The sequence below is a fragment of the Thunnus thynnus genome, chromosome 14, assembly GCF_963924715.1.
Source record: "Thunnus thynnus chromosome 14, fThuThy2.1, whole genome shotgun sequence".
NCBI lineage: Eukaryota > Metazoa > Chordata > Actinopteri > Scombriformes > Scombridae > Thunnus > Thunnus thynnus.
The window spans coordinates 18,948,283-19,054,607 of NC_089530.1; the positions used below are offsets into that span (position 1 = coordinate 18,948,283).

The window sequence follows — 106,325 nt, forward strand, 5'->3', positions numbered from 1 at the left end:
ACAGATGAAGTCATAAACACGTATAATTGAGAATCAAAGACCGATAAATTTTAAACTGCTATCCATTTTCTCTTTTTAGATGATGATCTATGTCACCGCGGCTGCAGGAAAATGGAAGAGATTATGGGGGAAAATTATAACAATAAATTTTCTAAACATACACCTTGATTATGCTTCGATTTTTTGGAGGGGTAGAGGGGAGAAGGAGGGGGGTTAGAAAGAAGGCTGGGATTGCTGAAAGCTTGCTGGCTAAATGGCACCATAAAATAGGTTCCCTGCTCTTTTGCCTGCAGAGCGTAGGCATGCCTGGAGGTGTGATTTCCCCCCTCCTCTAAATGGGGGAAATGAATTGTGTAATTTATTGCAAACGTGCACACAGTGAGATTAGATCAGCATATCCCATCAAAGGAACAACAATCAATCAGCCTCTAGTTAACAGCTTGAAACACATAAACCAGGGCACCTAATGGCTTTCCAATTTAACAGATTGATAGACTTATCCGGTCCTAAGGGATGAATTAAGAAAACCGGGTACTTTCACACAGGCACTGGCACTTTTGACAGGACCTTTCCCCCCCTCTAGCTTACTTGCCATCTTTACTCCTGAATATAGAGATAAGGTTAACCTGAAAATAAAGAGAAAGTTGGTTTTCCCTCTTTCTCTTTTTTTCCCCCCTCTTTCTGTTTGAGAAAGCACTCCACAGCTGATTTGTTATTCAGATGAGGCGGGAGTGGAAGTGTGTCAGATGTGGAGAATGGGCTCATTTTAATGACCTGATTATCGCGGGTCATTTGGAACTGTGAAATCAAGGGAGCTATTCAAAGCCACTTAACAATATCTAAATGTGACCCGGGCGACCCATTCAACCGAGGATGTAGTTTAAAAAAAAGGAGCTTGTTTGTTTTATATCACTTTAATCACATCATTGATTAGTAATCTTGCCAGCGACAAAATTATTAAAGAAATAGTTTGACATTTTGGTTAATACACTTAGTTGCTCTCTTGTGCAGAGTTACATGAGAGGAATGATTGGCTAATGGTCCTATTTCTGTATGGCAAATATGTTGCTGGAGCAAGCAGTTGGTTAGCTTAGCTTAGCACAAAGACTGGAAAAAGGCGGGGGGGGACCACTAGCCTGGCAACTCTAAAGCTCACTGATCAACACATTATATCTTGTTTGTTTAATTCGTACAAAAAAAAAAAAAAAAAGAAGTGTGAAAACCACAATTCATCGTATTAATGAGTACTTTTTGTTAGCTGGGACCAGTTACTAGGCAACCAGCAGAGACTCAAGGAAGTTATTGCTCCGAGCCAAGGAATAGTTTGGCACAAGACTCCGAAAATGATGAACTGACATTTCAAGACTTTGGTTGTTGGTACAGATTAAACAAACAAGATATAACATGTTGATTGGCAAGTTTTAGAGCTACCGTACAAACAGTAGGAGAACAGCAGGAAAAGTTATTAAGAATATTTCCCAAAATGTCAAACTATTCCTTTAAATACAGTCTCTTTTAGAAGATGCTGTTGACTGTATTTAAGTTCCACAATTTCCTAATATCAGAGGGCTAGAGGTGCTCAGTACATGTACGAACAAATCTTTAAAGACCAAATCTTCAAACTACAAAACTGAATCATTGTCATCACTGAATTAGTAGCTTTTAGCAGTGGAGTTCTCCTCAGCTGTGACTGAAAGCACTGTTGTCAGCTCAGCCGTGATACATGGTGTTACTGCCTGCTTAAAAGCTTACTGAATGACTGCAAAAGCCACATTAACAATTATGATGTGATAACTCTGTAACAGACAGGCGGCTGCTGAGCTATTAAACCTTATAAACAGCTCTCGCATGAGCCAGAACAGAACGCCACAGCTTGAACAGCCAACAGACTGAACATACTAATCAACTGCAGACAGTCAGTAGCAGCGCAGAACGACATGGTGTTATGAATGGTGATGGCTTTGCTTAGCTTAAAAAAGTGAACATACTACGAATCTTTGAACTGAAATGATTTAAGTCAGTGATTCAACATTTTTGCCTCTACATTCACATTCAAAAATGTTTAACTGGCAGTACAGTCCTCTAAAGAGCTTGGCTATGAACCCAGAGCCTTGACCCAGAGAACTGGTGTAATGAATCCTCAGTGTCACCATATTATCTTGTCCGTGTCCAAGGAGTCAGCCGATCTCTCTGTGTCACTGCATAATTGAAGAGCTGTTGCTATCAAGGATGTGATCCTGAGAGGGATGAGAAAGTGTTACACTAGACCCCTGCAAGCAGACCAGAGGAATCGACTCGAGTGAGGCCCGAAACACAGACGGGGTGCATCCCTAGGCCAGACAGACATAAGTCACATCTACGTGTGACTGACGTGTGCACTCTATAGTAATGTGACAGAACTCCGCATTAAAGGAGGAACCGGATCCTCTCATCAGAATTAAGTAAAAGGTTGGGGTACATTTCGTCTTGACTCAAGACACTTCAGGAAATGGATTGAGATTCAGCTCCTGCGTCGGAAAATAGATTACTGATGGATCAATGAATTGGCTAATGAATAAGAGTCCATTACATGCCGATCAAAACTAATAGCACTTTAACTGCCTCTTTGTTTCTGCTTTTCCATCGGCTTAGTTCAGAACCTGCAGCTATCTGACACACACGATGGGATAAACGCTCTGAAACTGAAGAGGATAACAGAGGAAATACCCAAACACAAAACAGGAACAAGACTATTAAACTCAACAAGAGTCTCCGTTTCCACTCTCCGGGTCAGAGAACAAAAATTGTGTGTTCCTACTTGACACTAATACTCATGTCTTCCCTGTGGACACAACTCTGCTGACCCTCTTGTTTGGTCTGTGGGTAGCAAGGAGCGCATGATCACAAAGAGAGCCCAAACATTATTGCCCCCCCTCCCCTCGCCTCCTCCGCCTCCTCCTCGTCCTCATGACGGACAGTAATTGGTGTTTGTTTGCTCTCTTTTCTCCCTCTCTTATGTCGTGGGGTGGTAAAGAGTGCTATTACTGTCTGTCAGCTGATTAGTATGGCTCCTCTGCCTCTTCCAGCAGCTGTCAGGACTGCCTAATGAGAGGAAACTTGAGCAGAGACAAGAGAGGCCTGCACACACACACAAATTTAAACAGGCAAAAAGTGAGCGATAGACAGATTAATTTGATGTGTATAGTTATTTCTCCTAAACATTTAGCTATAGTCAGAATAGATAAAGATAAAGACTATATGGCCAAATTTTTCATGGTGTGGGGTAGGTCCATTAGTAACAATTAAGGGAAATCTTAAAGGATAGGTTCACAATTTTTCAAGTCTGTCTTAAAACAGCAGTCCTGTGCCCAAATGAACATTGACAAATGTTGTTCTTGCTGTAATCATTCCTCCTGCTCCTAGTGGCTATTAATAGATCCCTTCATAATGCACTCTCAACGTAATCTACAGCCCTCCTTTAAAGCAAAAATGTATTTTAAAGTTAATTTGAAGCTTCTGCCATCCACATTAGTCAAATCAAGTCAACATCTTTCAAAGTTACTGTCTATTTAGTGCCAAATTCCCTCTTTTTATTACTATCCTTCCACTGCAGCTGAGCAGTATCCTTTAATGCTATAGCATATAATGATATTTTAGACAATAGTGTTCTTCCAATTTTGTGGAAACAGTTTTGGGGAAAACTCGTTCTTGTTTCGACATGAAAATACCCCCATGCACAAAGCCAGGTCTGAGTTAGATGTGGAAGGACTTGACCGGCCTGCACAGAGCCCTGACGTCAACCGCATCCAATATCTTTAGGATGAATTGGACCTGGCCTTTACTGCCCAACATCAGTTATTGACCTCACTAATGCTCATGTGGCTGAATGGGAGCAAATCCTTGCAGCTGAAAGCCAACTCAGAAGAGTGGAGGCTGTTATTGCAGCATGTTAATGGTCATGGTTTTGGATTGAGCTGTCGACATACTTTTGGCCATGTAGATATAGCTATATAGCTATAAAAAGAAAAAACAGATATAAATATCATATAGATACTTACTCCCCAAACATGAAATTAAATAAAAATCGTTTGAGTCATATCATCATTTTCCTTGTTTAAGTAAAAGCGGAAAATGTATGAGGGACCAGAACAAATCCCTAATGGATCTCGCAAAATTGCTCTCCTAATACATCAAGCATTCACACCAACCCTTGACAACTCTATCTTCCTCACATCTTAATGCACCCCAAAGTCCTCAGGGCACCGGGAAAATTAACCATTTAATAGCAATAAATAACAGATTCTGACTCAAGGGGACTTCAGATCAGCCTCTCTCTCTCACACACACACACACCCAAACACACACACACAAATACTGTCCTCAAATAGCTAGATTAACATCAAAAAGCCCAATCAAATGTTTTATGGCTGGGATAGCACACCATATGTGATGCCCATTTTTTCCCTATTCTCACAGTCCACATCCAGACTTCAGGCTTCTAGGATGTGACATCTTAATGGAAACTTGTATTTAATGGTAAAGGTAACGCACGTAGTTTGTTATTTGGAGGAAACAAGCATTTTAATAAAGAGCTGCAACAATTAGTCAATTAATCAGTTAGTTGCAAAAATGAAATTAATCAGCAACTATGTTGGTAATTGATTAAACATTTTGAGTCATTTTTTAAGGATATTTTCAGATTCCAGCTTTAAAAAATGTGAATATTTTCTGGTTTCTTTAGTCCTCTTTGATAGTAAACAGAGTATCTTTGGGTTGTGGACTGGTGCTTGGGACAAAACAGGACATTTGAAGACAGTTTTTTACCATTTTCTGACATTTTATGGACCAAACAACTAAGCAATTAATCAAATAAATAATCAACAAATTAACTGATAATGAAAATAATTGTTAGTTGCAGCCCTATTATTATCAAACATCTTCATATCCAGAGAAATAACTGACAAACAGATATTATACTGTACAAAGGTTACCTGGAGGGCTCTGTAGTGCAACCACAATGACTCTCTACTATTTTAGTCTCGTTAAGACCACCCAGCACTCTTACATGCTGGCGTTTATCTTTTCTGTCAATAACATACCTCTATATATGCCTCTTACTTCTTCCTTTGTTTCTCTCTTTTTCCCCCTCTCTGATGATGTACGCTGTTACAGGCCCTTGTATTAGTCAAAATGTGAGCATTGATTATTTGTAAAAACATGAGTGCAAATCAAATCAACATTGCGCAGGGACAGATGAGAGCTGCCTACCTGTGCACATGCAGGAAAAGGAGGGGGGGGGGGCAGTTATTGACCAATTGATTTGATGTGAAGAAGGGGCATTCTTTTCCCCGCAGTGGAAAGACCTTGACTGTACGGCGAGCAATCACTCCCCCACCTCACCTCCAACTACAACTACCTCTAACACCCAACTGTGTCCTCAATCTCCACTGTAACGGGCCCAGGTATGCAACTTTTCCGTCAGCACCGTTATGTATTTGGCTTTCTATTTCACTTTAATAGGGGAGAAATTGGCAACATATTCTTTTACAGCCCCCTGGCACCATTAGAAAGCCTGCTGTCATTTGGATTATTTATGAAAAACTATTTCATGCTTACTTACATTTGCCGCTTATTTTCCCCCAGTGTGACCTGCAGCAGATTTAGTTCCATTTCGAAAGCCTTAAAGCCAATTCTTTATGTCTCCAGGTCAGCCTTCTCGATTGAGCCAAGATTGAAATACCAGTGTGTAGTGGGAAAGGTATGGCAAGAGGAAACCAATAGTCTTTTATTGTGTAGAGGGCTATAGTGAGGAGAAAAGGAAGGGGGATATTGAAAGAGGAGGAAACGATAGAGGGGTGAGAGCAAGGGGGGAAAAGGGGGTGATTTTTAGCTTGATATAGAGCTGGAGACACCTGCAGAAATAAGAGGCAATGCAAAGGCAGCAACAAAAGTTGAGGAATGAATAGGCCACAAACATCCAGCTGCTCCTGAGCAGCAAAGACAACAAAGAGGGGCCAAGAACTGAGTCAGCAAATTGGCATAGAAAGTACAAACACAGAACACATAAAAAGGAAGTGGTCTTAAATCTACAATATTTTATATTTCATCCAAAAACATGTCAAATACCGTCGTTTGGGTGGTGTTTTACAAGGACTACAATGATAAAGTTTACTGGAGGTTTTTGTTTGTGATTTTTTTTCTCTAGAATCTATACTCATATCCTTGTCTGTACAAGAAAATTGGCAATCTTTGTCTTTCAACATATCAGATAAATCAAAATAAACTTCCCCACTAAGGAGCTCGACAGGCCAGGACAAAGCAGTCACACTCCCCTTTGGAGCATGCATCTATACTCATAATCCCATACTGTATGAGATGGGGTCTTTCACTCCTCATTGCACACACACACACACACACACACACACACACACACACACACACACACAAACACACACACACACTTTTGATCTGGGTTTGGCCTGGGCTTTATACAGTGACCCTAATAAACTGCGGCGTGGCCGGGCAGGTTTGTCACTGTCACAGGTAAATGATGTAATTAATGAGTGTGTAGCGGAGTGGATGGGAGCCGGGGTGTTAGCTTTTAAACACCTCTCCAGCTGACTGGGTTTGGGGAGGCCCAGCTGGACACAGCCAGCAGATCGATACGGGGTCAGGGGTCAGTCAACCCTCCCATTATGGCCATTGTAGCTCCCATCATCGTCTGGCTAACGATGCCTGCAGGAGGCCCGGAGACAGAGCCACTGCAGGGAGAGGAAGCAGCTCCTGGATCTTGGATCTGAGGCTGATGTAAAAACAAACTACATGTAATCTGTGTTAATATTGTTTTTGTACCTATTTGTATTGAGGAGTATTGTAAAAGACAATAACAAGCATGTTTGCTGTGGTTTGAGACGCTACTTACTCTGCTACTGAGAAATGTGGATCAGTTTGTTGGGTCACACTTGGTTGATAATGTGACATGTTTGGATTTTCACACACTGAAACTGAACAGCATAAATCCAGTAGTATAGTGGAATATTTCCTCATGTTGTTAGTGCAGTTTTCTCTGTTTCATGATTTTTTTTTTTTATGTATGTTTGTTAAAACGAGACAGATTATGACAGATTGCTCAACTAGTATCAAGAAAATGAGTCTTCATTCTGCAATTAGTTGACTTGATTGGAAGCAGGTGAAAAAAATATCACCCCATAATCAGATTTATTTCATTTTTTCAATAATTCAAAATATGATTTTCTAAATAAATAATAGTCACTATTTAAGATGAAGATAGTAGATGATAGTAGAAGTACCAGAGCTGAGTAATGCTGCAAAACTGAACTGCATGTTACTGTTATCATTTGTAAAGTGCAGATTTTCATAAATTCTGTAAAATGGAAAAAATTAAAAACTATATCTGCAATGATGGCCTCTGGGCTGGCTGATGTCAATAATATCACTGACTGGAAAAGGACAAAGAGAACAGCAGGGGGCCAACGGAAATTGTTCTTGGTCAGACTGGTTTGATCAATACTATGAGTCTATGTACATCTGGGGGATTTAAGTTTATCTGGAAAAACAAAAATCAGCACAGCACAATATCTCTCCACGTAGGTATGTACAATGGAAAAACTGTAACATACTATCAGGAAACAAAGGCATATTCTTCCCTTATAAGTTTATCAATATTGTGCTGGTAAGACAGTTACTTAGTTCTGAGGTGTTATATTGAATATCCTGACCTTCTGGTGTATATATTCTGTTACTGCAAAAAAATTTGAAATTATAACAGTTATCAAACGCTGAATCACCCCTTTAATGTTTTACTTTGGTTTCAAATTAGACCTCATTCAGTAAAATATGCTTGTTTTTTGTTTTGTTTGTTTGTTTTTACCTTATCCTGTAATATGGTACAGATTCGTCTCAAATATTTAGTGGGAAAAAGTTTGAACACTACCATTAGATTAGTCAATTATAAACAAACTCAAATAGGTCTGTTTCTAAATACGCCTTAGTTTCAATCCAGCAAAACATTATTTGCAGAAAACAAGAAAAGACGAACATCAAAATACTTGCTATAAATAGTTGTAACTCTTTCTGTGATTTTAATGTTGACATGTTTGTTTTCTAGAAAATGTCTCCAGATTCAATAGCTGTAATAGTACTGTTTAGAGTGATGTTTATTTTTTATATCTAAAACAACAACAAAACAATATAACCTTGTCATTTCTTGTAATACTCCTGAAAAGCTATGTTTGACTGAACTGAATTAAAGCAATATTTCCAAACCATTCTGCTGCTCTAAGTATTACATTTTTTATGATAATTATCTGAGGAATGTTTTTTCTCTTTTATGAACCCCAGGCGTTTTGTTTTTATTCGTCTCTACAATGTAACTGTAATATTTGTCAATTTGTTTGTCAGCAATAAAACTAATAAAATTTCGAAGAATTTCAAGAGTTTGGCCTCAAAAGGGCAGAGGTTTCATTAATCTAAAACTTCCCTCACATTAGCAGCACTATCCATTGCAGGACACTCTTAACTCCGACTCAATAGCCACTCCAACAGATCCATACCGAGATCAAAACTCAGCAGCTCATTCAAAGTGTGCCTCACATTTTCTTGGAGCTTTGAGTTTTTATCCTGTAGGTGCCCCCAAGGAATACTGAGCCAGTTTTGTTCGTGATGTTGATACATTATTAATATTACAGCAGGGGAGCATGGGAAATCGTTCCTGGCCAGATTGGGTTTGATCAATATTCTCAAAGGGCAGAAGCCTCATTAATCTAAAACTTCCCTCACATTAGCAGGACTGTCCAATTCAGACCACTCTTTACTCAGACTCAATAGCCACTCCAGCAGATCCATACAGAGATCAAAACTCAACAGCTAATTTGGAGTGCGCTGGAGTTTTTAATGTTGTGAGCTCCCCAAGGAATACTGAGACCAGTTTTGTTCACGATACTGACGCATTATGATTACTAAAGGGATTCTTAATGTGCAAAAAGAAAAAGTAAAAACATGTCCACTCTTCAGAAAGTAACCAAATATATCCTTGTTTGACTGTGAATTATTGAGTTTATTCAGCACTTTGTGAAAGAATCTCGTGGACATAAAGGGGTTAGTCTGTTATCCTACAATTTAAAATTACAAAACAGTTACCAAAGATTTTGCTTATTCTTCTTTCATTAAACTCAAACTCTGGGTGTCCTCATTATGGCACAGAAAGTTGATGTGTATAATGTAGCTCCTTTCAACAACAAGGTAATTCAAAGTGCTTTACTTAAGACATAAAAAGGCAATAAAACACAATGTTAAAAGAAACACAAGGTAATAAAGTGACAGATAAACAGGATTTTAAAGGAATAAAATAGAAGATAAAGAATAAGGTAAAATGTAATTAAGTGTAATTAATTTATTGATGTTCATATTTTAGGCAGTACTCGTAAAATGAAGTGGGAAAAGTAAATGAAGAGTAGAGCTGAAATGATTAGTTTAGTTTTTAGTCTATTTTGATGATTGATTAATCATTCGAGCCATTTTTCAAGCAAAAATGCCAAACTTAAAGAATAATTTCACAATTTTTCAAACTTGTCTTAAAACAGTATTCAAATGCCCAAATGTACACTGAGTTTTTGGTTTCCTCCATCACTTAGCCTACACTGAAATCACTTTAAGAAGGGATATTTTGCAGCCAGTATGGACAGGACACCAATAACCCTTTTAATGTCAGCTAAAAAAAAATGTAAGCTATCCTTTAATATTTTTGGGCTCTGGACTGCTGGTCTGACAAAACTAGCAATATGAAAACATCACATGGACTCTGAACTACTTTAATACACATTTTTCACTATTTTCCTACATTTCAAAGACCAAACAATTAAGTGAGACTTAAAAAAAAAAGAGATCTTGTTTTGTTTTAGTCAAAACTATAAAGATGGCTAAGATCAGTACTGACTGTGTACAGCGTGGCAGACATGCTGAGAGTTGATACTCTTCGTGTGACCAAGACCCATTGGTGTTTAAGGATGTGCCAGTGGGCGCACTATATTATCTTCTCATGGACAGGCTAATCCATTACCAGCCTTCTTGTGGTGCGAGTGAAATGCTCATATTAGGGCAACTGTGCGTTCAGAGGCATCATTCAGGACAATGAGCTATAGCCAGAGAGTGACAAGCTAGAAAAATGTCCCCACTTTTCAGGCTGTACAAATGACGTTTGGCCACGATAACTCACAACTGGACACTTCATTTCAAGTCGGGAGCTAGCTGGCCAGTCAAAAGCTATTATACCATCTTCTTTATTTGTAGCCCATGGTTTTGGTAGTCGGACCCTCAAATAAATACTGCTAAAATGCCACTTCAGTCAAAAATATTGGCCAATTCTTTCTGTCGTGACTGGCTCCGGATGGCAACCTGTTTCTGATGGTATAAACCTTTAAGAGTCAGGTGGTCGGGGCAGCCGGCATCCATCAGGCCCAGTAGCATCAGGAGTTAGTCTTGGATATATATGCAAGTGAATGGAAGTGACCAATGCTGCTGATCCCTTGCGGCCATTCTCAAAGCGTGATAGTCAAATGAATTGATTACCAATTTATCACTGGGGAATTGCTTGCTTAGAGGAATAATCACTCACCGATAAAGAAGAAATGGCTATGAATACATTTCAAGGATGACAATCTTTGAGGAGTAATAGTATAATTTGTCACTTGTGACAGTCTATTTGATTGTTCCAGATATTTCAGCCTGGTGGAATATTGGACAGAATCACGCCGGGTTGTCAGAGCCTAGCTGAGGTGTGTGTGAATGCGTCGAGTGCTGCTTTAATACGATAATAAGGCAGTCAGAGGAACACTTAGACCTCCTAAGGTGACAGCAGCTTTATCGCGCATCGCCTCATAAAGTCCCATCATATCTGTTCGCCACTATTATCAAATGGGTGTTTAGCGTGTTTCTTTGTGTGTGGGTGAGTGAAATAGAGAGAAAGAGAATGAATGAACAAACCGTGTTTGTGTATGTGTGCTGAAGGTGATGACATGAGACACAAAAAGATCAGCATGAAAAGAGGGCGGGCAGAAATACTGTCGAACACAACAGATTTTGAGATTTTTGTGTGAAAAATAAGCCCATCTTGCCACGCTGAAGTGAAACATTTCTCTTTTTGCTCCTATTCCCTCCTAAAGCCCAGGCAGCTGTGGTCAAACTTAGGTCAATAAAATGTCTGTCTGTCCATTGAGTTGCCACATTTATCAAAAGATGAAAGTTTGTCTTTAAAGGAGAGATAGAATTCAGCGCGGAGAGAGTGGGCCCTTTCTGCGAGGCATGCAGGAAATTAATCAAGGAAATGGGGTTTTTGGTGTGCCTATATCACATCTAATCTATCCTTTGTCCACATGTAGCCGGCTCCAAGCCTCACCAATCAAGAGCGACACGCTGGCTTTATGAAAAGCCACTTGTTCCCTGCATAATTGGGAGGTCTCATTGCTGAGTTAAATGGGAGGTGGAGGTGGAGGGAGGGGCAGTCTTGTTTGCCCATGTAAAGTGTGATCCAGATAATAGCATTCTCAATTACATTCATTACAACGGCGCAAGGCGCGCCTGCAAGGAAATTAAGTGGTGTGAAGAAAGAAAAGCTTAATATATACCTCCTTTATCCTATCCCCCACCTCTCAGTTCTTTTTCAAATGCTCCACGTGGAGCAGGGGACCTCAAGAAAGAAACAGTCTCAGTAGAAAGAGAATAAATCTTGTCAAAGTCCCCCTTCACCTTTCTGCCTCCAAGAGGCTCCCGTCTACCGTTACTATGGCTGCACTTGTCTAGGATTAAAAAGCTTTTCCAGAGGGGTAATCTCTAATGCAGCTTTTACACAAGCCCAACAAATGACACCAAGTCTTAAAAAACTGCTTAAGACCTTCTCCAAATTAAATTCCAATTTCTTTCAGGAGAGGAGGAGCAAATGAATTGTCTTGTGTCGCGTTAAACCACAAACAGCCCGTAGATCAAGCGGTTAAGAGGAGAAGGGAACCTTTTCATTCAGGCCTTTTAAATGTGAATCAGAGCAAGTGGATAACAAACCTTCTCAAAAGACAGGTGTTGTCCCTAAGCCTATTCTACATGCAGCAGTGTGTGTATTCAAACCTGCTCATATAATTTGGATAGTCTTGTAAAGGTTTTGAGTTAAAGTCAGGCGCTTACAAATGTTAAGTATATGAATAATTGTATCAAAACAGTCAAAAAGTGTTTGATTTACATTACGTTATTACATATTACATAATTACCTCCATACCTTAAGGTAGCTAATTCAACATCCAACACAGTTTTTCACATGATAAATTTGTAGGAAGTCCTTTCTATGTAAGTTTCCATCAGTGTGACCACAGCATTATTGGGTGTAAATGCCAGCCCCAGTAATCCCTATTAGAGTATTACCTGCTCTCAGTCTGATTAATACATGCTCACTGCCCTTTAACAGAACTGCTTAATATATGGTGCAGTGGACATGTCATTAATGTAAAATTAAGTTTGACCAATTATTCCCCTTAAGTATTTTTAGGCTTAATAAATCCCTCTTTCACACCAAAGGCTGCAGCAGTTCTTACTGCAAGAAATACTTAGCAGGAAACACAACATAAGATTATTGTTTTAGTGATTTATATGATGAGAATCAAAAACAAAACTATTGTAACAAATGAGAGCACAGAGAAGTGTGCACTTTGTCTTTGCATGCCGACAAATCATTGTGGCTGTGTGTAAATTATTCAATAGGATCTGGCCCCAGTGGAAACCTGAGCATAATTAAATTGCAATAAAATAACATTAGTGTGGACAGGCTGTTCGAGCTGTTGGAAAGTGATGTAATTGGCTGCTCCGGCGGTCATGGTTCAACTGATGAGGTCGACTGTCATGTCTGCCCAAGTCCTGTTCTTGTTGTCTCAGGGGACAGACAAGTGACACAGACACTAGCTGTCTGTACACTGAGCATCCTGTGACTGTACACAATGATAGCACGGCCATGATCTGTGTAATCTTGATTACAGCTGCAACGAGTAGTCGATGCACGATTAGTCGATTGACGGGAAATTAATCGGCAATAATTTTGATAATTGATTAGTAGTTTTAGACATTTTTTGGCTGGACCGCAACAGTAGGGTCAGCGCCACAGAGTATGAAGTTAGCAGTGCAGTGTGTGTACAGTTTAGGCTATTTTTTCAGACGAGAATAGTGCTACTATTACCGAGCGAAGTATACTGTTTTATGACACTTACGTGAGCGGAGAGGATCTGTGTGCCGTAGCCAGTGTAACTTCTTGTCAATTTCCATACGTCAAATGAAGTTGGTTCATCTGCGGACTCGCAGTATCTACATGACACACCATAGACCGTAAAAAATATGGACGTACTCACCGTGTCGGTCGTCAGCCGTTGGTTTGAGGACTGCCGTTTTGAAGCATGGATGTACATCATAGATGTATACAGAGATGTACATCCATGTTTTGAAGCCTCGAGTTTAGCTATTAGACCGCCGCCATCTTTGATTTTTGGAGCCAGATGGAGCTGATCCTAGCGCTCGCTGCTAACTTGGTTAGCACGGTGCATTTACAGCCTATGGTTAACGTTAACTGTAATTATGCTAATGCTAATGCTAATTTTCGCTAGCGAAAAACATGCCTAAAACCATTAAAACAAAATGTACTTACCGGAAAAGCCGAAAAGCCGACTCCTTCGAAGGTTATCACAGCCAAACGCTGAACAAGACATTTCAGGCAACCAAAATGTGATTAATTAACTTCCATAAACGGAACGGAACACAACACAAATGGCGGCAGCAACATCTGTGCCCTATACTCTGCGAGTCTGCGGTTGCCATGATTACGTTACGTAACGTAACCAGCGTTGTCGCCGTGGTAGCGACTTGTCAATCACAAGGCAGCCACGCCCTAACGCATACGCTGCTTTATTGTCTATTTTACTTTAAATGGGATCATAGTTTACAAGATGAACATCAGGTTGTATTGCAGAACTAGCGATTGAGACCAAAAACGCATTAGGAAAGTGTTTACTGGGGTTTTAAATCAAGTGAGAAGTAGGGTCATTTTCTCATAGACTTCTATACAATCGGACTTCTTTTTACAACCAGTGGAGTCGCCCCTGCTGGCCATTAGAGACAATGCAGGGGGTTGTGGGTAGGTGAAATTATATTAAAAAAATAACCCAAATCTTAACTCAGCCCTTCTTACAACAGCACCACATAGTCTACACTCAAAATCTGGTGCAGTGTTTTTAAAGTATTTTAAATGTTTTTCTTATGTTTACAGCACTTGAGCATGAGTTACAAGTACTGTATGAAAAATGCTATACAAATAAATAACTTGAACATAAAAACAAACATCTTAAAAATGCTGCAAGTGACATCCTCCAGTCTTTCATACACGGCCCAGTCATATATTAAGCTTTGACCTAGTCTTGTGAAGCAAACATTTGTGTGGAGCCTGCATAAATTGCTATTATACCAAAAACCTGAAGTCTTTTAAACTCCCTACCAATGAAAAAAAAATTAAGGACTTTAAAAATGTTGTCTATATGATACAGTGTCCATGTGGTAAAAAAATATATAAATGAGACATCTTGTTCCTTTAAAGAGCGAATCACTGAACATAGGAGCTCCATTGAGAGGAATGATGTAAATTGTCCTGTTGCAAGACATTTCAATGAAAAGCAACATCACATTTCATCTCTATTTTTTATAGGCATAGAAGTTATTAAGTCAAGCCAAAGAGGTCAATTTTCTCAGGAAAAAGAGAGAAGGATTTTGGATTTTCTATTTCAAAAGTTTATTTCCAGGGGGCATGAATGAGGACTTCTCAATTAATGAGTTTTTATAGTGGTTCTTAAATATCTCTCATTTATGTAGTTTTATAAAAAAGTTTTTTTAATTAAAGTATTTTTAAAGTATGTCACATCAAATAGGCACATTTGGGGTTAAGGCCTCCTCTGTACAAACTGAAGTACCACCTCATAGTTGGATCAAATATGGTGTCACTCATCCTTATTGGACAATCCTCTTGCCTTTCTGCCAGTCTGGCACGACGATTGGCCTGAAGCCACATGACCATATACCCAACCCATCTTTGCAGGTGCCCCATTGGCTGATATGTGTGTGGATGTATATGATTGGTTGTCTTTTATATATTTTTTTACCTTTTTGAATTTTTTTTCTGTTTCATACCTACCCTATTTAAAAGTTGTTTGTAATATGTTTCATGATGACCAAGTTGTTCTATATATACTACAAGTGTTGCTGGAGTTTTGAGCTTTTCTGGTTTCAACCTCTCAAATGTGAAGATTTCAAGCTTTTCTGTCATACATTACAGTAAACTGAATATCTTTGAGCTCTGGACTGTTGATAAGACAAAACTTACATCACAACTGATGAACATTACTACATCTTGTAGCTTTGTATCTCCTGTCATGTGGAGTATATGTGTGTCTCAGGACAGTGTGTGATGTGTATGATGGGAGGTAGCTGAGTGTTTCACCACTGAGGCATGTGCACCATCTAGTGTCCAGATGTTGAAATATACTCACACAGAGACGGGCAACAGCAGGTGTACATACAGGACCAAATGCACCTGTCAAAAAAAGTTAGAATAGTATGTTTTAATGCTCTATAATTTCCCAAAATGACACACAAACACACCATACACAAGCCTGATTACTATATTATAATATAGTATAGATAGACGGATAAATTGTCAACAGCAAACGAGTGACTCATGTTACACAGTTAAGAGTTCACTGGTAGCAGGTTTACATTACGGCTGTAACACTATTGCTCTGTCAGTGCAGTTGTAACGTGGTAAAAAGATACAGTGGCCTCACGCAACTTGGTCATTTATCATGTTCTCCTCCGTGTTTTTCCTACAACTTTGACACAAATAGGGCAATGTGATCTTCACCAAGGCACTTACTTGTAAATTATTGATTGTGATAAAACATGAATGAGTCAATAGCTTTTGAAAGTAATGCAATTGTTGTGCCTCATTTGCCACTTGCACATAATTGCAAGCTGTACATCTGTAAGTGTGTCATGTCACAGATGTCAATGGATAAGCTATCAGTTAACTTCATTAGCTGGCGGCGAGAGATGGCTGCTTCAAATCCACATATGTCTAAAAAGATGATCTGATGACAGTTGCGTGTTGCAGGTGTCTCAGTCATGGTACAATTTTTGACAAATTATGAAACAATAACAATGTGTTTGATATTACAAATACATACAGCTTCATCTAAAATATGAGTTTCCAGAAAATAAATACATTAACAGTTAAAAGCTGATACTGATCAGCAACTACTGGAAAAGACCTCATGATAAGAGCTGTGCTGAGAACTAAAATTGTGCTCTAATCAGGCTTTAAAGGATGGGTTAACAATTTTTCAAGTCTGTTTTAAATCCCAAATTAACAATGAAACAGGTTTTTCTTGCTGTAATGATTCCTCCTGTTCATACTGGACATTAGAAGATCCCTTCATAATGCACTTACAATGTAAGTGATGAAGTGGGACTATTTGTAAATGATTCATTATTTAACAAAAACTGTATCTTACCAAATCCTCTGTAGGACCTATTAGTCGACAGTCACAAGTTGATAACTTCGGATAACTTTGGTCTTCAGACAGGAAAATGTTAAGTAGGTATGGAGACAGAAAACTGCATTTAAGTTTTGGCATTGAAAACAAATCCTGAACTAAAAAAAGAAACATTGGCATTGAAACACTTGCATTGAAAAATGTTGCACTGAACTGGTTGTGTTCTGGCTCCATAAGTAGGTGCCTTGGTGATTTATATTGTACTCTGCAAATGTTTATTAATATTTTGTCCGTTGTAATGTAGGATGTAAACAATCCTCCTCACAGAAACCTTTGAAATACCAACGTTATATTTAAAGTGCATGTGACCAAAACTGACGTCATATGTTTTCAAGTTCAAGTTTCAAGTAAATCTTTGAGTCGGGATGGTTTATATTTATCTTTATGTTCTTGTAGTAATCTAAAGTATAGCATGGGAACTTTATATTATAAGGATGTACATACAGGATAGTCCTCTTCTTTTTTAATAGCAAAACAGGAACAGACAAACGTGTTGTACTAAACCTGACAAACAGGTAACATGGAGTTGAGTACAGCTTTGAAAGATTTATGAGTATCAAAGGTGTAAGTTGTGATCAAATAATAGTAGTTAAATAAACATATTAATGTAAAAACAAAATTCAAAGTACTCAAAACAGTGTCAGAGGCTACCTACTACTATGCCAGAAGCCCAAAAAATGTTGTTGTTTTTTTTTTACAGAGGCAAAGTTTGTTTACAGCCAGGTCAGTTTAGTCTGTGATAAACAAGCATTTTTGTGCCTGTTTTTTCCATCATAAATTAATGTGGGAGATATTTTTTTATCTTGAGAGCTCCGGGGTCAACAAATGTAACTGTGTATAAATAAAGATATACAATATCTCCATCTAGTGATTATACAGGTATAAGTATTCAGTTTATGATATAAAGACGTAGCACCATGGCATCTATGTAACTATTTTATATCAAATATAGAGCTTTGTTTTCTATAAATCTAAGATTGTAAAAAAAAAACACTGGAAATCTTATGAGGGCAGCCATAGCTTAAATTCACAATCACAATTTAAATATGACATTTCATTATAAATAAATGTTAACACTGTGGGTACTGTATACACTTAAAACATGCATGTTTTGAAGATTTTAAAGGACTAATGAAAAAAATGTCCATCCCCCTCAAACAGATATAGAAAAAGACACACAGCTTCACATGTCACAGAATATATTTAGAATATAGCCCTCTGGACCTTCACATCTCAGGAACTTTAAAACATCCAATTTGATGTTTTGACTTCTTGTGAACATAACCAAACTAGTAATTTAATAGAAAAATATTTCTATTCTGAATGAACTTAAGAACACACTAAAATAAACACATTTCTGTTCAGGCAGTGCTGTTATTCATTCTTAAAACTCCTCGCCCTCCTCCTCTCCCTCACCCCCAACAGAGTCCAATCCAACCTCCTCATAATCCTTCTCCAGAGCTGCCATGTCCTCTCTGGCCTCAGAGAACTCTCCCTCCTCCATACCTTCACCTACATACCAGTGAACAAAGGCACGCTTGGCGTACATCAGATCAAACTTGTGGTCAAGTCGAGCCCAGGCCTCTGCAATAGCAGTGGTGTTGCTCAGCATGCACACAGCCCTCTGGACCTTGGCCAGGTCTCCACCAGGAACTACAGTGGGCGGCTGGTAGTTAATACCGACCTTGAAACCAGTAGGGCACCAGTCCACAAACTGGATGGTGCGCTTGGTCTTAATGGTGGCGATGGCAGCATTGACATCTTTGGGCACCACATCACCACGGTACAAAAGGCAGCAGGCCATGTATTTGCCATGTCGAGGATCACATTTTACCATCTGATTAGATGGCTCAAAGCAGGCGTTGGTTATTTCTGCCACTGTTAACTGCTCGTGGTAAGCCTTCTCAGCAGAGATGACAGGTGCGTAGGTGGCCAGAGGGAAGTGGATACGGGGATATGGCACCAGGTTGGTCTGGAACTCCGCAAGATCAACGTTAAGGGCACCATCGAAACGAAGAGAGGCAGTGATGGAGGATACGATCTGACTCATCAGCCTGTTCAGGTTGGTATAGGTAGGACGCTCAATATCCAGGTTCCTACGACAGATATCGTAGATGGCCTCATTATCCACCATGAAGGCACAGTCAGAGTGCTCCAGGGTGGTGTGGGTGGTCAGGATGGAGTTGTAGGGTTCCACCACGGCAGTGGACACCTGAGGAGCTGGGTAGATGGAGTACTCCAGCTTGGACTTCTTGCCATAGTCTACAGACAGACGCTCCATCAGCAGGGAGGTAAAACCAGAGCCGGTACCACCTCCGAAGCTGTGGAAGACCAGGAAGCCCTGAAGGCCAGTGCACTGGTCAGCCTGAGGACAGAGGAACAGACATTGATCAAATATAAGAAACACAGCACCCTATAGTGGGAATTAGAGCAGGGACCAACTGATTTATCACCAATTTGAACATAGAAATAAAATGTTACTTGACCTGACACAAGACACAATCAAATAAAAATGTGAAATTAAGCTTAGCTCTATGCACTTATTCTGTGAGCTGGCCAAAATACAAAACAAAGCTTTGCTGTTTGGTGACATTAAACTTCCTGCTCATTGGTATCTATAACGTTATGCTCTGTCAAAGACAATTCCTTCAAGTAATGAACATTACCCTGCTAGCTTGATAGTTCTGTTTGCAGCTCAGTAGCCCCGGGGCTACAAGTTACACAGCCAATACAATGGAGGAGAATAGGATTTATGGGTCATGCTCACATCATTCGAAAAACATATCTTAAAAGTTCATTTAGTAGTGATGGAAATTGATTTTGTGCCCTCTGCTGGCACAAAGGTAAACTGCATAATGTGAGTCTGAATTAATACACAGCATACTGTATATGTACTGTTATCACTTTCTTTATACATTAGTTATTTGGAATTGTCCCAGACTTTCAGTCTTATTAGGAAGAAACTCCCTCTGCTCTGAATTTACTCACTAGTTTACGGATCCTGTCCAGCACCAGGTCAATGATCTCTTTGCCAATGGTGTAGTGTCCACGGGCATAGTTGTTAGCAGCATCCTCCTTGCCAGTGATCAACTGCTCAGGATGAAAGAGCTGGCGATAAGTCCCAGTTCGCACCTCATCTGAAGACACAGGTTCGATCAGAAATTATTCAAAGGTTTGACTAACAAAATCAAGCTGTAACTATGGTTTCTATATTTAATCAAGAGTTTACCGATGACAGTGGGCTCCAGGTCCACAAAAACAGCTCTGGGGACATGCTTTCCAGCTCCAGTCTCACTGAAGAAGGTGTTGAAGGAATCATCTCCTCCTCCAATGGTCTTGTCGCTGGGCATCTGCCCATCAGGCTGGATTCCATGTTCCAAGCAGTAAAGCTCCCAGCAGGCGTTACCAATCTGGACACCAGCCTGACCCACATGGACTGAAATACACTCACGCTGGAGAACAACAGACAATTTGTAACTTGACCTGTGACCTACTGAGGGATCACAATTAAGGATCTCAAGGTGATACTGAAAATCATTTAACCTAAGCAGCCACATGTGATTCTTTTTGTGGTTTTTATGAGAGCCCAATATCACAAATCACAATTTTGCCTCAGGGGGCTTTACAATCAGTACAGCAATACAACATCCCTTATCCTTAGACCCTAGATTCGAATAATGAAAAACTCCCTAAAACTCAAGACGAAGAACAGAGGAGGGATCCCTGTCCCAGGACAAACAGACAAGCAATAAGTTAGATGTTGAGTAACGTTATATATAATAGACCAAGAGAGCAAAATTACAGAAACACAGCATAGCCAAACAGGATGGCAAATAATGGATGGATTGATAACATCCATCTGAGAATGCTAAATTTCTAGAGCTATGAACCAAAGACTTAATTTACAAATTATTATTACTGATATTAACTTGTCTGGCCATTAAATGAGTCGTGTGTAACGTTAATAAGTACATTAATTTGCTAAATTAACACTTTTCAGTAGGGTTAATTGTTTTTTTTCAAAACTCGGATTTTAAAACGTCTTTAGCTTTGTGTCTGTTCAAGACATTTGTGACACACACTGCAAAGTACCTCCAACTAAGGACGTGACAACAGAACCGATTCCACAGTAACGTTACTCCCGCCATTGAGGATCCAACCGTTATTTGAGTTCCGCCATGTTGTCTATCTTTACAGCCACTATTACTAGCAGCCACAACTAACACTGAAACACCAAAAACACGATCGAACTATGTTTCATTTACAAATTTACCAAACATGAAACTGCTATAGGTCATGCCTTAACGCTTGACTTTTCTTTCAGTTGACATGGCATTTTCGTTCACTTGTTTTCACTTTGAAGCCAAATATTCGGCAAAAATCGTGCCAATTCAGTAAATTGATGGCTAGTTCAATCAGTCGTTGACGTCAATCGTAAACCTGGTTAAATTAACTACATAATACAACTACACATTCGTACTCACCATGTTTCTCAGGACTTTGTGAAGATAATGAAGACTTTGCTTGTTGGCGAATCGATTTAACGATAGTTGCTGCTACCTCGTTTTACACCAGGGCCAGGCGGAGGTTTTATACTGGATTCTTCTGGAAAGGCGCCGATTAATCTGATTGGTTGGCAGTCACAAGAGCTCTTTTCCTATTGGCTAAACTTAAAACAGTCTCTAACTGGCGTGTGTTGCTATAGCAACCATTCTTCTTGCCCTTGTCAGAGTTGGCCAAAAAACCCTCTTTCATACGGTTGAGGAAAGACAGGATAGGTTTTTATACAGTTTATGGGATATACACACTAGAGGATAGTTTAAGAAAGTTGGAGAGTGAAATTGTAAATGAGAACGAGGACATGAGAGAGATTGAAAATAACAAGAAAAGGAAGAAGAATAGATTAAGTAAATTCAGTCAGAAATCGAGAAAAGAGGAGACGTATCTCGTTGGGATGATAGTCATGACAAACACAGACGGGATTTTCAAGAACCCACACGCGGTTGGAAAAACAGCAGTGCGATCGATCAGGATAACTAGAAATAGGATGGATGGTTAATACTGTGAAGTTGTTCCACTCCAGCAGATGGCGGTAATTCAACGTTTATTGTTGCCAGACGCCGTAAAACAAATCAGAAGAAGAAACGCAAAGTTGGCGCTCTTTCTTGGTGGGAACCTTTCTTCGCGGGACGGTTTACACCGGTGCACAAACGGTGAACCTTCACCCCTCGAACAGGTTTATTGTTTTGATTTAGCAGATTGTCTTTTCACGTGAATTGTAACAAGTGGGTCGACGGAAACAAATTTAAAAACCAGCAGCGCTCTGGACGATTTACTCAAACGCGTACAAACGATGTAAATAATGACCGTGTTGACGAGAAAACGGCGCTGTTGTTGACAAAGATGCTTTCTCCGAGATAAGCTAGTGTTAGCTGTGTGGCTAACGCAGCTACGTATCTTTGGTAACAACATGACGGTGATGAGGAGCAGCGGTGTGTAGGAGCGACCGACCACACACCTGATCGCGCCGATTTCCTTTTTGATTGCCAATCACTGATTTCCCGGATTGCTCCGTTTGTGTGTCTGGATAGCTATAAAACGGCTTTTCCAATCAAACAGAACAAAACGGGTTACCTTTAACCAGCTGGTTATCTTCGAAGAGGTAAGTGTGCATCTTAGAAAAGCAGCTAGCTTACGTCACCGAGAGTGATACGTTTCTAAATGTAGTTGGTTGTATGTTTGTGATTTATGGTGTTCTCATATTTTGCTTCTATATTTTTTTACCTGACCTCCTGTCTATTAATCTGTGTTGCCCAGTAGGTTAATACTTGTAAAATGTGATTGCAGCGTTGGATATTTGCACCATTTTCTTTTCAATGGGTGAGGAAAAGCCGGACACGCTGGACTTTGTGAAGGATTTCCAGGAGTACCTGAGCCAGCAGACTCAACATGTCAACATGATATCAGGCTCCGTCAGCGGCGTCAAAGAGGCGGACGAGCTGCCAGCCGGTAACGTTCACATGTTTACAGCTGCTCTGTGTGAATTCAGCAGTTTGGTACCATTTGATTACGTTTATTTCAGGCAAACAGATGCCAGATGTACTTCTAACAATGATCTGATACGTGACTTCAGATACTTAACACTTGATGATTGTTATAGTAATGAATAATTACTATAGTCATCTGTAGGGCTGCAACTATGTGTCGGTTAATAGATTAGTCGATTGACAGAAATCAATCGCCAGCTATTTTGGTAACCTATACATTGTTTGTTTTTTTCCATTCATTTTTCAAAGAAAAAAATGCAAAAAATTCTCTGGTCCCAGCTTCTCAAATGTGAATTTTATCTGGTTTCTGTAGTCCTTTTATGATAGTAAACTGAATATCTCTGTTGTTTGGAACAAAAAAAGATATTTTAGGTTGCATCTTGGGCGTTGGGAAACAGTGATTGACATTTTTCACCATTTTCTGCCATGTTAAAGACCAAACAATGAATTGATTTATTGAGAAAATAATCAGCCTTAGTAATCAGGCATGGTCATCCTTATCCGCATGATTCTACAATACATATGTGATCAGTTATTATTAGTTATGGTTACAACTTCAGCGCCAATGTCCTGCTTGCATTACATTGTGACATGTTATCAGCAATAAGTGGCATAGTGTAAGAGTGTTGTACCACAGGGTATTGTAAACAACTAGACTGGAACATAAATCATCATTGCTGGATCATATGTTTCTCTAGATAGTGAAGTAAAGTCAGATTTTGTATGGAATGTCATGTCCTACTTTCTTAGCATAAATTATTTACCTCTGTAAATGTCCCTGTATGCAGACTGCAGTCAGAATGGGCTGGATCACCCTGCAGTGGACATGTCACTGGAGGACAACTCAGGGATCCTAGTGGATGGTTTTGAGAGGACCTATGATGGCAAGCTCAAGTGTCGCTACTGCAACTATGCCACCAGAGGCACAGCGCGACTCATTGAGCACATCCGAATTCACACAGGTAAGTGTTAATAGTTGACTTTCAGATTAATTTTCACAAGGCTTTATTATTTAGCCTGTTTTCTTTGATCAAACAGGAGAGAAACCTCACCGCTGCCACCTCTGTCCATTTGCTTCGGCCTACGAACGCCACCTGGAGGCCCACATGAGATCACACACAGGCGAGAAGCCTTACAAGTGCGAGCTGTGCTCCTTCCGCTGCAGTGACCGTAGCAACCTGTCACACCATCGCCGCAGACGCCACAAACTCCTGCCAATGAAAGGTGCTCGCTCACTTTCCCATAAGAAGATGTTAAGTGTCTTGCAGAAGAAGGCCAGCTCACTGGGCTATGGCCGCCGACTCCTCATCAACTTCAGCCCCCCATCTATGGTGGTGCACAAGGCTGACAATGTGAATGACTACTCCCATGAACTACCCCACTTACGTCAGGAGACCTATGATAATCAGAGTCAGGCAGGCGAGGACGGGATCTCCGCGAATCAAAATCATCATCACCATGATATGGTCATGGATAACCCCCTGAACCAGCTGTCCACCCTGGCAGGCCAGTTGGCCAGCCTCCCTTCAGAGTCCCAGGCCCAGACTCAACCTCCCATGTCTCCCGGAGCCGAGTCTATTGTCGACGAGAAGCCTTTCCTCATCCAGCAACCCCACCCTGCCACAGCTCCTGTGGCTGTCACAGCCAGCATGGCCCATGCCTCCTCCTCTTCCCCAATCACCCCAGAACCCCGAGCTCCGCCACACAGCAACTGCAGCCCTGGAGGGGGACCCTGCAGCGAGCACAGTGGGCGCACCAGTACCCCTAGTATCTCCAACAGCCAACCCAGTACACCAGTCCCAGGCCTGTCTGCCCCACTCCAGGACCCCCACATGCTGCATCACTGCCAGCACTGTGACATCTACTTTCCCGACAACATCCTGTACACCATCCACATGGGCTGCCATGGCTACGAGAACCCATTCCAGTGCAACATATGCGGATACAAGTGCAAGAGCAAGTATGACTTTGCCTGCCACTTTGCCCGCGGGCAGCACAAGTAAAGTGAATGAATGAGGAAAAGAACTTTAAACGGACAGCTTTGTTTTATTAATTCCATAGTAATTTTATTTATTGGTCTTTTACTTGGCCTTGATGTAGCCTAGCCTTTTGAAAGTTGTACTTATACAGGAAAATTCAACATTCAGATGGTTTCTTTTGTATAATTAATGGTGCCCATTCAAGTGTATTATAAAGGGATGATCAGTGTTTTCCACAGGTTGAGAATTTACTTGTGGTGGTGAAGGGAGTCACTTTCATTGGCTATCAGAAAAACACCTCCCTAACTTGGAAGTTAGCAGGACTAATATTTGTCACCTTATTTAATGTAGTAAGTTACCAAATTTACATTAACCATTGGTTTTTACAAATCCATTCTTTAGAAGTGCAATGCTGTGCAAATGTTGGAGGGTCTCAAAAGCACATAATCTCAGCTGATGGGCAAACTGTTCAAATACGTCTGCATTTTTAAACACAATGCCATGCAGGCCTAACATAACTCTGACAAAATAAAGCCAAGCAGGACGTTTTTTTCAATCTATATGGTGATTTTAATACACTACTGAGGTCACTGGAAACCAGTGGCTGCAGGAAGGGGCTCATGTGGCTCAGGAGGTAGAGCAGGTCATCCACTAATTGCAGGTTCCCTGCTCCTCCTGTCCATATTTTGAAGTGAATTTGAGCACTTTCCTTCTGAGTGACTTTTGATGCACAAAAAATGCAGGTGTAGTCCCTTTTTTGATAGGACACACTATAGATTTTGACGAAATCAGACACATCCATTTGCTAAAATTAATGTTTTTATTGACATCCTTGAACATCACCTGATGGAGGACTGTAGCTCACCTGTGCCTGCCAAAGAAGTTAAGGGGCGAGGAGCTGCTCATATAGCAAAATGGCTCTTGCACTCAATAGCATGTCCCATTTGGAAAAACTACAAAATGCAAAAAACAAATAAACAAATCTATATGAGTGGGCCACCCAAATAAATTCTCAACACTCCTGTAGCTATATCTAAAGATTGCTCTGATGATACTAACACAGGAGTGACACTGTTGGCCTAGAGTGATCTTACTTGAGCCTTGTTGAAATTATTTCAGTGCTTTGATGCATTACAACTATTTCTTTGCAGTGCCTGACAGATTCACTTTCTTGTGTGTCCAAGATCAAGAGGACTGTTACTTTGAAGTTTAACAGATATTATTACAATATCCTATTCTTCTTCTTTGCCCAGGACCATAAGAAGAAGGTTTTTGCCATTGTAGTTTTCTATGGTAGCCATGATTTTGCCAAAATTCTGCTCCATGAATGCTGCTACGTAACTTTGGAATCAATGCCAGCTGTGGCATCCACAGTAAAACCTGGCCAAACTTTATATCAGTGGTTTTTGGTCAGCCAGCTAACACGTTAACTAGATTGTATTGAAGTCGTATTATTTTTGTAGTTCCTCCACACAGTGCCCTTCCGTTACCAGCACGTTACGGCAACTTCACTGTTTTTTTTGTTAAATTATGTTAAATTACATTATATCACATTCTGATATTTTGATATTGTATGAAGTCACTTTGATATCCAGTATCTTCATGTTTAGGACAGAATCACAATGTCTTGTGTGACATGTGAACACTTTTTCAGAAATTGCCACGTAGCACAGGGGATGCCACGTTTTAGCCTTTTGTGATAACACACACTGAGATTCCCCATCGATCATATGGATCCCAGTGCTTTTCTGAATATTTACTGCGTATTGTATTCTGAGTGGTTGGATAGATGTTCAGTGTAAAAAGAAAAAAAAACATGTTGCAGTAAGACTGCTACTTTAGCAAGATTGTTCTTTGTCTCGGGTACTGTTGTCTGTTGCTTAGCAACATGTGTGAAGAACATAGTTACTGTTTTTAGGACCACCTCTTTGTCACCATGCTTACCAGTAATAGGGGCATCCAGTAATGACTGCCTTATGTTCTCTCAGTGTGTCGTAGGTTCATAGGTAATGGTGAACGTTGAAGCCTTTTGGCGATCACTCTCTCCCTCTGGGATGGCAAATCATTTTATTGTGAGATGGATTAATCTAACTAATTTATAAGTAAAGTGTTTTCTAACAGAGCTGTGCTGTCTTTTGTTTTCATTCTCTCCATCTGCTTTGCATTCATATCACAAATATTTATCCTGGGACATTAATACTTGAAGTTCATTTACAAGTATGACATACTGAAATACACAAACACAGATTGTCTTTTGATGATGCTTTTAATCAGGTAATGAGATAAAGAGAAAATGTTGAGTATAATTCAGTGTCACCATAAACACAACAACAAGAGCTGTAATGATTAGTAAAAATGATCGAAGCAGCTCATTGCAGTATGAAGTTACACCTTGTCCTCCTTATGCGCCCCGTCTTCCTTTTTCTTAAGGTCTAGAAATGACAAGAAATAATTGTATGATGATTATCATTATACAATAAACACGGGAGATAACTTCTTGTTTCCAGCCCAACAGAATTCTTTCATTAATCCTCTATTGGTATAAAAACCAGGTGAAAATGTGTACAGACCTTTAAGTTTGATGGGACCCAGAACCAGAGTCTGGCTGTCGTGTTCTGACCCCAGGTCTCTGGCCTGTCGTCTGTTGCAGCCGTGGCGGCAGCGGGAATTGTAGTCAGAAGCTTGGCATATCAGGACCTTGCACTGGATGTATACGGACTCTGTGGCTCGCAGGAACTTGAAGGACTTGAATGCAAAACGGGCGTAGGGATGGGTACCAGTGAGGTAAGCCCGGTAGGTGCTGTCAATGGAACATCTGAAAGTGCAACAGAGACATTGTGACTGCAGAATACAGGTACTATGAATATGTAAGTAACACAGATCTCAGAAATCAGCCTATAACACTCAAGATCTTTCAGCTTACCCGTTACGGACCAGGTCGTAGGATCTGGTCTGGAAATCATGGGGCGATGGTGAGGCCACACAGGTGTCAAGGTAAACGACCAGGGAAGAGTCACCCCTTCTCAAGTCCACTTGGACATACAGGTTCTGGTTCAGTGACACCTCGTATGGAACTTGAGACACCTGACAGAAGAGAGTGTAAAAGCAAAATGTCGTTATGGCTGCTCTGTTGAACTGTAATGTGCATGTACATGTGTTATGAAGTAGTTCCAATATTAATTTATTTATGAACAGACACCACTTTACTACCTGAAGAAAAAAGTTTTCACACCTTGTAGTAGAAGCTGCTGGATGTGTAGAAAGCCATGCTGGTATTGAATCTGCCTGTGCCTGTAATGCTGCTGTTATCATGATGATTGACGACATACATAATCTGCGACACTGAGTCTTGCTCCATTCGACAGGCAACGTTCAGCTTTAAGTGAGTCTGGCGCGTGATCTCTCCGTAACTGGAGGTGTAGGCACGGAGAGTGTTGGTGTACACGGCTCTGCCATTCTCAAACTGTTTCAAGTAGAAGATATTGGAAAAAATGTCAAGATTTCTGTAATGTCTGCATCAAAGTCCCTACCATCACAGTAATTTGTGTGATTTCTTAGAAAGTTTTCAGAAGGCGGTGAGTTGTCTACCTTTCGAACGGTGCCACAAGTGTTAATGGGGAAACTGAAGACCACCTGGTATGAGGAAACCTGGGGTCTGCAGTGCGGGTCGTTCACGTACAGACTGTGGCCGTCATAGCCGAGAGAGTTCAGGTAGCTCCTTTGAATCACAATGCTCATGTTGTCTGAGGAACAGTCCACTCGACCTGACAAAGGACCATGTTCACAAGATATTTACAACTTGACTGATTTTCAGGATGAAGGTGTAAGATTATACAATGTTTAACTAGGGATGGCACTGGTGGTCAGTCAGTTGGCTGGATTACCACTTTTGTCAAAACTGAAATATCTCAATAACTATTGGATGGATTGCCATGAAATTTTGTATAGACATTCATGGTCCCCAGTGGATAAATCCTGTTGATTTTGGTTATTCCTTTCTCACAACCATGAGGTTTAGATTTGTGGTTTTGAGCAAAAAGCCTTGACAACTATTGGATAGACTGCTATGAAATGTGGTATAGATATTCATTTTGCATCCAGTGCCACCATCAGGTAAACATGTTTAATTTGTCCAATACTGTGGTTTATGACCAAATATGTGGAAAGCCGACATCCTATTAGCCTCAGCTGTACTTTGTGTTTAGTGGTAATTAGCAAATGTTGGCATGCTAACACATTAACCCACACACTATTACATGCTACACGTCAACATGTTAACATGCTAATTTACAGTATTATGGTTGATTTAAGGATGTGCTACTAGGGTGACATTTAAAGTATTACTGCAATGATTGTTTTGCACTTGCATAAAGTTGAAAGAATCAAAACAGATTAAATAAAACGGTTGCAGCAAAGGCAAAAATATCCTAACTTTTAGTCACTAGAATGTGACTAAAACTGTCGTAGTACATTACTCCAAAACTGTTTAATCCTACATTTCCCACAATACAACCAATAGCATCTTTTTGTAAAATCCTCTCCACGTGGTTAATTCTTAAATCTTACAAACTTCTGTTATAAACAGTAGACATTATACAGTTATGACATGACAAGTTCCTCTTGAAATAAAATGATGCACAAGAGCTAAGTCAGTCCCCGACATGTAACACACATATAACAACTATATCAAAACTAGACGTCTTAAATCTACCACAATTTTACCTGAGCTTGGTTGCAGAGAGCTCATGAACTCAGCCTTGAATCCTCGGCCGACCACTGAACTGTCAGTGCGGAAGAGCACAGTCATGTAGTTGGAGGAGGAGTAGAAAGAGCTCTGACTGTCATTGCACACTTTTCCCAGAAATCGTGAATTAACAGACGGCCCATCATAGATTGCAATGTAGTCACAGGTGCAGCAGTTCTCCAATCTGTTTTTTAAAAAGATGGTAAAAGCCATAAATCACTGACTTATTGAAGTAAAACTCAAAAGAATAGTTTAGTTGAGAGCCTTATTCTGTAATTGGTAGGTATTTTTCCCACAAGTTAATGATATTCTTGAAATATAGTATGTGATAATGCCACTTATTTATAATAATAAAGTATATAAAAGTATAAAAGTAGTCTACTCTTCACTCACTGCAGGTATGTGAATGCCAAGTAGATTCTTTGGTCATATGATGCTCTGAGCTGCCAGACACAGTAGGCATTGTCGTGGTAGTAATTGGGATGGTTGGGGCTGGAGATGTTACCAGAGCCATACAAGTGGCCTCCACAGGGTGTTTCTGAAGAAGCACAAAATTACATAAGAATCACTGCAATTAACTATATTTGCTGCAGGCTAATTTTGTACACTGAGGATCCTACCTGTGCCTGATATGTCGGTTGTATAGGAGCAGTATGCTGTTTAAAAAAAAAAAACAACAAAATATGGATTTCATTAGTGTGATCATAGTGTACAGTGGCTTCTCTGCCAAGCTTTGAGGGACATATACTTACAGTAGTAGTCATAACAACAGTTTCCATAGTATTCACAAGAGCTCGAGCAGGAGCAGCTTCCCAGGTGCATGCCGCAGTTGTATTGACATGAGGGCTGAGCTGGGAGACACAGGAGGATATGAAAACATTTCAACAATTGGTGATATGGTTTATTCTTTTATATTTAGGTTGTTGAGAGGGTTTTCATACCTGTGGTGTCAATGGGTAAGTCAGTGGTTGACAGGCAGTAAGCTACATGACAGAGAGAGGAGAATAAAGTGATCACTATCTCTTCGTACTGTGTAAAACACACATTCCGATACACCTACTGTTTATTCTGCAACTGTGATTAACAAATATTATCACATCATGTCCACGTAAGCAGTGAGGAATTTGACGGACTTCAGCAAGAGAGGGACGCAGAACCTGTAAATGCTGTTGATTTGTTAGGACTTGACACTTACAGTAGTAGTCATAGCAACAGTTGCCATAGTATTGACAAGAGCTCGAGCAGGAGCAGCTTCCCAGGTTGTAGCCGCAGTTGTATTGACATGAGGGCTGAGCTGGGAGACACAGGAGGATATGAAAACATTTCAACAATCGGTGATATGGTTTATTCTTTTATATTTAGGTTGTTGACAGGGTTTTCATACCTGTGGTTTCAAAGGGTAAGTCAGTGGTTGACGGGCAGTAAGCTACATGACAGAGAGAGGAGAATAAAGTGATCACTATCTCTTCGTACTGTGTAAAACACACATTCCGATACACCTACTGTTTATTCTGCAACTGTGATTAACAAATATTATCACATCATGTCCACATAAGCAGTGAGGAATTTGACGGACTTCAGCAAGAGAGGGACGCAGAACCTGTAAATGCTGTTGATTTGTTAGGACTTGACACTTACAGTAGTAGTCATAGCAACAGTTGCCATAGTATTGACAAGAGCTCGAGCAGGAGCAGCTTCCCATGTTGTAGCCGCAGTTGTTTCGACATGAGGGCTGAGCTGGGAGACACAGGTTGATGTTGACATTACTGCTTATTACTTAAAAAACGTTACATATCAAGAACTTTAAGGTAAATTAGGTGTAGCTTGAGAAGTTTTTATACTTGTGATGTATGGATCCATAGTTGATGTTGGGCAGTACGCTGCATGACAGAGAAAGAAATAAAGGTTATTCCTTTCTTACTTCCTTTTTCTTAACGTACTCACCATGTACTCACCAATCACTTTATTAGGAGCTGTGCAATCTAATGCAACCACCATATTAACACACATGAGGGGAGCAAAATACTAGGAACACCTTTAAATATAATGCACTCCAGTACACCACCACCACCCACTATTACCTCATTAATAAACATAAAGTAGAATTATTACCTTTCTGACAATATCAACAAAACTGAAAATGTATGAACTTCATAAAAGTAGAATTTATGGCAGAGCTGTTGTATTGGATTGCATTAGACTGAACAAGTGTTCTTAATAAAGTGCTTGGTGAGTGTAGACCATTTTACTGCTACAGCCTGGTTTTACCTCCATAATCTGGACAACAGTTCCCACTGTATTCGCAGTCTGAATAACAAGAGCAGGTTCCAACCTGGTAGCCACAGTTGTATCTGCAGGAACCTTGAGCTACAGAAAGAACAGATAAAACAATTCCCATCACTGAAAACACATAGTTTAGGTTGATCTCTTCAGGGTTGTAATAGGATTTCTTTTGGTTTTTATTGTTATTAAAATTCTAGATATCATTAAAATGGTGATACTACATATTTTGTAAAATGCATAAACATCTTGGTCATAATCATTGTGACTTACAGACAACATGGTAGTTAGCTCGAAATCCTTTGTCGTTAACACTACCATCAGTCCGGAATCGCACAGTTAAATAAGCACCGGTGGAGTGGAAGGTGACATTGTTGTCACACACCTTCCCAAGAATCCTGCTACTGGTACTGGAACCATCATAGACGTAAATATAATCAAAAGGGCATGATGCTTGATTCTCCATTCTGTGATAAGAGCAAAAGAAGAACAGAGGATTGAACATAGAGCCACAAATGATATAGCAGAAGCAGTTAGAGATTACAGGGGAATGTTTTTATCACATTCATCACAACTTTCATTAATCTTTTAATCATCCAAACCACATGTGAACCAACACGCATCTGAGTTGATCATTCTTGTTGGACTTACTCTATAGAAGGGAACTCCAGCTGTATGATTTGCCTGCCTGGTCTGATATACCATGTGCAGTGGGCGTTGTGTGGGTATGGGTTTGGATAGTTGGGGCTTTGAAAAGTGCCACTGCTGCCATACAGGTAGCCGCCACAGTCCCGACCTGAAGAAACATGGGATCATGAGAATGAGATGAAATTACTCATTAAGAATGGAAAAATGACAAATGACCAGAAGAAAGCAGATCACATGATACAGTGATGAAAAATGCAATCATACAAGTGAATTATTATTATTATTATTATGTTTTTTTGTTTGTTTTGTTTTTGTCTTTTTTTTTTTAGAAAATTGGCCAATGAAGCTAAGAGGATTTGTCTCAGGTAGCACAATTACACAACAAAGGTCTGCAAGTTATCCAGACCTGTAAAAAATTTTTTCTTTTGTCTTTTTATAATGTTGTTGTCATTATTGAATTGAATTTTCAGCCTGGAAAACCTCGGCTTTCTATTGGTCAGTATTCTCTGGCTTGATAGTTTAGAAACAAAGCCAAGTACACCCAGAAACACAATCTGACACTATACTTCTCGTTTTAGTGGCACTTAGTTTACCTGCGTCAGTGGTCCAGTAATAATCATCAGTCACACCAAATGTATATCTTGCATCCAATTCTGGAAAAGTTAAAAAGAGGAAACTCAGAGAGTACATTTGACACTTAAATGCAAGCGAAAACACATTCTCACTCAAACTGAAAATCATTTAAAAATAAGATAAAAGATATTTTAGGTATCCTGATAACCGGAAATCTATCTTTCCACCTTGGACACACTCAGTAAATGCCACTGATTTAACTGAAAGTGTTGGTTAAAACCATCTGAAAGCAACACATCAAGCCATTTAGATTTCACATTTTAGATGTATGCTGGATAATTAAAAATGTACTTTTTTAAGTAACTATGTACCTGGCGATTTTGGTGGTGCTGTATTCGCCTCCTCAGTTGACGGGGGGAGACCAGCACCTGATGGATTATGACAAAAGCAAACCAAAAAGGAGTTCATAGTACATATGTCGCTTAAAGACCAGTGACAGCACAAGTAAAAATATCTAAAAAAAAGTACAACCATATAGACAAAATATCAAAACACATACTGAAAACTGCTCAAACTAATGTTGCCCAGAACTGCCCTAAAAATAAAAATGCAAAACTGATATTTTGAATGAAAAACACACAAACCAATAAGAAAATAGTGGACAATACCTTGCACTCCATGTGAGGTGATCACGCTGCAAAGAACCAGGAGAGTCCACATGGTGAATTCTTTCATCTTCCAACCTGAACATGCAACAATGCTGAACATGACAGCTTATATACCCAGTAGCCAACAGAGACTCTGATGTAGCACCCATAAAGTTTCTGATGTCAGTGAATGTTATAGATGACTCAATAATCATTGTGCATGAGAAACACACAGTTGGTTATCTATCATAAAGAGTTTGCAGTACATGTTCACCTCTAGTTTCAGGATGTGTTTTAAGGTATTTGCTTAAGATATACAGTGAAACTTCATAATGGGTTTTGGGAACTTGCATTTGAGCAGCTAATAAAGTATACCCAATAATGATCTTACATGTGTAACTGGCATCTGCTACACTAATTGTGACTGAATATTGTCATTACACCCTGTTGCATAAGTTGCACCATTTTACAGTAAAATTGTGTGCTCACAAGGGCAACGCTTCACTGAACTCTAAACATTTGTACATCTTTATTTTAGAAGTAATACAAAAACTATAATACAGATGCAGCGTAATGTATGTTAAAGCCCTTCAAATTAAACCTTACCATTCAGTAGCCTGGGACAGTCCTGCACACGTATTGTATAAGTTAAGGACTTGATTCTTTAATGATAAAAAAATGCATCATTTTTGCAGCTGAAGATTCACATATTCTTAAAAAAAACTGTTTCTTGTGTTGGTGTTTCAATGGCAAATTATGACATAGTTATCAACAGTCAAATGACAAAATTATATACATTTATTTTTTAGCCATGGTAGTGTGTGTCTCTCATGTTGGCAATTAAGCTCATTCACTCAGTCACTCACCACTTTGGCCAGAAATATAAGCAACTATTGGATGGACGGTCAATTTTGTACAGACATTCATCGTCCCCAGAGGATGAATCCCTCTTATTTGAGATTGACGTTTGTCTTTGGATGAATTGCCCTAAATTTGGTACAAACATCCTGCCCCCCTCAGGATGAATTAGTGCTATCAGGTCCAAATTTTAAACTTTTGTTTACAACCAAATAACTGCAAAATTACCAACATTCAGCCTCAGCTGTAGTGTTATAGCGCTAATTAGCAAATGTCAGCATGCTAACACACTGAACTAACATGGTGAACATGGTAACAATTGTACCAGCTAAACATCAGCATGTTAGCATTGTCAGTGTGAGTAAGTCAGCATGCTAACATTAGCATTTAGCACTGCTGTAGCCTTAATAAGCCTCTAAGAGCCACTAGCATGGCTGTAGACTTTTAGTCTTGATATTTTAAGTCAGTAGTGTTTACTGAAAATCAATATTTTTAAATATGTATATACAGTAGGCTATATTGGCATATAAACTCACCAAGCACTTTATTAGGAACACCTGTGCCATCTAATGCAATCCAATACAACAGCTCTGCCATAAATTCTACTTTTATGAAGCTTCTACATTTTCAGTTTTTGTCAGTAAAAGTATAAAATATTTGTATATGAAATATGGTGTATATATAAACACACCATATACATAAAAGTGTTTGAAACACTCCAAACACACATTATTATAATAAATCTTAAGTACTATAAGTTGATGAGAGACCAGAAAAGATGAATGAATATTGTTTTATTAGTTTTACATTGTTAATAGATTAATTTTTACAAATATCCATCTTATTTCATTTTTATCTTAAGACTCTTCACTTAGCGTTATGACTTTATTAATATAACAGTGTTTAGAAAAGATAAAATCAGGGCCATAAAACAATCGACACAATACACTGTTTCTCTTTCTGATCAGAAAATCTTGTCTACCTTGCCTTGTTTAATCAGGTGTGTGTGAAGGATTTTCCCTGTTACATTCACGGATGTCCCTTTTTAATAGCAAGCGTGAACTGCGTGGCATAGTACACATGTTTACCCGCCTATAAAGAACATTTGAAAGCTGTTTGCTCTTTTCCCACGACACATTTCCAAATCCATCTTTTGAAGAGTGTCAGTTTGATTGTGACACGAGAGAAAGATGAAGGGAGGATATAAGAGACATTGTTTTTATTTATAAACATACATTTGCATTTATTTGACATTTCATTACTTCTTGATTTAGAAGGGGCTCATCAAAATAAAAATGCAGGTCAGCAAAATGGTTTAATGATGTAAAATTATAGTAAACAGTAAAAATGCACTAATGACATGGAATGAATAATGTGATAAGTACAATAAAATAAAATAATATCCACATGAAATACAATACCAGTAAAAAGTTTGGACACATTTTATCATTGAAGTGAACGTGAAAGTATGTCCAAACATTTGACTGGAACTGTCAGAAATGTGAAACACAAGAGAAAGTTGATAGAGATGAAGACAGGATAACTTAACTTAGTAACATAAGAGCAATATTAGCAGAAAAATAAATGTAAATCGTATTATTTACTAAGTTCTTAATTCATTTTAACTCCTGCAGTTTTGTTTTTTAGGGAGTTTTTCCTTATTTGAATCGAGGGTCTGAGGATAGAGGGCGTTGTATTGCTGTGCAGATTGTAAAGCCTCCTGAGGCAGTTTTGTGATTAATGATATTAGGCTATACAAATAAAAAATGACTTGATGTGACTTTTTGCCTTCCATCTCATAAGAATATAAGTAATTCAGGTTTGCTGCGAGACTTGAGACTTGTTTACTTGATACGCGTTCAACTCCTTTGTTTGTGCAAAATTACAAAGAACATACGTAATTTATCAAAAGCACTATTCCCCCATCACAAAGAAACATCTCCACAATATTGTGACATTTCAGTGAGTCACTCTCAAAAGACAGCAAACACAAACAAGCCAGGCTCTCCCAATGCTTCCCACTCCTCCTTTGTTGAAGTTGAGCTCTCCTTTCACCCCCTCCAGGATGTGCTTGCATCATCCTCCTAAAGTCAACATGTAGAGGGACATTGGGTGGTCTCTCTCTTCTCTCTGTCAGACCTATTTATCTATAGCAGTAGATCGTCAGTACAAAGCGGACTGTGAGTCATGGCAGCAGAGCCCCTGAGTCAATGCTGTTTTGGTTAATCAGTAACCAGAATGGGAGCACTGCGGCTGGCCGCCGGGGATTAAAGTAAGGGAGCAGAGGAGTCGGGACCTCACTCAGCAGCAGCAGCAGACACACACGGTAAGAGCAAACCTTATCTCAGTAATTGCCTTTTGATTGTGCAGTACTAACTTGTCAGGGATAAGGGAAAAAATGTGTTTAGAGTCCTATAATTGATAAGACTGATTCATTATACTCTTCATTACCATAAAATATTCTAAATGTCTAAAACTGTTGTGCAGCAAAGTGTGTCTTTTCAGCCTTTTCCCAGATAAGCTGAAACTTTTTAGTTTAATTTAAGGGTTCGCTACTTCATAATGATAAATAGTGCAACTTATTTCTGTGAAGTTACTACTTGAAGAGAAGTTTATTATGAATCAGATCATATGAAAAATTTAGTCTAAACTCTGGAGCTTGATAGAAAACATCTGTGATCATCAACCAGACATGTTTTCTGACCTCTGTCATCTTGTCATTGGGTACACAAGTAACCCACTTGCTTGTGTATCTGAGCATTGGAGTGTACAGGTTTCATTGATCAGGGACCAAGGCCATGTCCTGGGTGCATGTCCAAACAGAGGAAAATCTAGTGTTTGCTCATCTCCTCCAAGAGTCCACCAGTCCACATTTCTGCACGTTCAACTCAAAGGATAAAGTCCCATTTTTACATAAGAGCACTCAACCCAAATTATCTTCCTTCAAGTTAATGCATCCAAAATTATTCAAAAGGGTGAGAAAGTTGCCAGTTCAACTTAGAAGGAAAACTACAGTATTTTAATGAGTGTTTACTCTGCATTTGTCAGGAGCTCCTGTGACAAAACTATGAACTTGTCAATAGTCAAGCAAATTATTTATTTTCATTTTAATTTCATTTCATACAATTTGTATGTACAATTTATGATTTGAAACTTACATTTATTCATTCTACATATGTATTTATTTTGACATTGGTCAAAAGTGGCAAAATAAGTATCATATTTTCCAGTCACAGTCTGCACTGTGATACGTTCAGCGTGTAAATTTGTTTGTTTACTGTCTGAGCATGCCTAGATTGAGTCCCCAATCTGAGGATCCAAATAAGCAATCAACAATATCCAAATGAGACATTCGTCTTATGTTAGTGAGGGAACACATACAAACACACACAGATGTGCGTAGATGCTCTTCATTATCTATGCGACCTCTGCCGTAGAGGGTAATGCCTGCTCTCATTCACTGACCAGCAGGAGAAAGGAAACACAAAGAGCAATCAATCAATCACTGACATGCTGCTCTATGTTCAGTGTTCCTGCCAGCCAATCCTGTCAGGGACAGAAAACCAGATCCAGCCAGATTCCTAACGAAAGCCACACTAATAGTGATGTAGCATTCACAGACTCCCCGATACTAAGTGCTCTCATGCTCACGAAGGCTCAAGAGGTTATACATCTTAAACTAGAAATATCTGTCTTCCCCCACAGAAGGAATCATTTTAAGGTGACCACCAACAAAAGGTAAAATGCAGAGCCTGCGGTCGCCTATTCTAGTCCTCCTACTTGGCTGCTACCTATCAGGAAGTCAAGCCAACCGCGTCTACGTTCACCCCTTCTATCTCTTTGCCGGCGAAAACGTCAGCTGTGAGACCCTGCAGACCCAGACTGCCAAACCTCTGCAGACACTTCCTGTGGCACCCCTTGACATTGAAGTCCTGACACCGGACAGCAGGGATCCATCAAACCAGGATGGCCAGAGGCAGAATATCACGCAGAGAACAGCGGTTCTGGCAGAGCTGCTGAACTCTCTGGGCCTGAGGATGTACCAGGATCTCAGCAGCAAACAGCAAAGCACCAACACCCTCCTCTCTCCAGTCAACACCTTTGGATCCCTCGTCACCTTCTACTTGGGGGCCTCCAAGAAGACGGCAAGCTCATTCCAGGTCTTTACTTTTGATTTGTTCTTGTTGAATGAAGAGATGATTAATTCAGTCCTAACCCATTTATCAGATTATCAGGTCTCGTACTTTAATTCAAAGACACAAGCTTTTCCTAACCCACTTCTATTTTTCCAGCTTCTTCTTGGCCTGAGCAGTGGCACCGACCGTGAGGACTGTGTGTCCTTAGTGGACGGACACAAGGTTCTGAAGACCCTGCAGAGCATCAACTCTCTAGTGGACGATGGACCCAAAGATGAAATCACTACCCAAGTGTGGGCCTTCACTCGCCAGGACGCTCAACTATCCAAGGACTTTATTCAAGGCACACAAGACTTCTCAGACGCATCGTTCATCCGCGGCGTGGACTTCTCTAAACCGCAGGAAGCTGAGCAGCTGATGAACAGCTTTGTGGACAAGACATCAGATGGGAAAGTGAAGAGCATCTTCAAAGATCTAAACTCCAGCTCCAACGTAGTGTTCCTTACTTTCTTCAACTTCCAAGGTCTGTCTCTTCCGTCTCTCCGTCTTTTCTCTAGACCTCTGTAAAGTTGGTTTTTTTTATAGCACATACATTTATAAAGACTTGCATCATAAGACTTGCTTCAATCTTAACCACACTGCCAGGATGATAATACTGAATCAACTACTCACTCTTACTTTAAATACAGCTGAAAAGTACAGTATGTGTGGCACCAAAAAATCTGACCACTTATTATCATCACAATCAGATTTGATTACTTTTACTATACAGTATAAAAGTACTGACAAACATACAGGGATTTGACTTTGTGCAGTTTGCCTTGATCTGTTCAAACAACAAATTGAAATTCTACAAAAATGTCACCACCTTACTTGATGGTCTGGTTGTGTGTGTTCAGGCAACTGGAGGACAGCCTTCCAGCCAGAGAAAACCTCCTTGCAGGAGTTTCACGTGGATGAAACGACCACAGTAATGACTCCACTGATGACCCACACGGGTCAGTACCACTACCTGAATGATAAGGTAAATCTTAGTTCAGGAGATCTGTCTTAATGTTGATTTGTTGGAGCTATTTTGTGTATTTCTACTTTACACATATTTCCACCTATAAAAAAAGTGAAATATTGGCAGAGTTTGCTCTTATCTTAATGACCGCACGCATCTGTAATAAATATTTTTGTTTGGTTACCATGAAGGTGCGGCGGTGCACAGTTGTGAAGCTGTCTCTGAGCAAACGGTCCTACATGTTGCTGGTCCTGCCTCACGAAGGGGCCAACCTCCACGATATAGAGTCTAAGCTGCGCACTGAAGTCATGTCTGACTGGCACCGGAGCCTCCAGGAAGGGTAAGAATTGTGCTTTTCCAAACTTTATCACTAAATTCAAATCAAGTATCACCTATAAATCATCTGACAAATTGTAAATCAGAATCACATCTTGTCTTTTAACCATTTTTTAAAAACTTTATCAACTTAATGTGACTTGCAACATTGCAACATTTCAATGGACAGTAATTGTGTAATTTCTGTACAAATGTCACTTTTTCTTGGTGAATAGCTCACTTTTAAATACTGAACGTATTACAACTTATTGCATGGGACTTCTCTAATTATTACAATTTCATTTTTGATTATTTGTGATAACTGATCAAACCTACATACATCTAATTTAGAAGATATTAGCAATAATAATTACAAATGTCTATGTTTCTAAGATCTTTTTGGCGTTTATTATTTTTCATAATTTCTCCAAAACAAAACTTTTATCACTTTTGGTTTTTGACTGTAGAAACAGATCCAGGATATACAATATTTGCCATTTTATAGGTTAGTCAATCAATGATGTGTCATCATATCAAAGTAGAGCAAATGAGCCTAGGGATATTGAAGAATCAGGTACAATCCCATTTCAGTTCAAATACTTTTCATCTTAAATTTTAAAAGCAGTTTCCTTCTCATCCCTCCAGTCTGTTGGAGCTGTCGCTGCCGAAGTTCTCCATGTCCTCTGTGACTGATCTGCGTGACCTGTTGACCAACATGGATCCAGAAATAGAGGCCAAACTGTTGGGCTCCCAGGCTGAGTTCAGCCAACTCAGCAACACTAAACCTGTCACTATAGATAAGGTGAGCAGGCTGCGTTGTCAAGTTGTTAAATCATAGTAAGAATCATTCACTGTGTGCATCATGAAGTTAACTTGCCGTCTCTGTCTCCTCTCAGGCAATCAACAAGGTGTCGTTTGAGATGTCAGAGGAAGGTGCGGAGCTTCAGGACAAGATCCAGGAAGAAGGCGTCCCTCTGAAGCTGTCCATCAACCGGCCATTCCTCTTCACTGTCATAGAAGGAGATTCTAACGCCATCCTCATGCTGGGAAAAATCACCAATCCGACACTCTAAAGTTATATCGTACTTAAAACCAACAAAAACCTCTGACATGAAAAATCTGACCTACTAGACCTATTTCTTTACTAAGTACTTTATCCCCTGCAGCTTGCGTTCCTTTAGTGGCTGATATCAATCATTTGTTTTGATCCTAACGTTGTTGTTTAACTGAATTAAAGGCCACATACAGTATATGAGGAATGAAGCACAGCCTCGTTCAAGAAGGATATTCTACAGTACTATTGTCTTTCACCACTGATCTCTCCATAAACTCAAAAACTGTTGGGAGTCACTGGGGAATCCTTTCTCAGTATTTATGAAAACTTGTTACTTTAAGCTGAGTTGTTTTCAAGCAGCTGGTTAAAATCCTAATTTTTTTCTGTAAAATTTATTATAGCAGAGTTCTGTACAGTATTTTTCAGTAGAGTAGGTACAGTAACCATGATTCTCTATGATGAAGACTAATACGTTGTATATTGTAACTAAGAGTTTATTTTTGTTTTGTTACGATTTGTGACTGCTGAAATAAAAAAAAAAGATTTCTCAATATGGTTGAAATGTCAAATGTGTTTATTTCATTGTTTGGGAACCATTCCAAAGCCTCTAATGAGTCTTGTATTAAGATTCATCACCACCTAAACAGTTCAGACGTGAGCAGCCTACAAAACTGGACTGCAGGAAAATGCTGCACTAGAAGTCATTTAACTCTCTGATTACATTTGTAGCTGATGGTATTAGAACTGAGAATATATGAAGAAATAACTCTAAAATTATCCTTCTGACAATTATTCATTTTGGTAAACATCATATTTTAATTTCTCAGTTGTTAAAACATACACAGTCAGTTGAGCGTTTTCCTTTTGTCCTGTTTCTGTATCTTGTGCTTTGTCCAATATATTATGAGCATTAAAAGAAAGAAAAGAGCATTAAATACTTGAGAATCCTGGAGAATGGCTGCTCTTCTTTCTCCATCATTTTTTCGGGGGGAGTTTTATGATGATTGTGTGTGAAAATTTGATCACTGCTGTAGATCATTGGTTCCCAAACGTGTTTTAGACCTCAGCCCCCCTCCGTACATTTTCTTTTTGTCATTGTGTCTCTTCTTACTGCTGAGCACCAGAAAAACTCACAAGCCACAACAGTTGTAACAGGTGTGTTACTATGACAACCAGCAACCCTAAGTTGTCATTAGCTGAGGTGTTACTGCATATTTTTAATACTGTGGTTTTAAGATTTTTTTTTTTTACCTCTTCTCCTGTTTTAATATATTTGAAAATATAACATAAACAATGCATGAATCAATATAAAAAGGTATCAGTATGACAGAAACAACCCAGGCTAAATCTGAAAGCAACGTTTGGCATTGACTTCTATTTGTTTTATGCTTATCAATTTATAGCTAAGTTTGAGTCCTTTAGCTTTCATGGTGGTGGTCTTCAGGGAAAAAGATGTATGCGGTGCAAACAGATGTGTCTAAAGTGCTGCTGCTTGTAGCTAACTAATGACCTTTGCTTTACAACACACAAATCAAATATGGTATCCAAAGTTCTTTATTTTAATCCCAAGGTAATTATGTCAAACATATTATATTATATAAATCTGATTTTAACAAAAATGTACATGAGACCCACAAACAGACTTCCTTATCTTTGCTTTATCCTTCACCAGGTAGCAGAAAACAAACAAATGTTGTCTGACTGACTTTACAACTTAGAAACTATTGTTATGCAGCATTCTGGCCCAACATAAGATCAGTATATTAGTTTGCATAGAGCAGTGCATATCACCAGCATTCAGCATTGATTATTATGTGGAAAACATTTCATGAACATGATACCACGCAACAATCCATTTTAGTCACATTTCCTACAGTAGATCCAATGATAATTCAGTCTCGCAGACAGACAGTACTGTCTCTGCTGTGTTTCCAACAACACTTTAACACTTGATCAGACAGATTTCAGTAGTGTCCAGTAGTACTTATCCTACTTTCGTTGTTGTCAGATCATTGTAACCCAAGCAATGACTTCAGCCTGGACTAGGACTGTGCAATATGACGATATATATATCGTGTGATGATAGAAAAAACGTCTATCATTGCATATTATGCTCTATCGTTTATTCCGTTGTGTCACAATCAGACCAACGCATTGCACATCAGAAACTATTTATTAATTGAATTTACAGAAAATGTGCTATATCGGGATATGTATCGCTATCGGGATAAAAAATGACTTATGGATATGAGATTTTGGTCATATCGCACAGCCCTCGCCTGGACTGGGACCATTTTTTCTCCTTCACACATCTTGTGGAAATGCAAGGATGAGCGCAGCATATTAATTGGTTTCAGTTACTATGGAGTCAGCAAGAGTCTACTGGTTCTGATCAGCAAGCTCTCGGGCCTCTTTCACCAAGTCCATCAGAGTGGAGAACATAGAGATGTCAGTTGGCTGAAGACCCATCTTCTGGATCTGAGACACACAACAGTACAGAGCAGGTTAAGAGAGAATAATTAAAGGTATCTCAGGTGACACTGTGTGCGTAACGCAATTTTGTAGGTTTGTGTATTCAGATAATTTGTCTATATATATGTTTTTACCAGAGAAATCTTCATATGATTGTTACATGTGCATATCTGTCACCGCACATGTCTGCATGTGTTTGTGCACCTGTCAAGCACCACCCACCTGTTCCCCGAGGTATTCCACATCGAGCGCCAGCTGAAGGCGGATCTTGCTGTCGTCTGTGGGTCCGCCGTTTGCTCCTGCTGTGGTAGTCGTGGTCGTGCCCTTCCTGGCTTGCTTCAGACGCTTCAGACTCTCCTCCATCTTCCTCACTGAGCTCAGCACCTCAGAGATGGTCTCATAGTACCTGAACACAAAGCACGGACACATTAAGAAAGATGGAAAATGGCAGTGATTCAAAATCGGGTGCGGTTGGAAATAAATCTTGATCAAATGAAAAAAAAAAAAATACTACCACTATACTGACTGGAATGAGAACAAAAAAATATTGTATTGTAATTTCACCTGGGTACATCTACTAAAATTCCTTCAGTTTCTTTTAGTTAATATGAAAGGACATTTTAAAACGAAGCTGACGTTCTTTCATTTACATTTAATGAATGAACGTCACACTGCAGGCCTTGGTCAATACTTCTTTAATTCTTCTCACACTAGTACTATATTTGGGTGTATTTGTGTGTGTAAGCTCACCTCTGTGTGCAGTCAGAAAGTGCAACTCGCAGCCACTCTTGTGCTGTAGCAGGCGTGACCAGCCCCGTTGAGTCAGTCAACACCTGATGTAACGGACGTAAGGCGTTGTCCATGTACGCTGATGCTCGCACCGGCAGATCCTGTCCAGGAAGGAAGTAGACTGTTGTATTCAGAACAATCTATATGCTACTGATTGGTGGCGAAGATATACACTTGATATGTGATTTTGTTCATGTTGGAGATGAGGAGAGGCTGAAATCATCCGAACCTTCATGTCACAACAGCTCCAGCCTTACTACCCTTTCTATTTAACTATTAAAAAGAAAGAGCATGCTGTAGGCTTCATTTTCTCAGTGTAGAGCTATGCAGTTGTTGTGATAAGTCACAATGAAAAGTCATAATGAAATTGCTTTACCAGATATAATGTGCATTGTACAGCTCAACTGTGTAGGAATATATATATATATGAATACAGAATCAGTCTCATATATCAGCAGATATAGAATCACATTCAGGGGCAATAAAACTTTATCAGGATCAGTTTTTCCTTTATATTCACTCTGCAATAGTGACTCTCAATAGCAAGGACTTTGCTAACAATGCTACAGAACATGTTGATTAATAAGAAAACACAATATCATAGATGCAGCTATACACAGTTCAGCTGCAAAGCAGTGATGCTGGACATTAGGGGGCAGACAGGCTAACCGTGAGTGGATGAATGAATGAAAGAAAGAGTAACATTTGTGAATACATTTGACAAAAAGTTGTTGGCACGAGTTCAACTTGAGTCCAGTAAGTGGACCTTGAATTTTTTTGTCAAACTGCCATTTCCAAGGTCAATAATGAACCTTCAAGTTCACTTAAAATTTTCTTGGAACTGATGTGCTTCATATATCAATATCTTAATAGTATGTCCATCGTCACCCTGAAACATCACTTAGTTTATTAATAGGCTCAATGTTAGAGCCAATAATAATAAAGTACTCCACTGGCATTTGTTCGAATGCCAGTGGAGTACTTTATTATTATTGGTTCATCTCGCCAAGTTTCATTAAAATATGACCGGTCAATGCATTTCAAAGCTAAAATTCTGACTTTTAATTATAGCATGTCTAATAAAAAAATAGTCACAACACAGTTCCAAGTGAATCAACCCTCAAGGTTTTGTCAAAAGCAGACAAGCGTCATGTGCTGCGAATGTTTGCTTCAAGAAATGTTATCTGATGTAATATAGGAGAAACATGTATGTGTGCACGTTGCAGCTTCACTGACCTTATTCGTCCTGCGGTAGAGTCGTGGAACCTCAGAGGCACTCTTCAGGAAGCGACAGCAGCGTTCAGTCAGATGCTGGGTCATCCTACTGTTGAGAGTGGGAATGCTACTTGAGAGGCAAGCCTTGGAGTCCGCCAGAGCACCTGACATAGAAGAGAACAAAAGTAAATGCACAAGTATCATACACACACAGTCTGATTTATCACTGTGTTACAGACAGGGATGGAGAGTGACACACAAAGAGGAAGGAATGGCGTCATTTTCTGACCACGATTTTGTTGATGAAGATGTCATGTTAGCCTGCTGGAGTTTTTGAATGTTGACATTTTTTTAAAAGTCAGTGAACACTGGCATTTATGATTGCGTCACCATTCTAGTCTTTCTGCACGTTTCTTCCACAGTTTATGACCAAACACTGCAGAGTGAGATCAAGCAAACACTGCACGTGAAGTGAAAAGCTAAAATGATTTCCACATGCACTGTATGGTTCGTTTACCTTCCACAACAGCAAAGTTCTTGAATCCAATGGCTTCTAACCGCTGTCTGACCATCTCTGACAACTCTGGTATCTAATAGATAGACAAGAAAACATCACGCAATCACTGCAAAATACTCAAAAAGTGACACTTTGTCATCTATGTAATATTTAGGCAAAGGTCAATAACAACTTGTCTAAACTTGTGAAACAGCTGTGCTCTGATATGTTAATTTAAACATTCTGTAGCTGCACCTGCTCTTGTAGTTTTTGGATGTCCGCTGCGATGTAGACCAGCTGTTTGGTGGACAGAGAGGTGGGACTCCCGCTCTCGCTGCCGGCCTCGTCCATTGAAGTTCGACTGGAGGTGGACGAGGCTGAGCTCGGTAGAGGCCTGGTGGGCTCTTTAGTCACCTCAGGGGCTGGAGTTTTAGTTAACACCTGTGCATGATACCGATCAACATGAGGAACAAGATCAAGTAGCAGCAACATGTCTATTAAATTTGATGCTGCTTGTTTGGACTTCTTTTTCTTAATAATGATTTTCAAATCATTACAATCCTCTATCTGTTTTATTGACGTTTACCTCGTCAAGAAACTTGGCGTATCGTGAGTAGAGCTGCAGCGTGAGCTTCCAGAAGCGATGAGCCAGAGGTGAAAGGTAGACTTTGTCTGACCAACACTTAACTAGGCAGGACCATAACACCACAGACACCTGCAGGTGATACGCACTGCCAGCTGGTCATAAACACACACAGACAAAGTGTTACTGTGGGAGAAGTATAGGTGCACACTGGTGTTCGTGAGAGAGAATAAATGAGTACCTGGTGCTGCCTCTAATCCATCACTTATGGCGTTCTCCAGACTTCCGGCTACTTCCTTGTACCTGAAAAACAAAGAGAGACATTCAGAGGAGGGAAGGACAAAACAATCAATGTGTTATCAGCTTATTTCTTGCTTCAGCTCTGATATACACATGCTCATGACATGAAACAACACTGTGTACTTGAAATTATGGACTTTCCAGAAAGGCTGAACTGTGCAGGTTTGTATTGTGAAATGAGGACACGGGCTCTAATCTTTGTCTTGACGTGCAATGGTGAATCTGTCCACTGTGTACTTTACAGTGTGCGTGCGTGCGTGCGTGCGTACATGGGGGCAGCAGGTTGACAAACAGTAGACGACACAGTGTCCAACTTCTCCATGGTTTCACACAGATCAATGGCTATTCTGTCAAGGTCCAGTGTCATGTTTATGGGCTATGTTTAGTAATACGCTGACACATATTCTCAATTTACATTTTGCTTCTTTTCATTGTTCAGCATTCAGCTCACACCAATAAGCAGTTTTCAAGATTCATATAAGAATGGGCTTTGTTCAACTTTTGAACGTCTGCCAACTTGTCTTTTTTCTCCTAAAAAATGCTGACAGGCTGGATGCATTTTTAATTAAAACTTGTCTCTTGAGCCCTTAAAGTCAGATCTAGCAGTTCTTCAAAATACATGCTGTGCAGAAATCCCACCTTCATCACTGTCTGAACATATCAATTTAAGCTGAGGGATCCAAATTCAAAAGAGAAAAACATGTATTGACTGAATGGATGCAAAGATGATGATTAAAATAAGACCTTAGAGAAAAGTATTAGTGAGTATTTTATTATTAGTTATTTAGTATTTAATTAGTATTTTTTATTTGTTAAACACTATGTTGGCTTTCCAGGATTAAAGACATTATCCATCTTTTTCAAAGACTATATAACATGATCATTGGTAAGGCCTGCAGTTTACAATATATGGAAAGTGATGGTGTGTGTGTGTACATGATGTAAGACAGAGTTTGTAGATTGTATTGAGGAAATATGTACCGTAGTTGAAAGTAGACAGGCAGGTTCCATTTGTTGTGGAAGCTGGTGTATGAAGGATGCACTCTCAGCCTCTTTACACTGGCTTGCGAGCTGCACTGGCGCTCGAACCTCCGCACAAACTCCATACTCACGCTGTAACGCTGGAAAAGAAGGCGCCCGGGTGAGACTACAAAATCTAACATTGAATCATGTGACAGCATATGATACGCAAAACCAAAGTGAACGCATCAGCGCCTGTTGTGTTACTGTGGATGTACCTCATAGAACATGTCGGGGTTTCCGGGGTTGAAGAGGTAAGACAACCTCTCCTCTATTCCTTTGATCATCTCCGGCCACACAGAGTTCACCAGGAAATCATAGCCTGGCACTATGTCAGCTTTGTCACTGCGGAGAGAAGGAACAGCAGTACATTTTAAATATGTTATTACATTGTCTACTGTACTGTTGGTTCTACTTAAGCCAGTATAGCTTATGTGCATGATTGTAGAGGAGAAGTTGTGGAACCAGTAGACAGAAATTGTCTAAAAGTTGACACTCTTTATGAAAGGAAAGCAAAATGTACAAATCTGTCTGTAATAGTGCATGATAATTATATTAATATATATTCACAAAACAAAATAAATACATATCAAAGTGTGTGAAAACAGATCACACAGCTCGGTCAATACTCAATAGCTCAAGAGATGAAAGCAGACAATTTGCTTTTCTAGTTGAGACAAAAGGATTTCAATACACAACAAAGAACTAATTGATCTATGAGTGTTTTGAATCAATTTGCCTCCAGGATGATATTAATACCTGGATATCGCTCCTCCAGTCACCTCTCTGAGGAGTCTACAGTGATGAGGAACAAACTCCAACAGTCGAGTATACATCAACTGGAGACCGTTTGGATTGGACTTCACCACTTCCTCCACTATCACCTGAAAGGAGGAGAGGAGATTTTCATGATACAGCGTTCATATCAAAGCAAGATATAACGTTCCGACATTTAGTTGAGGAAGCTCCGTATTCAGGTAGTAAGTTCTCTTGTTGTCAGCCTCATGTTTACCTGGTCCATGTATGGTTTGACCAGCACCTGTCCTACCAGGGCCTCAGCGTCTCGAGTCTTGTCAATGGTGGCGTATGTCCTCAGGCAGTGACGTACCATGTCCACGTTGGACGTCTGCAGCCCCTCGATCAGCAGACCCTCTAGAGACTGCTGCAGCATGGAGGTTATACCTGCGATACGCTGGCAGAGTACAAAAGCTTGTCACGTACGCAGTTAAACGAGTATGGAAAATATACTGAGAGTACATTCCAGGAAACTAGAGTGAGCGAACCATGAATCAAAATGAAAGCTGGGATCAATTACTTTAGAGATCATTTAGCTGTGCAGGATGCGGTGCTGCATGGAAACAGGAAAACGCTTCTATATTTCCTGCATACTTAGTGCCTTTACCACTTACCGGAAGGACTGTACAGAAGCTGATCATCTTTGTCAAATAATTACAGGACTTACGGATTGAAAGAAATGCAGGCAGACACACTGATTGACTAAATGAGAGGCTATTGATTTATCTGCTGTCTGACTGATTCACCCATAATACTTACAGGTCTGACTTTGTCCAGTAGGGGCATGCCTTTACTCTGTACAGCGTGAAACTGCAGCTGGTTGAATTCTGTAGCTATCCTCTCCAGGATCTGACCTGCTAACAAGGGGCTGAACACAGACAGACAGAAGTTAGACTAACAAACTGTTCTCTAGTACTTTTATTCCTGTATAGCTCTTCATAACAACAATGTGGACATTTGCCAGAAAATGGTATGAAGTGCACAAGATGACAAGACAGAAATATACCTTTGGACACTGCGGCTTGAAAAAAATAGAAATGCAAAGTTACATCTACGACATGTTCCATCTACTTTCATTTTCTGCAGTCTGTTGACGGGCACTGTGCATGTAATGGCTGGTTGAGTAAAATATCATAATTCGTCCATCTGCCCACATTCAACTGCAACTGTTATCTACCGAAATGATGCCAGCAGGTTTATTGGCCTGTTTCCCACCTGCTGATTTCCAGAGAGCTGGATTCCTTGGAGTTCTGTGAGTGGAGGATTTTCTCAATCTTCTCCACTGAGCGCACCACTTGGATCAGCCTCAATACACATACCTGACAGATGGGATGATGTAAGGATGATGATAATTTATTGAGATCATCCCACAGAGCAGGAAAATACAATTACATATCTATATCTACAACTGCGACAATATCGTTGCATATTATCCTCTACATTAAAAGTTGGAAAACCAGTGTTTCATTCAAAAACAGGTTTATCTTCTGTACGGAACCAAATATAATTTGCTGCAACAACATTAAGTTCAGTCAGACAGCTAGACGAGGAGCCAAACCTTTTTTTTCTGCAGATCTTCCTGTTTGGACAGCTGGTTGTCTATAGACTGAATCACCTCACTGACGCAGGACCGCAGGCTCTGCAAACAGATAACAGCCAGCAATATGCATGAACACTCAGTAGCAGGAATTAATACAGTAGTAAAAAAAAACAGTACACTTCATCAGAAAACATACCATAACCTCCTCTCGTAACTGTCCCAAGGGCACAGAGAGCTGATTGAGGGCCTTGTCCATCCCCACCTGAGACAAGAGAGAAGAGGTGTGAGATGAGAAACAGTCTCACACTATCTGACGTACTTTTAAACATTATCGCTGTATTGTTTGTTCCCTTTATTATTTCCAGGGTAAACATAAAAGCATGTTAAGAGCCCAACTGATACTGGATTTTTGAGGCTGATGCTGATATTGATACTTGAAAATAATAAAAATCCATTAACAGTCAACCAATACTCTTCTTCTGACATAAACACATAATATAAACAAATATTTTGGGACAGACACGTCTTTGTGATGATATTTTTACAGTTGAACAATTAACTATATATAAGCTTACTGTCCATTTTGAACAACGTGCATCATGGATGTTTAACTCACGTGAATTAACAATAAATAAAAACACACTATGTTTCAGTTAAATTAAGACAAAATTCAATCAAATATGTATTAATAAAAACTACCAGTAAAACATTTATTGCTGCATTTTCTCTTCCAACATACACACAGAGACATATCTGTGATGTTCTCATTATTGTTTTCATTATTATAAACGGGCTTGAGATTCATCAAGGCACTTAATTAAAAAGGTCAAGCTTTCCTTTTAGACATTATGAGACAATATTTCTGTCCTCTCCCTGTATCCTGTGGACTACATTCTGCTACAGGCAACAATGGCAACAACTGACCAGGTTGGTGGAGAGGTTAACAAAGTCTGCATAGTCCTTGTTGATGAGCTCCACCATGGCTGTTTTCAGCAGCTTGTAGTAGAGCTCCAGGTCCTCTCTCATCTCCTCCAGCTGGACCTGCTTCCGACACTCCGCCACAAACTGGTCAACGTCAAAGTCATCCTGCAGAGAGAAAGAGAGAGAGAGAGAGAGAGAGAGAGAGAGAGAGAGAGAGAGAGAGATAAATTAGAACCAAAATTGAATTGTTAATCAAAGACAACAAAATCCCCTAGATTTCCCCATTACTATGAACAATTTGAAAACAGAATTGAAGACCCTCAAAAGCAAAAAAGCACATGGTCCTGATGGAATATTAAACGAAATGTTGAAATACAGCACATAAAAAAAATATTCAATCTAATTCTGAGTGTGGGATATTTTCCTGAGAGTTGGAATAATGGTTGTATTACACCTATATTTAAAAGACCCTCAGAATTACAGAGAGATATGTGTCACCAGCTGGATGGGCGAGATGCTCTGCAACATTATCAACTCCTGTGTAGTTGAATTCCTCAATGAGCACTGGATAAAAGTCAGCTTGGATTCATGCCTAACCATATCTTTACCCTACCATTCTCATTAACACACATGTGCACAAAAATAAAAATAAAATGTATTCATGTTTTGTAGATTTCAAAAAGGCCTTTGACTGTATATGTCATCATTTACTGATTATTAGAGAGTGGCACACGGGGTTATACCTACGATTTAATTTAATTAATATATTTGAATAACAGATGTTCAATTAAAATTGGAAACAAAAGAACCATGGAGTGAAACAGGGCTGCAGTTTGAGCCAAACCCTTTTCAACATATATATATATAAATACAATTGCAGAACAACTGCAAAAATCCACAGCCTCTGGTGTGACTCTGCAGGACACAGTCAAAGGTCGAAGGTCAAATGTCTGATGTTTGCTGATGACCTGATTCTCCTGTCTCCCTCCAGAGAAGGCTTACAGAGCCTGGACATCCTCCACAAGTACAGTCAAACATGGGCACTAAGCGTAAATATGAAATAGACCAAAATATTGACACCGACATTTTGGCATGGCTGTGAATGAGCTGAAAGAAAACGCAAGAAGGGCTTTTTATGCCATCAAAAGACAAATTACAATTGACATTCCTATTAGGACCTGGCTCAAAGCTGTAAATTCAGTAATAGACCCAATAATGTTATATGGTAGTGAAGTGTGGGGTCCATTAACTGGCCAAGAACCTCCCAAAATGAGAAAAACATCCTCTGGAAGCGCTGCATGCAGAATTGTGCAGGGCACAACTTGGCCAATACCCTTTAATAATAAAACTTCAAAAGCGAGCCATCAAATTTCATAAACACCCCCAATCTAGCGACCCCCACTCCTACCAGTACAAAGCCCTTCAGTGCCAAGAGTTGAACAAACGTAAGAGTCCCCTCTGCCAGCTGGTCCTGAAGCTCTGCCCACACACACCATGGCTTCAGGACAGACACCAAACAATCTGGCCCAACCAAACCATCTCAAAACAAAAAGAAAATAGCATCAAATAGTGGAACAAAACCACGAAATCACAAAGTAAATTAGGATTCTATTTGACCCTAAACAGAGAGTACATGGTGGCAGAGTACATGACCACCGTGACTGATAGAAAACTAAGGAAAAAGGTGACAATGTACAGGCAGAAACAGGCCGTCACAGGCTGAACAGGCCACCCAGAGAAGTCAGGCTGTTATGTCACTTTGTCATAAAAAAGAGGCAGAGACAGAATCTCACCTCCTACTATATCATGAGAAATATGAGGATTTGAGAGAGGTTTTTCTTTGAAAAAATAAATAATATATATCCTGAGTTCATCCATCTCCTCGATCATCAGAAACTGCTCTATCAATGTGGGGAGAAAAGTCAGTGTTTAGTCATAGCTGCAAAATATGTTACATGTTGTCTGTCATACACTACGAGAAACAAGCTCTGTAGTAAATGTTTCTGAGTGATTACATCAGTAAAAAAAAAGTGTATTTTATTATATTGTATTTGATATGATTGTTGATATTTGCATATTATTGTATATTAATTGCTAATCATCTGTCAATATTCATATTTTTCTGTACTGCTTTGGCATCACAGGTTTCTGATCTGTCATGCCAATAAAGCTTATTTGAATTTGAATTTGAGAGAGACAGAGAGACTCACACACACACACACAAAGAGAGAGAGAGAGAGAGAGAGAGATAGAGAGAGAGAGAGAGAGAGAGAGAGAGAGAGAGAGAGAGAGAGAGAGAGAGAGAGAAACAGGCAGAAAAATCAGACAGACAGAAAGACAGACAGAGAGAAACAGGCAGAAAGATGAGACAGAGAGACGAAGCAGAAGGATACAGGATCATAATCATAACAGCTGCACACAATAATCAACTTGATACTCATTAATCTAATCATATCCATACTGCAATTAAAGCTTGAATGCATGCTAAATTGTTTAAGTATTCATACTGTCTGACAAAGAAGAAATGTTTAAGAAACAGGATTAAGAAACAGGATGAACTACACCAACACGTCAACTAGCTAATGCTAGCTACTTTAACAGCATTACTCTCGTTAGGGCGTCGACAAACGAAGCGTTTACGGATTCTCACCTTCATAAAAACATCTTTGTCGAAGCACAAAGAGTCTGGTCCCTTTGGTAAATTCATGTTGAATTATAAGACGTCGCTACAACATTCACAGCGATGAGCGACAAGCCTCCAAACAGCTAGCTGTGCAGTAGTGACCGAGCTTCCGCAAACATGGCAAGCGCACCACCGAGGAATAATACTACAGCGCCCCCCGCAGGCCGCCAGAGGTAACTGCACTGTGATGTTTACAGCCTCTTGCATTGATTTGGTCTTTTAAAATATTAAATTATCACATTTAGTAGACTATCCGCACTTAAATGCATTATGAGTTATTCCACATGACATGTTGCCGTCATATTACCTATTACATTGATCCTATTTACAGTTTCACCATCATTCCTTGAGTATATTTCTGAAGATTGCTGTGTTGTTATTCTGTATAGACTAAGTATACTGGGAGCCACTAAACCAGAGTCAAATTCCTTGTGTGTGTAAACATACTTGGCTAATAAAGATGTTTTATTTAGAAATTGTCACATATTTAGGTCCACCTCAGGCAAAGTCTATCTGACCAAGACACACCACCCCCCACCTGTACCACCAGCAGTTCCACCATAACACAGAAAAAAACCCAGTGATGATACTGGTAACTCAATTCTGTTTTTTTTTTCATCAGGTTCTTTTAAACTAAATTTTTAAGGAGTTGGTTGCAGTTATTTATTTAGTTGTTATATATGTGTATACATTTTTCACTTTATACCTTTAAGTTGTTTACATTTATTTCTTTAATATTTAACAGTGTTTCTATTGTAACTAAGGCATTTATTACATTCTATAAACACTTTTTGATTAATATCTGATTATTTACTAGTAGTTCTGGGGAATGTAATGGCAGTGAAAGTCAGTCAGAAAGGCTTGTGGGATTTTCTGCCTGGGACCCCATCAGGTTCTGGCTTTCAGTGCAAAAAAGGATTCTGAGTTTTGAAATGCTTGTATTTAATGGTCATTTGCACATAGTGTACATGCTAATTGAAATGCAAAGGAAGGAAGACAGTGAATAAAAAAGACAGACAGCTTAGTGCTTTTTATAGCTTATAGATGACTCACTCCATCTGGACACTGATCAGGTGATGATTTGAACATTCAGATGTCACAAAATTGCCAAATATGTTTGATGATGTTCGGATGGTGCATCTCATACAGGGTCAGGAGAACACACTCCTACAAAATCATCATATTTGTTCTTTTTGTTGATCATTGGCTCTGTTTTTTTTTTCATTTTGACTGATAAAATAATCTCAAGAGAGAACAGCAAAGCCATTAAATAAGAGTGCAAAAGTGATATTTTTTCTTTAAAAAAAAGGCCCATGACACCATCAGAAAACATATTCTCATATGTTTTTATTTTATTACATGCATTGCCTTTTTAAGGGGGAGTTCCTCATGACAATAAACTCGAGATCAGGGTTTCGTTTTCATAAGCTCTTTCTTGAGTTATAATTTTTGTGTTTCATCCTAACATTGGGCCTATGTTGCTATTAATTAATTATGATTTATTTCTCCAATCAGTCGCTCCTTTCTGATTTTGGATGATAAAAAAGCATCTCATTGGATGGCAGGGCAGGGCTGTGGTGTCAGGTGATGCAGCAGCAGCCACTACTCTCTCTCTCTCTCTGTGGAGAAATCGCTGGTCTCTCAACCCGGATGCTGTGCCATGACTATTGATCATTTTGCCCAGTGCGCAGCGCTGTAGGCAGAACAGGGGGGCGGATATATTTCAGTACCCTTGAAGCGGACAGCTCTCCCCGGATCCACACGCTGGTCACCGCCGGGCTCCAGCATCCGAGCCTGGAGGGGCAGAGGGGAACCACAATTCATATCTCAAGATAGAGGGAGGGTGCAGCCGCGACATTAAAGGCAAACACCTCCTTCTTTCCAGGATCGTGACCACTTGCACGCCGCTGAAGCCGTAGCGGAAGGGTGAGAAAGAGGGAGGAAGAAAGCAGAAAAAAAGAGGGGAGTAGCAGCATCACCACAGAGAGAGAGAAAGAGAGAGAGATGGCTGAGTGCGGGCGGAAGGCGCTGTCTCTCCTGGAAGCGGCCCGCTCCCGGTACGAGAGCCTGCAGATATCCGACGACGTGTTCGGCGAGTCCGGGGATGACAGCAGCGACAATCCCTTCTACAGCACCTCCGGAGACTCCGACTCCGACAACTGCATAGCCGAGATAGGCGAGGAGGAGCACCACCACCACCATCATCACCACCAACACCAACACCACCACCAACAAAAGCGGGGCGATAAGGAGAGCGGGCACAGCGGGGGAGCGGGAGGTGGCAGCGGCGGAACCGGAGCCGGTCCCCCGGGTTCTCTGTCCCGTAGTCAAGCAGAGGAGGAGGGCTGGACGGAGAGTCTGCAGGATGTCACCGTGCCGCCGTACAAAGAGACATATGGTGAGACATGCTGCACGACGAGATGAATAAGGTCATTTTTTTGTGCAACGGGGAAGTGTTGCCCCTGGGTGTGAGGTGATTGGATGGAAACAGACAGGAAATAGTGCAGTTCACGTTCATGTTTTTTTTCAGGTCAGGCAGGCCATCTCTGTGGCTCTCCCATCTGGTGCCAAAACAGAACACAAAAGGCTATTGCTCTGGTACAACTGGATGCTTGTTTCACCGTGCATGCATTTCCCAGTACGTGTCTGTGTGTGGGTGACAGTGAGACGCATGACACTGCATCGTTAATTGATGTATTAAGTTAATGGCAAACGCTTAGCCTTTGATACTTCACCCCTTGGTGCTGTTATACACATGCTGTCCTGTGTGTGTGTGTGTGTGTGTGTGTGTGTGTGTGTGTGTGTGTGTGTGTGTGTGTGTGCTCATGTTTCAGGGCAATGCAGAGACATGCTGTTTAATTTAGAGAAACAGCATGATGTCTCCCTCCTGGCTCACACACATTACACATTACATATAGTGAATGCATACAGAATACATGCACACATAGTCTTTTATCCTCCTGCAGTGAGTTAATTAACAGAAGTGGATTGGCATGAGACTTAAGGTCAAGGCACCCCGATTTTGGCTGCACACTTTATAATAGAATATGTGTGTGTGTGCGTGCAAAGCAGAGACGTGTGCGTGTGTGTGTGTGTGTGTGTGTGTGTGTGTGTGTGTGTGTGTTTGAATCGTGACAGTTAAACAGCACCCACACTGCTCTGTCTCTTTCTGTCTCTCTTTGTCCCGTTCTGTCTTTGTGATAAATGTACAAAGCCATCATCCCACAAATTGTTCTCTCATTGTTTAAACCCCTCTGCTAGCCAACTTGTACCAAGCTGTTGCTGTCTCCTAAGCAGTTTTTATCCATTTATCTACCACTAAGTACAGTATGCATCATGGAGCGGAAGGGGTGGGTGGGGGTGTGGGGGGGGGGGGGGGCAGCTCCTCTCTCCTTCTGTCAGGCTTCATTTGGATCTGTTCTCCTCTCTCGTCTCTTCAGCTGAAGCCAAGGCGATTTTTGGGAATGCCATCCTGTCCTATATCCCTGCATCCACTGTGACATGTTGTACTGTTGCACCCTTGGTGGTGAACCAGCATATGGCTGTAGCAGATATGGACCAAACCCCAGTCTGCTCACACTCACAGGAACCTTCATATACACATGAATAAAAGCACGAAAGTGCCACAGATTCGCAGCAAATTAAGCAAACTGAATCGATTATATGCTGTTCTAATACCGATTGAAAAATGTACTAGAATTATAAAGAAGATCACGAGATGGAAGTTTTTAATGATTGCATCTACTGTTGAAACTGTGTGGTGCCTAAATTGAAATCCGTGACAGCTGGGGCCTGTCTCACGATGCAGGATTACTGAGTAAACAGGACACCAAACAAAAACTGGAACAACTCTGTTTACTTCTGTTCATGCTCCAGATTTGAATGTTTTCCAGGTTTTTACTCAGCCCAGTTATCCAGCTAACTTCAGTAATCCTGCTTTGTGAGACAGGGCCCAAATATGGAGTGGCGCCGCTTTCACTTATTCAAAAGAACCTGAACCAATCTGAGCCAAGCTGGGGTGCAAAAAAAAAGGTTACAGGATGTTCTTTGCTCCCACATTCAACTCCGTCCTGCTCTGTTTGACTGTGTCGACTCTGCTGACCAAAACTAAGGAAGCAGCAGGTGTATCTGTCTGCTTTGTGTGTCCTGGCACACCGGCAGGCGTGTTTGTTAAAATACAGCTAGTGTCTGTTTGTACAAGCACAGCCAGTGTGGGTGTGGTCCCGCCATCCTGCATCAGGGTTGGGATGATTTAGAGCTGCATGGCTGGATGGATGCAGGACTGCCAGGGAACATAATCACACTTCAGACCTCAAGTAGCCAAGACTGTAGTCTGATTTTATCGGCCTGAACAGTATAAAGACTGACTGGATCCTGAGCCTTATAAATATGTTTCTCCTCCGATTTAATGGCAGGGGATGGGAGGCAGCTTAAGCTGGATGAGGTTTCCGCTAAGTCTGCCAGTGGCGGACACAGTGGAAATATGGTTAGTGATATTTTTTTATCAGTCAGCATGTGTCTGGATCTGTCAGTCTGTCCATCTGCCTGGTTTGTCTTTTTGTCACCTGCCTGTCTGTCTGTATCTCTGTCCATTTCGCTGTCCGTGTGTCTCACTGTCTGGCTGTGACAGTGCTGACACAGACATAGCGTTGATTTGACAGCTCCTCTCCTCAGAGACTGTGCACCCTCCTACATAAATCATCAGCCACCATCAAAGAGCATCGAGTCAACCTCATGCAAACTCTCAAAGATTCCAACCAGTTTGTGTTTTGGGTTTGTTTACAGTTACTTTACTCCCTCTTGGTTTTTGAACCTGGAGGTTTTGAAACCACTCCTGGTTTTTGGCTTGCATGAAAATGTGGCTTACTCAAGGTCAGGTTTATAGGTGATGTGTTATCTTCATGACAGCGTGAGATTGCTTCCTATGCAGGGCGAGGGGATTGGCAAAGGACCAAGCTGAGGATTATGATGCATATATCCACATCTCCGATTATATAACCACCTTATCGTGATGTTGAAAGGAATTACAGAGCTATTTATTCATTCACTTTGCTTAGTGCCTCTTATAGATTACTGGTACACCCCATATGTCAGTTTATCTGCATGTCTGACCCTATATTTCTCACTGTTTATGTCATCTCTTTCTCTGTCCCTCACCCAAATATGTTGCAGTGTATCATTGCAGACCTATATGGAAAAAACACACAGGTACACAGACTCATGCAAAGTGAATCTGAAGTGAACTGCTAATTACAGTAAATAACCCATCCTGTCTTCTTTTCCAGGCTTTTGGGACAAAGTTAGGAAATCAAAAAACATGAAAAATTTTGATCATCTGTACAACAGAATATTAAATCTTAAATCAGTCAAGTACTGTAAAGAAACAGGGACTGATAAAAAATATCCCAGTAAAAGGTAATTAAAAACAAACAAAATGAGTTGTTGTATGTTTTCCTTCTACAGATAATTCATATGCATTCTAAATATCTTTATATACTGACATCAGAAAATTATTCATATTCATATTGTGATAGTAATTTCAGCCATAGACAAAATAGTCAGAAATCAGACTCTGAGTCTTTAATTTCCTTTCAAAACTGAGCTGAGAGCACGCAGGGTTTATCCACTCCAAATACACTGTAATCTCTCATTCTTACAGTAAATCCATGGCTATAAAAGCAGGCAGATGTTTGTCCCATGACAATAGAAATACAACAACAGCTGATAATCATGAGGGATTATATGTCTGTCTGTATGTGCAACATAGGTGGAGTTAGGTAATGAGTAATGTGGGGAATTAATATTTGAAAGCTTCCCTTGTAGACCAACATCAGATAATATTAGCAGTCTGCAGTAAAATTCTGTAAATGTTTGATGTAGTTCTATCAGAGTCATATAGGCTGGGCTGAAGATCAGCTGGCAGGAATGCATTAAAAAAAAAAAAATGAAGGAAGGGCATATTTGCTCAGCAGCAGATGAAACAGTTTCATTATCTGTAAAAATGATATGTCTCTCCTCAGGTTGTATTTTTGGCACACTCCTGAGGCGAGTCATTTTGCCTCAGCGGACCTTCCATCTGAATTTCTGATGTTTTTATTGAGGAGTGGCTCTCTCCGAGGAAGTCACGCTGGATTTTACATTCAGCTTTCAAGTCTAATGGAATGCAAATGAGTGGATTTTGAGCTGAGCCCCGGTTACTTCTGCTGTCTTGGCCACAAGCATCGGCTGTGTGGGCGTGCTTATGCTGTACTCGCTTTTTTTTTTCCTTCCTGTCTTGTCCTCTCCTACATGTTGCTTTGACAGAGCACCATTTAAGTTCCCGTCTTGTACATGTTGTCTTTAAATCAACATCAGAAAACTGAAAAAAAAATCCTTCATTATTTCAGTTGCAGCCAGCCGATCAGGAGTAGAGACAGGACAGATAAAGAGTGAAAACCTTGTTCAGAGATAATGAGATTGTGTTGTTCAATTGAGCCTGAAGTTGTTCCGCTCGACATTCAGATTCCCGCTCACGTTTTCCAACAACCACAGAGAAAATCTCTAATTTACGAGAGCAAACACATCAACCCAGTCACTGCATTGTGTTCTGACTGTGTGACATGAATGCTTAATACCTACAAACTTTTAAATGAGAGGTAAATGTCAGTAAACTACTGGAAGAAAGGAGGAAAAGTTTTTAAGTCCAGCCTTGTTGGCTGAGTCGTTTAACAGGTTTTCAAATCCACAATTTCTCATCAGCTGATGCTTTACTGACAGTATGGCTTAAGAGGCCTTTCATTCATGGCTCACGTCTGACTCCACTCCATCAGAACAGGATTTTTGACTCATTGCCTGCCATAACGCTAAAGCAACGAGACACTGAACCTTCCGCAAGCATGGAAACGCCACGCTGTGACAAGGATCGCAGTATGGTTGCTGTCACGTTGTGTAAACTTTCGAAGCGCCGCCCTGGGCTTGTGACATTCACACCAAAAGCTGCAGTGCCTGATTCACGAAGAAGCCCAGAGATTAAACGTGAAAGTAGTATGTTCTTAAAGTTCTCATGTTCTCTCTGCTACTGGTTCCTCTCATCTTGAGCGATAACAGTGTCGTTTATTTAAGCAAAAAAATAGTTTGCATGCTTCCCACACAGCCTTGACAGTGACAGCTCGACTAATTCAACTTTCATCCTGTCTTGCAGTGTCAAAAGAGACAACTTTTATTGAGCAGTCACTCAAAGTGAAGGCCTGGTGCCAAAGTTTTAAAAAACTTGGATTAAGTGACAGCTGCGTCTATGAGTTAGCCCATATGGGACTCACTAACTGTCAATCTGTCTGTTTTCCTCCATCATAACGTTTCACTCTTTTCTCCTTCCTGTCCTGATCCAGGCCCTGCTCAGAAGATGCCGGCCACCGCCACAGCTCTGGACTTCTTCCAGCTCTTCGTTCCAGACAACTGCATCCAAAACATGGTCACCCAGACTAACATGTACGCCAAGAAGTTCCAGGAGCGCTTTGGCTTGGACGAGGGCTGGCGCCCCGTCACGTCCCAGGAGATGAAGGCATTCCTGGGCTTCGTCACCTCCACCAGTGTGCACCGCTGTGAGTCGGTGCTCAGCATCTGGAGCTCGGGCTTCTTCAGCAACCGGAGCATCGCCTTGAAGATGAGCCAGGCACGCTTCGAGAAGATCCTCAAGTACTTCCACATCGTGGCTTTCCGGCCGTCACAAGGAAGCAACCAGGGCCTGTACAAGATCCAGCCCTTCCTGGACTCGCTGCAGCAGTCGTTCAGCTGCACCTTCAGACCTTCACAGACGCAGGTGTGTGCAGGATTTCCCTCAAGCCTCTTATAATGCTTGCAGACAGCTATGAGTGCTCTCTTATTCATTTATTCATCACCATTCACTGGTTTGACAAAGCTGGCATAGCAGCTGCAGCATCAGTTTTAAACACCACAGCAAACACTCAGCACAATTAACATCAATGCAATGCATGCATTGTATCAATTTAATATCTATAATTAGACATACAGTTAAGTTTTAACTTTCCAAGAAAAGTTACAAGTATGAAACAACCTGATAGAAGTATAAAATACATCTATGTAATAACACAGTGTTGCAACTTGCAGAACTCAACTCATTTGCTTCAAATTGTCAGGTCAAGTTGACATAAACTTAAGTCTTTAATGTACCAAGAAAAGTGACAAGTATGAAACAACTCAACAACAAAACAATTAAAAACCTTTACGGACACAATATTGGATATAAGAGATACTGTCTGAGAAAGTGTGTCCAAACGTATGACTACAGTATATTTCTTTTATAGACATGCAATGTCAACACAGTAACTAAGAAATTCTCCAGTTACCTTGTAAAATAAAAATGTAAAGCTTTCTTTTCTCTTGAAGTATAGGGCAAACCAACTAAGTGGCTCCCACGAGGAGGAGCTCCAGTCTGAAAACAGTCTACACAGCAAGTATCTGGGCAAAGCACTCATTTTTCAACAGACTTACCCTCCAGAAGACTTTCTTACTGCAGCTTGTTTTCAGTCGCTCTGTATGCATCAGATCTACATTAATGCAACTGGGGCAGTGGAGCGCCAGCCTTGCTTCTCTATTTTGGGTGGACTGGAGTTAATTCAGCCTTTTTCTGTAGATGAACAGCAGGACAGCAGATTTGAAAGTTGAAGACTATTGAAATCAAAATAGCGCCATCAGTGTTATGCTCCTATCCAACTTGATTACTGTATTATCTGAAAGTGATGGTTGAAAGAAAAAATAAAAAGACATTTGCTCTTCTTGAGCAAAGAGAGACAGCAGCAATCACTCAGCCAGCCTTATTTACTTCAACCTGATTAAAATCACATATAAAACGCGTCTAATTAATAGCAGAATGTTACAATTTGCAGAAGTCAAAGAAATCATGTCATTTGCTCCTGAATGTCAGTTCAACTTGTCTTCACTCCAGAATTATAAAAAGAGCAGTGACACATGGAAATTGTTGCCATAAAAGTCACACAAAATAATGAGATTTCAGCTTAAAACTGTTTAATTTGCTTCCACTTCATTTACGCCGTCATGTTCAGAATCTGCAGCCACGATTGAGCTCTCAAAAATTAATGACGCATTTCTGGGAAGTAGTTGATTAAATTGCTTTTGGTCTTTCTACAGTACATGTGCCATAACTTCGTCTTTGTGCCATTGTGAAATATGATGTTAGTGCTGCGATGCATTTGGGGATACCGGCTCTTAACAGCAAGCCCAGACTTCTATCACATCCAAGTCCACGTGTGATTTTACAGTACACTAAAGCTCTCTATCTACTTAAATCTAAAAACAACTAAACTGAAACAACGAGGGCAAACCGTGTGTGTGTGTGTGTGTGTATGTGTGTCATTAGCAGTGACGGGGGTACGTGTGTATCTAGGCCAGTTTGTTTTATCTGTTAGATTTCTGTGCCAGGGGCAGAGAGTGGACCCAGATAGTGAGAGTGGCACAGACTGAGACTGTTGCTCCACAGACAGCGCAAAAGTAATCAACCCATTTAATAACGACTGACTCAGAAGGAAAGAAGGTAGAAAGGAAGGTGATGTACTAGTTTGAGTCGGGCCTGCAACTAACCAATTCATCTGTTGATTATTTTCTCCATCAGTTGTTCATTTATTCTAATTTTGGTGCATAAAATGTCAGAAAATAGTGAAAAAAATGGCAATCACAAGACCAAAGTCCTAAAGTGACGTATTCACGCTGCTTGTTTTTTCTGGCCAGTAGCCTAAAACCCAACAATATTTAGTGTGAAGACAAAGAAAACTAGCAAATATTACCATTTCTTAGAAGCTGGAATGATAAATGACAAGTTCAGTTATCAAAATAGTCAACATTGATTTTTTTACCAACTAATAAATTAATTGAAAAATAATTCAATCTCTAATTTGAATGTTTAAGAGATGAACAAAGGGAGGAAACAGTAACGAAAATGTTCAAATACAGGATATATCTTGAGACTGACTGTCTGCGTGTGACCTGGATTCGTCTGAGAATCAGTCGACATGATGCTGTGTGTCTGTGTGAATATCAGCGCTAATGTGAGAATAATATCAGGGCTGAATAAAGCAGGTTATGCCAGCTTCTGCTGACGGTGATGTGTGACATTTTCTGTGTCAGTCTGGCAGTTTTGCAGTCGCTAAGATGATCTGTTGACACTGCTTTGTATTGATTTGCAAGTGTAAAATCTTTAAGAGCCCATGTCGCAGCCTTCACACAACATCCACTGCAAGACAGCCAGTGGATAGATGGATTTTTTTTTTCATTGACATACAAATGTAACTATGTATATCAGCTATTAAAATAGAGAAATATCTGGTTAGTTTTTCTGCACAACATACAAAGAAGCATGCTGCTGTAGCAATCGCTCTGCTGATGTGTGGCAGTTACAGGATGAGATATTTCTTAAAAGGCCATTGTGGTTTTGGGTGATGTCATCCATCCAAAGGCTAGATAGCCTCATTAGTCTTCCGCTTGTATAATCCATAACTCTACATTTGACTGGGAAATGGCTTGTTGCTCTCGTTCCAGGAGCAGGAAAGAGCTGTTGGTCGGTGCTCACTTCAGCTTCAGTCAAATCATGATGGAGAGGGAGGAGAGGAAAGCACCAGAGGAAAGAAAATTTGAAATGCAAATATTTGTTGTGTGGTTGGAAGCATCTCCAGGGAAATATTTGGCCAGGTTTGAGGTGTATTATGCCAGTTTAATTGTCGAAGAAAGGGTTAGAAAATGTTTGTTTTGTGTGTTTCTGTTAATCCTTCTTTTTTTTTATGTATTTGGATTTGTTGATGTGTGTCAGTTTTTTGTATTATTTTTATTTTATCATCACTTTACTATTCCCTGTTGGGGAATTCATGCTCTGCATCTCATCTGATCAGTGAGCAGACATTGCACAGCACTCAGGAAATAATAAATATACAGGAGGAAAATGGCACTATTCTAAATATACTTCTTGCATTAATTCCATCAGTTCGACGGTAACACTTGCATGTCGACATGCAGCCCTTTTGATGATATCCTTACAACAACTGCAAGCAGCATCGATTTACATAGTAATGTTTACTTGTTTGGGGTAACATCCTCTCGAGTGCTTGTTTTTTGAGATGGAGAATCATAAAAACATGTTCCAAAACTTGGAACTGTGTCTCTGTATTATATATATTATAATACATATATGTTATATACATATTATATTATATACACACACACAAACACACACACACACACATATATATATATATTTTACCATTTTAAAATCTTAATCCATTTCCACCAGGCTCAGCAGCCTGCACTGTTCGTGATAACCTCTTTGCCACAAATACCCACAGACTTTCTTTTCCCCCAAGGCCCACCTGGCTTTACTGCATCAGTCAAAATTCACACTCAGGTTGAAAAATTTAAGTAACATTTATTCTAATTTCATGCCATCTATGTTTTGTAGATATATGTTTAATTTGTCTATATTTTGTACAGGGTTTGGTCTTATTTTGAAACAGTCAAGCACAGAACATGAAAGCAACCTGTCCAGACTCATAGTTTGTATGGAAAAATGTAGACAGAAAAAGAGAGAAAGAAGGAATACATCTTTAGAAGATAAAATATATACGCTAACATGAAGGATAACTGCTCAAATAGTGGAGGGAGAATGAAGCTGACAATGGAGAAGTCATTTTTCTGCAAGGTTTTGCAGACAGAGCTGTATGATACAGAGTGTTTCTGCTTAGAGGTGTTTTTTCTCTCTCCATGGTATCACACACAAACACATACACAACTTGAGAGGATCTTCGATTGGCTGCCTTCTCTCTATAACCCTCAGCTGTAATGTTACATCATAACTAACCTTCAGGCCAGCTATTTTTCCAGCAACACATTTTGTACTTTTCTTATGACGCGGTTATATAAAAATCCACTCAGACAAACTCACGTGTACAGTAACTTTGCCCGTTTGTTACAGGTTCTTCATGAACCCTTGATAGACGAGGACCCGGTCTTCATCACCACCTGTACGGAAAGAGAGCTGAGGAAGAGGAAGAAACGGAAGTTCAGTCTCTGGGTTCGACAGTGCACCTCCACAGGATTCATCTGTCAGGTAGCAGCAACGCTCAGCTCGTAGGAGTTTGTTATATTAGTGAATGAATGAAAGATGGGAAACATCAATCAGCAGCAATCAGAATCACAATTGTCAGGTCCTGTGAGTGTGAGAGAGGGTGAGGAGATGAAAGAGAGAAGAGAGTTTGCTTGTGAGGCTGTTTGAATTTGCTGCTTTCAAACTTTATAGCAGAAATCTAATATTTTGCATCAAAAATGTAAGAAAGTATTGACTGAAGTAAAAAAAAAATCTGTCATGAAAACATCGGAGACTTTGATCTCCGCCCAATTTGGAATCTTATTCTCAGGTTGTCAATGTTGCATCATTTTGCATTCAGCCAATTATGTGTCGACACAACAGAGAAGAACATTTTTTTTATAAATTTATTGTGAATATTTGTGGGCTTTACATGCAGAAAAGTTTGACTTTATGAAATGATCAAACTGAAACACCTTCTGGGCAAAAATATTGGTTGTCAGAATCTCCTTTTGATGCTGTTTCAGAGCAGAGTAGCTTCTGACTCATCATTAGATCTGTGTTTGATCTGTGTTAGATCTGCTCACTAACAGCCTTGCCCTTACCACAACCTTCCACTCCTACACCGGTAACTTATATAACACTACTATTTGACTGTGGCCCAGCACTGCAGGACTGTCAGACCTGGATAACATTCTCCATCATAGAGGTCGTTACAGAGAAAAAAACAACAACTCCAAAACTGTAAGAGTCTTCAGTATTTATTTTGTATTTTTAAATTGGTGACAAGTGCGTTAGGCAACCTCTTAACCTGCCAGTATTTGTTATACAGGATGGCAAAACTATAGGTGATACCACGAAATTTGCAGGTTGCAGGTTGTTAACATGTTTTTTTTTTGTTTCTTTTTTAAACTCGAACATAGATATTGTGCAGGTCTTCCATCCAGCCACCCACACACATGCAGGCACACACAAAAACATGTGCAGTGCTCTACCTAAAAGGACATAATGCACTTACCTCCAGTGGTATCTGGCCATGCAGGCTTTCTTGACAGCACTTTTATGTGTCCCGGTTTTGAAATATCTGTCTCTGAGATTTTTGCTTCCTCAGTGGAGGTGAATACCAGCATGTCTTTCAAAAACAGTGTCCCTGACACTGTTTTCATAGGGACTATTCCCTTGGTGCAAAATGGTTAAATCACAAAGTGAGAGCATATGTTTATTATGACCCTTCAAGTATTACAATAACATGTCTAACCTTAACCTAAACCTTATTCTAACCATAAACCCTAAAATAAAGTTTTAACCTTCAAACAGCCCTTTGAGGAAGTGAAGTCTGGCCTCATGTTCCAAAAATATCCACTTTTTCTGGGTCTTTTACTGAAATTGGTCCCCACAAAAACAAAGTTACAAGAGCACACAGACATACTGTATGTATTGTAGCATAGCCTGGTTTTACTGACAGTTTATTAGCAAACTGTGGGCTGTAACCAATGCCAAAACGACAAAAACAGTTGCTGTTAGCTCTGAACTAGCCTCCTGCTTAGACTCCCGCAGCAAGGATACCTCCTGCCCCTGAATCGAACTAGCAGGAAAACTAAACCCATTTCCTCTATGGTCCTGTTACGCTACCTGTATCTCACACAAGTCACTGTCACAGGTTGCTGAATGACTGACAGGCTTTACAGCATCTAAACTCACCACATGTTTACACACTCACTCTCATAACTGCATAACAGTAACTCTTACCATGCCACCCAGTCCGTAACAGTATATATAACTGGCATGACACTAGAAATAGACTAATGAAGAAGAATAAAGCATGTTAGCAGTTTCTCAGGTTTCTCACTGACCTGCTCAAGGACAAACTTTAACGGGCTTTTGGAGAAATTAGGTAGGATGAACTGCAATAAAATAATACAACACTGTAAAGAACGCTGTAAAGGTGCTTTACGCTGGACAGAGTCCATAAATAGACAGATCTTAGGCACAGGACTGCTGGAGGAGCGTTTCCTTCTTTAGTGTGGATGTAGTCCAGAATCATATTAGTGGAAATAGGAGTAACCATCAGAATTAGTTAGAAGAATTAGTAGTTATCAGTCGTTTATATCAAATAAGATAATAGACAAATGTAATGATTTATAAATTTATTAAATAATAAACTATTCATCATTTTGTTCCTTGGCAAAACAAGAAATATCACAGACTCAATCATTTAAAGCCGTATTCCATTATCTCATCCATTGAACAAATAAGCATTAGCATTCATACTGACAGTGGCCATTTAGCAATCACTCAGTCTTTACCAGTCCGCTGTACGCTGGCGTGTGTCAGCACTGAGATCTTCTTTCTCTCAATGAGTTGTGTCAAGGGGGAGAAAAAAAAGATCTAGGAAATAAAACGAGTTAATGGAGTGAATCAATGAGATTCCATTAGCCAGGGCAACACACGAGGATACACACACACACACACACACAAACACAAACACACACACAGCAGCATGGACTGACCACTTAGTGTAATAGCCACAGGCCTGGCATAGATGTTGGTTAATCAAGCTAATGCCGTTCAGCTCGTGAACAACAGCAGAAAGGTGAGTGCAAGAGGATACCAGACTTTAATAAAGTGTGTATGTTTGTGTGTATTTGATAATGGTTTTCTTTGCCAGCTGAGCTCTTCTTTATATTTGAGACTTGCATTTTTAAGTGCATGATGCACCAGTGTGTTGAACTAAGAAGAACAGGTCAGTCTGTCCTGATCCAGAGCAACATCTCAACAGCAACTGAACAGATGCCCAAACTTGTCCTTTAAAAATGTATTCAAATGTAAAGTGAAGATTACCATAAAATTTACATTCCTACAGACAGGATGATGGTTTTCCATCTTGGACACTTGTGAGTTTTCTTAATGCACCAACATCAGACCAAAATATCTTCTTTACACACCAGATATTTCATAATAGAACTGCAACAATTAGTGGATTCATCAATTAGTCAATCGACAGAAGATTAATCAGCAGCTATTTTGATAACCGGTTAATCTTTTCAGTCATTTCTCAAGCACATATACAAAATAAATCTCTGGTTCCAGCTTCTTAAATGTGAGAATTTGTTGTTTGTCTTCAACATATATAACAGTGAATATCTTAAGATTCTGTACTGTTGGTTGGACAAAACAAGCAAATCAAAAGCATCACTGTAGGCTCTAAGAAATGGTAAATGGCAGTTTTTCATAATTTTTTACCATTTTACAGACTAAATGAGACAACAATCAGCAGAGCATACAAGTTGATTTCAGCCAACGCACTGCTTTTCTTCTTGTGCCGCCTCTGGACAAACTCTTTGATGCATAATGAACACTGTATTCTCGTTAACGTTAGACTCCTTACTGTAGGATTTTCTGAACTAGAGGTCAAGTAAAGGGCATATATGTTAAGCTTTCATGTAAATTGAAGCAAAAATTGCCTGTTTTCCACTCATTTTATTTACATGTCCTGTCCCCCCCCCCCCCCCCCCGCGACTCTGCAGATCTCAGTCCATCTGAAGGAGGGTCAGGGTACAGACGGTCTGGCCACCCTGAAGAACAAGCCTCAGCTCCACAGCCTCGTGGCCAAGCAGCTCTGCCAGAACATCTCCGGCAGGAACACCATCATCTTCACCGGGCCGTCCATCACCAGCCTCAGCCTCTTCACCGAGTTCAGCAAACAAGGTACACAAGCAAGCTGCAGCAGCAGATATTATATCTTTTGTTCTGTCTGAGTCATGCTGCCTAAAGAAAAAAAACACCTTTTCTTCCTCTGATTTGTGTTTCATCATATCTCTCCTGCCTCTCTGCACTCCTCCTTTGTCATGTCTTGTCCTCTCCCTCCTTCCTCACCTTCTGCTTTTGTGTACTGCTTGTAATCTCTCTCCTCATCTCACATGTCCCACCTATTTCTGCAATTTTTTGTTTGTTTATTTATTTTTAATCATGGTGTGATGATAACATCCCCGGGCTAAACAGCACAGAGGATGACTGTAGTCTGTTGCACCTTCACAGCACTATAGTATGCAGCTAGAGCACTCCTTTTTGTTTTCTTCAGCTGTCCTTACAATGTGAAACATGACCGCATATAAATATGCTAAAGCACAAGCATGCCTCTGTCATACTTACTGTATATGCTGGTAGACTGTGTTTGTATTTGTCGGTTCATGTAGTAACTTCTTCTTTTCTCAGCTAGAAACTTGGATATTTTAAATTAAATATAATATCTTAAAGAAAGGTTCAGTTTTGCAAAAAAAAATAGCTGTTTTAAGCAGTGATTTTGCTTATTAGTAAAACAAACTAGTGCAGCATCTTTTCCTGATATACATCAATGTGTTTCAAGGATGCTGTAGAATAAAGTGTAACTGAGTTTACATCAAAGCACAAAGTTGCCTCATTCTGTCATGTTAAAAGGAGAACTCGTTCTGAAAAGAAGAAGAATTATCACACTCTATTTTTTCTTATAAAGAAAAAACACATCTGAAGACCGAATCTCAGACTATGTGACTTGTTAAGATGGATGTTTTTTTGCTTACCAACCAACATCGACCATAACAGCCCCGGGATGAGCAACAATAGACCGTTTATTGTCACAATAAATCATGGGAGATCCTGTAGGGAGTGTTTAGCCAGGTCACAGCTCAAAGAAATCAATGAGTTTTAAGTGGACATTTGCTCAGAAACACCATTTAACACTTGGCGACTTGAAATAAATAACTTACAAATATCACATTTTCTGCATATCTGACATTTTGGAGGAAATGGTGATATTCTATGCTGATCATCCATCTTTCAAGCAGCTCTGATTTTCATGCTTATTATGCCAAAGCAATCTTTTGGTTATGAAAGCATAATCCGATTGTGGAAGGGTGAGTCACATTTGAATTCTCTTCAATGACCTGTTTCCTTCTTTCATAATAACAGCGGATGTGGGACAATGTCATCATATCAAATAAGCTTAAAAAACAAGTGAATCAGTGAAGGCAGAGAATAAATAGTCAGCCTAACAGATTGTGCTCCTTTGACGATATCATCAGCACAGCGTGGAAAAAAAGTTTTTATCACAAGTGCTCTTTCACTAAACAATAACAGTGGAGCAATTTTAAACTCAATCGGGCAGAGCTACAGTACAGCAAGAAAAGAAAAACAAGTCTGGAGATATAATCAATATTTTGTCATCCTAATTGGGTGAAGCTGCCATGAGGCATTCAGCCAAAAAAAAAAAAGCTCAGCTCTGTGCTTGTGAAGGCATTATCCGACATTTTTCTTTCAAATTTATCATGCTGGATTAATTAGCTGAGTTAATTACCCTGCACGCACACACACACACACACACACACACACACACGCTCTACACAAAGAGAAATCCTTCTCCAAATTGAGAACGGTAACAAATCAGCAACAGTCAGCAAGCCAGAAGTTTAACTTCTGCTCATCCATGTAAGAAATAAAGAAAGAAATGGGTGAAAAGATATGAATAAGAAGAAAAGATATAAACAGTCTACAGTAGTTTGTTCTGTAAGTTTTGGTTCAAAGCCGAAGCAGAAAACACAAAAAGCACAATTAATGCACCAGAGTTACATGTGGGTAGAGAATAGAGAGAGAACATGTCTTTGTATTTGTCCCTCTGCAGATATCTTCTGCTGTGGTCTGCTGAGCACCAGGAAGAGTGACTGCACAGGCTTACCCCAGAACATGCTGGTGTGTGGCTCCACACCAGCACAGCGCGGCCAATCACGAGTGATGATGAAAGGCAGCATGTCACTGATCAGCTGGTACAACAAGGGACACTTCAGGTTCCTCACCAACGCTTACCCCCCAACAAAACAAGGTAAACGCTGCTGCTCTGATGCACTTATGTAATACCCACATTTTGGCTGAGACTAGAATTGCATAATTGTAGGAAATTTGTCATAATATTAGAAAAGACTTTGGACTTAATTTGAAATCTCAGAAATCAGACATTTTTAATGAAAAGAAGATTAACCACAGTCTGGATACAAGTTACCATCAGGTGAAATTGGCACATCGTTAAGCATTCATGTCAGGGAAAATCACTGAGAGCTGCTAATCCATGATAATCCATTTCCTCTTACAGCATAATCCACTCTCAATGTAACAGTTCTGTTTTGGTTTTAAAGGTTCAATGTGTAAGAATTGGCCACCTGATCCAAACAAAAAGGGGGCAGCACATCCTCCACCACCCTTTCCCCCAAAGAATGACCCCACCACTATTATCACTCACTGAATATAGTGTAAAGCTTACTGTTTTCAGTTAATCTGTTCATTGTCATCAACATTTCAAAATCCTATGGAGACATTAGAGCCAGTGGTAAATTACAAAAGAGCTGCACAGTTTAGAAAGCAGTTGCACCACAGAGATAAATTACAACATAACACTAAGTAACAACTAAATAGATACACACATGCCCCAAGGGTAGGTGTAAATCATAAAATACAACAGAACTCATTAATGGTAAAACAGCAGTTTTTCTGCCACACAGCATCTTTTTTTTCATTAATTGCTGCCATTTTACAACACAATCATCTAGTAGAGACCTATTTTATTGATATGATAATTCAATATCGATCCAGCTTACTACAATGTGCTACGATGCCAAATGGCCAGTTTTCACATAGCTGGTGCATTTCAGTGCAGTTCATTGGTTCAGCTGATTCCACCAGATGGAGCAAGGTTACATATATGTGAGAGGAGTTTACCCAGCATGGCCTTGTATGCAAAAATAAACAAATGAAGTTGTCTACATATATTTAGTTAAGGCTAGTCTACCAATTCAGCCATGTAGTAAAGTGGGTTTGTCGTGTGAGTCTGCAAGACTGCAGATAGACCCTTCTCGAAATATTGGCTGTTGGCCCAAGAGGCTAAATCATCATCAACTGATAGCTGATGGGTTCCGAGATTGATTGGATGATAATTGTTAAGATCTGAAGGATCTCAAAAGGGAAGGACATAGGCTGCCTTCCATAATTTTGGGGTCAATTTATGGGTGTAATTTTTGGGTGCAATTTATGCAGTCTACAGACTGCATAGGCTTAGCAATAATTTCAGCTGCAGCCTTAAATAGGAAGGCTCTAGGTTGTCTAGTCCTAAGGACTTTCTTGGATCAATAGCTTTAAGAGCAATACAGATGTCCTCTTTTGAAATGGGTCTAGAAACAAAAGAGGCTTCTCATGAACCAGTTCAAGGTGTCACAGTGCTGAAGTTAGAGCAATGAGAGCCTGATTTAGACTCATTGAAAATACAGCCAGTTGATACAAAATGTTTCTCAGAGAGCCCAACTATATAATTTTTGTCCTTAATTTCAACTTATTTGCAAAACATATCTTCAGGGAGACCCGAAGAAGAGTTGAAACAGGACAGTTCTTTAATTTGCTTCCAAAATTTAGATAACCTGACACACCAGATGGTTTGTTACACAGTCCCATCTGAGAAGTCGTCCTTGTAAACTGTCTGGAAAAGGGCAGACAGGTGATTGGATGAACCATCTGTCTGTCACCGTCTATCAGCGTCTTACCTTGCGAGGCAGCTGGATTCACCAGATCACACAAGAATCCTCATATGATGCTGATTGGTCCAAACCACCAGTTGTTCGGACACAAGCACATAACTTGAAGCCTGACAAGATGGATTTTCGTGTGATGTCATAACCTCGCAAATCCAGCTGCCTCATAAATTATTGAGATTTTCTGACAGTTTTTAGATAATAATCTGATTTAGATTTTCCGGTCATGCTTGTGCATTTCTTAAAGTTCTAAAAGCAGACCAGTCAATAGCAGAATTTGTGGCTCAAGCTTTGACCATTGAAACATCTCTTTCTCTGATCATAAGAGCCAACCTTTCAGTGAGCCATGGACCTGCCACGAATCCTAAATTTCTTTAGATAAGCATGCTTATTACACATTGCTGTAAAGGCATTATGAAAATATTCCCAAGTTTTTTCAACATCAGGTATCAGACAATGAAGAAAAGTCTGTAAATCAAAACATTTAAAACATCTTTGGGTAGTTTTGAGTCTCTTATACAAGTAATAGCACAGTGATCACTGACATCATCGCAAAATACAGCAGATGATGTGTACTTATGTGGCATAGTTGTAGGCACAATGTCCAACAGCGTCGATTAGCTATGATCTCTCGGGTTGATTCTAGTTGGAGGGTCAATAAGTTGTGTGAGATTTAGAAAATCAAATAGGTCTTTAATAATATCAGAGGAGGGAGAGAGCCAGTGCAAGTTAAGGTCACCCAGGATAATTAATTCAGAGTCATTAAGGTTGAGTAGTACATCAGAGAGAGAGGAAATAGCTTCTTTTGTGGCGGATGGTGGTCTGTAATAACAGTGAGGTCCTTGGATAAGTTCGCCCTCATCACCAGTAGTTCAAATTGTTTGGCTTTACTTCAAGACAATATCACCAAGCTCCAACATTTAGATTTAACATATATACAGTAACAACTCTGCCTTGCTTGCCTGAACAATTTGTTCTGGAAATATTGTATCCATCAATGGTGATCAAATTATCCCGGCCACGACTTGGCTGTATGTTCCCAGATAACAGCAACAGCAATAAAACAATAGACTTGGAATTCCCTGGGAGCTTTTCATCACAAACACTGCCAGAAAAGTGTGAGGAGACTGAGGAGAGTGTAGCTGGTGATAACTGCATGCATCCTTGGTTAGAGAGTGAGATGTTAGAAATTCACTCACCCAGTTATGTCCATCATTGTACATTGTATTCTACAATTCCTCAATGGTAATGTAAAAAAGGTCTATGCATGGTGATAAATGATAATCTGATAATCTTATACACACATAAACAATACGGTATAATAGCAGCTATTGGGCCTTGGTGATGTTTTCATTTCATTTTTATCTCTTATATCAACGATTGCATGATTAGAAAGATGGCCGTGTGCAGCCATGACTACATCTCACAAGTTTATATTTAACCATAAGACTCAAGTCTAAAAACATCCATTCAAGAATCGATTTAGCCTGATTACACACAATTTAATCAGCAAGCGTGTTTACATCATAGCACAAGTGCTCGGGGTATTTCTCATACAAAATTTGTTCGGGAACTGATTTTGGCAGATAGTTATGGAGAAATTTAAATTGCCATGTTTTTCCAGATTAGAAATCTGAAGCAAAGACCAGTAATAGTCCAGAAAGTAGAGCATAAAACTAGTCAGGAAATGTTATTAGTTACACATCAGTGCAACTAATAACATTAATAATGGCATTATTCCATTTATGTGTACCATTTCCAGGGTCCTGGTATCATGCATAATGGCACACTGTCATGGCTTACTGGGATTTAAATGGAACAGAGCCATTGTTGATGTTATTAGTTACACCTGTGCGTTTCCTTGCTGTGAGAAGTCAGAATGTGTGTCGTGAAAAAGGTCCTTTAAACATAGCAGCCCTCCAGGGACAAAACAACAAAGAGACCAGCTAAAAACACAAGTAGTAACGAGGCACACCCGCACACCTCCACCACCTATTCCTCTCCCATGTCTGGTTGTTGGCCAGGTGACCACTGAGAACAGAGAAAACGAATCCCTTCAGTGGGAACTTGTTTGTATTCTGTGTAACTCACCTTCAGTTTGTGTGTTTGCGGCAGGTATGATCATTAAGAGAAAAAGTGGGGAGATTCCATGTCCTCTGGCTGTTGAGGCGTTTGCGGCTCACCTCAGCTACATCTGCAAATATGACGACAAGTACAGCAAGTATGTACATTATTTTACAAAAATACACTTGATTCAAGACAGTACAATTAACTTGTAATGTTTAATTTGCTTTCTTGCGTTGGGTTCATGGTGACTAGAATCTTGAATCAGTCCCATCTTAGGGAGACATTATAACATGGCATATTCTGCTTTTCAAGATTTGAAATACGAAATATGACATTTTTTCTTTTACTGATGAAAAGTTGAATTCATAAGCAACAAAAGGCAGCCTTGCTCATTTCAATTAAGTCACTACGGTAACTAATGTTAGCTAATATTAGCAAACTTCTGATTTGACATTAGCTAACGTTGAGAAGTTATGACACACAAGTAAAGTTATGTTTGACTGTATCTTTGTTTTGGTTCCTTTGGTGCGAACTTAGTCGTGGATATTTAGTCAAAGTTATTGAAGACTGAAAAATACAGAAGAGAATCCACAACACTAATGTTAGAAACTTTTACATTGTAACGTTAGCTAATATTAGCAAACTTTAGACTGAATGTGAGCAAACGTTAGATAAACGTGGCTGTTTAACTGACATTACTTTGTCAGTTTGCTGACTTGATGACTTTTTTCTACTTGAGCTACTGTTACAGTACATTTAATTACTACTACGTTTAAATGTATTTTAACACACATCACTATAACACCTCCAGATAAAAAGAATGATAATATAGTAAAACACAATTGTAATAATATGCCTTCATTGGAGAGAAATACTGTACATTTACAATATACACTTAAAATATTTTTATTAAATATCTGAATACTGCTTATAAATACTAAATAGGGGGACCTAAAGTCACACACGCTGTACCTGAGCAGATTTATTGTTGTGCTTGTGCTTCCAATTTTATTAACTCTTAGTCAGGTCACCTGAAACATCTGACTCAAGGGAATCTTGGGAAATGAAGAGAAATTGTGTACCATTAACCTGTTTTTAACATTTGTGGCTCAGCAAACTTTTTTTTATTTTAATTTTTTTGTTGACTCATGATACCTTAAATAGAAAACCTGGAGTAAAAGTTTATTTTTCTCCCCCAGGTACTTTATCTTCCATAAGCCCAATAAGACCTGGCAGCAGGTGTTCTGGTTGAGCATCAGCATCGCCATCAACAACGCATACATCCTCTACAAAATGTCTGACGCCTACACGGTCAAACGCTACAGCAGAGCACAGTTTGGAGAGAGACTGGTTAGAGAGCTGCTGGATCTAGACGACTGCTCCCCCACACAGTGAGGAGGAGGAGGAGGAGGGGGAGGAGGAGGAGGAGGAGGACAGCAGGAGTACACAACACATGCACACAAACATACACACACACACATTTAAACACACACAAACACAACCCTCACACACACATTCATCACACATCACTCTTCATTACGGTTGTACAGACTCTGCGGTCTGTGTCTATGTGATAATACTGAAGCAGTGCCAAGCCTATGTCTCTCTTCCTCTAGTTGTTTTTTGTGGTACTGTAAATATTCATTAACACACAACTGCACTACAAAATAGAGAATTATGAGCCATGGGGACAGTTCACATGACTCAACTGCAACTTTTAACACAGATTTACTAAGGATTTGTCAGCAGGAGCTATTTCAAAAGCAGAGATGAAGGCAGCAACAATGAAACAATGAATATTTCACTCCTAAATGATGTCAGCTTCAAGTTTGAACTCTTATCAAAGAGTTAAATAATTGATATGAGCGTGAATCTCATATGTGAGTGTTCAACTATGTGCTCGTCAGACAGAAAGGCTACATGTAGCTCAATATTTACACTCTGCAAAAACACCTGTGACCCTGTAACAAAAGCTTAGTAAACCAGGACTATGGTGTGTTCACACGCTGCATGCATAAAGAATCTGGATCGTGATGTTCTCTTGTGAAGATGATTTCTGCTCCAGGTGGGTTTTGAAACTTTTTGTTTGTGTGTGTGTATTTAGCAAGTGGAACTGCTTTTCTGCGCAACTTTGAGGATGTAAATGTAAGGCTACTGTGACCCAGATGTGTTGTTGTGTTGCTACATACTGTACTCGCTAGAGGAAGACTGTCAGGTGACTTAAAGCCACACGCAGCAGCGTGACACCAACTCAAAACTATCAAAAAAAGACCAAAAAAGGTTACAGATTTCTTAACAGACAATAACAATAAATGCCATTAAATGTGCAGCCAACTTTTGCACCAATAACACTTTTATAGGCAGATAAACTCATACTATTCGTCTGTTTCATTACTTATGCAGTTAATTATACTTTGGCTTTGCAGGGAAGACGTTCAAAAACTCATTGATTGAATGTTCAGTAAGCCAGCGTTGCTAGGCAGCGAGTACAATCTTGGCCAGTGGACAGAGGTTTTGATAATATTGCTTGGCAAGATTTGGGTCCAGGAAGTAAAAACTGAATCACTGGTGGATTATTAGATGTTCCAGAAAACATAAAAATGTTGCAACAAATCTTAATGTGGTTACAAGACTTTGGGGCTGTGAGATATGCAATCATTTTCTTTCTCACGCATTCCACTCAAACTGGTGCCCAAATCTCATCAGGAGCTCCAGAAGTAAACTGAGGTGAAATGACTGTGATATTAGGGCTGCATTATCGATTAATCTGTCAATTATTTTCTCGATTAATCAACTTGATTGGTCTATAAAATGTTAGAAAACAGTGAAAAATGTCATTCCTAGTTTCCCAAAAGCCAAAGATGACGTCCTCAAATGTCTTGTTTTGTCCCAATCAACAGTCATCAATTCAAAAATATCTAGTTTAGGACTAAATAAACCAGGAAATATTCACATTTGAGGAATTGGAATCAGAGAATTTGGTCATTTTTTTCTTTAAAAAGACTAAAAATAGTTTTAGTATTGATTTTGTTACTATTAACACTAATAGCACTGACTAATTGTTGCAGCTCTTTGTAAAATTATTTGATAATTTTAAAAAAACAGCACCATCTTTTACAAAAATGACACACAATTAACTAACTGGATAGTTCATATTCAAGAGAACATTTCCAAGTAATACTACCTGCATCTATCATACATACAATAATAATCAATAATCAGTGAGTCAACTAATATCTCCTTCCTCAGAGATGGAAGCATTAATACATTTTGGACAATTAATGTCAACGTTTCCCTCTTCCAGCGGCACATTTCTTGCCAAGTAACAGACCTGCCGTCTCTTGTCCAGCCATTAGAAGTGTGAGTGAAGAGGCGAACGTTTATCTGCAGCAAAAAAAAAAAAAAAAAAAAAGCACTTATCGTCTCTAAACATATACCACACTGCTGTCTGTAGCTTTAATCAGGCCAGTTTGCTTTGCTTAACATGCAGTCAACATGTTAATGTCATGCTGGAATCATGTTATGAAGATTTGAAGTGAAAGGTATTGATGTATGCTTGCTCCATCAGCATGGTTTGATGTGTGAATACGTGTTACTGTAAGATACAGAGCTGTTGAGTGGTTCGCTGGCAGGACTCTTGCACTTTGTAAAGTGTTTATTAGATAATCCTTTTAGTTTTGATTTGAACCCAACAGTAGAATCCACTGCTCTCAGAAAATAACTAAAAAATATGAATAGATAAGTTCTGTAAATATACATAGATAAATGAAATGGATTATATGAAAAATATGCCAATCAAATAAGATAGAAAATGAATGACTATAACCAAAACAGAAAAAGGGTTTCCACAGTAGATTTAGAGTATAAGGTACAGTATGTATGTGTATATTTTGTTTACAAATTACTGAGTGTATATCCATGTTCACTCTTGTCACTGAGACTCAAGATTGTGATTTTTTTAACTTTTTCACTAATCCAAAGCATTGTTGTTGTCATTGTTCGTGTGTGTGTGAATCACTGAATGTCGTCGTCATGTGTCTAATCCCTGTTCACTTCTCAGTAACACTGTTAACCTTATGATGCACCTCTGTCATGTCATGTAGTTATCACCTCCTGTTTTTAATACAATATTTCATATCAACTAAGGACGCGCACATTTAGTATGAAATTTATGGGGTTAATGATTAAAATGAAGTACAGCTGCGGCCGTTTTAGAAACCCATCCTGCACCTCAGCCTGCATATTGTATGTCCTGTGTTGTTAATTAAAGGAAAAATTCACACCACTGAAACATTCTTAACGCATGTTTAAAACAGTTCTTGATAATGCAGCCTGCAATTCTTGTTTCTATTTTTTTGGTAACACTTTATTTTTCAGGTTCTTTAATTTTATATTAATTTCCTGGAAATTTTCTGACTATTTTGCAGGTATTTAACAGGTAACTTTTAGGGCATTTTACAGAGAGGTTGCTGCAATTTATAACAAATTATAAGAAAAAATAGAAAAAAGCAGTTGAATCGGTTTAGTTGGTAAGTGCTGATTCATTATATTTGGGTTCATTTGAGTTGTTAATTTGCAAAAAGTCTTAATAATTAGACTCGTAACAACTCTGCAATTGATACTTAGTTTTCAGTTTTGTGTTGAACTACATATTAAAATTAGATTGTTTCTTTAAAACTCTATAATGAGCACATTTCCCATATAAATTGCATAACCCTTTCAAAGAAATGTCCTAAGAATTACCTGTTACACAGCAGCCACGTTTAGGAAACTATTGAAAAACCTAAAATGCTCGTTTTGACACACAAAACTGCAAAAAACAATTAACCCAAATACACTGAGTGGGTACTTACAATTAAACCAATTTAACACTTTTTTCTTGCAATTTGTACCAAATTATAAGGAAATTACTGTAAAATTAAGGGACCTGTAAAATAAAGCATTACCTATTTTTATCATTCCCATAAATAACTGGCTAAATATAAACAATAGTATGTTGCATCAACATATTCCCAGTGCAACTTCAGTGATACTTGATAAGAAAAATGTTTAAGCTATTAAAAGTATCAATGATTAACCAGTAAATTCTTTACAAAAAGCAAAAGCCTCCCTTCCATCGATTTACACCAACATTTAACAATCATACAGGGAGAGATCCTTCATATAAAAGGCAGAAAAACATATTTCTCCCCTCAAACTAAGCTCAGAAGGTCTAAACACACAGCGGCCGTTTGGCATGTTGCAGTTTGTGCAAGAGGCATGAATGCAATCATCACTAAGTGAAGCAAAAATAGACGAGGCAGGTTGAGGGAAAAGTGACTAGAGCAGCAAAATAAAATCCAGCTCTTCAAAGCAAAATAACCCCTGGACTGCATCATAAATTGATGAAGCACATATAACTGTGTTGAGAGTATCCTGGTGTGAATTTTTCCCCTTCAAGTCCTTTAAAGTGTGTAAAGCATGTAGAAAATTGAACCTCTATGAAGGCTGCATTTGTAAATGGGCGTCTAATCCGCAGCCGAGGCAGGTGTCACACACTCCGCCAAGGATGTGTGTGACATCCGCAGAGCTTTTCTGTAGTGCTTACGCTGCTCAGCTCAGACCACAAATGAGAAGAAATTATGCAGCGGGGACTCTGCAAGGCCACGGTTACTTGGCAACAAATTATAGTGTGTGTGAGTGAGAGACAGAGAGAGAGAAGGGGAGCAGATAAAGAGCTACGCAGCTTCACGTCATCTCTTTTCATCATCAATCAGAAGAGACGGGCTGAGGATCCTCCCCTCTGATGCTTTTGTTCATTTAGTTCAAAGCAAGGTCGTATTTTAGCCCTTACAGATCAAAAACATCATTTCAAATTCTCAGGTTGATCTCTGAAAAAAAAAAAAAAAAAAAAAATCTGTCCAACCCCCTCTATTGATCAGCCATGAATTAAATATTTCTATAGTGCCTTTTTCCTCTCATTTTCTCCTCTCACTGCAGTGGTGTAGAGTTGTGTTGATGTGAATGTGAAATAGAGTAGATTTGAAACCATAGACCCTGACAAAATGAATATGGTAGAATCCTGTCCTGCATGGTGTGAGTAATAGAGAATAGAGGAATAAATCTGTCACCTCCACAGCAGAGTTTTTAGATGCTGAGAATATATTTTATGCAGCCCGATGCCCTTTTCCCACTGCTGTAATGACTCGCCTCAAGTGATATTTCACCCGAGTGGAGTCAACACGACATCTTTTCCAGTAATAGGACTTCTTATAACACATCTCAAAAACATATGTGGTTGGATTTTGGTTTATTTTACCTGTTTGCAAAAACTTGTAGTGGTTGAAAATGAATGCTTGGGGTGACAGCAGATCCCAGTGATGGTTGGGGATTTTTTTGTTTACATGGGTAAACTACTGTGTAGGAACCTAGTTTTGATGTCGGATGGAAAAAGAGACGAGCGAGGGCTACTGAAGTCAGAAAGCTTAACATCCCATCACCAAATACAGCCTTAAAACAAATAATAATCACCAATATGAAAACTTTGATGGGTCTCACAGCAACAGCATGGACATTTCCCCTCCCCGTTTCCCCACCATTTCTCCTCTCACAGATAGCAGAGATGTCTGAATGCTCCAGGCTTTTACTAATTCTCATTCACTGGGAGGAAACAGGGGCCAGATGAGAAGGAGCTAAATACTGTGCAACCACTAAGAAAGAAATAGTTGTCTTTCATCCATCTACAAAACATTAACCTTGAATTATTATTACAAAAATGAATCACCCTCACTGTCAGTCTTTTTGTGGTACTGAAATGCAGTGGTGTATAAGGTGATGTCCATGTGTGTGGTGTGCTGTATGTTATGATGTGTCATCTCTGTACAGTGCTTCACAGATGTCTGTGTGTGTGTATATCCAGTGAGCGAGACAAGTACAGAAGAGTGAGTAAAGATATTTACAAGTGATTAGCTTTGGATGTGATAAAGATGTTAAAATGGCTGACCTCAGGGCTTCATAACTAACTGCTGTATAATATATTAACTTATCTGAAGTAATGTACCTAAACAGACTTCTATAACCTTATCAGGTGCTACAAAACACTGTACAAGTAATAGTAGAATTAGACTTGTTGTTATTGTTGCGAGCTCAGCAACCAAATAGTGAGCACCAGGGTCATATAATGCAGGAGTTGTACCACTAAACACAAGTTTTTCCTGATTGAAAGTGAAAAATATTAATGTTTTCAGACACTAAATGTAAAAATTTAACTGTCTAAGTGGTAAAACTCTTTCACCTCATATGATTCTGGTTTGTAATAGTGGCTGCAGGGTGTTGAATAACTGCAGGCTGTCGTGTTATCTAGTTTCACAGACGGGCCAGAAGGGTGTATGTATGTATGTGCATGTAATGTTAACATTGAGTTGAGTTAATATGTGTACAGTAACTGGTGTATGCTGGACCAAATAACTTTCTAAAAAATGTGTGTGGTGTGTACAAGGTTGTCGTGTAAATGTGTCTTCATTAAAACTCGCCACATGTGGGTGCTCCACTGAAGACTTTGGAGAAGCTTATTACTCTGTAGCAAATGATCGGACGTCATGTGGAGGGCGTAAACCTTAGTGTCAAATGGTACTTTTCATGATTTGAATGCAGAGCCTGTCTTTACTGAGCCTCTACGATAAGAAGAAGTTTGCTAAATGTTCCTTTACAACAGATAATCTTTCCACAATGCTGCTTTTATGAAACATTTAAGTTTTATTATTAAACATCTCACGGTAGAGTGGTGACCTAGACTCTGATGCACTTCTTCCTGTTCATATTAATTGGACAAGATTATCCAATTGACCACTGATTGGAGACTATAAATTGTGCGTTTGCTTCTTGAAAGCTGGCTTTAAAACATCTTGTACGCACACAGCATGCAAAACTAATGTGTAAAATGACTATTCTATATTTAGCTGCCATTCAAAACAAAAAAATAACATTTTAAATGTTTCAAATGTGGGTTTATCTGTATTATATGTCCTGGAGGCTCTCTGCACTGGTCATTTAATTATGAGGATGTGCTGCAAAAAGCCTCTGACTGTGCTGACATTTTACCTACAGCACTCGAGGAACCATATCTGTAAGTTACAAGGCTTGAGTATTTGTTTGCGAGGCTATGACGGGGCTGGTCTCCACGCCATTTCTCACTTTGTTCAACCTATGAACTGTATTATAAAGGACTGACTCTGCTGTGTACAACTCCCTCTGTCACTTGTGCACTGACCCCAGCTCCTACTCTGGTGTTAGACTGATGTTGTTGTGACGTGTGTTTGCTCACCTTCTACTTCCCTGTGAGTATTTCTCTTGTGTGCACCTTGACAGCTTTTCACAAGGTAATGCTCGATGGGTTCTGTCGTGTCTATCACCCACTTCTAGTTAAAGCTCTGTAGATTTCGCCACCATTTTGCACATACAGTATCTAATAAATGTTCCTGGTTTGGTACACCCGCCCTGTCCGGAGACATATTGTGTTTATGGAAGGTATTTCATGTGTTAGACTTGCATGATGAAGAGAAATGATATTGGAAAAATATAATTATTGATGCAAACTGGGTGATATAGACAAGTACATACACGAAACTCACACAGACAGGCCCCACAAATCATCCAAATGGTTTTCTTTCTTCCTTTATTTTAAGTTTTAATGTTTATAGCACAAGTCTTTCATTGAAAACATGACAAGTAAAAGGAATAGTAGAGGAAAAGCTGTGGGGATGAGATAACACAAAATAAAGGCAGACTGTGATAATCCAGTCCAGTCTTGGTGCCCATTCATGTAAGAAATTAAATAGTGGTGCAGAACAAAACAATAAAATTTAAAACACAGAAAACAGTCAGTTTTCCAAAAAAAAAAAAAAAAAAGGAAAGTATTTATTATCAGCACTCCAGCTCCAAGAAGTGAGCACACTCACTCAGGCATTTCCCACTTCCTGCTGTGCTGTGCAAAGAGGGTTACAAAACCTGACATGAATTTATGCATAACATGCTTAGGGGAGGTTACAGAGAAGTATGCGCTCATAACACCCCCCCCACCCCCCACAGCAACATGTCAAGTTGTTAAGGATTGATTAGACTGACAGGACAAAGTGAAGAGGCAGGTGGGAGAGTCTGACAAAGTGGTTCAAGGCAGTGAGTTAAAACCACAGACCACCCTCCTCCAGCCTCAGGCCATTTGTAGAGTGCTGAGAATGCTAACCAAAAAATCACAGTACAGTTAATAGTAATAATAATGTTACAATTCATCATAATAGTAGTAACTTAAAAACATGTTACAAAGTGCTTTACAAATTGAAAATCTGTGATAAAATATAAATACATAAGATTAAAATAAAGTGCAATTTGACAGATGAAAAAAGCAGTAAAACCACAAACTATTTAGGAAAATGCAATTCTAAAATCACATGTTTTCAGGAGAGATATAAATGAACATTAAGAGCTAACTTGCCTGATCTCCTCTAGTTTGTAGTCCTGACACAGACCTACCAGTATATCAGGCCAGATTAAGGCTTGTATGTGTTAGCAGGTCATAAATATAATCAGCAGCCAACCACATACATGCCTCACAGTCACAGAGTGTCTAAAAGCACAGATGCGTGTGTTTTGGTTGTAATATTTAATGTATGAAGGAGTTGCAGCTGCATGAACAACTTTGTGACTCCAAAACAAACATCAAATTTCAACAAAAACAAAAAGAGTTGATGTCATTACAGGATCAACAGAGAACATACAGTGTTATAAAGTGCAACATTACTGTTATATGATAATATAAACTACACTGCTATTTTTCTCTAATGTTTTTTTGACTGGGAGGAAATTTACTTTCTTACTATTGAGATATACTTCAGTGCATATATTCACTCTGTATTTTTGGCTCAAGTGCACTTTGAGGTTCTTGAAGAATTTGATTTGTAATGCTTTTATTAATTATTCAAACTTTTTAGAGCAAAAACAAGAATGTCAGTGGAAACTCACAAAAATCTGTTGGGCAGATTTCACCATCACTCTTTATATTAAAGGGCCAAATAATGACTGTTGTGGTGAATATCATCAGTTAGATAAATCATTACAATAATCAGTCAAAGCCATTAGGGAGGGCAACAATGTTTGAACTGAGGACCCTGTGATGTAAACGCAGTGAGAGGCTAACAATAGATTTGCTTTGTCACATATCAGCAGTAAATTGAAGTGTAGATGTAATACGAGACAAAACCAATAGAGGGCAGCAAATTACAATTCTCTTAAAGTCCCTCCGGTCATCAGCTCATTGATCATCCTCTGATGGTAAATGGATTATAACTGGCCCGATCACCAAAATGAGACTGTTCAATTGAAGTATTTAGCACCTTATTGATGACATGTTCAATAACTGACTGACTGGCTAACCTCCTAAAACTGGAGGTAATTCAAACCACAAACTCCAGGAAGAGACGACTTGGCAAAAACTAGCAGCATGCTATCCAAGCTGCAGAGTTCAAGAACCTCTCAGTGAAAATATTAATTGCTGCGTGTGTGTGTGTGTGTGCGTGTGTGTGTATGTGTGTGTATGTGTGTGTGTGTGTGTGTGTGTGTGTGTGTGTGTGTGTGTGTGTGTGTGTGTGTGTGTGTGTGTGTAAGAGAGAGAGAGAGAGAGGCACGATGAGCAAGAGATGGAGAATGAAGGAGGCTTGACAAACAGAAATCTCTATTCTCTCCCATGCCTGAAGGTAAAACTCTTAATAATTTCCACGGAAGAAAGACCTGTGGAGAAGTTACACAATAGAAAAGAGATCAGCAGGGCTGCAGCTCGTCTTTGGGGCTCACACAACCACCGAAAGCTCCCCATGGATGGGCAAACACAGGAGAAGTCTGATAAGTGGAGAGACAGAGAGAGAGAGAGACCATTCAACTGAAAGCCACACATTAGGAAAAATGGGCAGCAATACTGATACACATTGTGAATAATTATTCAGTTGTTATTTCTTATTATTTGAATTAGTTGATTGTAGTAAGTTTAATTGACTTTGCCACCTCCGCCATACACACTCTGTGCCAATGAAACAGCTGCTGAACTCAGTGAAGAAAGACACATACAGTATAAAGAGATGAACTGTACAATAAATACCCTCCTAATAAAGTAATTTAGGATATTATTTAGCCCAAAAATTTTATTTTTTACAAGAAAAGAGGAGGTTCTTTACCCAGAACCTGCAAAAACATGTGGATATGTGTGCCCCCACTGATATTTACAGGAAAATAAGCACACAAAAAGCTTATCAAGTGAGATTATGTCACCTGTCTCCAGTAAATCAACAGATTTAAATAATGACTGTGTCCACAAATAAGTTATATTTTCATAGTAATGCAGCAATCTGCTCATGCAATCTTGTTTCAAGATATTTACACCCATTTCTTGAAAAATCTTGAAACTTAAAGTCCATCTCCACTCAAAAATGTGTTTTCTACTTGTTTCTACAGTTGGATGTTTGAGCTTCACTGTGCAGAGTTTGACTCTAGAAGGATGTTTTCACATTCATCCGCTAAAGAGGAAATGTTCTCTGTGTTCAGTGAAAATCTGATTTGAGGGGGCGGGCGTATGAGCAGGATTTGTGACATCACAACTAGTTTGAAAGCCACGTACTGGTCCAAAATTCAACTTACATAAGTGTGACGTGAAAAGGTGAAGCCTCTAGTGCACAAACACTGAGAATGGACTTTAGAGTGAAGCAGGACACATCTTGTGTCCAGCAATGAAACTTTTATAATGAAAAATATTTACATATTCAAAGACTTTTTTGATGAGGGAGAAGGAGTTGATGTCATTTTAAGGATGTTGAAGTGGTTATTATAATACAATAACACATTTTTGGTGGAAAAACCAGATCAGACGCATATGTTTTGTTCCAAGCAGAGTATTTTTATGTCTTAATACATGTCTGGAGGCGATCTTTTAAGTTTTTTGAACAAAAACTGGAGCAGGAACAAGTTGAAAATAGAAAAGTATGTTGTTCCAAAGGATGTTTTTGCTTTATAAAAAAGACAGGTTCATCATTTTTATTGCATTATACTGGAATTGCTGTGTGCTGCTCTCAGTTTATTAAACCACTGAACTAAAATATTCAAAAACAGAAAATTAGAGGTCATATCTCAATGCTTAAAACTATTTAAGTCTGTTTAAAAATGTATTTTAAAGTCGCTGTTGCACTGCAATATTCAGTTCCTTGTCGCTTGCAGTGAATATATACTGTATATAACTCTACAATGTTACAGTAACAACACTATAAACGTTATGTTGTTATTAATGATGTATAGTTTTCAGAGTTACATTATAACGTAAAACATTACTCATCTGAAATATAAAAGAAGACTGACAATGGTGTTTCGTGAGAAAAGTCTTTCCCAAGTTTATAACCTCTGTCTCCACAGTGTCTGGAGTCTCCACCCTTCCTATGTGTGCAAGGTTATGACATTGTCAGCCCACACTCTTTCAATCAAACTTAACCCTGCACACTCACGCACCTCTACTGTATGTAATTATGTTGTAATCAGTGGGTATATGCAACACCAGACTAATGATTATACTTACGGTTTTCTTTTGATTTCTCACCTCAAAAGGTCAGTATCGTGTCATAGTGCGTCACCTGTGGGAAGATGCACCATTGTTCCTGATTGTCCATTTTTGGAAAGAGTGAAATCACATAAAAGGCATTTTTATCAACTTTTGTCATTGTTTTGTTTGGGTGGTTATACTAAAAATCTATTTGTCAGAGAAATGAGTCCATTCTTGATGATGTGCAATCATTAACTACAGTCTATATGTTTCTTTTTATTCTCCGGCTGCTGCCCTGTTGCAACACGTTTACACGTGCCATGGGAGGAATTGTTTGGAAAATGTTAGCCACTCATTTTGACATGAAATATAATTTTACACACACAGCCTTTGTGCTTGTAGAAACCCTTCTAGATAAGACTGCTGGTGGACTTTTGACACAAGCATGGATAACACTAATTAGTCTTTTATAATAATGGGTTCTTCTTTACACAAAGGTGTGGAGAAACTTTCTGCAGGGTGCATGTAGTCTTTTTCCAGTCAGGTGTCAGAGTGTGTGTGTGTGTGTGTGTGTGTGTGTGTGTGTGTGTGTGTGTGTGTGTGTGTGCATGTGTGTGTGTGTGTGTGTGTGTAAGGGGATCTAACACCCCTCTGTCATATTTCCTGGCGGTTGCTCAACCGTGACTCACCATCTTCTGGCTGCATGAGTCAGTTTGGCTTAGATAGATAGATAGATAGATAGACATAGATAGATAGATAGATAGATAGATAGATAGATAGACATAGATAAATAGATATATAGATAGATAGATAGATAGATAGATAGACAGATAGATAGACATAGATAAATAGATAGATAGATAGATAGATAGATAGACATAGATAAATAGATATATAGATAGATAGATAGATAGATAGATAGACAGACAGACAGACAGATAGATAGATAGATAGATAGATAGATAGATAGATAGATAGATAGATAAAAAGATACTGTGAGTAAAAGTAACAATACAACAAGGTCAAAACACTCCTTAACTAGTAAAAGTACAAGCATAATGCACACTCAAAGGCTTAATTCAACGTTGTGGGAAATGTGGTAAAAACTAATGAGATATAACATATTAATGCTAAGCTAAGCTACTTGGCTGCTGGCTGAGAGGCATTTAACTCCTCATCTAACTCTCAGCAGGACAGCAAATAAGCATATTTCCCAAACTACTGCTTTAAAGATACAATAAAAGTTCATGTTTATTGCAGCAGAGCAGCCTCTGTCAGTGTTACAGGATATCTTTACCAATGCATTTGTAAAGATTTAATCAGTAACAATGCTTCATCACTTTGAATACGTTTTAGATAGATAGATAGATAGATAGATAGATAGATAGATAGATAGATAGATAGATAGATAGATAGAAACCATTTCTTTCTCATGGAAACAATGGCTCCCAGCTGTAGTGTGTCTGTGTGTATGTGTGTGTGTGTGTGTGTGTGTGTGTGTGTGTGTTGCTTGTGCTTAGGGAGCCCCTTTTCTCCCACTCAGGTCACGTCTAAACAACGGGACAGGGTCAAGACCATACAGATTAAACTGTTAGCATTATGATGTTAGTAAGACTCGGGGGTGGAATCAGAACCAGCAGTTATGAATACCAGGTTTCATAGAAAATAGTTAAAATGACGCGCAGCTGCCAAAGAAGAAAGGAGAGCGGGGAGAGGAGGAAGGGGGCTGAGAGGTAGGGGATGTACGTTTCTCAGCCTCCTTACGTGTGTGTGTGCCTGAGCCATGTGTTCAGCGACTGTGTGTAGGTGTGAGGGGATATTTGGGCTTCAGCAGGGGGATTCAAGCATGAGAGAGGCCTTCGTCGTATAATAGGATAATGTTTTATCTCATCGGAAGAAAGGAAGAGGGAAGGAGGGGGGTAATGAGAAGTGGAAGAGAGAGGCTGATTATTTTTATAAAGCAGATCTGGCACGGTTGTCCACCCACAAAACTTTACAGCCGGTTGACGTGTGTCATACACACATACAGATACACACACTCACACATTTATATTATGTACACAGGCTAGTATCTGGTCAGACAGGTTAGGACAAGCAAAAGGAACTTCTTTTCATTATGTAACGTCTATTCATGAGGAGAATTATGTGCTTATCCTTTAGGTACAAGAGACTGCATGTCTGTGAGTGTGTCTATGTGCGAGCACTTGCTGCCAGTTTGACATTTCTTCACAAAAACCTATATGCCATAATTTTCTCATGCCTTCTTAATGTGGATCGGTATAATTCCAGCATGCTCTATTGCTCATATGGAAGGCATTGAAGACCAGTTTGTTCCAGTGGAGTGTCTTACTGGACAAAATGACATGGTTGTGATAGTATACTGGCCAGGTCATGTCTATGATCGTGTGAATAAGTGCACCTCTCCCTCCCACTGCAAAGACTCCTCCAGGCCAGAGCTGAAAATAACAATGTGTTCTCAGTCAACCGGCTGAGGTTAAGTGATGATTTTAAGTTTCATGTGATGGGAGAGGTATTAATTTAAAGCCACTATTGTACTTTCCTTCAATCACAGGATGATCTTGATGTTCTTTTTTTCATCATTTTTCTGTCTTGATGGTGTTGCTTTGATTCAGTGGGTGGGGCGGGGCGGGGCGGGGCGGGGTCCCATCTCTAGGTAGAGAACCACTGCTTTCATTAAGGATATTGCTTCCACTGTCTCCTGAAATTTCACTGTCATGACTTGAGATGTCACAGTGAAGACAGGTAGAGTTTCAGTGCCGTTTTAAAATGTCATCTTATGCTTTTATTAACAGCTAACAGTAGAGAGATGACAGGAAATGAGGGGAGAGAGCGATTCAGAATGACACTCAACAAAGGTACCAGGTTGTATGTGAATGTGGATGCTGAAGTTCATGTTTGGCGCCATAACCTACGGAGTCCAAAGAGAGGCAATGGAGAAAGACTTAACTAATTTGTGCTTTCAATTCAACCTCACTATGGAATTGCTTGGATTTACTAATGTTTTATTTTGATCTTAGACTAAGATGTGTGGCTATACTTCGTGTGGCTTGTAAGCGCAACACTGTGTTATCTCTGAGATCCCTTAAACGTATTCTACAGGACAACAGACTTTTTTACTGTTTCACCACTAATTAAGTTATCTGTGCTTACAGATGATTAAATCGAGAGCATGAATTATTAAATTGAGAGCACAAATTAGTTTTTTTTTCTCTCTCAGGCTCTGTAATAACCCCTGTATTTTTGTCACATTTTAATATTTAGATAGTATAGAGTGGTGAGCAGACAGGAAAAGAGTTTAGAGAGCGACAGACATTTAAGAAAAGTCAACGGCTGGACTCAAACCAGGTAAGTTGCCGTTACACAGTCAGCATCTTAAACCTCGAGGCTACCGGGACACTCCAAGCTTCAGCGACTCTTTAAGGACAGTCTTTCTCTCATTCACACATTTCTATTCTGGCTCTGGAGTCACAGGGGGTTGGAATATATCCCAGCATGCACTGGGCAAGAGGCAAAGCACATACCGGACTGATCGCCAATACAAAAAACTTTATGAGGCTCATCAGACACAGAAAAGGATCAACATGTTACACATCCAAACTGTCACAAAGTATGAAACCTGAAAGAAAAGTAGATGCTTCAGATTTGTAGTACAAACATCGTCTGCACTTTATTTCACATTTTTCACACTTTGGATGTGAAATAAAACAATCCATTTTAGCCTCTGAAGAGCGTCTTCAAGTTTTCTTCATCAAAGGCCAAGTATTTTTTTCTGTTATGGAGCTGTTTACCTTGACAACATGTTCTTGATATGACTTCTTGAGAGGCCTGGATTCAAGACAACAAACCTTTTCACATTGCTGATTATCACAGCTGTAATACACACAAACGCACTCATTCCTATGGGCAATTCGGCGTCTAATCCCTGTAATCGGCATGTTTTGAACTGTGAGCACACTGGAGGGAATCCTCGCAGAAACTAGGAGAACATGCCAAAAACCTGACATGACTCCTGCGTCCTGACATGAAGTCAGATTGTCACTGGTGTGTCTCTGTGATCTGTGTGTTTATAACCTGCAATTTTTAATACCTTTGGCTGCAAACCAAATTTCTGTCAGGATGATAATAAAGATGAAAATGATTCATGTTACAGATACTTAGTGTCTGTAACATGAAAGCACAAACCAGAGTGACCTGTTTTGAGTTAGTAATGACACCTAAATATCATTACTTTCTGCTCCATGGAAAACAATGGGTCACCACTGCTGAGAATTAAAAACTCCCAGTAACAAAACTTTTTTTTTTTGTCTCAGTCCTGACCCTCCACCTCTCCCATAATATAAAACTACCCAAGTTTTCCCAATGATATCTCATCTGTACACAGTTTGAGGAAAGCCTGATTAATGTCCTGCCTGAGCAAAATGCTTCAACAGGAATACATCAAATTATGAATGTCAGATTCTCTCAACAGTGCCGTCTCACTGGGACTTTAAATTTTGGAATTCAGTTTGTCTTCCAAGGAATGAGTGATCAGTATTTAAAAAAAACAAAAAACATAACAAGGACAGTATTATTTTTTTTTATTATCAGTTTCTGTTCTGTGGGTTTTTGTTATTACAAGAACAAAGGTTTTGCCCATTGAGATTTACATTATAGCAGAACAAATCGATTCTTCATGTACAGTATGGCGTTTAAACCCCAGGTTTAAGACAACAGTATTCATGTTGAGTGAGTAACCAAATTTAGGAATTCGTTTCGATTTGAGTCATCAAGGCCTCACAGACTACAACTGACTTGAACCTGTTAGCTTCCAGTTACACAACAGTACTGTATGACTAACTGAATGGTGACCACATGTGCTTAATCCTCTCTAATCTACAAAACCATAAAACATGCAAGAAGACAAGAGGAAACTGTTAAATGTTTGGTGAGGGAGGCGTTCGGTATAGTCCAACAGTCTAGAAGTCAACAGTGAGCAAACATCTTTGATTAAGTGTGTGGACAGTATGTATACGATACACCGTATAGCCTGCAGACTGTTTTCTCTTTTCACAAATCATGATAACAACTCACAAAAAAGGGCCTCCACTTCCACACCTCAAGTGTGAAAGCAAAAGGGTTTTGTTGTATCCTCTGAAGGCCCACTCAGGGAGTCGCCCTGAGTGTTTTGCAGGTGCAAAGATATTTGCCTGATATGGAGGGAAGCCTAATGGCTTTGTCCTTTGAACTAATTTTCCACGCAGAGGAACCCACCCAGCAGGGAGTATTGTAGCTTAGGGAGGGTTGAGGCTATTGACAGGTAATAGATTTGTGCAAGAGCTGGACTAAGTAGTTCAATTATTACCAAAATGATTCCTGTGAATGGTCCTTTATCTGGAACTGTGTTGATATAAGACTATTAAGTTGGTTTGTAGTGTGTAGGATTTGTCATCGTATTCTTATTAGTCATTGTAGAGTGATGTTAAAACTACCTGGCAACTGATTTGTTTTATTTCTCAATGCGAGGTAGAGACAAAGACTTTGAACTTGAAAAACTGAAGTCATAATATAACTTTTGATAGTGAATCAGAGAGGACTTCACCCTTCAGAGCAGCAGCTGAAAGTGCTTTGGAATATTTGGCAGTGAGCATCATTATTTTGTTTCAAAATGAGAGATTAGAAAGTCACTAGAGCCACAAACTTTGATCATGTGTCACCTCCACATGATGATGTTGCAGTCAGGGCCTTATGACCCCCCCCCCTCCCCCCTCCCCTTTCTGCTCGCCGGACCGTCAGACTTTGTTTTTACTTCATTATTCAGTTGGACATCATTTTGAAGTTCTCCATTTTCTGTTTGGCAGGGGTTGTTATTTTGCCTTCTGTTGCTAGGAGCAGCTAACTTCAATTGAGGTTTATCAAAGATGATATGCTTGTTTAACAGTTGTACATAGTTGTACAACATTTTTCTGTAGGTGAACTTGAAAAACCTGTATTTCATCCATGTTTTTCACCAATTCTCGTCTTTATTGTACCTGCAAAGCTCTATTTGAAAACTGCAGGATCTCAACAGGATTTCTGTTCTCTGGCCGCACGACATCAGTTGGTAATGACCCATCAGCGTCCATCGTTTGTCATGAGATTTCAGGGCTGTCTTAAAGGTCATTATCATTTTAGTTTGTATTTTTGCTTTAGCAGTGTGATCAAATCACCAACAAACATCATGATTTGTAATCCCATCGATTCAGATGGCGCTCATATAGTATTTCCAAGTCTACATTTTTATACACATCATGCTCATTACAGACTCTCTTTACCCTCCAGTCCTTGTGTTTGTCCTCACAGTAACTCCCCTACAGTGGCTCACTATAGGAGAGTTGAAACTGCAGTATGCACTCACTTGTTTTCAGTCCTCTAACACTTTCTAACTACTGAGCAGTTCACCTGAGACAACATTTTTTAAAACACACGTAGCGTCTTGGAATGAAACCCTCCTCGATTTCTGATATTTTCTTTGACTTTGTGATAGCATGTCAGCTGTTCTGGTATCTCTCCAATCTCTGATAACAACATGTTCTATTCTGAGAATATTGGGAAGGGTTGACTCTGGAGGGAGTCGCATATGTGTATGTGTGTGTGTGTGTATGTGTGTGTGTGAGCGAGTGTGTCTGTGTCTATCCGGGCTCCCTGTGGTCATTCTATTGGTCTTCTGAGTGGGTGGTCTGTTCCAAGAGAGAAGCACTGGAAACATTACACCTACATATACACACAAACACACACAAAGGGAAACTGGGAATCACACCAACGCAGCACAGCAGAGGGTGGAGCAGGCAGGAGCCTTCTTCCAGATGTGTGACATTAATTTAGTTGATCCAAAACATGAACCGGTAGCTCCCACTCACTCATCACCGCTGTGTGTGTGTGTGTGTGTGTGTGTGTGTGCAACAGACTTTCTTCTCATACTCACTCCACTTTTTAACGTTCACACACCTTAAAAATACACCTGCAGGTCTACATTTTCAAAAGTTCAGTGTGTTTTAGGAGACTAGTGAGAGAAGGAGTCAAGAGAGGAAAAAAAGAAGAAGCGACTGATAAGTTTCCTCCTCTTGAAGGTGGAAGACGGAGCAGAGGGAGGGCTGGAGGGGGACGAGGTGCACGGTGAAAAGGGGGAAAAGATGAGGAGCGGAGCAGGTTATGAGAACAGTATCCACTCTGACCCACAGAGCAGCGCCCCTGGACTTTCATACAATACTTTCCACCAGGGAAGAGAGGGGGATACGGTGCATGGAAAGACAAAGAGAAAAAGAAAGAAAGAGAGAGAAAAAAAAATGAAATTAAATCAGAAGAGTGGAGGAGGAGAACGAGAGGAGATGTAGGAGGACGGAAGTGGTTGATTGGGTCTCCCCAGAGATTCTTTTGTGTAGATTGTTCTGCATTTCACTCCTTTCACTCTCTCCCCTCCACCTCCCTCTTTTCTGACATCTGAGGTAGATTACAACAGAGACCCTGGGTCACATTTATGACTTAAACCAAGAACATATGTTGTGTGTGCACGCGTGTTTGTGCGTCCATTTCAATGCAGTGGGATTCCCCTCCGGTCCCTGAGTGGTGGTCAAATTTATTTTCTTGTCCATTGTCTCTTGCTGGGATATCAAAGGACTATTGTTTGTTGATCAGCAAGGGTGCTGCAGGTTACTTGCAGGTCTCCTCTCCTCCCTTACATCACTTTTTTTCTCCCCTTATCTCCTTTTTATTCCTCAAACTGTGCTTTTAAGTACGTCGGATCTACCGCAGAAAAATCCCAGACACAGAGGATCAGTACTTTCACAAAAAGCCCTGTTTAGATTTGAAAAGATTAAGTGTGGTTATGTCTCATTTGTTTGATTCAAGCCTTGACGAGGCTTGTTTTAACACTCTATCTGTACCCCTTGGCTTCAAGAAGTAGCGCTAATATAAATCTTATGGACAAAAAAAACACAACTGGCTGCCACCCTGAAATTCAGTCATTGGTAGCAGGTAGAAGAAGGAAGAAATCAGTCCATTAATTTCGGTACAAGAGAACATCTGTAAAAGTGTCAGTTGACTTTATTAGGATCGGCTTCACTCAGTTGAAGAAAAAACAACTTTTGTCTTTGGAACGTTTACCACGGAAGAAAAAAAAGGATCTATAAAATAAGTTGTTGGAAGGACAAAATATAAAACATCAAAATATCTTTGACAAGAAAACAAAAAAAAAAAAGGCTCAAATATTTTTTTTTTTTTTTGGATGCAGGGCATTTTCCTCTTTTTGCCCTTTTGTTTACAAAACAAAGCTAATAACAAAAGAGGAAAAAAAAAAAAATCAAGTTATTTACAGTGCATATATTTACATTAAGGCATTTTTGCTGGGGAGAAAGATGGCTGATCTGATACGACCCTCCCTCCCTCCCTCCCCCTCCCTCCCCCGCCACACTTCTACACAATCAAATAAATAGTCAGATTTACCATGATACATTACAGTGCTATATTATCTTTATGCTACCTGCAGTGAATGAACAAATACAGTTATAGGTGCAGGCTGAATCACACGATCAAAATGGACATTTCGGGCGTGTATCAACAAAACATTTTGTCCACGTTCGATTGACTGATAGAGCCCGGTTGCGAGTTAGTTGTGTACAGAGTCAAGAGAGTGAAAACCCTCAGAGACCTGGGAAAAAAAAAAAAAAAAAAAAAGACGGACTGTCAGTTTCATTTAAAAAAAAAAAAAGATGATGTCAGGATGTCCGCGAAGTGGCCTGAGCAGAGCTGTTACAATGGATGATGGGTAACCTTGTCATTTACAAGAATCAAGAGATTAAATAGATTCAAACATAAAAACAGCACCATGTGTGTTTAAAGGACTGTCACATAAACCAGAGAAGGAGGCACTTAATAAGGTGTTGGTGATGAGGATGATGCATGGTTCAAAATTTGAAAGAAAACTGGATGAGACAGATGCACAGAAATTGTAGTTTGAAGACGCTTAACCTGCATTAAATGCAGTCATTTCTGTTTTAAATCTAACATACATCTAAAGCTTCTGCTTACGTTTCTCTAGTTGGAAATCCACTGAAAGACAAACTGAATAATTAATCACCTAATTGCTGCTCTTTAGCAACCGTCCACCTCTGTTTCTCAGTCGTCCTCCTCTCTAAAATCAAAAATCTTTCTATCTCTCTATCTCCACCCCTCCTTCCTTCCCTCCCTTTTTTTTTTTTCCTGCACTATCTCCCCTCTCTCCAGAGTATAAATGCCTTCAATTTTTAATATCTGAACAGCAATGATTTGTGTGGTGTTCACAGAAATTCAGTCCAGTAGTGATAACAATCGTTCCAGTGGTGAATAAGATGCATTGGGCCAAAGAGGCTCAGACGAGATTACCAATTCTAGTGCAAACCAAAGGATTTGGTAAAAAAAAAACAAAAAAAAAAAACCTCATATCTGGATATTCCAGTTATATAAACAAACTAACAAACCAAGGAGTAAACAAAGATTTGGCTTGACTAGTTTTGCAAACAAAAGCTTCTCCTTTATAAAAAAAAAATAATAATAATAATGAAGCCAGTTCTGTTAGAACAGAGACAAAAAGATGTACAAGTTTTGAGTGGTAAGTGCTTTCATTCCAGTCACACAAAAGAGTCCAAACGGACTAGAAACACATTTTTGGAGCTACCGTTTTCTTTTTGTTATTTTTCTTCTTTGTTTTTTCTCAAAGAAAGCAAGTCTATACCGAGTATATCTGGAGGTTAAAGGACCAGGAGCTTCATCTGGCCTTTATGTTTCTACTTTACAACCTCCAAATTGTTCCACTCTGGCTTAAGAGCAACACGTTTGTTAGGCTATTGTACCATCTGAGCACGTGATAGCAGCACCGGGAGGAGCCGTGGTGTCAGTGGGAGCCGCCTCTCTGCATCGGGCGGCTCGTAACATTGCGGGAGATGGAGTGAGTGCTTTATGTGTGTTGTTGAGATAGTTGAGCAAGATAGCTTGTGTGTGTTTGTAGTGTGTGTGTGTGTGTGTGCGCATGTGTGTGTATGTTTGCGTCCGTGTGGCTGCTGCTAGTTCTGGTGTCTCTTCATGTGCAGGGCGAGGTGGTCGGATCGGGAAAAGGAGCGTGAGCATACGGCGCACTGGAAGGGTTTGGCGCCCGTGTGCTTCCGGTAGTGACGCGTCAGCTCGTCCGAGCGGGCGAAACGCCAGTCGCAGCTGTCCCATGTGCACCTGTACGGCTTCTCACCTGCAGGAGGGGAGAGAGAGAGAAAGAGAAAGTCTGAATGAGTGCAACTGCTCTCTGAAAAATGCAACCAACAGTAACACTGAGCTGGAATTCTTGCTTGACCACTTGACACCTATTTTCTTTATCACAGAGTAGGTATGTGTGAATATGTGATTTAGTATGAGGGCACTGATTATCATCAAAACAAACGCTGATTCCCTGAGTTACAATGATTCATGCAGTTGGGTGGAGGAACTGGGAAAACAGGCTTTACTGACTAGCACAGGTGTCTGACAACACATACAGTCACTGCGCTGTCACAGGCATTCATCAAGCTCTCAAACGCTAACTCTGCACAGTTTCCCATGAACGACCGGCGAGTATTGTCTGCCTTTTGCCTCTTTCTGATGATGAATGTGGTGCATTTCTCTGTCACTCTGTCATTCTATGAATCTTCGGCTGGAGCCTCGAGCACTCTGTGAAAAGTAGTGCGGCTCGTCTCCTTCAGCTCCCTTCCTGGTCCTCGAGGGCCTCATTTTGCCCCCCGGTGTATTACATCCCAGAGACAAGACTTTACAGAAGGCTAATGCATGTTGCCATCTCTTCATCTTCTATGTTAATAGTTCTGTTTAGTATAGGGCTGAAACTAAAGATTGTCTTCATTATCACTTAACCTGTTGATTATTTTCTTGATTCATTGATTAAAATGTTCTTTATTAGCATTTTTTTTCAATCGTTGCAGCTCTAGTTTGGTAACAACGGATGCTTAAGAAATACGGCCAATTAGGATGGAACTTGACTCTTGTTTTGCTGGATGTTACATTTTTGTCCAATTGTTATTTACATTTTAAGATCAGGTGACATAACCTTGTGTTTATGTTGATTAAAGATTGCCTTAAATGTGTGTCACACAAGATAGATCCCGTGTGACAATAGAGACAATAGGCATCTCTGGTGGAAACTGTGCCGTCAGGTTAGATGGTTTCTGTCCTTTTTCTCATTCTTTAAAGAAAAAATCTATTATTTATATTTTGAGTTTCATAAACATAATCCCATTCACTTCTGTTTACATAAAAGCAAAACTATCATGCATGCTAGACACTACTGGAGGTAAGTAAGAAAAACATGTTTTGTTTTGTTTTTTTTGTAATTTGGGAGAACTTGCCCTTTAAACAAGCAAAGCCAGCTCTGCAGCATCGCTAAAAACAACAATAAACCTATTATAAAATCAACCACAAAGTAACCAAACTTAACACACACACACACACACCTGAAAATGAACACAATGAGGAAAGACGATGAAAAGAGGTTGAGAGAAAAAGAGTAAAACTGGGAGGAGTGTTCAGTTCTCACAATGCACTCGCAAACACATGCACCCGTGCACACACACACACACATACACACACACACACACACACACACACACACACACACACACACAAACAATCAGGGTAATGGATGTTGATGGGGATTAGGGTGGAAACTCCCATGGGGACCCAAACGCATTAGGAATCATCTCATACAGATTACTGACAGGTATGTGCAGACGTGTGTGTGTGTGTGTGTGTGTGTGTGTGTGTGTGTGTGTGTGTGAGTGAGTGAGTGAGTGAGCGCGTAAGTGTGCATTCAAGCGGCTGAATAAGAGAAGTAGAATGAGTAACAGACAAAGATAGAAATAGAGGCAGAAGGGTTGGTGGGGGGAGGTGGTGGGTTAGGTGGAAGGAGGATGGCACAAAAGCAGAGGGGGAGATGATGAGATGAATGAAAAAAAAAAAAAAGAAAAAACGTGAGAAAATAACTAAGTGAGACTGATAAAAGCGGAGAGGATATGGAAGCTGCTGCTACATCGCTCTTAATGTGTCGTGTTTTCATCTTGTGGTCTGTAATAACTGCAATCAGCCTGCAGCATGAATGACGCCATGTCTAATTGTCGTGTCATGTTCCCAATACCGAAATGTGAGGCACGCACACCCACAACGCTGTTCTGAACAAGCAGTTCAGATTCATAACTGGTTCATAACAGTTTCTGGATCACAAACTGAGTTTTGATTGTGTGTGTATGTGTGTGTATGTGTGTGTGTGTGTGTGTGTGTGTGTGTGTGTGTGTGTGCGCGTGTGTGTATCCAGATGAGTGAGGAATGTGTAGATATCAACAGAAGCTTTGTTTAGTTAGCTGGAGCGAGGTGGGGCCCAACACCTAAGCGCTTGTTTGTTGATTTTGCTCATCCAGTACTAATAGTTCAAATGTAAATGTGAAAGAAAGAGACAGACAGAAAGAAAGAAGGAAAGAGAGAGAGAGAGAAAAATGGGCCGTGAAGTGCACACGGCGATGAATGACGTGTAGATACGAGGAACAATGAGATATTTTTATATCCGCACAGACGGATTTTTGTTTATAGTGGCAAACTAGTCTCAGAAAAAAGCGCTCGAAAGCATTTGAACGTCGATGTCTGAACAGGCACCGGGGTCCCGAGTGAGATGGCACCACACGTCTAGCGCTGACCACATAGCCCGAGAGTCATCCCCTGGCAGAAGTGTGTCACTTCCACCTGTTTTGATGGAATAGTATATTGGGCAGAGGATGGGAATGGGGTAGGATACATTTACACACACATGCCAAGAACACAACACTCTGCCTAGCAACATGGTGCCAGCGCAGATATACCGAAATATGAGTCGTGTGGGCAGTGGCGTCATTTTTTTTTTCTTTTTTTTTTTTCGAGGGGTTAAAAAAGCGGTCATTAATTAGAGGAATGTCTTACCCGTGTGAGTCCTGAGGTGGGCTTTCAGATGAGATGACTTGGTGTAGACCTTCTTGCAGCCTGACGACAGACAGGGAGATAAACACAAACAGAGGGCTTCATCCAAATCCAAATAATTCACATGTGCAAGATATGCATTTTACCCACTAAAATGAGCCGTGGTATGCTAGAAATTTTGAACTAATGAAGAACAGAGGCTGTTTGGAATGGGATATGGTAAATGTTGGTTTTGAAGAAACACAAAAAACTGGTCCAGCACACTCAGCTTATCAAAAAAAAATGCATGTGAGTGTTAAAAACAGTCATATTTGGAGTTAAACTTGCAGTATTTCCAAAGAAATTCATTTAACCGCATACCAATAATAGCACAGAGTACTGCTTTCTGACACATTTTAAGTTTAGAATAACAAAAACTTTTTTTGCAATGATGTTGCACCGATATTTAGATTACAATGTCAAAAAGGTCACGAGGACTTTGAATGATTTACGGGGATATTCCTCAGATGTGTCATGACTTAAAAAAAAAAAAAAGGGGAGCTGAATTTCATGAGTTGCAAAGATTGAGTGAGCAGCTGCAGCAATGTGTGACTAATACACACTTAGGTAAAAGTGTAGATGCATCGTTGCGTGGATATGATGGATCTGCTTCATCTGACTTTAAAGAAGTTGGACGTGTGCTAACATGCTGCAGGAGGCTCCGCTTAAGCCTATTTTACACGCTGCCACAGGCTAGTTGACATTACGTGTCCCACAAGTAGCTGCACATCGTATAGTTACAGTGTATGTGTGTATGTGTGTGTGCTAGTTTAAAAAAATAATAGCTCTAATCCAGTGGTTCTCAAAGTGGGGGTCCCCAGGAGTCCTTGAGGGCGTTGCAGGGGGTCCCCAGTGAAAAGGGTAATCATTTATTTTCACTATAATTCCATCCATAAGTAACCAAACGACACAATATGTGACTATTTTGGTCATGCGTTCCATACTCTTTCTGTAATGAAACATCTTAAAACACGAATCTGTGGGTCTGTGGTCTAATTTGTGTCAGTTTAGGGGTCCTTGATGTGAAAATGTTGCAAGGCCAAGTGTGTCTGTATGCAAATATGGGTGGGAAAGTGTCAAATGACTTCACAAGAACAAGCTGTTTTTCTTTTTTCCAGTCATCCCAGAAGTTCACAGTCATGCATCTAATAACTATTTAAGCTTAAACTGACACACAGGCCTGTCTAACACCCTCCCCCACGCCCCTCCTCCCACACACACACACACACACACACACACACAGGTTCATTCCACAATCATACCAGTGATGACTTTAGAGCCACAACAATCTGTGAGAGCTCACGGCTGAAAGTGTCGAAGCCATTTGAGGTGTGATAATAAATGCACGGTAGCTTTCAAACCAGACAGTTAATTGAAAGGCTTGTTCTCTGCTCTGCCTCTAGTACACATTATGACTCATAGGCCTGGGAAAGTCATTCAAAACATAACATATAATTTCAAAAAAATGCACGGGTGTCTGAAAATAAAGATGGTTTTCTTAAAGCTGACCCTTTGTGAGTGACCAGATATTCACCTGACCGCAGCTCAGGGTAAAAATAAACACACTCACTCACTCACACAACAGTGACAAGTGTCAGCATGCGCATACAGCACAGATGTGTTTTTTCTTTTTGTGTGTGTGTGTGTGTGTGTGTCCTAACCTGGATAATCACAGTGGTGGATCCGTCGTTTCTCCAGGTCTGGGTTGTTCCTCCGGTTGTAGCGGGCAGGCACTGTGGTCTGAGATGGGGTTGGGGCTGGGGTTGTTGCCGGGGCTTGGGGAAGGCCTGTGGCTTGGCCTTGGAGCGGCGTGGGACCTGAAGTGTGGGGAAGGGCTAAGCTGCCTGATACAGGGCCGGGGCCGAGTCCAGGGGTGCTGCCTGCTAGCTTGGAGGCGATGGTGGCTGCGTACGAGGGAGGAGGAGACATGGTTTGGAGCAGCTCCTTCTGCCTGTCAGGGCTGCCGGGCTGCGAGCTTGGCGGAGAGGGCGGCAGGTAGGGCTGCGGGAGGAAGTGCGGGTGTGACTGAGCGTGAGGATGTGTGTACGCCCCACCACCCAGACCACAGTACACAGGCTTAGCAGTCTGATCTTGCTGAGACGCAGACGAGTCTACTGGCAAATCGTGGAAGGGTGTGTGGATTGTGGAAGTGGAAGTGTGCTGTATCTGCTGTTGCTGATGATGATGGTGATGATGCTGATGCTGGGCGTCCATACCATTGCCATGGTGATGGTCCAAGCCGGAGTTTAGGAGCTGAAACAGTGAGCCGCTGTTGTCATGGTGGTGTAGACCATGCTGCTCGAACTGTGATGACATTTCCTGTTTGACAAAGACTTCTGGCAATGAATCTCGACCGCCTCCCGACTGGTTGAAAACACTGGTGAAGTCCGGTAACCCTGCTAACGTCATGTTTATGGTTGAGGTTTCCATGGCAATACCGCCACAGGCATGCCCGGAGGTGCCACAGCTACTCGTGGGTGTAGTGTTGGGGCAGTGCTGCTGGAGGTTAGGGGAGAAACATGGTGCGGCAGGTTCTGTCTTGACTTGGATGAGACCTGTGTGGTTCTGGTGCTGAGGGGGCCGCGCCTGCTGACACAAGCCCATCCTCAGGTAGGCGACGTCGGGGAGGTAAAGATTCATGTTGAGGGTGTAAGGAGCCCCGGTGTGGTCGTCAGTAAAGAACTGATCCACCGCAGACTCTCTGTGGGACTTCTGTTGGCTGTCCGCAGCAGGTGGAAGGGGAAGAGGCTGAGGGGAGAGATACCGGTCCATCTCACACTTTGCCTGTTCATAAAAAGACAAAACACACAGAAAAAAAGAGAAATATGTTATTATCCTAAAGTTAACTTTGGTTAAATGAGACGTACCCAGTTACAACTTCAGCAAGTGCTTCTCATGAAACTATTCTGGAGCACTATTTTGAGAAGACAACGGTTTGATGGGCCAGTCACCACTAAAACATTTATCAAGTAGTCATCAATAGGCGGCTGCCACATTCCCTCTCTGCCTGCAAGGCTGAACTCAGAAACCTACCAGCTGTAAGGCCAACAGTTGAGGAGCAGGAAATGCTCTGGTGGTAATAATAATAACAATAATGATAATAATATAACACCTCTCATACTGTATAAGATATGAGGACATTTTCAGATCCGCACCTATGAGGATACACAGATCAAACTGGCATCATCACAGGTGACAGTTAAGTCAAACAATTCCTCGTTTCATATTGTGCTAATTTCTGTGAATCTGACGGATCAAACTGGTATAAAAAGTTGCTGAAGCCCTGCAGCAGAGGATGAAACAGCAACATGAAAGGGAATGGGGAAACACCCATGCCTCCCTGTCCGCAGCAGCAGCAGCAGCAGCAGCAACAGCAGCAGCAGTCTGGGGATGGGCTGCTATTTCTAGGCTCCTGATCCTACCAGCTGTTATAAAGACCTCTCTCCTCTCCTGCACAAGTTTCCTGCTAAACTTACTAGGGGGGACAGAGTTACCGGGACCTTTCTGTCCCGAGCCTGGAGTCAGTTGTTGTCAGCGTGGTATGATGGTGAGAGAACCAACAACTGCTGACCAACTGGCTCCACAGAAAACATGCGGTGAATGCAGGCGGAGCTGCTCGGCTTCACGTCGCAGCCTGCTCGCTTATTACCGCAAATAGCGCAAAACAAACCGGTTTAACATCACGCAGCTAGACCGATTGAAATTTTGGGAGGCCAGCAAGAAAAAAAAAAAAAACAGCCTGACTCTACAACCAGTCTGCCACGCCCATTCAATGAAATACAGGCTGTTTCCATCACTATAATGTGTAAAGTCAGTTTAATTATCTCATCGAGTTACCTGTGTGTAGTCATTTTGTCCAGCCTTGTCTGTTTCTGTGATCTTGCAGTCCAAGCCGAACAACGCCGACTCCTCCAGAGGGAAACCAGCGGGCAGAGGCGCCTTCTGCAGCGGATAGAAGGGATCCTCCTGCCCGCCGCCGCCGCTGCTCATCGTGAGAGTCGCGGCCATGAAAGCTCCGATGCAGCGCCGCGGATGATCGCTCGTCCTGTTACGCAAAAAAAAAAAAAAAAGAAAAAAAAAAAAAAAAAGAAAAAGATAGGGATGCTACAAGCGTACCGGGAAGAGAGAGCGGAGCCCGAAAGAGGTGTTGTGGTGCGTGTGCTGGAGGACTTGTTAATGCGTGCCTGTCTGCTACATCTCCTTCCACTTGTTTCATCTCCCCACCGGCCCACAAACAGTTTTCTATCTCCTGCTGTAGGGCGGAGCGGCCCAGTGTAAATACAGCACACGCACCGCCCACCAAACCTTTAAAAAGCCTTTGATCATTCATTCACTGGCCACCGCCCTACGCTCCATCTAAATACATTAACAACGTTGTAAATGTGTAGCTACACACAGGCCGACACACACCGCATGGAAACACACACACACACACACACACACACACACACACATAAATAAAGATAGTCAAGGTTAAACTCAAGCAACTAAACCAACCTTTTATTTGTTTTATACATTTCCCCGCCTGTTTTAGGTTAATATATGGAATATATTGATGATACGATATTTACAGAAATCATTTTTATCCCATTTTGAAAATAAACGTTTTCATTGCACCTCATTATCAACTGAAAAACATTGATTTGTGACAGCAAGGGAATTTTTTTTTACTGTAAAATTGGACATTATTACATTTTTAAATGAAAAATACCCAAAATGTTGCAACTTAGACGTGAAATGAAGGATGACACACTCTGCTCTAGCTACTGTGTAGTAAAGAAAAATAATTAGGTTAAAATAAGAATAATAACATGAAATATAAAGTATATAAATAAGATTAAATATATATAAAAATATTTGAAATATAATGTATATATACAATGTATATTGGCCCAGTGTGGAAGTGCGATGTGCAGTTTTTCCAGTATAAAATAATGTACATATGTCACAGCTGTAAAGCAAACTACAGTATACAGTAATTATTATACATAATATGCACTTATTATATAATTTTAACTTGATGATATATATTTATCTATAAATCAGTATTTATTTACAATAAATTCAACTCAGAAATTGCAAATATTTGACACATGACAGGAGGGGACTAATAATTTATTGGCCAAACAAGTCTTTCTATCATGTTGTCTCCTTTCTAGTAATTTGAAAAGATAAGACAGTGATGTAATGTGAATTATTTTAGACTCACTCTCAAAAAAAAAAAAACAGGAGAAGAGGAATAAAATCTGACAATAAGGAATGACTAGATAGAGACATCCCAAACTGTGCAGCAGTCAAAGTCCTCCGGCCGAGTTTAATATGAC

At 39.9% G+C, this 106,325-nt stretch overlaps 7 protein-coding genes across 9 annotated transcripts; 3 read left to right on the top strand and 4 right to left on the bottom strand.

Moving 5' to 3' along the window:
- Nucleotides 1–17,804: 17,804 nt before the first annotated feature.
- Nucleotides 17,805–21,242, bottom strand: LOC137197177 (tubulin alpha-1B chain-like). Its single transcript, XM_067610383.1, has 4 exons — nt 21,107–21,242; nt 19,852–20,074; nt 19,611–19,759; nt 17,805–18,987 (listed from the first exon to the last, which is right to left on the bottom strand). The coding sequence occupies exons 1-4, from the start codon at nt 21,107–21,109 to the stop codon at nt 18,007–18,009; spliced, it is 1,356 nt and encodes a 451-aa protein (XP_067466484.1). The 5' UTR covers nt 21,110–21,242; the 3' UTR covers nt 17,805–18,006.
- Nucleotides 21,243–21,325: 83 nt separating this feature from the next.
- On the top strand, nt 21,326–26,770 carry ikzf5 (IKAROS family zinc finger 5). 3 transcript variants are annotated; one of them, XM_067610386.1, is made up of 4 exons: nt 21,326–22,284; nt 22,440–22,631; nt 23,458–23,631; nt 23,708–26,770. In XM_067610386.1, exons 2-4 carry the CDS (start codon nt 22,499–22,501, stop codon nt 24,670–24,672), a joined length of 1,272 nt encoding a protein of 423 aa, XP_067466487.1. In that variant the 5' UTR covers nt 21,326–22,284; nt 22,440–22,498; the 3' UTR covers nt 24,673–26,770. The 3 variants fall into 3 exon arrangements, with proteins under 3 accessions (XP_067466487.1, XP_067466486.1, XP_067466485.1); XM_067610385.1 differs by having other exon boundaries at nt 22,443–22,631; XM_067610384.1 differs by having other exon boundaries at nt 21,327–22,284; nt 22,470–22,631.
- A 125-nt stretch (nt 26,771–26,895) lies between these two features.
- On the bottom strand, nt 26,896–33,916 carry cuzd1.2 (CUB and zona pellucida-like domains 1, tandem duplicate 2). The gene is made up of 20 exons (XM_067610381.1): nt 33,562–33,916; nt 33,265–33,321; nt 32,914–32,973; nt 32,324–32,468; nt 31,946–32,139; nt 31,661–31,759; nt 31,234–31,272; nt 31,031–31,129; nt 30,777–30,818; nt 30,588–30,686; nt 30,334–30,375; nt 30,145–30,243; nt 30,013–30,048; nt 29,786–29,930; nt 29,371–29,576; nt 28,237–28,412; nt 27,881–28,111; nt 27,572–27,732; nt 27,219–27,463; nt 26,896–27,080 (listed from the first exon to the last, which is right to left on the bottom strand). The coding sequence occupies exons 1-20, from the start codon at nt 33,659–33,661 to the stop codon at nt 27,034–27,036; spliced, it is 2,322 nt and encodes a 773-aa protein (XP_067466482.1). The 5' UTR covers nt 33,662–33,916; the 3' UTR covers nt 26,896–27,033.
- Nucleotides 33,917–36,588: 2,672 nt separating this feature from the next.
- agt (angiotensinogen) lies at nt 36,589–41,460 on the top strand. Its single transcript, XM_067610394.1, has 7 exons — nt 36,589–36,724; nt 38,104–38,558; nt 38,691–39,057; nt 39,434–39,558; nt 39,732–39,880; nt 40,501–40,657; nt 40,752–41,460. The coding sequence occupies exons 2-7, from the start codon at nt 38,142–38,144 to the stop codon at nt 40,926–40,928; spliced, it is 1,392 nt and encodes a 463-aa protein (XP_067466495.1). The 5' UTR covers nt 36,589–36,724; nt 38,104–38,141; the 3' UTR covers nt 40,929–41,460.
- A 987-nt stretch (nt 41,461–42,447) lies between these two features.
- cog2 (component of oligomeric golgi complex 2) lies at nt 42,448–53,844 on the bottom strand. Its single transcript, XM_067610387.1, has 18 exons — nt 53,691–53,844; nt 51,044–51,205; nt 50,316–50,381; nt 50,138–50,218; nt 49,795–49,898; nt 49,339–49,447; nt 48,797–48,976; nt 48,544–48,668; nt 48,003–48,129; nt 47,746–47,885; nt 46,706–46,767; nt 46,468–46,619; nt 46,137–46,322; nt 45,903–45,975; nt 45,407–45,549; nt 44,132–44,271; nt 43,604–43,787; nt 42,448–43,387 (listed from the first exon to the last, which is right to left on the bottom strand). Exons 1-18 carry the CDS (start codon nt 53,745–53,747, stop codon nt 43,289–43,291), a joined length of 2,190 nt encoding a protein of 729 aa, XP_067466488.1. The 5' UTR covers nt 53,748–53,844; the 3' UTR covers nt 42,448–43,288.
- A 1,518-nt stretch (nt 53,845–55,362) lies between these two features.
- Nucleotides 55,363–82,955, top strand: pgbd5 (piggyBac transposable element derived 5). The gene is made up of 7 exons (XM_067610388.1): nt 55,363–56,121; nt 61,091–61,521; nt 65,698–65,832; nt 69,336–69,516; nt 71,465–71,662; nt 75,471–75,576; nt 76,622–82,955. Exons 1-7 carry the CDS (start codon nt 55,728–55,730, stop codon nt 76,815–76,817), a joined length of 1,641 nt encoding a protein of 546 aa, XP_067466489.1. The 5' UTR covers nt 55,363–55,727; the 3' UTR covers nt 76,818–82,955.
- A 13,750-nt stretch (nt 82,956–96,705) lies between these two features.
- On the bottom strand, nt 96,706–105,106 carry klf5a (Kruppel like factor 5a). The gene is made up of 4 exons (XM_067610393.1): nt 104,839–105,106; nt 102,663–103,785; nt 100,966–101,025; nt 96,706–98,224 (listed from the first exon to the last, which is right to left on the bottom strand). Exons 1-4 carry the CDS (start codon nt 105,007–105,009, stop codon nt 98,046–98,048), a joined length of 1,533 nt encoding a protein of 510 aa, XP_067466494.1. The 5' UTR covers nt 105,010–105,106; the 3' UTR covers nt 96,706–98,045.
- Nucleotides 105,107–106,325: the final 1,219 nt, after the last annotated feature.

Excerpts from the sequence above, each read along its gene's own strand:
- LOC137197177 (XM_067610383.1), bottom strand. Across the intron at positions 19,760-19,851 it reads CCTGGAGCCCACTGTCATCG|ATGAGGTGCGAACTGGGACT; the intron begins GTAAACTCTTGA and ends CTGTGTCTTCAG. Across the intron at positions 18,988-19,610 it reads TGGACAGGATCCGTAAACTA|GCTGACCAGTGCACTGGCCT; the intron begins GTGAGTAAATTC and ends CTCTGTCCTCAG.
- ikzf5 (XM_067610386.1), top strand. The coding sequence starts at position 22,499 with ATGGGTGAGGAAAAGCCGGACACGCTGGACTTTGTGAAGGATTTCCAG. Across the intron at positions 22,632-23,457 it reads GGCGGACGAGCTGCCAGCCG|ACTGCAGTCAGAATGGGCTG; the intron begins GTAACGTTCACA and ends CCCTGTATGCAG. Across the intron at positions 23,632-23,707 it reads GCACATCCGAATTCACACAG|GAGAGAAACCTCACCGCTGC; the intron begins GTAAGTGTTAAT and ends TTGATCAAACAG.
- cuzd1.2 (XM_067610381.1), bottom strand. The coding sequence starts at position 33,661 with ATGTTCAGCATTGTTGCATGTTCAGGTTGGAAGATGAAAGAATTCACC. Across the intron at positions 30,819-31,030 it reads CTGTTGCTATGACTACTACT|CTTACTGCCCGTCAACCACT; the intron begins GTAAGTGTCAAG and ends TCTGTCATGTAG. Across the intron at positions 29,577-29,785 it reads TTGGCATTCACATACCTGCA|ATTGGAGAACTGCTGCACCT; the intron begins GTGAGTGAAGAG and ends TTTAAAAAACAG.
- agt (XM_067610394.1), top strand. The coding sequence starts at position 38,142 with ATGCAGAGCCTGCGGTCGCCTATTCTAGTCCTCCTACTTGGCTGCTAC. Across the intron at positions 38,559-38,690 it reads AGACGGCAAGCTCATTCCAG|CTTCTTCTTGGCCTGAGCAG; the intron begins GTCTTTACTTTT and ends CTATTTTTCCAG. Across the intron at positions 39,881-40,500 it reads CACCGGAGCCTCCAGGAAGG|TCTGTTGGAGCTGTCGCTGC; the intron begins GTAAGAATTGTG and ends TCATCCCTCCAG.
- cog2 (XM_067610387.1), bottom strand. The coding sequence starts at position 53,747 with ATGAATTTACCAAAGGGACCAGACTCTTTGTGCTTCGACAAAGATGTT. Across the intron at positions 49,899-50,137 it reads AAGATCTGCAGAAAAAAAAG|GTATGTGTATTGAGGCTGAT; the intron begins GTTTGGCTCCTC and ends CCCATCTGTCAG. Across the intron at positions 43,788-44,131 it reads CTTTCTGACTGCACACAGAG|GTACTATGAGACCATCTCTG; the intron begins GTGAGCTTACAC and ends CTTTGTGTTCAG.
- pgbd5 (XM_067610388.1), top strand. The coding sequence starts at position 55,728 with ATGGCTGAGTGCGGGCGGAAGGCGCTGTCTCTCCTGGAAGCGGCCCGC. Across the intron at positions 56,122-61,090 it reads GCCGTACAAAGAGACATATG|GCCCTGCTCAGAAGATGCCG; the intron begins GTGAGACATGCT and ends GTCCTGATCCAG. Across the intron at positions 61,522-65,697 it reads TCAGACCTTCACAGACGCAG|GTTCTTCATGAACCCTTGAT; the intron begins GTGTGTGCAGGA and ends CGTTTGTTACAG.
- klf5a (XM_067610393.1), bottom strand. The coding sequence starts at position 105,009 with ATGGCCGCGACTCTCACGATGAGCAGCGGCGGCGGCGGGCAGGAGGAT. Across the intron at positions 103,786-104,838 it reads GACAAAATGACTACACACAG|GCAAAGTGTGAGATGGACCG; the intron begins GTAACTCGATGA and ends TTTTATGAACAG. Across the intron at positions 101,026-102,662 it reads CCACCACTGTGATTATCCAG|GCTGCAAGAAGGTCTACACC; the intron begins GTTAGGACACAC and ends GTCTGTCGTCAG.